Here is a 144,179-nt window from a genome sequence, read left to right as displayed (position 1 = left end):
TTTTTCACCGTTATCATGCCCGGCTTATCTTCATCATGTCTGCATGCCTAAATACATCGAGTTTCTGCCATATGATTGGCTGATTAACTGTTTGTGGTAATGAGCAGTTGAATGAGTATCCAAAATAAAGTGCTGAGTTCGTGTATTTACGTTTTAGACATTATACTGGACACATTTGTCATTCTAGCAGTAAACATAGTTCAACACTGGTTCACAAAAAAAAAGAAGAAAAAAGTAGGACTTATACGTAATTGAGTCCTTGAACTACAGATCAACAGTCCATCAGAGGCACACAATCACACAGGCAACCTGTTCACAGACTGACATAGATTTGGATTGTGGGGAAGAAACAGAAGTATCTACGCACAGGGAGGACATGCAGAGCCTGAAATCAAACTAGGGTCTTCTAGCTGTGAAGAAAGTGGGAGAGCCATGAACCTCCAACAAGAAAAACCTGATGCCAGTTAAACTTGAATAAAAACATTAATTACCTCTGCGCACAATATGAATTGGTTATTAGCTGTGGTGACAGTGTGTGTTTCAATTACGTGAAATTACTTTTGTTAATGGGCACAGTTATTTCAGGTCTTTAAGCTCTTTAATTTAATTGTAATTCTCCTGATTCTTTGTCGGTCTTTGGTGGATTCTCTCATTCCCTCTTTAGACTAATTGCGCCTTGCCAAAAGACACATGAAGAAATGCAGTAACCGGGATCAGACTGGTGACAATGGAAATAGAAGGCGTGTTACTCGCCTTTTCCGAGCTGCAGACATGTGAGTTAGAAAAGTTGCAAATAAACTCAACTCAAGTTCAAGGGAGGACGATAAATGTTGGAGGTACACACTCATTTGTGAGGCAGCCCGAGGGAGTCACTGATGCAACGATCCCTGTCGGCTGCCCGCTCTGATACGCGGCCATTTGTGAGCACAATCATGTCCACATTAAATGAAATGGATGCGGCGCTCCAAGTTTGTTGCTGATGAAAGTTGTTAACAGTGGCTGTTCTGTGTTTATGGGCTCATAAGGACGCATCTACAGTATTTAAACAGCAGCGATGTGTGTTGCTCGCTGTGTCTGTTGGTGAGGGAGGGAAAGCACAACAACGGTGGTTTTATCCATCAGAAGTAAATGGACCAACTCAGACAATGCATGACCCTTTTGACTCTGACTGAAGACTTGTGATGCTCGGGTGGTATTTACCAAGCTGAGGTTGTCTTTCTGATATGCAGGCTGCTTTTTTTTTTCCTGAGAAAAGGAGTGGGTGACCCTGTGTGATGAGGTGAGGCAGCACAGAGCCAGGGGAGCCGTAGATTCTCTCTCTGGGCCACGACTGTGTGACTTTAGATCGTAACTCCAGAAAACAGAACCACAGGATCATTACGGCCGTGTCCTTGATTGGTGGCCCATCTCCTCCTGGCGGGGCGTGCGCCGGCCGGCGTGCTGTGGCACTTTATGGTGGATCGAAACTGCTCAAGTTTAATGTGTTTGTGGCTGTCACGGCTCTGACGAAGGGTGCAATACATAACACGGGAGTAATAGAGGAGGACAAGCCAATCAATAGCCTGAGAGACCGTTTGACCCACGCTTTAAAATGACAAATTTCCAGCCCTGCATCACTTAGGGTGTCTTTTTTTTTTTTTGGCCTTAAGCTACAGCCAACCACGGCCTGCAGGGACGGCATGCAGAACCAAACAGCGCAGACCTGACGCCTGTCAGGTGGAGGAGTCTCGCTTTTTCACCGCTTTTGCAGTACGACTGACTTGTACGCATGTGCAGGTCTGTGTGAAATCTCGGTTTCAGGTTCAGTCTCAAAAAGGCCAAACTGGCAGGAAGAGTCTTGTAAGTAAAGACTGGGTCTTCACCTGTGAAAAAAAGAGGCTTTTGTGGAAGCAGCCTCCTGTTTCCTGGCAGATAAAGCACATCTGCTTCAGCAGCAGATAACACGCTCATGCATACGCTCTCACAGCCTCGCTCGCGCTCGCTCTCACCTTTTCTTTACCTTTCCCCCCCTCCTCCTCATTCATATCTATTTCTGTAATTCCCTCTCGCTAAAATGCTCTTTTTGCTTGCTCTCATTTCTTTTCGCCCCCCGACTTCTCTCCTCTCTTGTCAGACTCGTACTTTTTTTTTTTTTTCCCATCTTTCCCCAGCACCAGCTGCTTCTACAGACGCCGCCTGCTCCGTTATATGCCTGTGCTGTTTGTCCCGAAGTGGCCTGCTCTGAAGATTACCCTGCCCTCTGTCGAGGTGCAGCCTCCGGGATTAAATTGCTAACCCCTTGGTGTGTGTGTGTGTGTGTGTGTGTGTGTGTGTGTGTGTGTGTGTGTGTGTGTGTGTGTGTGTGTGTGTGTGTGTGTGTGTTGGCTTGAGAGCATCTGAATAAACCCCTGAAGTGAAGCTACCTGCTGCTGTTCAGCTAACTGAATGAAAGATGATTATTTCTAACCAGCTAATCACAAATCCACAGTCCTGGTTTCCTTTTGCAATCAATAACTAGGAACAATTGCTTGCAATTCTTTTTTTTTTTTTGACTGTCCCCTCATTTTCTTCGAAGCAACATCTCCAATCTTCCCAATGCTGACATGATAATGAGATTAGCATGTGCATCACGGTGACTAGATTTCTCTCTTTTTCTCTAAAACGGCTGAGATAATGACCAACATGCAGACAGCTCTGAGAAAGGAGCGGGGCTGCTGCTGATCAGATCTGCCAGATTTGACTGAAAGTTTTCCTGTTTAAGCACAAGACAGAATCAGCCCAGATCACAATCTCTGTAGAAAGAAACTCCTGTTAAATTTTGAAAATGATCCCTTGTAATAAAGAGCTCATGAAACACATGTAAAGTTTCTCAGTTGCAGTAAAGAAATAAAACAAAACAAAACAAAACAGAAAACTAAGAGAAAATGATCAATGCGTGCTTTCTTCACAGACTACAGTCTTGCAGCTAAAGAGCCAAAAACTAACAAAACAAATTTGTGGTGGCACGGCATACTCCATGGTCCTGCTTGAAGAAAATGTTCTGGAAAGACTTGAAGGAGTTTTTTTTAATTATTTTAAACACCTTTTATGTTAAGCTAACACAGTTAGAGATACTGAATTCTTTTGAAACGTCGTGACTTCAAGGGGCTGAGACCAAGTTCAGAACAATAACGGAGCATCTAAAACCAAGACAAGATGGAGTCTTTAGAGGGCAGAAACCGAGTCAAGAGCAGCTTTGTACATTACATTGGCTACCTGTGGCTGTTTTAAAGGGCTCGATGAATAAATATGGATTAACTGGATTTATTTTTATGATTTTACACAGCTTTTAAACATTGTTTTTGTCTGGTTATGTCTTTTTTTTTTTTTTGCATGTTGGGTTGCTTGCACTTGATAGTTTTTTTTTAGAAGGATAACGATCATGATGATGATTTCCAGTAGTGCAGATTCTTTCCCAGTAAAGAATAAATATATTGATGATATGACTGACAGGACACAATCATTTCATTTTAAATGAGTATTTTTTTGCATTATGACTTTTAATTATTTTGTTATTTTTCTGGAATATGTTCTGGAAGCTGCTCTGCAGCTCTACAACTGTTTTCACTTTGATGAAAACAGACCCTTAACTTGTCATACAACTTCTTTACATGACTAGTAATCAGTAATTGGTACATTCTTGTCAAAAGCATTCGTTAAGAATGGCAGCGAGTTGTCATAAGATCACAATCAAGAGAAAACAGCTCTCAAATGGTTTTCATGAAAGACAAAAGTAAAGACTAACAAGCTTCAGTAATTGTAACTGCATTGAAAATTCATTGTTACACTGCAACTTTATGCTGCAACACATTATTTCCAACACCATCAAAATGTCATGAGACTTTGTTTAATAAAATGTTTAGCTTGAAAGTTCAGCCTGACTACAGAGTCGTGGCAGCAGGTAAAAGCTGTTTGTATGAGTTTGTGCGGCTCGTCTTTGTTTTATCGTTGCGGCTTTCACTCTGTAATTTTCTCTGCAGACCTGCAGAACAACGGGGGAACAAATGAGGGAACAAACGCAGCGTGTGCAGAGTTTTATCATTTTAGTAATCCTGTAAACAACACAGGTCTCTGGTCTCTTTGGTAATTTAGGAGAGGTCTAGACAAGCAGAACATGGCGGTTTTAATAAATCCCCCTGAGCTGCAGCCACGGAGGACGACATTCACCATCGAGTGTGCTTTTCAAGATGCAGCATGAAGCGTCCTTCTGCTGGTATGAAGAAGTTGGTTTAATTTTCTAAAAAACACAAACCTTTGCTTTCCCCGCTCCTCCTCCTCTAATATAGAATAAAGAGAAGAAATCAATAAGCTTTTACCTTGACTCACCTCACGTTGCAATGTTTAGTTGTCTTTTTAAGATCGGACTCTCACAAATTAGCTTTAAATTATAAATCAATCAGGCTGTGGACTCTGGAAGTGTTGAGGACGGTGAGGAAAGACTTCAAAAGTCTTCATATGTTGGGATTGGTGGGGAGTGGTTGGCTTTACTGCTTAACAGTGAGTAAAATCGAGTCCAGGATCTGAAGCCTTTCACTGGAAACTTTGCACATTCTCACCATGCATGTGAGTTTTCTTCTTCCCACACAGTTAAAAAAAATGTGGGTGAGTTGGTCACTCTGTTTTTTCTGCAGATGTGTGTGATTGTTTGTCTCTCTGTATTTGCACTTTGATAACCTGGTGACCTCTCCAGGCAGGATGTACACTCCCATCACTCACTGTCAGCTGGATCCTCTCCAGAAACCTGTTTACATGACATTTTCAGCTGAAAACAGGAAGCTTTTGTTCCCTTTTGGTTGTCACAACGGTGGTGGGAGGTTTTTAAATGGCTTCTGAAGTGCAACAGTCTTCATGGAAACCGTGAAAACTTTTCTGACACAAGCACGACTGTCGTGACGTGTGGTCTTCCTGAACGTATTTGAGTAGATCAGCATCAGTGACAGCGAAGAATTACAGCGTAGTTGTGCGACTTAACTCTTCTGAATTTGAAATCACTTCTCCAACATTTACAACACAAGTCATTCTACAATGCAAGAATGTCAAGGCCCACTTGAAAATCACAAAAAGCATTTAAAATGGTATAAGCTCAATAATTCTCCCTGTGACTATCCAGTTCGATAACGAATATCATCAGCGGCCCTCATTCCAACCTGTGTTCCAGTGTTGTGTTGAAATCTGCCTCCCACTCATAGGTGAAAGGAGCCACATCTTCAAATGGAAAACCAACTTAAAGACCAAATTGGGTGATTTATGAAGAACGACAGAATTTAATAATCTCATATCATTTTTCACCTTTTTTGTACCTCTGTGGATTAATGGGAATTACTGTACGACGCCATCATCTGCATCACATGTGGAGATCTATATACCGACTGTCTATAAACAATGAAGAAAACATTTTACAGGAGTATGAATGATTTAATTCTACTGGTCTCTGCATGGATGTGTGTGTGTGTGGTTAAAGTGCAAAAATACAGCACCAACTAGTGGCCCGACAGGCACGGTGATCCTGATCAAAATGATGCTGTTTCCAATCCACTGTCGTTGTGTAAACATGGCCTCGTCTTTATAAAAGGCTATAAAAGATGGAAGTATTAATGAGGAGTCGGTGTGCGGTGCATGCTATCATACAGACCGACTGTTTGAAATGCTCGCCTTTTCCCACTAAATATGTGATCACAGCATTTTCCATGTGTTCCATATTTTCCTTTTCATCCCAGACGTTCATCAGCTTGATTCCTGGTGTCATGTTGTTGACCGTCTGCATATCAATGAGGCCGTGAGCGCCGGAGTCATTGCAGGGGACAGAATCATTTACCTTTTATTTATGCTGCAATCTCGCCACAATAATTTCATGAGAGAACTTTTTTTTTTTTCTTAAAATAGCCAAATATAGATTTTAATCTCAGCCTGTTTAATGGAAGTGAAATTGAGGAACATTTTCTCTTTGCTGAGGATGAGGAGAAAGGCAGGGCAGGGGGGACACAGAGGACACGTCGGATGAAATAAAAGCAGCATCACAGAGTGCAACATTGATTTGACAAACAAGACAGCGCCAGAGTCATTGATTAGAAAATCCAGTATTAATGACTTTGCTCTGCACGGTACACAGTGTTATTGCTGCGGAGTCACCACAGGAATCAAATCGGACAAAAGCGAATTCAGTTTGGTTCGACTGACTTTCAGTGCCAATTAATAAACATGGAGAATAAAACATCAGGTAAATGGTTTGTGCAGCGGCGTCGCTTGTATGTCTGGAAAATGAAAACGGGAGCTCGCTGGGAATTACAGGTGTGACACTTCAGCTGTATGCAAATATATTGGGCCGCAAATGCAGATTCCTGCTGGTTTCCTGGTGTGTGATGCTGCGATGGGGGATGCAGAGAGGCCGAGGTGCGAAGGGGGGTGTGAAGGTGGTATTGAGATGCGGGCGGAGGGGGTTCGGTTGGAGAAGCTCATTCATCAAGTCATTACGGGAGGTGGCTCTGGTGGTATTTCAGGCTGTCCATCACTGGAGGAGGAGGAGGAGGAGGATGGGAGAGATTCCCAGAGGAGGACCAGGAGCTCGGCTGTCCTTCCTCCATTTTTCTCCATCTCTCCGCCCACCTCTCCCCCCCCTTCCTCTCCACCCACATACATTGGACGTCCCTACCCTGCTTCTCCTTTGACAGCTCACCTTCTGACTGCTATTACTCCCCCTTCTTCCTCTCCTCCATCACACCAACTTCCACTTTATCTGCCCCTTCTATTACAGCCTCTATCCCTCTCCGATTCTCCATCTCGCTCTCTCTCTCTCTCTCTCTCTCTCTCTCTCTCTCACTCTCTCTCACACACACACACACACACACACACACACACACACACACACACACACACACACACACACACACACACACACACACACACACACACACACACACACACACACACACACACAGACACACACCATCCTACCTCCACATTCACAGTACTTCCCTCACTCTCCTCCTTTTTTACATTTCTCCCGGGAGGCAGCCCTTGACTCTCAGATGTCCCTTGCATGCCAAAAATTACTATTGACATTTCAATTCAGTGGGGTTTTTTTTCTCCCACTGCTCTCCGCTGATGCCTTATAGCAGGGGGACATTTACATGTCAATGGGCCAGACAAAGGAGAGGCAGAGTGCGCTCGCTCCGGTGTCCTGAAGACAGTGGCTGTAACACTGAATTTGTGGCTTTTGCGGTGACGAAGAGGCTTTGTGTGCTGAACCCCTGCCTGAGTAAATGGATTATTAATACATGCACATATATACGTGCATTGATGTATGTATGAATTTACACACACAGTTTGACAAGGAAAAAAAAATATATTATCAGTATTTTGGAGCATTATAACTATTTGTTTTATCACCAAAGTGATCATTACATGAAAGAAAAGAATGTTTACTCCAACAGATTTTTTGAAATTGCAAATGAATAAAGCAAAATGCTGCAGGGTTGAGTCTGAAAACCCTCCGAATTGTTGAGATATCGACACGTAAGCTTCTCCTGGTCCTGGATTCTGCCGGTATTTGTTCAGGAGAAAAAGCGGTGGTAAAAACTGTCAGGCTGTTTACACAACACCGCTTTTAAGTGAAAAGAGCAACTTCTGTTGCATTTTGGCACTTTGTTTACATGACAATGACAGTCACTGAAAACCACACTTTATGAAAAATGGCTTCCAGAATACAATATTTTCAGACTCTCTCTCCAATCTCTGATTTGTTAAACGATGACAGGGAAGCCTGGTGCTGTGTGAACACACCCACTGTCAGCCGTATGCAAATCCAGGAGCCTTCAAAATACTTCAAAGCAGGTAGAGACCCCGCCTGGCGTCACTTTTACAGCCAAGTTGTACTGAAGCACAAAATTATAAGCTATTCAAATGTCATAGCTTCACTACATGAGTCACTTTTTTTTTAAAATACATTTTAATGAACACAAGTGAGTTCATTAACATAGAAGTATCCATTAAAAAAAAGTCTGTTCAACTGTGAGAGAAGTTCCTTCATTTTGATGAAACTGCGCCATCCATCCATCCATCCATCCATCCATACAGGAAGGAGAAGCAAACCATATATAGGGTAAAATATGTAGAAATAAAGAGATAAATGTGTGGATTTTAACTCCCGACCTTCTTGCTGTCTAATGTTAAACTGGATAAAGATGATGGATCAGGGTATTATTGGTATTAAACATCATTAGTAACTGGTGAAAAGCATCTTTGGAATAAATTCTGTACCCTAAGATTATAATCATACACAGCAGAAAAAAGCGGCTCGCTCCTCACTTGGGGCGCCATATGGGCGATGTAAAACAAAGCCGGGATTGAAGATATTGATTAGTGGTGGAAAACGTGTGTTGAGAGGCCAAAAACTCTATCTGCATCCCTGAGCCTAAAGCGTGAGGCAAGTTTCTGCGTTTCAACTTCAATAGCTGATATGGCGTCTTTGCTATAGTGACGGCCCGAAATGGGCTGTGTTTATGCATGCGAGAGCATGTGTTTGCATGTTTTTGTGTATGCATGCCTGCCTGAGTGTATTCCTCACATAAGAGGGTTTCTCAGACATGCATCTTCATTTCTGAAGTCCTGTAAGGTATTACCACCTGACGGGTCCCGAGGCGCCGGGGATCCTGCCTGGCCATGATTATCTTAAAGGAGATGCATTGCATATGTAAATGCCCTGTTTGGGAGAGAGCTGGCTGCTGTTCAAATGAGGGGAGAGGAGAAAAAAAAAAAAAAAAAAAAAGCCCCTCAGCATTGATCTGCCCTTCTGCATTTAGTCTGGGTTAAGTGTTCAGCTTCCATTAGGACCAAATTCATGCAGGGGTTTGTATAATTATGCCAGAGTCAATCCCCATTACTCCTTAGCACTATCGAGCAGCTGCTTACTTTAATAAAAACACATGTCAGATTGTGGGAGAAATGCTGCTGTGTACGTCTGTGTGTCTGTGTTTGTGAGTGTGCCTGCATATCCTTGTGTTTGCACATAATTTGAATCAATACACACAGGAAGGAGGCATTAAAGTGGCTAACTAGTTACAGGCGGCAAAAAGCAGCGAGCAGGCCTTGTGCGCCAAATGTTCTGTCAACTCCACCATCCTTTCAATCAGCGCAACAAACAACTCTTTCAACATTTGTCTCTTTCTCCCCCAGGACATGATTCCTCTTTTCTGTCTGCTTACGGGAGACCATCAATCTGTAGCTTCTCCCTGTTGCCCCTCTTTCATCATTTCACTTTTTTTCTTCCAATGAGAGCTTTCAAGCCTGACCTCCGTGCCCTTGGAAAGGACTGCTGCGGGTAACAAAGGCTGCCAGCCAATCACAGCCCGCTCTGAGTGGCCTTGGGTATGTGAGCCTCATTCTTGATGATATAAGAAAGCCTGGAATGGATTTTTTGGGTAGCTGGTGAAGGCTCCTCTCCTGTACTCACATGCCTACACTAAAAGGGCATGTGCAGAGTGCAGACCTCCACCAAGACCGCGACCGACCACGACACGCTCCTGGAGGCTTTCTCTAAGCTGGAGCTGACCACGATGATGACTGCGGTGAGAAGTTGTAATATTTCTTAAAATGCTTATATTTGATCTGAACTTCACAGCCATCTTGTATTTGTTTTTAAGCAGTAATAGCTAGCAGGCCTAATTCTTTATCATTAATGGATGAACGAAGTACACTGAAGAAATCTACATGTAGAGATCAACAAGAATGAATTTCCTGAAAAGACACACTTTCAGCAGATCCAGATCACGTGACTTTTGAACACGTTTTTCATACAAACGTTTGCTTTTACTCTGGTTGCTCTTTACATTTCGGGTGGCAAAGTTTTATGCATTTGATCACTTTGTTGTTAGAATGGAAATCTTTATTTGGCCACACATACAGTGAACACAGGTTTCAGCATTCAGCTCATCCTGAAGCGGCAGCTGTGCTGCAGTGCAGCTCAAGGAGGGACTGAGGGTCGAGGGCTTTGCTCATGGTCACCTCTTGGCAGTGGGATTTGAACCTGCTAACTCTGACCTTGATTCTCTGACCTCTAAAGCACCAGTGTTCACAGCTGTCAAGTGTTTCTTTGACAGAATCCGTTCATGTTTTTTCAACATGTCTGTTCTGCTAAGATCATGAAGTCTTAGTCTGTCTCGGTCTTTGCTTTAATCTACATTAGCCGCTTTTTGAAATATTTGAATTGTGTTTCTTTTGCAATATTACTGAGCTACTTTATTTTTTAACAAAATGCAGTGTTTTGATTGGACTCGGAGAAATTTCTTCTAGAAAAAAACATTTTAAAAGACCTTCCAGCAATGTTTCCTTTTAGTTCCTGATTCATTGGACGACAAACTCCAGTCGGGGGGCGGGGTAGCAGGCTGAAGGATGTGATGAGGAACGAGAAGACACCATGATACTTTCAATTAAAAACAAACAAACAAACAAACAAATAAATAACTGGGAGATGTCACTGTGGAGAAGTGAGCAAAATACGCACCAAATAATTTACACACCACTAAATGCTGAACGTGGAGCCATGAGCATATTAGATTTATTTCTCCTGTTATATTTAATCAACACATAAATGTCAACATCAGAATTTTGTTTGACGTATGACTATATATAAATCTACTTAGTGGAATATTTGCCCATCAAAAATGTGTTTTAACTAAAAAAGAAGTTGCATCTTATATTAAATACTGAGATGCAAATAAAAAGCAGTTAATCATGACTGATTATCAAGCTTTTGATGGAATTAAGCCAAAAAAGATACATTTCCCAAAAATCACAGTCCTGATATTTTCCCATGTCTTACCAATTAGTTGTACATCTTTGGACAGTTCACAAGTTTGCTAAAATGCAAACATCCAACAATCCTCACCTCTACTGGCGTTGTCTGGGAACTGGAGGTGACTGCAGCCAACCCAAGGTGAAAGGTGAGTTTTGGTCAGATCCCCTTCACAGATACACACACTCCCATTCACCAGCAGGTCAGAGCCTTCAAACCAACTCACAAGCAAGTCTTGGGTTGTGGGAAACAGTTGGAGGACCATGAAGAAAACTGACACAGGAAGAACATGCAAACCTCGTGCAGAAAAGCCCACTTGCCTCCACTGTCTTGGCACTGCTGATCATCTCTTTCATGAAACTTCATGGGAAGCTGTGAAAGTCAGGAAAACTCCAACATCTCTTCTTCCTGCTCTTTTTTCAAAACTTGTCACTTCTCCTGCGTGAAGACGGCGAGGTATCATAAAAAGTTTGGTAAATAACAACACGGCGTGCCGGAGACGAGCTGCACGACGTGTTTTTTGAAGAAGCAGCATCAAAGCTGGTCTGCACTTCACTGCGTGTGTGTTCTCAAAAGTCTGAAATGAATGCCTTCAAGGACGGGAGATCTAAAAGTGTCTTGATTTTTCCTTTAATGACAGGCTTTCTGCCTTCAAGTGTGGCCATTTGGAATGCACACAAACACTTCTGCTGTGAGAGGTTGGGTGGATTACAGGCAAACCTGCCCTCAGTGAGCTCTACTTGTTGCTTAACCTTGTTATGTTTAGCTGTAAACAAGTGGAAGGATGACGTTCCCAGTTCACGTCAGCCCTGCACATGTTTCACAGCCATAGTATGTTTCTTTTTCTTTTTTTTTCTTCAAATATTCAGCTACACATTTTTAGAAAATGTTTAGAAATGTTAAAGCTGAGGTCTACAGAGTGTAGGATGAGCCCATTCCTCGAAGATTGCAGCCCCTCTCTGCTTCCCTTCAATCAATATGATTCTCCTTAATGAAATTATTCAAAGCCTCGAGGAGTTTTTAATCCCATGAACGTCGTCCAGATGGCAGGTCTGAGATGTGAGGATGGCTTTGGCATTGTGGGATTGACTGATAGCAGGATCATGAACAAACAGCAGGGATTTGTAAAGTTTCAGCAAAATCCCAAGGTTTACCTTCCTTTGCAATACGTGAGGTTATCTAATATGACACTTCAAAGCCAAAATGATTCCTTTTTCTGGTTTTGGTTTGATTTGATTGTATACAAGACTTTTTTTTTTTACAACACCAGAAATCTACAATCTGGAATAGAATTTAAAATCCCAATTTTAACCTGTAGAGCTTTCACCCAGCCCACTGGAGGTTCCTTGGTTTTCTAAAAAGTAGAACAGGAAGCAGAGCTTTCAGCTTTCAGGCTCCTCTCATGAGGAACCAGCTCCCAGGCCCACACAGTCTCAAGGCCCGGTCACACCGCCCGAATTTTGCTGGAGCGTTCCTTGAACAGTAGGGAGGGGGGCCGAATTTCGACAACGCTCGCCACCGCGCACAAAATGGGGAAAAAAATCGAAAACATGGGCGTTGGCTTAGCGGTGCACCGTTGAAGCCGGCGTTGCTTTAGCGTTGGTTTAGCGGTGACGCGAGCGTTGGTATAGCGGCGTGCCAACGCCAAACCAAAGTTCATCGCCGCCATGAATCGCTGCTTCAACGCCGGACACCGTTCCAGCAACCCCGTGTCCGCTCGTAAAACACTTACACCGAAGTTTGTGCAACGTCTAATCGCCGCCCGGGCAACGCTGGCGAAGCAGCGGTGGTCCAGCGTTCAAGATTTCTGCATTGGCCTGGCGGACCCGAGCGTCCATGAACTTGCGTCCAGCGGTGCCAAACTTTGACTGGGCGTTGGTGGAGCGGGGGTGAACGTTGCCGGGGCGGAAAACTGCCCCCTCCTCACCGCTCGCAATATTTTGTGCAGCTCAAAACTTTCCGAGCGGTAGGAGGGCCCCTCCGGTAACATCAGCGGTGGCCGAGCGTATACGGCGCTGCTTTAACGGAGGCCAACTTCTGTCAAACGGTGGTGAACGGTTACGAGCGGTGATGAATTTTTTTCACCGCTCCAGGAACGCTCCAGCAATTTCGAGCGGTGTGACCGGGCCTTCAGCTTTTAAAGTCAGGCTTAAGACCTTTCCAGTTAATAAAGCTCACGGTTAAGGCTGGCTCAGGCCAAAATGAGGCATTTCAGGTTAAGACTGCTGGAGGACCGACACTGAGCTTCTATTCTCTCTCTCTCTCTCTCTCTGTCTCTCTCTCTCTCTCTCTCAGCTTCCTGCCCAGATCTGTCTGCAGCGAGTGGATTAATGTCTGTTTGCTTGTTGCTCTCTGTCTCTGTCCCATCTCTTTCTCTCATTTCATCTCCTCAGTTCTGCAGGTTTGCTCCTGTTAAAAAGGATTTTTTTTTTTCTGCTCAGTCATGTAGAATTGTTGGGTTTCTCTCACTGAAAGCACCTTGAGATGACTGTTGTATTTGTCGCTATAGAAATAGAATTGAATTGAATCTGTATATAAAGTCCATGGTTCAAAACTCTTGTGCATATTATAATTTTTTTTTGTTCATCCTCTTGTTGGATCTTTCATTGCAGCTCTTGACTCCAGTCTTTCTCGAGCGCTGACTGTTGTGATTGGTGCTCTGCCAGGACATCAGAGGTTAGCTGGCATCTGCTCTGCTTTGTAGTGTTTATAGGCAGCTTTTACAAAGAAGACACAAAATGTTGTGATCCAGCTGTCTTTCTCTGCTCCAGATCTTGAAGGACACTTCCTCTGAAGGTAGCAAAAAAAAAAAAAAAAGTCTGTTTCCCAACTGCTCTTCCAGAAGGATTATGAACTCCGGAGCAGCCCCGTGGGTTTATGGCTTTCCGTGTAAAGCTGAAGAGTTCTGACAGGGGACAGAATTTTTATGCATGCAGATTTAGGAGATTCTCCAGTGCAATAGATGTGGCTGTCTGTGCGAGTGTCTCTGCGATTACACTGATGCAGTGGAACAGAGAGCGTGCACCGCTGCTGCTGATGAGAGGCAAAAACTTGGATGTTTTATTGATGGAAATAGGGCAGGGAGTGCACAGGGAGGCTGCTGGGTGCAGTAAATGCAGAGTAGGTGGAGTTCAGCCGAGTGTCTGTGTGTCAAAGCCGTAGCTCTTCCTCCCCGCCTGCCACTGGGCAACGAGCACCGAAAGAAATAAGAGGAACCTTCCGGCTCGTCTGTGTGTCTCTGACTTTAATCCTCGGGCTCGGAGCTGGAAGTCTTTTCAGTTTGCTGATGCTGACTTCCTTTTCACTTGAGGGAGAGGTCCCAATGACATCCACAGGATCGTCACAGCCAGCACCATGGATTCAGCGGGTCTTTACACTGGATGTCAAATCTGGACCAACGTGCACAAAACGCCACGAGAGGAAAGACTTGACCCGATGCTCCTGAAGTCATGTTATTATTGTCATTATAGCTTCTCTGATAGAACATTTATCAACACCACATATTTTGGTTAAGGCAATAAGGATCCCGATACAAAACAGAGACAACACAGTTGTCATAGTCAAATGCGCACACACACACACGCACACACACACACAAACGCAATTTCATTTCCTTCTTTGATGCCTGGTGTTTTTAGGTCGACCCAGATGAGTCTTGTTTCAGTGAGGAAGAGTGAGTATGAACACAAAACATCGCAGAAGAGTGCTGCTAACATATTAGTCCCTGAGCTGAGTGTGAAAGGAACGAGGGTAAAGAAAGAAAAGACTAAAAAAGCAATATTCTGATGAGCTTCCATAAGCATATTGCATGTGATCTCAACTACTACAAACCAAAGCTGGAGCCAAACACACTTTTAACACCCCATATATATTTCTAAACATAAATTGAAACATGGCATAAGACAAGACCTGCATCGTGAGAGCTGATGGGAGGCGTAATGCAATTTAAATCTCTTTGAGGGGGTGCTCACTCATCGTCTCACACTTTGAGGACACCTTACCCGACTGCAGACGCATGTCCAGATGATTTCTGCATTTATATTGATGCGTTAGCGTTCTGTTTATTCTAATGGTTTCCAAACTGAAATATTATGTTCTTTGTCCTGCAGATTCTGGCTGCTCTGTTTTATCAGTGAGCTTTCATGATTTGTGCAAAAAAAAAGAAAAAGAAAATGAAAGTACAGGCCTTAATCAAGATGGCTCACAAGCAGCCAATCGATGAGAGAGGGAAAAAAAAATCAAGCGTGTTTGCGGTAGAAAGCAAAATCGGGAGGCAGTCAAAGATCAAACCATTGTGAAGTCGCGGGGGAGAACAGGCTGCAGCGATCCGACATGACAAAGAAAGACAAACTAGCGCCCCACCAAGGTTACGGCTTTACACACCAGGGTGCAGGAAAACAGGGAGACACAGGTGGGGCGGAGGAAGAAAGGGCAGGGAGCAAATCATCAGAAGACAAGAAACAGTTCGACGGCAACGAGGATCAGGTGAAACAGATGAGGGCAGGGCAGCCAATTAATGAACAGCAAAGATACAGAGAACAACAGAGACAAATGGCACAAAGCACCAAAGGAGAGCTGGAACTCCGAGACCAAGAGAGAGAACGAGAATAATAGAAGTTTTATTGGACGTCAGGAGGATGGGAGAACATTTTGAAAGCCCAGACATCTAAGAGTCAAAACAAGAAAGTCAGTTTATTAATCAAAAGCCAGGCAGGGCTGAGAAAAAAAAGATAATCCACTTGGTTATCTGGGGCCGTGCTGCAGAAAAAGCCCGAAATAACAACTCAAAATTATTTTTTCTGTTGATAACAAAGGTCAGATTTGACATAGATGCTGCAAAAAAAAAAAAAAGAAGAAAAAAAAAAAAAGCCCAGCAATCACCTCAGACCAGGCGCAGCTCTTCAGCCTCCGTGTCAGGAGCGAGAAGAGCAATTACTTTGCTTCTTCTAGTCCATTTTTATTTATAACAACCCGATCCCCTTTTGTTTCTTCAGTTTAGCAAGCTAACGCTAATTAGTGAGTCGCATAGCAACAGGAGCAGTGATGAACGCCGCCGCGAGCCTTTGAGCTCCTGAACGCCACAGACGAGCCCCGTGAATGAGGACGGCAAGAAAAAAAAAAAAAGATTCCCGACCATCAAATCAGAGTCACACTGACGGTGGGAACACCAGCGTTAGCGTTACCTGCTTCCCCACAGATCTATATTCCCTCCTTCTTCTTTTCCTCCCCATGTCCTCTGTATTTCAGTAATTACACGGGGATTTAATTAGTCAGAGAACAAAGGCAGGTCGACCTTCTCTGTAGGTTCACAATGCGAGCGCCGCTTCATATGTTCCCCAACCTGTGTGTCTCCTCTGGCGAAGCAACAAAACAGCACACAAAATTCAACAACGAACATGTGTGGAAGGTTGTTTCTCTGTTGTTGTGATGCTTAATGGCAGTAAACATGCTGCTGTTGACAGATTTTGTCAAAAGAAATATATATTGAATACCTTCAAGATAACTTCAGTTTTCAATATCTGACGGCTGTTCGGTGTTGCTGTAAGTTTTAGACGGTGCAGAAGAAGTTCATGTTACCGAAGTTGAATTTTTCCAAACAATACTTTCGAGTTGGCACAACAAAATGAGGCGGATGTGACACACAGGAAAGGCCTGTTTACATGAAGATTTCAAATGAAAAAGGAAAACTTTTGTTGCATTTCGGGTCTCTGTTTGTATGACAGCGGTCTTCTAAACCACTGAAAAGTTTCTAAGAAACAGTTTAAAAATGCTCCTATCCGATGCGGCATGTTTCCTCAAACTTTACAAATTCTGTCCTCCAACCAGAGTCAACAGTAAAATAAGTTGTTGGGCATTTTACTTGGGGGGAAAACGTGCAGACAGACCTCTGCTGCTCATCCCACAAATGCATGATCCCCACAAATGCTGTGCCATTTAGACGAAAATTTTAAGGAATTTCAATGGATTGAGAATAAAGGCTAAGAAGGCTTAAAAAATAAATTAACTTAAAAAAAGAATCAAACATAAACCTAACTTTTTTAAACCAACAAGACCTGTGTGTGTGTGTGTGTGTGTGTGTGTGTGTGTGTGTGTGCCTGCTCACCTTTGCTGAGCTCCAGAGGAGCAGGAGGAATCTGCTTTTTGTCTCCCCCCGTGCTCACAAAGACAGTAATTACACTAAAGGCCATTCAATTAAAAGGAGGCTGTGCACCTACATGGAGTCTAATGAAAAAAAAAAAAAAAAAAAGAATCATCGCTAATTAAATGATTCAACCCTGAGCTCAAGGCCACCGCCAAGAGGCGCAGGCAGAGAGGGGAGAGTCAACCCTCAGCTGAATGCTCTGATCAGCGGCCCAGAGGCCTCACAAACAAACACATTGATGGGTTTATCTGAAACATCAGGATGCAAAATTAATTTGAACAAATCAGAAAATTTGACTGCCGGTTGATCATCACAATGGAACATTGAAACATTTCCAGAAAGGTTCGGATGGCGTTCAAAATGTCACGACAACTAGAAATCTCACAAATGTCTGTTCTAACATGTTTCAATAAAAGGGGACATTTCAGCGGAGTTTTGGGATTCTTAGAGACGTTGGCTTTTGAACTGTATTCAGATCACAATTTGGATGACTCCTCCAATTTGGGGTTTTCACTTTTCAATAGAAAACTGGATTTCTAATGCAACTTCATCTGAAGATCAGCAGCATAGTTTTATGTCTACAGGTATTGTTTCATATTTATTTGTTCAGGTAAACTTTTGTAAATGAACTTTTTTGTGAAATTTTATGATCATTTTCTGAAATAATATTACACATATTTGTAAACCATTTTGCATGGAAGAACCTATCTCAGTCTAAAATACTCTTTTTTTTTTTATGCCCAATCACGCTACTTCTAAGTCACTCTCATTCCATTCCAGCCCTCTGGTGTGCTCCCTCTTCACCCACGACTGCATCCCCATCCACTCCACCAACACCATCGTCAAGTTCGCTGGTGACACCACCGTCCTCGGACTCATCGCAGACGACCACGAGACGGCCTACAGGGAGGAGATCCCTCTCCTGGTACGATGGAGTCGCAATGACACCAGCAAAACCAAGGAACTGATTGTGGATTTTAGGAGAACTAGCATGGTCCAGCAGCTGTACAGCAGAGGACAGAAGGAACCTTCAGAGCGTCGTCCGGGCAGCAGAGAAGACAGTTGGAACCACACTACCCCCCCCTCAAGGACATTTTCACTAGCAGCAGCCAGAAGAGGGCCTCCGACATCGCAGGGGACCCCACACACCCAGGCCACCTCCTGTTCCCCCCCCTCTACTCAGGGAAAAGATAACGGACGATTAAATACCACACAAACAGACTCAGAAACAGCTTCTACCTCCAAGCTGTGAGAGCGATTGCCCCTCCACCACCCCCCTCCCAGCCCGTTTAGCCCCCGACACGCTGCCGTAGAGGAGGCCAAACAACGTTTCACTGTACAAGCCCCGTTGGCTAACAAGTGTTGATCGTGACAGTAAAGATCTATTCGATTCGATCAGCTGATTCTCTGGATGGTTTTTAACTTTTCTGAAATTATCTTGAACATTTAATTTGTGATCCAAAGAGAATTAAAAACACAAGGACACAACGTCCTGTGTTAATCTAAGTTTTACACATCATCCCAACTATTCTGGAGGTTCAGTTACTTCTCGGCTCCAGTTGTGTTAATCGATGACATTCATTATATCCAAAAGAATATAGAAATAAACTGCATCGTTAAACTCTGTGGTGATTGATTGAAGAAAAGTTCAAATAATATTTTTTGGAGAAAACGTGAAGATATGTGAAGGAACACTTTTCTTCAGTGTTTTGCTTCTTTGCTGCAGAAGTATGTGAAAAATGAGACGAGTTATTATTTTCTTTTCCTGGCAGAAAGTTAAGTGAGTGATGTTGAGTTTCTCTTTGAAGACATGATTAGGGTTTGTTCAACATTTACAGAAGCCTGCAGGAAAGAGAGGTCATTTAATTCCTCTAATAAAAGACATCAAATGCTTTCGCATTCTCTGGTCACATGGTTTGAAATTCAGCGAGGGAGCGGAGAGCGGCTGGGTAAACAACTGTGACACCGAGGTTATCAGACTCAATTAAGGCGCCGTGTTGCAGCAGATCCTTTGTCATGTGAAGGCAGAGGGGCGAGGGCCGCATGTCGAGAGGCTGCTGTTAACTCTCAGGGCAAAAACAATTGACACTGTGTGCCAACTATAACAGCTGGAGAGCGTCTGACCGTGCGTGTGTGTGTGTGTGTGTGTGTGTGTGTGTGTGTGTGTGTGTGTGTGTGTGTGTGTCAGGAGGAAGAGCTGGCGCCAACTGACAGTTCGATAAAAAGAGGAATTTAACACGATTAAGTCAAAAACACACAAGATAAAACTCTGTGTGTGTGTGTGTGTGTGTGTGAGTGTTAGTATGACTTACCATGATTCAAATGACACACCTCAACATTTTGACCACTCAAATACAACATTTTTGTTCAAGGTCCTGATCACACGGCCATGTTTTCAAAAACAGAAAACTTTTCTTGCATTCTAGGAGTCGGTTTACGCAAACGTTTCACGCCATGTTGTGGTGGAAAAGTGAAACTTTCCTGAAGAGAAAACACAAACGAGGCTTGACTTGAAAACCATTAATTATTTTCTGTCTACTTCGCGGTGTGTTGTTCAATCCCATAAAATCCCAGTAAAATGCATTTCAGACTGTAATGTGACAAAATACTGTTTGATTGATTGATTGATTTATTAATTGATTGATTGAAAAGCCACGATATTTGGGTTCAGCCCAGAGAAACACACCACCAGTGTGACTCCGGCCTTCAGCACTTCTCAGCTTTAATTCGGTTAAAACAAACCTTGACGATCTGTTGGTTTTAATTGAGTCCATTTGTCGAAAGGCTGCCACCTGAACTCTGGCGAGCATCGAACAGACGGATTGAGTCTCGGTTTGCTTCCAGACAAACTCCGGCGCAGTTGGATTGATGTTCGATTGAAGCTTGAATGCAGATCAAAGAGCTCTAAACAGAACAAACACAGACTTCACAAGCTCACTATCTGCAGTTTATCACAACGGATGAGCATATTCAAATATTTCAAATAGACGTTTTGATCCTTTAAATATTTCATGAGCTGGTGGTCAGATCTTGATCGGAATACTAACGTGGTATCCCAGCATGCATTGTGTTGGATTTGGTCCTGCACAGACGTTATTACTTTGGAAGTTATTTTGCAGAAAAGTCAACAAAAGAGCTGGTTTCTGTTTCACAAAACAGGCTCAGTCTAACCCCGAATTCTAGTCTGAGCCGGAAAAATCTAAGTTTTCGGCTCCAGAACAGCTGATTATAATTAGTTTGTTCAAATCGGAGCAATTTCTGTAGTCCTTAGAGACAAAAATAGAGAGTTCCGAGAAGCTTTATAGATGCATTTGTTTTTCCATGATACATTCTACGACTGTGCTCAACCCTTCATCATGTTTCGAGAAGTTATGCAAGAAAGATGAAGGAAAAACAAATCAAAACACCAAATAAAAGACGGAGTTTGTGCCCATAAGCTGTTAGTGTCGTTTAGTTTTCTCATCTCAACAGTGAATTTGAAGATTTCTCATTATTTCCTCCTCTTAACACTCTGGCAGTACTTAATGAACATATTTGGTTGTATAAAAAACGACTGCACTTGGTTTTTTTCATAGTTTCTTTCATTGTGAGCGTCTCTAGCGTCCAGCTGAGTCTCGGCTCCGGAGCCGGCTCACGGTGCATTCTGGGAAACACTTTTTTCTCCCTTTTCTTTCGTGGATTAAGTTTTTTTTGCTGTTTTTTTGCCAACCCTCCTGCCTCTCCCGGCGCGCCCTCCCGACCCTCCCGTTGCTGCGGTTGGCATCCTCCGCACCCTCTGAGCCAACGCCGCCATAATGCTCCCCATATGGCAGACAGCATCTCCTGCTGAGGGACTCCTTCATTTCTAATAATGCACACAGTGTAATAAAGGGCCCAATTGAATTAATCAGCTTGAAGACATTAATCAGACATTAATGAAGTATTAACCTCTGCACCGCACTGCTGTTCACGGTGTCTGCCTGCCTGTTTACATCTCCGCTCGCATCGACCTGCTGCTCCGTTTCTTGGAAGGATTTCGGCGGATGCTTGATCTCCTTTCTTTTCTTTTTTTTCGACCCCCGAGATGAAATGGCTGGAAAAAAAATTCAGCTTCTGGATATTTGTTCCCACAAAAGGAATAAAAAAAATTTTAAGAGATGGCATGTTTTAATGCAACTAAAATGAACTATTGGAATTACAGTGAGACACTGTGGAGCATGAAGTTCACTGTTGACCTTCAGTGTACTAGTTTGACAAAACCAAAAAAAAAAAAAAAAAAAAAGCGAAGAAGAAATTACTGAAGGTTGGTCTATTATTTGTCTCTGAGTCATTTTTCTAACATAATTGAAAACTCTAGAAAAAGCTTGAAAGCAGACCTTGGGCTTATTGAGTTTTGTGTATTGATGTGAGCAGGAATGGTTTTTGTGGGTGTTATCTCACACAGCTCGCAAGTTCAGTGGAAACACTGGCACGCACACACACACACACACACACACACACACACACACACACACACACACACACACAATCCAGCGCTTCTGGTGGTGCGCTGATGAGGTGGAAGACAGCGAGACCAAGGAGTCATGATCACAAAGAGTCAGTGAAGTCTGACATAAAGTGTCAGGATTCATTTACAGTTTTGACTTCTTCGTTGTAACAACATTAAAGAATCAATAATCAAGAGGAAATAACAGGTACAACTCTGTTTATTCAATTTATTTTAATTGAATTGATGTGTCGTCTTCAGGATGTGAAGAATTATCCGAGAGTGAATGATCAGAACGGAGGCGGACGGTCTCGAAAACTCAAGATGCAAAAATGCAAAAGTGTGTGTGTGTGTGTGGGTGTGTGTGTGTGTGTGTGTGTGGGGGGGGGGGGGGGGGGGCTTTCTGCTAAATAAACTGAAGAAATTACAATTAAAACAATCAGATGTGTATGCCTGGTGGTAAGAAGGAGGTGAACTGGCAAAAAGCGGCGAGCAGGACAGAAACACGAGGCGGTTCGGTGTGGCGATTTGGGACGGGCTACTGAAACAGCCTGTCGATCATCGCTGTGGTTTTTAGATCTTCTTGGGGCTTTTTTATTTGTGGATTCTTCATTTGTGTTGGAGCTTTTACATTTAGGCTGTGGATTTTGGATTTTTTTGTTGTGGCCTTTTGTGTCTTTTCTTACTGCATTCTTGACTTTGCATCCTGTGACTTTTGCTTTTCTTTCGCTTCAGGGAAGAAGACGCCCGCCGCTGTATGGAGTCCTGTGGGTTACGTCACTGAAAAACTCCCTTCTGATGAGAATGTGTCATATTAAAAGGCCGAAACGCCCCTGATTCAAGACAATACTACTGATGATGTGTCTCGGGATTTACGTCCTTCCCGTAACTGAGACAAAGCTCCAACGCCGCTGTCAACATCAAGGCTAACCTCGTGTGAAAACCATCTAATGGCACAAAGGACACGTTTCCATCACCTCTCCTGCTTGATTCTTTTGAATTTGTGTTTTTGCTCCTAATCAATACATTTAGGACTAATCTGGAGTTAAAACAAATTTGAAAATCTACATATTTATATCTCATTATCATGTCTATAATACAAACAAAGCTGCACCCATGTATTGATTGTGAGGAATTTTCATCGCCGGTCGTCTCGATTCATAAATAATGGGACAAAGGCGCCCATTAACTGTAATTATGGTAATTCTCTAAACTCCACACAATTAATCAATGAGGTGCTTACAAAACGGCTGCGAGACAAGAGGAAGTGATGAAGAACAAGGAGAGAGAAAATCAGGAAGGAGGTAAATTTTCTACTATATGACAAATGTAGCTTTTGTCTCCGCTCTGACGTAAGGAAACAGCGGTGGTACTAATCATCCCTGGCCATTCAGCAGATCCACTTGTGATAATCATGTATTGTTGGCCGGGGTTGGAGGGTCAGTTCGCTTCCAGTTCAATCAGCCCTTCAGAGATTCCTGCAGAACTCTGCGTGGAAACAGAGGAACGGCCCCATCGGTCCAGCCTGCAGGGAAAATAATTAACTTGAAAAACAATTAGCCAGTGAACTTTCAATTTAATCTAATCACGTTTTACATTTGGAGCCGGCTAAATTAAAACGGCACCAGTGCCCGAGTCATTTGGCAGCACATGACTTGTATGCAGAGTGTAGAAAAAAAACAAACAAACAATGCACAATGGGAAGGAAAATCTGTTTGAAGAAACATTTGTTTAATGTAAAGATGCATCTTTTCAATAAACCTTATTCTGTTAGACAGACATGTGTAAAGAAAATGCATTTGTGGGATGCTGGCAAAGCTGAATCAGTTTGTCGCATCCAATAGAAAAAAATAGTTAAATCAGTGCTACTAACGTCTTCTGCAGCCGACTCTCATTTCCTCTGGTTTCTGCTTCTGGTGTCTCTGTGTGATGAAAATCAGGCGTCCTGAAGCTTTTGAACAATATCGGCTCCGCCACGTCTACACAACCACGCCGCAGTGAGACAACAGGCTCATGACCACCATGAGGACCATGTGCCAGGATGCTCTGGCTGCGTGCGATTCCGCCATTCGCTACCCAGGCTTCGGTTTGTTCAGTGAATAAATTACCAATAAATCTTTCAAAAACACACGAGCTGCTTGTAACCAGCAGACATTTATGGAGGTTTTCTTTGGCGCAATTCACAGTCACAGCTCTGCAAGTTCATCCCTCAAATGCATTCCTCATGTCACTTTCCAACAGTATAATATTTATTACAAAGATGCATTTTTACCGTGAAGAGATTATCTAATCTGACCACAAATACCCATCTTTTGTGATTCTGCAGAACAATTTCAGATTTTGGGACATTTTTAATTCATCAGAAAACATAAAACCCCAAACAATGTTACACTCAAAAGAAAAGGAACAGCCTTTCAAAGCTGCAACAGTGACATTTAACTTCAGGGTAGTTTGGGATTTTAACTTCACTTGATTTTAACAAGGTTTATTCACATAATTCACATGTTAAAATAATCAAAATCAAATGTTCTGACTTTGTGAGTTGTAATGTGTTTCACAGTGTTTCTCAATGTTTAAATAGATCCTAAATAAACTAAACTGTTGGGATAAAACATGAGGTCTGAAATTCTGCTTGTTTTGACCTGAGATACATAGAAACACTGAAACAAAAAGTGATATCGATCAATGATTTTGCATCAAAAAACAAAACTTTTCTCATAAACTGAAGAAGGAGAGCCACAATGAAAAGTGATCAAGTGAAAAAACAAGAAATAAAACATAGAGGAGGATCAGCAGCCTGAGAAGATGGAAGAAGGCAGTTTTATACACACAGGTGAGAGAGCCAACAAGGCACAGCTGACGACAATCAGAGACAATCAGCGGAGGGGAAGGAGTGCAGAGGCGGGTGATTTTAATACACTGCAAAAAAGGGTATCCCAAATACAAGATATCAACACTAAATTAAAAGAAATTACTCTTGAAACTAGTGAAATCATGTGTTTATGTAGCAAGTAAATTTTACGTCAAAAGAAATCTTTCTATAAGATTTTAAATCAAGAAATAAATCTCTTTATCCTAAATGTATCTTAATTCAAGTGAGATGGGACATTTTGACTGAAAACAAGACTTATGAACTTGGTAAGATGTAGAATTTTTGCAGTTCTTGCAGCGCACACGACAGCATTTCAGGTGAAAACATGTTTGTGAATTTTTTTTTAACAAAAATTTCGTCTTTACAAGGCGACATTTTTAAGACGAAGTGTTTTTCCATTAAAACAACAGAAGTAACGAGCATGCGAGACCACAAGTTGCTGCTTTTGGTTGTTTTTTATAAAGAAGCCGCACACACACACACACACACACACACACACACACACACACACACACACACACACACACACACACAAATGCACTCAGAGGACAATGCAAATACATGGACATTCTGATCGACAAGAATTTAATTTATTTGACTCTCAACTATAAAACTACCAAACCGACATGCAAAACATCAACATTTAACGTCTAAAGCTCTTTACATTACCAGTAAAAATTGGCAGTTCTGATTCGGATACTACTATAATCAAACTATATTGTCAACAACCCACAAAGTGATCTACATGCTCTGAAGGAAATGTTAACAACACTGAAGTACAGCATTCTCCTAAAGTTAAAGGACCTGTGTTGTCACCTGAATTCATACCCAGTATCTACTAAAATTGTATGAGTATGAAAGACTACATTTTAATGCGAATAAACATTCTGGACCATGAATTGTGATTATTTTATTTGTGTAAAGTCCTCTTTAGAAGTGAATGTGCTGAAGGCAAAGTGGGTCCTCATCCAATATGGCTGCCACACCGATACATCAACCTCAATAGGCAGCAGAGGTCAAATGACATATTTGATCATAAACATTTTGAAGTGGCTCTGAAATTGGATGAAATGTTACATGATCATTCAGACTGATGCTTCATTGTAAAATATCGGATAAGAAGAATATGTGGGACAAAATTGGATTTGTTCGCTTTAGACTTTCACATAAAAAAGATGGAAATTATTTTGTATGAATGTCGTCATGAAACATTGGAGAAACACATGAACATGAAACTTGAAAAAGTATTTGTGAAACATGAAATGTGCATAAAACCTAAAAAGAAAACATGAAGATAACATGGACCTTGACATAAAGAGAATACAAAGACAAATAGTAAACCTAAAAACCGGGGCCTTAGAGACGTTAAGTATGACCACACAGGAGAGACGAGCGCACGGAAAGCTGGAGTCTTGCACGACTCCGACTTAGAGAATTATTTCATCGCGACTCCGCTCGAGCCAAATGAGCTCCAGATTACAATAATACCACTGGCAGGCAATTAAGTCCACATAAACACTGCATGCAGAGTGCTGGCACCAGGATAAGCCACACACACACAGACACACACACACACACACACACACACACACACACACACACACACACACACACACACACACACACACACACACACACACACACACACAGAGGTTGATATCCGCAGCTCGGAGTGTGTCAGCCTTCACCGCATCTTACCCCGTATCCATCAGCAGCAGACGAAGGCTAACCTGACAAACACGCAATATCACCAGCAGCTGCCCGGGCAAGGATAATTAATACAAGCCAGCGATTTGGCAGAGGTATAAACGTCCCGACACGGAGACACGAAGGGGCTGCTGGCAGAGAGACGATCACTAACAGAGAGGGCAGAGAGGACGGGTAATCCAGGAAACATCGCCCATCGCTCACTGACAGACACGTCCACACTAATAAGACCAATCAGAGTTGCACCGCGCAAAGGACGATTCCAGTTTGAAGAGTGATTTTCTGCACAGGCAGTGTTTGTGATGGATCGTTGGAGCACTTCCAAGGCTAATATAAGAACATAAAACTCATCCTGATTAAATCAGCAGTGCAGAAATGAACAACTCCGGTAGAAAACAGCAGAAAACATCAGCTTGATCAGAGTGTTTAGTGAGGCTCACCAAGTAAAATAACATCCACTCATAACACAGTGCTGTTGGCTAAAGCTAATGAGCATCATGAGATTTATTACCCAGAATCCAATGCAATAAAGATTTACGGGAACAAAACAGGTTGAGTAACATCTTTGGAAAGACAACCTGAAGTAACGATCCTATCATACTTATCTAGAGAGCACTAAACGACAAAGATATTTTACCGTCTAGGACAAATTTTTCTGTCTTAAATGTATATTTCAATCAGACTTTCGGTCAAAAATATCACAGTATCGCGGGCTAATTCATCCAAGCTAACAGCCTAACCTGCAGCCCTGATCAGTGTTGTAATACCAATTTGTACCACATGTTGGTGCAGCGAGTCACTTCCAGAATTGTTATTTTTGTTGCATTTCTACAATGTGGGTGGATTTCCTGAGTTTTAGAAGTTGGGGCAGTTTTACGTGTGTGTAGACAAGGTGAAAAAGGCGTTGTTGGTGGTCGGGACTTGTCAGGATTTAAACTAAGCAACACTGTGTAAATATAGAAAAGGACAGGAAAATTTTCACATTTTGTGACATTACAATCACAAATGTAAAATGTACGTTATCAGAGTGCTGGGTGACCAACTCAGCATAAAATGAAAGGAAGGAAGAAATGACATGACCGCTTAAGCTCGGCCAGATTGGATGGAGAGCGTTTATGAAAAGCACTTTTCACGTCACACCAGAGCTTTTCATTTGAGTTCAGGTCTGGATTTAGACTTGACCATTAACTTGGATTGATGAACAGCTGGTTTAGTAAATCTTGCCCTCTGTTCGCTGGGATCGGTTGGGTGAAGCTGTGATGAGACACGAACGGCGTCTTCCCCTCTGAAAATCAGAAAACACTGCAGATTCGACGCCGCCGTTTCACTTTTTAAGGAGTGTGGCTTCCTTCTGCGACGGAGCCGAGACAGCTCACCTACTGGTGTCCACATGTGTGGAATGTTCTCCCCGGTGAGCGGAAAGACATTAAAAACCTACTCTGTATGAAGACCTATATCAAAGCACTGAACACTGCAGACACCCAACATGCAGAGAGGGGGAAAAAAAAAAAAGAAAAAAAAAAGAAAAAGAAAAAAGGTGCCCATATGCATTCACACCCACACTAAGACAGTGAATGAACAGAGCCGAGCCGGAGCAGCCATGTCTCCTCCTGCTCATCTGTGGCCTATGTTAATATGATTAGACTGGATTATGGTAATGTGCAGGGGGATCTGGGGGGTGCGGGGCGATGCTTAGCTGCTCTCGTTTCGGGGAATAGTTAATTGGTTGGGCTGCTTTGATGTTGTGGTGATGAGAGAGTGGAGAGGAGGGGGGGGGTCGGTGGGAAAGACTGGCAGAGGAGCCCCACAACTCAAGCCCATTTTAGTTTTGGCCTACAAGCGATCCGATGCTGGCGAGTGGTAAAAAGGAATGAAACCTGATGAAACCGAGGAGAAACGGCGAGGATGTGGAGCCGCAACGCCGCGGATATACGGGAAGGAACACGGGCCCGTATCTTCACCCTCTCCTGCTGAGAGCGGCGTGTTGAGCTTTGTTTGTGATCTGTTCAAGCTTCTTTAAATCTGGTCCCTGTTGTGTGCTTGTGTGTGTGTGTGTGTGTGTGTGTGTGTGTGTGTGTGTGTGTGTGTGTGTTTAATTGATATTTGATCAGCACATTTTTTAGTGGTGGAAAATGAGAAATCAGTGTAGGACCACCTGTTGATAGGGCAACACCAAAAACAATGTCAGCAAAAAAGAAAAAAAAAGTCATAAAGAGTTTTAATGCAGGCTATTTGCACCACGGCTGAAAGCAAGAGTTGGGAGCTGGTGGATAAACTGTGTCTGCCTCCTCATCGAGATGCCGTGCGTCTTTCTAAACCCCGTCGAGTCGACCGGACTCCAGCGAAGCGGCGGAAGCGTCTCAAGGACGATCGGTGGAAACAGGAAGTGCCTGAGCTCAGGGCTGAGCTTCGCGGCACTTCATGCGATTTCCGAGTTTTGTTTTTTTGTTTTAAGATAAAAATTTGCAAACATTTCCCTAAACCTTTTTTGATGTTGTCATAATGGGGCATTGTGTGCGAAACCTTGAGGGGAAAAAAGGATTTGAATCCACTTTGAAATAATGCTGTAACGTCACAAAATGTGGAAACTGTGAAGCTCGGTGAGAGCTTTCCGGACGCACTGTTTACACACAGCCGTGCCGCAAACATGAGCTTTAATAAGAACTACATGCTGCCCGTTCTCCGTCTCGCCTCCTCGTGAACTGAAATCATTTCAGAACTCAGCGTTACGGAGACGGCGAGCCCTCGCCTCGCAGCTGGAGCGGCCATTGTGTGGAGAGATTTACATTTTTAGCCTCAACAGTGCGTCTCTTCGCTCGCAGCGGGACTAAAATCTGGTTTACTTTATTACTTTTATTTTCACCCGCCGTCAAGCGCGTTGCTCTCGTGGCCTCGCACAAATCAGGGCCAGCAGGTGTTTCGCCCGCTGCGACGCACACATCAGCGTACGGTCACACACAGTCACACACGCTTTGGAAATAAAATGGCCGTCATAAGTAGGCCAGCCAGGCCTGTATTCAAAACGCAGCCAGGACTCGTCACCCGCTGCTCACGTCCAGGGAAAAGCAAACAACAACAAGCAAAAGTTGATGTTTTGACGTGTAGTTTGACCCAGAGCAGCTGACATACATGTTGGGCTGTTAGCGTTCAGCGAGGCGCACAGTGATCTGCAGAAGTCGGCACATGCACAGAAATCACATCCGACTCATTAACACGAACACGGTGTCTTTTTCCTCTCTGTTCTCAGGAGCTTTGCTTCGGCCCTCAGTGATTCTAAACCATTTATTTCTTTTTCTTTTTCGCTCTCCGTGATAGCAGATATCTGTAACCTGCGGCTCCGGAGCCACATGTGGCTCTTCAGCGCCTCTGGAGCGGCTCCCTGAAGCTTTCTGTAAATAAACATTTGCTTTCATTTCTACTTTATTTGCATTCAACGCTGATTTTCAAGAATGGTTTAATGTCCGGGTTGAATCTCCAGTTCCAGAATAACTGGAAATGCTAAAAATGGGTAAAATTATCATCGTTTCTGTTTTCAGTTTCTGGGTTGTTAAATTATTTCAGTCTCTGTCCAAAGGTGTGTCTGAATATTCACATTTAATTCAGTTTAAAGTTAGAGGTTTACATTGTCTACAAATGTTTAATGCTGTTCAATAAATGTCAAATGTTTATTGGTGTAAGACATTTAGTAAGTCCTGTATGTGTTTTGTATTCAGAAGTCTCGTTTGTTTCTTTCTCCCTCACTTCATCCTGAGATTTTATACTCTGTGTTTTCAGTGTGTATTTTAGATTTTTTTTCGAGGGGGCACAGGCTCAATACAAGCATGTGTAAACAAAAATATTTACTAGTAAATTACTGTTCTAGTATAATACTAACAGAAAACTACAACCAGGCTAACTGGAGAGGAAATATTTTATACAGAGACGCTTTACCAACTTTCTGAAGACCAGCGAGAAACATTAAAACTAAATAAACAATATACCACAGTTAAATCAGAGCAGTTTTCTGTAGATAATTGAAGTTTGACCCCAACCTTTGAGTTTGCAACTTTGATCTCTGTCGTCATAAAGAGAAAAATAGAAGGACCAATATGTTCTCTAAACCACCAAATGAGAGATAATTTCACATTGATCAGAACTGGTTAGAAATTGCTGTTCGGCTCCTTCACATAAAGTTCTATTTGTGTATCGTCTCCGGCTGGAAAATGATGAACCTGCTCCTGTTTTGAACTGTGCGAGAGAAGCAGGGTCAACGTGGAGACTCAAGTGACACACAACTGTAACCCAGCGCATATTTCACACACAGAGAAAGCATGTAAACAGTGGCTGTGAAGTCCCTGAAGGCCGGGATCAGACCGGTGTTTCGACAAGAGCGTTTTCCTCTTCCTGCCCTGCACGGTTGTGATTTAAATCCTCTGGCGCTCGTCCAGCTCCGCAGAGGAAGTCTGACGACCTGCGTCTTCAGATCAGGTGAGTCGGAGGAGAGGTTCTCAAACTTTACACTTTCAGTGCTACGCTCCAGGACCGAAGGGTGAAAAACAGCTCAGAACTCTTCATGTGAGGCTGAGAAACATCCGACTTCATGCAAATGTGTGGCTTGTTTTGATTTCCTTTTGAAAGTAAAGTGGGCATGTTTTCCGCTCCGGCTCGGCGCCGTCAAAGAGCTTCTGACAGAACGGAGGAAAAGCAGATCTCGGAGGTCAACAAGCTCCTCCAGTCGATTTGATGATACAACTTCAGCTCCCGGGTCCCGAACGGAAGAAGGAGGAGGAAGAAAGAAAAGAAAAAGAACGCGCAGAAACACGTCGGTTTGAAAACGAAGCTGCAAAGTGAGAAAATCAGAGCTGAGTATGTAAAATTGTGTTTAGCGCCAAACCCACTGGCAGGCGAGAGGAAGTCGACTGTTGTGAGTCTGCGTGTGTTGTGTCATTGTCTCAAACCAAACACGGATGGGTAACCACGGAGACGCTGCATCCTCAAATACATTCAGAACAAAAGACTGATGTTAAAGAATCTGCCAGTGTCGTGATTAAAACTCCAAGACACAGTTTCATAAGTAAAAATCTTGCAATTTTATTTGCATATAAAGGCAGCTAAATATATCACAATGAACTGAAAGAGAGAACTAACATTTCCATGAAGAGGGATACAATCAGAGAAAGAGCGAGAGAGGAACAGAGCACGAAAAAGAGCATTTACAGCGGCAGAGTTGAGACAACTATTGGCAACATATTTTTTTTTTGTGCTAGCAAGATTGCATTTACACACAGTGCAAAATTAGAAAATAAAAAATAAAAAGCAATAAAACACAAATACTATCAGATTTACACTTCAAAGGACAACTTAACCATGTTTAGGCAGGCGCGTTGTTGGGAACAATCGGCACCTGTTGGATTGTGACTGACAAAAAAAAGTTTTTCCTCTCTCATCCGAAATTAACATTTACCCAACTGGGAGAGTTAATAGAAAAAACATGAAAGAAACATCTGATTCGATGGGCAGCGATGAAGAAACATGGCAATCTTACAGGTGCAAACAGGAAAAAAAAAAAAAAGCACCTCATTTCATTTATTTTCTTTTTTAGTCAAACACAACTTTTAGTACAGATGTTTTACAACATGAATATATAATATATATATATTTTTATACATACATTTTCCAAATCAGATGAGAAACCCATGATGCGATGATAGAAAGTGAAGAGTTCAGGCTGTTACTCGATAGCTTTTCCGTCCCTGCGTTGGTCAGGTGTTGCTTTGCGGGGATGATGGGTAATAAATAAGGACTTTTCTCTGCTCGCAGAGAGTCGGGGGCTCTAGCTGAGAACATTAAAGCTAGTTTAAGGCAGCGTCCCTGTCAGCCAATAAGAAAAGAGGAACTGACGCAAAAATAAAAAAAAGAAGAAAAAGAGACCCTAAACATCAGATGACGACATGAAACAATGGCATCCATTGTCTGGCCAAAACAAACGTAAAGAAATTGTACAAATTCACAAAGCATAATTTATCTTACAGATCTGACCAATGTTTATCAAGAGCCAAGATTGTTTAACCACAAAATCCCTCTGAAAAGGAGAAAAGGAGAATACTGGTGTCACACACACTCTGAGTCGAGACATTTTAACATTTTTTTCCCCAAACAAATCCCCAAAGTCTGGCTGACAGAAGCACAGTGCATGAAAACACGCAGAAAGGAGACTTAAAAAAAAAAACAAACAAACAAGAAAAAACAAAAACAAAAAAACAAATCAGTGAAGTATTAAATTCAAGAAATATTTGGGCAAGGTTTTATGAATTGATGTGATACATTTGAAGGAAAAAATAATCACACTTAAAGGTGCTGTAGGCAGGATTTTGCTAGTCAATGCTAATTTTTCTGTTTTCTTTGGATTAAATGTTAGAGTATCCATTGATAATCCTTTAGGAGTGTAGCATAATTGCACTACTGCGAGGGCGCAGCGTTTCCATCTGTCTCTGTTCTGAGCTGAAAAGGAATCTCGACAGCTCCAGGTATCTTTGACCAATCAGAAGAGCCCCTGAGGCTCTAACCGTGATTGGTCGAGGCGCGTTCGTCACACGTTCTTGTGGGAGGGGCTTAACTTGTGTAAGGGCGTGATTTCAGAGAAAACAGGACAGGATTGGCTGTGCTGGGTTTCAAATCGCCATCTTAGATGGGTCAAATCGCCATCTTGCTTAGGTAACCCTAAGCAAGATGGCGGAGATGCTGAATCCTGCCTACAGCACCTTTAAAGCGATACTTCAACATTTTGGCAAATTGGCCCATTTAGCGCAATTCCGTAGTCATTTCGAACAGCATACTTACTTGTTTTGTGAGGGCGAGCTGTTGTTTATCCAGAGGTGAGTCAGGAAAGGTTTTCGGGATGGACACAGTGGAAGTGGATGGTATTTTTGCTTCCCCTCATCAAACTCATCAAATACAAAATCCAACAACCCCAAAACACTTTGGTGGACACGTTATAATCCACACATTCACTACGCTGTGAAATATTAATGCAAAATTACGAGATTGAGTTGTTTTTGCGAAGATTGCTAAGACGGAACTACTTACTAAACATGGCGTCTGGGCGTAGTGATTTCAAAAGAAAAAGTAGTTCCCATTATTTGCTTCAGTGTCGTAACGCTACAATATTGTTTGTTGGCGTTCCACAGCGTAGTGAATGTGCGGATTATAACGTGTCCACCAAAGTGTTTTGGGGTTGTTGGATTGTGTATTTGATGAGTTTGACGAGGGGGAACAAAAATACCATCCACTTCCATTGTGTCTGTCCCGAAAACCTTCCCCGACTCACCTCTGAATAAACAATAGCTTGCCCTCACAAAAAAGTAAGCATGCTGTTTGAAATGACAAAGGAATTGTGCTAAATGGGCCAATTTTCCAAAATGTTGAAGTATCACTTTAAGGAGAATTTGCTTTTTTTAGCCATAAAAAAAAAAAAAAAAAAATCATGAATTGTTTTTTTTTTTTTTCACTGAGAAAACAAAATCTTTGTCCCTATTTTTTGTTTTACCTAGTGGTATATAAATAAAGCTGAACTGAATGTAGAATTTGTGAATTTAAACATTTAAATATAAGAATAGTCACCCACCAACCAACAAATTCAATTAAAAAATTTTTTAAAAATCCAGCGTGACAGATTCAGGGGTCACGCCCCCATCAGAGATCAGTCCACAGCTTTCTGTGAGGAGACCTGGAGGAGGACCTGGACCCTCTGGACAGGTTAGAGCTCTGGTTTGATCTGGGAAGGAAGTTTCTTTCCTCTCTTTTTCCACCGAGACCTCATGTGGACGAAGAGAGAAGATGGAGGAATAAATCCATTAACAAAAAAAAAAAAAAAAAAAAAAAAAAACTATTCAGGGTCTGATCTTCTGAATTCATGAACTGTTTCGGGGATTCCTAAAACCTCTACCACTAACAATCCGGTCCCGGCTCAGCGTTCAGAGTAACTTGGTGCTTCTGTAGCCAGCTGAAGAGAAAAAAACCCACCCGACATCGATGTGCAAATTGTATGAAAGGCCGAAACGTTTTGTTTTATCGTGAAACAATCAGATGCAAAAAGAAAAACAAAAAAAATGGATAAAGTTTGTGATTGTTCCTTAATTTTCCTGGTGGAGTGCAGCTTGGCGAGAGAAACCGAAGCCGAGAGCAGCACGGACGCGCAGCAGCACCGTGGCGTTTCCCGGGTGTAGTGGTGAACGTTTTGATTGCACGTTGCTTCACACTAAGTTTTCTTTTCTGCTCAAACCCCTCTGGATTCTTCATTATTTTGCTGTTAAAAATTATTCACATTTTTCTAGCTGCTGACAGAAAATGGAGTGTGAGATAAAGAGTATTGCTGAGTTTCTTCGTCGGTGGAGTCACTTCATCGACGCAGGAGGGAAACTCACTGCGACTGTTCGGGATAAAAACAAACGGGTGAAACCAGGATTGTTGGCACAATCTTTAGAAGCAACAAACAAAACAACACCGGTATCCTCCTTTAACATTCCAAAAAGCCCCCCCCTCCCCCCCACGTCTCCACATCTTCTCAAGCTTCATCAAAAGCGTGGAGAAGATTGAAAATTTTACAAAGAAACACTTAGATTTTTTTTTTTCCTTTTTAACTTGTCATATTTATAGAAAAGAAGTAGTTTCTCCGGCCCGTGATCCTGGAACCCCCGCCCCCCTCGCCCTCCCCGTCCCCGTCGCCTGGTCTCAGGAGCTGGAGGGGTTGGGCAGGTCGAACACGATGGGGGGGTTGGTGGGCTGGAAGCTGACCGTGCAGGTCGACGCGTTGATGAACGTCGTGTAGCCGTCCGTCATGATCCCGTACCCTGAGGACGAGGAGACGGAGAAGCTCTCTGTCAATGACGTTCTCCTCTACGGAAACAGGAAGTGACTCCGAGAGTCGATACCATGAGAAAATCAATGAGCCTTTTCTTTACGACAGGCTCGGAACTGGCTTAACTGTGTCGAGTTAAAACTGTCCCAGGACAATAGAACAATATTTAATTTATGACAGTCTGACAAAATAAGAACATGATTCTACTGAATGATGCCGACAAATTCAATATTCATTTAGAAATTACACAAAAACTGAAAAATGTGATCATGTTCCCACAAAAAACTTCCACAGTGAGAGTAATAAACCACTGTTTTCAAAGCTTCTGTGGATTTAATGAAAACCGGGAGGTGATAAAATGCTGGTTTGAGTTCTCGGTAGGTCAGTTTAATCCACACAGTTCTGTGATTTGCTTCTACTCAGTGTTTTCATTTAGCATTTCAGTTTTCTAATTTTGGTTATGAATGACTGTGAAAACCGAGCACGAATTAAAGCATTAATGTTTTGTTAATTTCCACAGAGAGCCCCTGACAGCGGGGAGCTTCTACACACACGGAGTCGATCTGTCTTCCTCCTCACCTTCGTGGATGCCTCCGAAGGCGTGGAGTTTGGGTCTCACCCTCTTCTGCACCGTGTTGAGCAGCTCCACGCAGCCGACTCGCTGCAGCTCCTTAGGGACCCAGTCCCTGAACCCTACAACACACATTCACCCACAACGGTAAGAAATCAGCCTCAACAAATCCTCCACAGTCGCTTGAATGTCCCATCAAGTTTCAGTCGTGCTTCTTAAAACAGTCTGCAAGCACGTTATTCGTCACATGTATGGATCTAGTGGCTGAGTGAGTAAGTCTACTTATTTAAAACACTCTGGCTCTGAACATCGACACAAGGATTGTCCTAAATATATGAGTGTATCGCTTTAAGAGTCTCTTGTCATAAATGAGCTAAAACTGCAGTTTTACCCTTTATCGTATGTTATCATGCAAAGGAGGGAACACAGACATGTGAGGAGTGATTCTTCCAGTCCCAGGAGAACATGGTGTACACAATGGAGGCGGCCATTGTTGTTGTCCATCTACTCAAGCATGTGCAGAAGAACTACTTATTCCATCTGTAGTGCACATGCACAGTGGTGTTTCAGAAAAGTTGCATTTTCCCCATGTACATGGAGACTTACTTGGAGAATTTCCAAAACATTCCATTTTAGAAGCTGTTTTTAAAAGTTTTTTTTTGGCTCCAAACACCGGACACCCAAAACACAACAAAGGTTTTCCATTTCCACCTGAAAATGTTGTTGTGTTAACGGCGCCTTCAGTATATCATAGAGAAATGTTAGCATGCTAGCTAAATGCTTTCCTGCTTTGTAATACCAGATCATACCACAAGGTGGTGCAGTGAGTCGAGAAGCAGCAGAGGAAACAGAAAACACCACTGCTGTTGAAGATCTTGGTCACTTCGGTTGAAAATGCTGCATTTTGTATCCCTTCATGATTATTTTCTAATGTCCGACCAAATTCAGCTCTCGTAAGGAACAAAATACGATCACAATTGATCGCCTTTTCATTTGACTCAGAGGAAATCCATTCTTGGTATTTCTTCCCTCGCGTGTGGAGCCCACTCTTTCATTCTCCTCCCACTCCTCCAGCTTTGGAGAGAGTACATCCTACATCTCGAGCCGCCCCCTCCCTCCGGCCCCGCTCGCTTCTCCCGCCGTCTCCCTCTCCAGTCGTTTGCAGCGTCTGTCACACTGCTGCGAAATCGAGTTTCCATGCAATCAAACGGCCACAGTGGCTGCCGCAGCAGCAGAAGCAGCGGCAACCCTCCGTAGGCGAGCGGGAAGGAAATCACTCAATAAAGCCAGATGGAGAGTGCGAGGAAAAAGAAAACACACACACACACACACACACACACACACACACACACACACAAGCTAGGGGAAAAAAATCATCTGGGACCCAAACAACTGGAAGGAAAACCGAATCAGTCGGCAGTGGAAAAAAGAAAAACAAAAAAACAACACAAACCAAACAATATGTAGTTTCTTTTTTATGAACACAAATATTGAATTATGGAGCATGTATCCCTGCAGTGGCTGCTGGGTTCTGATGAAAACAACGCTGGCTGTGATGCAGGCATCTAAACAAACTCGACCCCGACACGCCGTCCAGACGACAGAAACAGAGGCAGGCGGAGACCCAGAGGTGATTGGTTAATTGGACTCACCGAGCGGAGGTCCGTGGGTCATCAGGATGTCGATGCCCTCGGGGACCAGGTTCCATTTATCCAGCAGGGACTGACCCCGGGGCAGGTTGAACCCCCAGCCGTTAAACCACGGAGTCCTGCGGAGCCGGAGAGGCAGAGATCATGTTAACGTCACCCAGGAGACCGAATCTGCCGTTATTAGAGCGTGCAGTAGAAAATCTATCAAAGAGAGACGTGAACTATTGACTTTCTGTACTTTTCTCACACCATGACACCAATAAATGACACTCAGAGGTGGAAATTCTTCTTTCAGATGCTGATTTCTTGATTGTGGATCGTTACAAATTTCACAACCATAAATCAAGCCTTTATATACACGTGCCCACAAACACACAATAGAGGATAATCAAAATCATGAACCAGTTTGTGTTAACCCAAAATAACCCAGGTGCATTTCTTCTGTGAGAAAAATCAGAAACCAGGATTTTTTTTGGCATTTCTAATATTTTTTTTGCACGTTATTCCTCGCTAATTTCCAAGAAATCTAACTAAATCAAGAAAAACAAACCGTAAGAGATGTGTGGACCCCGCAGCACAGAAAAACACTTCAGACAGTCGCAGCGTATTATTGCACAATTGCAAATTACCTCCAGCAAAGTGAAAAAGCATGAGATGGATAATCACTGCACTCCTGCCTCCAACACCTCTGATTGGTGGGACTGTTTGTCCATGAAATGAGAGCACTTGGTCTGATGCACCGGAGCAGGTTTCTGTGACCACGAGTCGCAGTCAAGATTAATTAATTTTAGAAGCGCGCCTTAAACGACTGACTGCGTGGATCTCGTGGAAGGAGGGAGGAGGAGGAGGAGGAGGAGGAGGAGGAGGAGGAGGAGGAGGAGGAGGAGGAGGGAAGAGAAGAAGTGAATTTCTAAACAGTGGGGAGCCACGTCACGCGTCAACCCCCCGCTCCCTCTGCTACCCATCCACAGATTGATTGACAGCAGCCGGGGCCACCTCCAGCAGCCTGGATGGGCGCCGCCATCTCCAGGGTGACAGGCGGCTCCCTCAGCCTTTCCTGGCAGGCACAAAGCAAGCCTGGATGTGGCTGGGTGGGAATGAGGGAGGGATGGAGAGACGGACGGACGGACGGATGGATGGATGGATGTAGGAGGGCCGGGGTGAGAACAGATGAAGAAATAAAGTGAACTGTACAGGGGTTAGATATAAGAGCGGGGCTGTGGAAACCGAGGGGAGAAAAAGAAATCGAGTAAAGGCCGGTTGATAAATTGAGCCTTCATTTATCACAATAGTGGTAATGGCAGAAGAAGGCTGACAACAGAGGAAAGGAAGATAGATTATCATCCTGTAATGCCTCAGTATCTGAGCTGACCTACTGCAGCTACAGCCAGACAGAAAAATCTTTTGATTTTAATTTTTCAGGTCTGCAAGAGGAGCTTCCAAGAATAAAACCAGGATTTGGGCTTCTGGGTGTGGGACAGAGCGCCGAGTTCGGAGCAGCGCGCAGCCACTTAGTGATGGTGTTTGACCGAGGGGAAATCCGAGCCTCGCAAACATCAATAGGCATTGTTACAGTGAAGGATGGACGCTGCAGCGCTAATCAATATCTACTGTTGCAGAGGAAGGCCGAGTGGGGCTAACCGGAGTCGGAGCAGACTGGAGATGTGTAAAACATGAGCTCACGATCCTCCTCGGTTCATTTCCAAACACAACCGTGCACCTCAGCAACACGCTGGAAAACCCTGCTAATCCAGCAGAGAGAGAGAGAGAGAGAGAGCAGCACTACGATGCCGCTGCTGCTCAACCCATTCGGCGTATTGACTGTTTGCGGACACAAAGCCGACGGTTGCGGCGTCGGACCCGAAGTCTCGCTCTTTGATTTGCTCGCTCAATCGTCGCATCGCTCTCTCGCTCGGTGGAGAGCTGAGAAATGAGGTTAAAAATGAAATGTGAGGAGCGCGCCGGGGAGTGAAGGCCACAGACTGAACTGATTAATTAGAACTAATCACACAAATCAGAGCTAATGGAAGTCTAATGGATTACTGGGAAGACTTGTGCGATGCTGCTTCTGAGACTGGGGGGGGGTGAGGAAACTTAGAAAGCAGTGAATCAGAGCAGAGCCGGCCCGCTCGGTCGGTCGGCTGACTGCACATAGAAAGCACCAGCAGGGTATTTGTCTGGCTCTCTGCTTTTGACTAATAGCGACAAGGCCAAAGTCTGAAAAATGGCAGAACGTATTTCAGATCCACCCCTCCTCCTCCCGCTGCCACTTTCCATTCAGAAAAATAAATCGTGGTTTCGTGCAGCAAACATAAATAAACAGCTGGAACTGTGATTTTGCTCTGTGTTTCACATGTTTTATCCCGCATAAACACATTCATCTGGGGAGATGAAACATGACCCCTGACATGAGTCGCGGATTCGGAGCCGACCGAAAGGTCCTGCCTGAATGCAGAGCGGGGCGCTGCGGCTCGACGCCACAATGGCCCCATTGTCGACTGTCTGCCTATGAAATATACCTTCCATGCAAGTGCATTTGTTAACCTCGGCCAAGATTAATGACATCCCGGTCACATAAAGGAGAGATTGTTTCCTGTGTGGCTGTGACACAGGTTTTTATTATACTGTACTGCTCTGCGTGTGTGTGTGTGTGTGTGTGTGTGTGTGTGTGTGTGTAGGCAGAGTGCACATCCACCAGCATCTGAGTAGGATGCTGAACAGAATGTACCGCAGCCTGTAAGCAGATCAGCCACAACATAATGACAACAGGTTAATTGAATAACACTGGTTATTTATTTTATCACGGCACCTGTTTGCTCGTGGGTGAGTTTCATGAGGCAGACATGAACATTTGGCCCTCAGAGTTGATGTTTTAGAAGCAACCAAAATGCATAGAAAAAGGTTAACCTGTAAATATTTCAGTGAGTTAAACAGGGATCGAGTGTGTGTGTGTGTGTGTGTGCTCAAACAACTCCAGAGCTCCTGTTCTGCAGAGGTAAATCAGGAAAAGCGACAACAGCATGATGGGCATTCCACGCTCATCGATGCACATGGTGAGTAAATGTTTTGACCCAGCGGAGCTTCTGTCACTCAAACTGCTGCAAAACTTAATGCTGGTTCTGATGAAAAGGTATCACGATTCACAGTGCGGCACATGGCGAGCAGAGCAGCCGGGCTGCTCATGCTGAGCCCAGTCAACCGCTGAAACCGCAAGATCGGGACAAGCGAGCAAAGTGAGCATCGGAGCTGGACCATGGAGAGGTAGAAGAGGCTGGCGTGGTTTAAGAGGTTTAAAGACAGCAACAGGATGCACAGCAGGAAAAAACACCAGCCAGTGGAGACATGGTGACGCTCGGGGCAATAACCTGAAATCTAACCTTTCAAGCAGATGCTTCTTATACACACCCAGCCGAGCTCAACACTGATGCATGATCTCAATCTGCACTGAGACGCCTCCTATCTGGACAAATGAGACAATGCAGAGACATTTCTGCAGGACGCATCGCACTGGGATTCTTAAGGAGCTTTGTTAGGAGATACGATAACCTTGGTTGAAGCACTACGACTTCCAACACCAGCAGACCCTGAAGGGCTCATTCAGTAGGAGAACGTGTATCTGTACTGTACAGTCTGATTCATAAAGGTTTCTTACGGGACCTGAAAGACTGCGGCTCCAGTTGTGGTGAAACTTCAAAAGATTCAGAGAAACTCAAGCCTTTGTGGGTCAGGACTGCCTGAGCAACAAAGGAAGGGTCATAATGTTCTGGCTGATCTGTGTGTGCATGCAAACCAGTGTGTGTATGTGTGTGTGTGTGCCTTGACACTCGCCATCTGGAGAGTGTCGCCGTGGCAACAAAGGAGAAGCATTTGGAGGCAAGCACAGTGGGAAGTAAAACAGCGTCACAGAAATAGAAGCAGAAGTGGAAAATGGGAAGAAAAACAAAAGAGAGGGAGAAAAGAGAGAGGAAAAAAAAAACAGCGAGCAAACAGGCGCAGGAAAGTTACGAAACAAACTTCGGCTGTTGTTTCAAACAGGACCGACGCTAATCAAAACCGAGGGGAAAAAAAAAACACGAGACATGCTGCATCAAAGGAACAAAACCTGGACGGTAACAGGAGCATTTAACCATCAGCCCACCTTCCACCCCAGGGGTAATCACATGGTGCAAATGGGTTAAAAATCTCTCAGCACAGGCAGGCTGGCGGCGGAGGTGAAGCAGACAGAAGCCATTTAGCCCTCGTGTGCTGAACGTCAATATTCAATTAGGCCGGTGGACATCATTAGGACGGCGGCGCAGCGTCTCTCTGGGCGTGACACCGCTCTTAACCCCTCTGCTCCCTCGAGCTGCTCTCGCTCGCTCTCCGTCTCCCCAGACAGGTTACAGGATAGCCCCCGCTAATAACACACACACACACACACACACACACACACACACACACACACACACACACACACACACACACAATGTCAACGCCTTGCTTCTCTGATTACACCTTTTAATTAGACTCCTCCCTCATTTAATGACTCATCTTCACCATTTTTATTATTTCACAGCTGGATCGCACATTTTCAAGGGAAGGACTTCTGATGGTTTTCTGACAATAATGTGAAAAAAAAAATATATTGGTGTCAATGAATGTGAATGGAAATTCATATTTTGATGTTAGTTATGAGAATAATGTTTGTAAACGATGCATTTTTCAGATTTCATTTGTCTTATGGCGGCACCAAAAACATGAAATGACTTTGGAAAAAAAATGGCAAAATAAAGAAAACTTTCATCCTTACAGTGGATGTAACATATTCTCACACCAAAAAAAAGTAAAGTTGTGCATTAAGTTAAACAAAGCGTGTATGTGTGAATGAGTTTCATCACGGTCAGTTTTATTTCCTAACTGAATGTTTGCGGGTACATTAACCACAGTGGCAAAATGACGGCTTTTTTTGTTTGTCATCCAGGAGTGATTTGTTTTGTCAATTTGACAGCGAGTTAAAACACTCACAAAATCCTGAACCGCTGATTAGTTTGCAGAGGGAATCTGGTAGTTTTACACCGTCGATCTCCTGTTAAACAAGCTGCTTCTTTCAGTGAATGACCAAACAAAGGCTTTTTTCTTTATTCCAGATCAATCTCTTTTATCCTAAGTCTCAGTCTCTCTCTCACACACACACGCACACACGGTTGGTGTTCAGACTGTTTATCAAACACACAGTGCAGACCAGCAGCCACCGCTGCTCGTCTAACCCACACGCGGCTCAGACGGACCTCGTAACAGTCAATGTATCTGATAACGTCAGGAAAACGCCGCCTATTTCATCGTGACATCTGTGAAGATTCATTTCATTCATTTCTTAAGCCCAAAAGCTGAACTAAGAGTCTCCTAACAAGCACTAAAAGATGTCCTGAAACTCCAAACTGCACCTGATAATTTATTCCTGTAATGATCTTAGTAGGTATCAGTGCGCGCTTTACTGTAATGCAACATATGGTGACACTGCTTCTGACAAGGCGGAGGATGAATTAAGCTCGTAGTAATTAAAGGTCAGAACTTATGAGGAATACATTAAAAAATAAAACTTTAGATATACAAAAAAGCAACAAACTAAAGGGCCAAGGCAACAACAGCAGTTAGGTCACATGAAGGTTACCTGGTAAACTAACTAATATTTTGTATTACATTAGTTGAGATGGAGGAAGATGCTCTAAAATAGGGATGCATGACCTGAAACAAATGGATAAATGACAGCTGTAATGAAACACCATCATACTACATTAAACTCTCATAAAGAGAAGTAAACGTTCATTTAAGGCTGACAACGCATTGAAAAGCGCAGCATCCTGTGGATAAAGGATGAATGCTAATGTCACAGTCTGAACATCTTCACACTGACTCTCTGCTAAACGAGCATTACAGAAATAGACAGCAGCTCTAAAACTGTTTCTATGGTTTACAAAAAAAACCTCAGAAACTTGAGTCATACCCATTAAGCAACGACACATCTCTTCATACATTTCCAACACTGTAATTAGATTTTAAAACAATCACAAAAGGAGACAAATTTTTCCAAGACAAAGCTCTGTCTAAAAAAATAGGGGGTGGCATCTGACATTCTCCAAAGCTGGCTGTTACTGGCCGATCTTTCTTTAAGCACAAGTCATGGCCTGGATTACTGGCCACATTTCTAGATTACATTTTTCTATAAAAGGAATAAATGTGAAAAGCAGAGCAGCAGCAGCAGCAATAGGTCTGACTGCATCTGCAGAACATGTGGGGTTTTGAGGCTTTGCTTTGATTAGATACCAAACTCTTTCTGAACTTCAATGATTAACATCGTTGTGTCTTTGTCCGGCTGAATATGTTACCAACATTTAGGCAGCCACTTAAAAGAACTTTACATGCGATTATTCCCGATTCATTCAGTTCAACAGCGCAGGGAGTGCCTGTGTGAGCTGTGTGTGCTTGTTTCGGTTCATGTTCTGCAGCAGAGATATGATCGAAACAAGTCTGAGGTAAAGTGCGATCCGTCATCTGAACGCTGCAGAGCAGCTGCATCCTGGGAAACCGACACACCGCCAGGACGAACGAGGCGCAGGGAAACCAGCTCGCCAGATAACAAGAGCAAGAGAAGCAGGGTGAGTTAAGAGAGAGAGAGAGAGAGAGAGAGAGAAAGAGAGCGAGAGAGCATGCAGGTCCAGCGATCCATCGTGTCTGACCTCTGAGTCAGAGCGGGCCCGGGGTCAGCTGGGGGAGGGGTCTAATTGATCAACCTGTCAGAACCAATGAGGAGGGCCATGTTAATGGGACTTTTATAAGCCCCGCGGGACGCACCACCTGACACTCAGAGCAGTATGAGTATGTGCAAAGCAGAGTGCGTAACCTCTGTGTGTGTATGTGTGTGTGTGTGTGTGTAATCCCAGAGCCCAGGTAGCCTTATTAAAAGGAGCCAAGTGGAGACTCTGGCTGGGGTTTGACAAATGGCCTCTCAACACCAAGGCCACCTTTGCAAACTTTGGGGACGAGGTAGAAGGCGAAGTCACAAGGGTGAAGGGGCCTTGCTGGTGCATGTGTGGAAAGAGAGGGAGAGAGTGTGTGTGCTGTGCCCCGGCACTAATAACCTGTGCCTAGTGACTGATGGAGTGTGGAATGGATTAATCTCTCTGCAGTCATGCTGCCAAACACAGAGGCGCTAAGGGTTAGCCACCAGACTTAGCCCGCTTAGCAGAGGCTACGGCCATGGGGACAGGTTGATTCACACACACATACACACACACACACACGTACTCACTCTCCCTAGGGTTCATCTCCATGCTGAGATGCAGCCAGCTGCAGTTTGACCTGCAGGCCGCTAATGTAAAACAACCGCTGCAGACACTTCACAGCAAACACAGCTGCTCCCAGCGACCGGCCGGCCGGCCGGCTCCTCGCACACGCAAGTCCGAGAGCGTCAAAGGGAAGCGCGGACAAAGGAAAACCCCAAAAAACCGCCAAGGAGCCAACATGTAGGTCTGAGAGAGTCAAAGAGAAGCGTGGACAAAGGAAAACCCAAAAGGCCAAGAGCCCAACACTGTAGCAGCAAATCAAATGAGAGTGGAGAGGTTCAGAGTGTTTCCCACCATCGCTACTTGTGAGAGACTTCTCTAACCATGACCCACCCTCCCTGTAATGCACACACGCACACACACACACACACACGCACACATGCACGCACACACAGACGCTTGGCTTCACAGCAGACGGAGAGACACCGGATTAGCACAGACATCAAAGCCATCAAAGACCACCGTAACTGAAACTGCCTGTCTGGAGAGTGACTGAATGCGCTCACCATATCTGCGTGTGTCTGTGTGTGTGTGTGTGTGTGTGTGTGTGTGTGTGTGTGTGTGTGTGTGGCTGACCATGCGGTACAGACAGATGAAAGTGTGTGTGACTGCAACAGCGGGGAGCAAGGCGTGAACTATAAGTTGAAGCAGAAATGGCAAAGGTCTCGGTCTGCTTGGCTCAAAGGAGCCGCGGGACGCCTGCAGTGTGGCCGCAGTGGCGTTTCTGGACCGTCGAGACCGAACCTGTGCGCTTCCGTTAGTGTTCAAGCATATGGCGCCGCGTTCATTTATGCATCTATTTACATGGTGCAGGTATTACTGAGAGCTAATCTGCTTTTTATGCGGTCACAGACAGTGAAAGCTGTTTACTCAGCCCACACTCAACACCTGAAATCTCCTGAATTTGAATTGAATAAAACCGAAAACTACAAATCATGATTGAGAATCATGCTCCAGTGAAGCTTGCTCCACTCAGACTCCTTTCTCAGAGTCCCTTCTCGCCCTCTTGCCCCTCTAACAAATCAACGTCTTGGCCCATTTTAACCCTTCTTGTTTTTCCATTAATCAACCTAAAGCAGTGCATCAAAGTCCCAGTTTTACATTGTTTTATGCGGTGTCACATTTGACACTTGCAGCAACAAGAGAAAGATTGCCCACCATGCAACAAAATTGCAAAAACGCTTTTTCTTTTTGTGAAATTGTGTTAAGAGTTGTGTCTGATTTACAGTGAGCTCCAGAGCTGACATCTGCCCCGAAGCAACAGCTGCAGGTCCCTCCCCGTCTGCGACGCAGCAAAAGATCACAACCCTTTCAGTGCTCGGAGTGTCTGGCATTTCACACTTAGGGCCTGATGATAAGCACAACACACCGGCATTCAACACGGCTGCGCCTCAGGTGGGTTTCACAGTGAGCCACTGTGGAAGAGGGAGAGAGCACGACGCCAAGGTAGGCAGAGAAAGAAGGTGAAGAATACTATTATATGAAGTCTGGAGACTTGAGGTTCTGCTGGCAAAGTGTTATGTGCAAAGAAGCGTGAGTTAATGACAAGATGAGACCAGCAGGCTCTGTGATCACGTGGAGACCAAGTTGGTGAGTAAGCCTTAAACAGAGGGGAAAACGATTAAACTTAAAATTCAAAGGCATCCCATCGCACAGCCGATGCAAAAGTCAATAAACATTATGCAACATTATGCAACGCGACAGCTTACTGTTCAGAGCTGTCTGCTCATTTCATGCAAGCAAAATTTCACGAATGGTCCTGACATTGCATAATTTTGTTTATCTGAAAACATCCGAGCTGTTGCTGAGGCTGTTTTGTAGTCACTGGATGAAGGAGGAATGAATGTGTAGGAACTGTGAGTAAGAACAAATCGCAAGTGTTACAAACGTGCTGATGCGCGAGAACGCTGAGATGAATTTCAACAGCTTCCGCCGGCCTTCAGTTTACAGCCGTGACTCAAAAGTTTGTGCTTACAACACTTGAAATGATCACCCATTCTCCTTTTAAAAGGAAAAAAAAAAAGGACTTGTTTCAGGTTTTTAAGAGAGAATTCATCACCTCTGGCGAGATAACTCTCAAACCTGAAACAAGTGGATTTACTTAAAAAGGAGCAGAAATGGCGAAAAGAACAGCCTGGATGAATGAATATCACTACAAAATTATCACAGATCATTCAAATTTTTGAAAATGAAAGAAAATGTTCAGGGTGGAATTAATTTATTCCAAATTACTAATATTACTGCAATGGGGTCGATTTTTGTACCGTGCAACTCTACTGTAGTTTATTTTCCTCATATTGAAGGACAATACACACCTTACTTTACTATTCTGTAACTCATACAGAGCATCACCCATAATTACAACTAATGAATACCGGATCAGCTGTAGTTTTGTGTAAATAACTTATTCTTTCAATTTCTCTGATCATTTATTTTCATTCTTTTCCATTTTAGAAAATTATGTTAATGTGTCCACTACAATAGTACTTTGCACTTTTCCTCAAATATTATCGCTGCATACTTGAGCTCACATTTCCAGTGGTCTATGCAAATGTAATGAGGTAAAAAAACAAACAAAAAAACCCCCAAAAAAACAATTTTACTACCTCCTTTTAGAGTTTTACCGCTGTGTGGAATTACTGTACCTTTTAGTAGATTAATTGATTCATTTTTAAAAACCTCGCTCGGGCTCTTGTGTTTCGAGCGTTGATAGAAGTAAAATGTGTCGATATCGAAGTGCTCAGAACACAGAAATGTTTGGGGTTGCAGTATAAGGGCAGCAGCGTGAGCGTGGCGCTGCCGGGGGGTGAGGAAGGGGGTGGGGTGGCGGTGGGGGGGGCACCAGGTGGGTTTTGGTGGGAGCAGTGAGGTGTTGTGGGAACATAGATGCAACTACATGTGAACATGGAATTGAAACACTTTGAAATATGGATCTGTCAGGAAGCTCGAGCGGCCCGGAGAAACTGGAGACCGGCCTAATAAAGGGGGGTGGGGTGGGGGGCGGGGGGCAGTCTGGGTCCTATTCAGAGGCGGCGTGGGGGGCTGGGGGCAGGGGCCAAGACCCATTCAACCTGCCCCGAGACGCAGGGACAAGGGTCCCATTACCCTCCTCCAGCCCCGACCTCCATGAACTTGATCCAGGAGAACAATGTAAAGGGAGGGGGGAGGGGCGGGGGAGAAAGGAGCGAGGGGGGGGGGGGGGGGGGGGGGGCAGGGAGAGGATAATATCTCTGGGAAATTAGCAAGCTTTCCTCAGTGACAATAACGGACAGGCAAGGTTTCCCAGCTCTGCCCCAAAGACCAGGTCACTGGGTTCTTTTTTTTTTTTTTTTTTTTTTAAAAAACACATTTCAAACCAACAAGGTGATCCGTGGTGGAAAAAAAAAAAAAAAAAAAAAAAAAAAATGTAACGCAGGTGTATGCCTTTCAGCCCGTTTCAAAGCTGCAACCTATTTCTGCTTTTCTTCCTCAGCACAAAGACAACAACTCCAGGTCTGCAAGTTAATTGAAAAAAAAAAAGGAAAAAAGAATTGAAAAAGTGGTTTTGAACATTTGAACTTTCATTTAGCGACACACAATACTGAGAGCAGATAACGGATGAAAGGAAGTTATTGAAAAAAAAGGACCATTGTGCGATTTGGCCTCTGCGAGCCATTGTGCCGATTCAGGCCTGAAGCTGAAGGTCTGCCGCTCTTCATATGAACAGAATTTAAACAGAAAGGAAGATGAAATGCGCTGACATGAATTGACACAAAGGTATGACACTAACATAACTCAAACTCGAAAGTCCTTCTTCTCTTCAAAAAGAGCCAGACTGTGTCCAAAAATAATAAATGATAATAAATTATTGAAAAACATCAAGTCAAGTGCTTCTGCCCTGTTTCCTTCAAACACGAAATGCTTTACATTTCTCTTCAGCATTCGTGCTTGGAAAACTGCACTTTAAAGGGCTGTTCAGGCAGAACAAATAAAGCTGCCCTTCAGTTTACAATTCATCTGTTAGGTCGACACAAAGAGTTCAGAAATGAGTCAAACCATCAATCAGAGGAATTGGTTCGTGCTCGCGGGAACTTGAGGAGTTCGGGATATCTCACTTCCGAGTTGGGACCTAGTGAGTCAGCACAAATATAATCTGCAGGAAAATGACAGTATGGACAGTTAAATGGGAAGACTCCCATTTCAGAGTGGGAAAAACACATATAAACTACGTCAAACTGTGAATTTTTCACAGGCAAACCAGCGAGAGCACCGAGAAGCAGATTTGAAATAATTCAACTGTGAAGCAATAAAGCATCTATGTGATAAATTGTGTTTTTTTTTTAACTCTGCAGTCTGCAGTTAGGAAACCTCACTGCAGTGAAGGTGAACAAAAGTTGACTTCTCCAGCCAAACCCAGGTGGCTGGATGGCAGCACTCCAACATCTAATATCAATAATACTGACTTCACATTTATCACCTCATGGTTTGGCTCATATTGACAAATATGACTAATATGATAACTTTGTTTATCTGCAGATTCTCAGCTGCGCCAACTCGCCACAATGCCAACATGTGGACAAAATGATGTCTGTTAATTTAGCTCACTACGTAAACTTTGTGATTCGTGATTTGTTGACTTGATATCATTGATTCTCAAACTGTGGTGCATGTACCACCAGGGGTCCTCTAGTGGCACATAAAGGAAAGCTAGCGTTAGAAAAAAGAAATCGGTTTGAAAACATGTCTTATTTTCATAATAGCAATAAGTATAATTTCTATGTTTGATGTAATAAAAACAATTATTGCTCTTCCGTATATAGAGTTAGTCCTTGCACCAAGTTAGAATGAGTTTATTATAATGTGAATCCTTTATGCGGCGTTTACAAGACACCGTCTGGTAAGAAGATCAATATATAATTTACCTATTAGTAGTAAACAGGTCTCCTTTATGAACTGTGCATAGCTAATGAGGAAAGCCTTCCATACTGAGTCTTCATGCTGGTTATAATGGTCGTACTTTACAGGACTGTGTGTATGATATAGGTGCAGGTGTAACTGTGCACCTTTCCTCTTTGTAGCTCGTAGGTGAAAGCACAAAAAACACACAACTTTTCAGTGTGTGGACAGGAAGCTTTTTCTTCTTTCATTTCATTACATCCTTTGATTATTTTGTGTTTGTTTGCTGTGCAGTAGTCGAGCACCTCTCCTCCAGGAAACAGCCGTCTCTGGCAGAGCTTGTCAAAAAGCGCAGAGCGCGGCGGCCTTGTCCCGACACGACAGGCTGACCGCTCTCTGCTGCAGGAGTCAAAGGTCGCGGCCGGAGAACGAGGAGCGGGTGTTAAGGCAACAGGAAGGGTCGCGGCAGAGGTCGAGTCGGTGCAGATACGCGGCACCCCGTCCGTGGCCATTGTCTCGACCTTACAACGGGGGGATGTTAGCGAGGGCACGGAGACGCGGCGCCGACAATAGGCACAGGAAGGCACACAAACTGGCATTGTTGGACTCAGTGGTTTGTATACAAAGAGCCGGAACAGAGACAAAACAAAACACACGGCGCTGGACGTGGACGGCCTGTACGGCGGAGAGCCGGAGGGACACAGGCGCAGCTGATATAATTACACAAACAAACAGGAGGGCAGATTTAGCTGAATATTTTTTTACAGAAACTCCACCAGCAGAGAGTGAAAGCAAACTTTTCATGAGAAATGTTAAAGACATGCAATACTTCTGTGATTGACAGGAAAAAAACCCCTGCAGTCTGCACAGATAAATAGAAAGCAACATTTATTCATCTGAAATTGGAAAATTCTTCATGAGAAACGATTCAGTTTTTGCCATATTTATGAGTTCTAGAAGTTCTCCATGATTGTTTGATCAGGACAAAACAACTGAGTTTGCACATAAAGCTTTCACAAATACCAGTTAACATTTTTTAAAATCTTATCTGGACATTTTGAAATGTCAGTAATCTGCTTTTTAGCTTCAAACTCAATTTTTCGAGTAATGAATAGAATGACTGATAAAAAGTAATTCAAGTTGCAGGTTATTCTGTATTAAAAGTTGGATTGCAGCCTGATGCTTGAAAAAAACATCAATGGGACTCTTTGCAGTTAAATATTTTTTAGACAGCATGATTAATCTAAAAACAAAACAATAGTCTGGTCCGATCGCTGCTATCTCGGCTCCTCACTCCTCAATATTTCCCGTAATTTGTCAGATCCTTCAAATCCACGTCCCAAAAATAACTTTTTTCTTTCTATTTTCAGTCGTTTCCCGGACTCTGATCGCTGAAAGAAGGTCACAGCTTGTTCACCTTTTTATTTACGACTGGACATCCCCGCTGACACCTGTGTGTTCGTAACACCGCCGCCGCTGCGGCGAGGAGTCTAAATTGAGCGCGCGGCGATAAGCAGAGTCCCGTCCTTGCTACTGGAGCTGTGCAGAGGTCAGCAGGAAGGAAGGGAAGTGCGGCGGGACGGTGTGAATGCTATCACCGCGGCGCAGAGACCAGTGGGTAGGCTGGCCTTCTGTTTACGGAGCTGTCGTTACCGCCGTGATTGATGGCCCGCTGCACACAATCCACGGCTCCCCCCGCGGGGCCGCACTCTGCGGTGGGAGATGGACTGGGAGAGGTGGACGTGTCTCAGAGTGAGGAAGCCAAAGAAAAAATTTTATAAAATTATCCTCGAAACTTGAGTGAATGTTAGGTTCAGTTTTTAAATCTTGTGAATGTCAATTCAATCACTCTGTTTAGTTTTTATTTTGGAATTTTATTGATCACAATTTCACATTGGGAATACTTTCAGTTTCAATTCATTTTGGTTTCACTTTAAAAAAAAAAGTTTTGTTTGTATATTTAGTGTGGACAGTGGCTTGAAAAATGGAAAGTCAGAGAGGGAATAAATACTCAATGCTTGAGAAAGTGAAACAAGTCGAATGAAAACATATACAGTGCTTTCAGGTGAAGTCGGTGGAATTTTCAAAACGCCCAGCAATAAGCAATAACTTTAAAACCACACACACACACACACACACACACACACACACACACACACACACACACACACACACGCAAAGTCCTCAACAGGAATACAGTAAAAAGAATACACATAGTGACTTATTTAAAATAAGTTGTATTACAGTGCGGTAATATTTTGCAATATCATGTGATAATTATCGCATTCAAAGTTTCTGCTGTGACAGCATCAAGCTGACATGAAATATTTGATCAAAAATAATGAACTGATATTGTAATGGGGAAGAACAACAACGCAGTGGTCTGCATTTCCACCTCACAGCGAGGATATCTGTGGTTTGATCTCAGACTCGGAGTTGTGTAGTTCAGAGGAGTTTTGACTGTGCTCCTTGTATGCGGTGCTTTATTGTGTGTTTCCTCTGGGTCTGCTCCCACAGTCCACTGATGACTCTAGATTGCTGGTGGCTGATCTGAGTGTCTCTGTTTCTCTGTTTGCAGACACACTTTATCCTTTTGTTTTTTTAAACAACTGTGTGTGAAAATGATGAGGATTAAAAAGCATGTTGGACATCTCTACAGCATGATTCCCTGCAACATATTCTTAAACATGGGCCTGGATTCACGGCTGTCAGGGTGCACGATGTCCCGGCTGCAGGAACTCGCTCCCGCTCAGCACACGCTGTCACACCAGTGGCTGATCTGGCGGTGAATCGGTGTGTCGGTCCGTCCCCACAGCGTGGCAGACAGGTTTCAGATCACAGTCTACCTGTGCGCGCCAGTCTGGGAAAAATAATGTTCTATTTTTATGGTGTTCATTATTTACAGGATTGGTTTTGTGAGCTCGGCCATAATGTTCAAACAGGAGAGGAAGTGCTTTATTGTCTTGAATATCAATGTTTACTTTAGCTGGTGCAGTATTCTTTATTGTAACCAGGAGACTGTTAAAAGCATCCCCAGACATGAAAAGCATATGCGAGTATGACAAAAAAAAAAAAACAAAAAAAAAAAAAACACATTTGCTTTAATTACCTTCAGTAAGTCTACAAAGGTGTAATCCTCACTGAGTGCGCTGTACTCGATACAGATGGCCGGAGCTGCGACGTGGGCTGCTTTTAGAGTGTTCGAACTGCAAAAAAATAACACCTTGAATCCGCGGAGCGAGCCTTCCCTTTATCTTCTTTCCCATTTAAAGCCGTCTTAAATCATTAATGTTTTCTTTCCTCTGAAACTTGCAGGTGAAATGAGTGGAGCTTGCACGTCTTTTCTCTCTAACAAAAACCTTGCAGCACTTAGCATCTTCAGTGTCGTGTCCAGACTTGTTGTCATTGATGGTATTATTTATTTATCTGAGCTTTTTTTTTTTTTTTATGTCAGCTCAATTCCACTGTGCCAGCACTTAGGTGTGTGACCTTTCACACCAAGCTCCGTAGAGGAATAATGGCCAGGACAGGGAGCTATGAGGTACACTCCGTCTGAACTGGAGTCTATGTTTAGGCGGAGAGGGGTAAAAGATGCAGCTTAAGCAGGGCGGCCACACCTCGAGCCACTGCAGCTGGGGACACAGGGCTTCCTCTGCTTTTCAAATATTTATCCCTTCATAGCGTGAGACACAGCATGGGGCGGAAAACAAGATGGAGCCATGCTGTGCCCGGGATCTGCCAGTGTACACACACATATACACCAGGACAAACACAGCGAAGACAGAAAAATACAACAAACAGATGGGCAGATTCAGATGTCAGGGACATATATGCCCCCCCCCCCCCCCCTTTTTTTTTTTTTTTTTTTGTTAAACTACAGCACTGATAGTGATTGAAGCTGCTGCCAGTCGGGCGACAAAGCAGCATGGAGGTTTTAGCATGGGGCAGGTAGCCTGAGGTCGGGTTCATGCGGGGAGGCTGGTGGGGGTCGTGTGCTGACGGATAGCCTTCATTCTCCGGCTGGTTGCTAACCTGGGCTCCCTTCCAGGGGATTGTGATTGCATTTTATGGCCTTGAGCGGCCTCCTCGTGCCATGTATCCCTCCTCATGTTGCAGACATCTGGCTAGCTCTGGGCTCTTCTAGTCTCCCCTATGCTCCCTGCTGTGCGGGATCGTTTGATTAAGCCTGCATCGCTTGTAATCAGGCTCAAAGCCCCGTCCGTCCCTCTAACTGCAAAACCTGCCTGCAAACAGCTAATACAAACTCAGCAGCACACCACACAAAGGACACGAGGTTTTAAGGTGCAGCAAAGCTCCCCAAATAATTGAAACCCCCACTGAGGCCGGTCGCTTTCAAGGCGTAGAGATGAGAGGTTCAGTGCGACACGCAGAAACCGTCATGATGAGCTTATTTATTTTTAATTGCTGCCTTCATGAAACACGAACGTCTTCCGCTGTGAGTCTTGTGGATTATACTATGAAAATACCCACTGATTCTTCAAATCCTTCCTCCGTTTCAACTCATATTTATAGATGTCAGGAGTTCATCTTTCATGGTGATCACAGCAAATAAAACACCATTAATGCGTCAACTGAAAATTTTAACTATACAATAGCTGTAAATATTGCATTTTCGGCCCGGTTATTTTTTTTTAAGCTTCCATTCATCGTCCTTTCTCCAAGTTCAGCTCCTGGGGAGTTGGCGCCTATGTGATGATCTTTTAGCCTGTTGGACGACTTGCGTGTTTTGACGAATCCTCAGTTGTAAACTGAGTGTCTGAAGTGTGGCAGGTAGATGAGAGGCGCTACGTTCTCTATATGTTATAAGAAATCAGTCCTGATATCTCTCCACCTCACTGTCTGTCCTTCTGCAGTCTGAGTTTGATTACCTCCACTCCTCCTGTTGTATTAAACGCACACACTACATCCCCAATATTACTAGTAGGCGTGTTTTGATTTCCTTTAAGCTTGGTCTTATAAATAAAATAAATGTTTCTTTCTGTACATCATTAGGGCCACCCCTGATTTAATCAGCCTGAAGGTTTAGAAGATGGATGATTGATTTCGATCCAAACAACATAGGTTGGACTCAGATTATATTTTTTTTATTGCATTTGCTGTTAAATTGTGATCTGCAGTGCAGCCACTTATTACCCCTTCCTCACCTGCCCCATCGCTAAGCTATTTATTATGAAGGTGACTAACCCGCACAGCCATTAGCTGCAGTGCTATTCATATCCTGTTAGTTAGTGCAGGTATGCTGTTAATGGGCGACGTGCCATTAATTCTGCAGGTACAAAGAGACGTGACCCCGTTTCAGAGAGCGGCGGCGAGCCCGTGCGCTGCCATCACATGGCCGCCGTGTGTTTAACGGGCCTCACAGGGGAAACAAACTAACAGTGTGTTTACACAGTGGCATCTCTGAGCTGGTATTAATAATAGAGCCACTTAGCATTCAGAGGCACTGGTCTCAGCCACGCTGTTTGTTTCACAGGTCATTAAATTTATGCCGCAGCCCTAATGTTCATTACAGCAGCAAGCTGGCCAGGGGTCTGTAACACTCGCTCACTGTCTTTAATCCCCCGCTGTACTCCGAACACCGACTTTCTTTTCATCCCTCGCCCATTCTGCCTCTCTCACATCTTCCTCCATTTGCTTGACAACAATCTTTTCCAGGTTTAATTAAAAGGACTGTGCCGGTGTCTCCAGGTTCCCTGCCTTTACCCCTCATATCCTGATTGCATCTTACAACTGCAGCGCACACGCAGATCATTTCAAACAAAATGCCCGGAGAAATATTTCAGTGTGGGAGAAATATGTGCGCCGTAGAAAAGCTACGTTCTCCAGAGGTGTAACTCTTGCACCCGAGCTGCCGGGAGGCCGGCGTTTTCTGCATCACCTTCACAGTAAACACTGATCCTTGCTCAGGATTAAAGACCGCTAATTTCACTTCCACTGTAAACAAAGCAAAGTCACCGTGCTTACAAGCCGACCGAGTCTGGAGGTCAAAACGCGAGACAAAAGGCGCACACAATGTGAAAACTCATTAGGGACTTCTATCAGGATTTGACCAAAAAAAACAAAAAACAATTGGAGTTCAGCTGGGATCTAACTCATGCCAAGACATCATCATTTTGTTTGTGAAGTCTCAAGAATCGTTTACTTCCTTTCCTCGGCTCTCCTCACTCGACGCCACCGTTTGACTACCTATTTGCCTCTCATCAGGTGCATCTGCAGAGAAGCATCTAATGGATAAACCAGGCGGGGGGCACGTTTAACACGCGCACACTCACTGTAAATCAACACTGCATGGATTCACGCTGCAGCCACAAAGCAGCAGTGGGGTCCCATGGGCTCCAAACCGCCTACCAATTCCCTCATTATTCCTTAATGCCACTGATTCTCTCTATTCTCCTCAGAGAGGATAAAAAAAAATAACACACACACACACACACACACTTCCACACAGTCCTGCAGGAGAAAACACAAACACTTTAAGGAGCAAACAAACACTCCGTTTAATCTAATTAATCCTCTTGGAAATTTAGCACATTTAGGAGGCCACAGGAGGAAGACAGAAATGATTCCTTACAGGGAAAATTTGTGTGGGTCAGATAACAAGACAAAAGCTCCTGGCGAGAGTCCAGAGCAAAAATGGCACCAAACCCGAGGCTTGATGCTGGAAACTCGCTAAAATACTTGCATGCAGCATTGAAATAAAGACAGTTTATTTTCCTGCTGCAGGAAATGTCCCATCTAACATGATTAGGTAAAAAGTGGGGCAATAATAGGTGCCGTAATCTTCTCACTACACATGCAGCAAAGTCCTAAAAAAACATACACTTAACACCTGTAATCACAAACCTCAACACATCGAATCAAACCTGACTCACAGTGTTCCCCTCAGGTGAGAATAACACAATGTCATTAACACATGCAGGGAATTAAAGAGTAAAATTACTTTCCTCCTAATTTACTCGTTCGCTGGCAGGGCCGCCATAACAGGCTTGCTGAAGTCTCATTTCCTACTGATCTTTAATATTTTCATCACCAAAATTTAATAAAAGCTCAGTTCTTTTTTAAATTTGGGTGTAAAAAAACCCCACACAGGCAAAAGGAAGAAATGAACCTGAACATTCTGTCTGTATGACGACAAAGCAAACAGCTGCACCTCCGTGCTGCTCCACGACCACAACATTGATAGCAAACAGATGATTGGTTTTAAATTCTCTGCAGTAACAGTATTTTATTAGAAATTAGATCATTTTCATAAATTTGGAGTTCACACTGGGCTCAAGGATAGACGACACCTACAATCAATGAGAGTTATCAGTGAACCAAACATGCAAATCTTTGGATTGTGTGAGAAACCAGAGTACATGCAGAAGACCACAGGGAGAATGTGCAGACTCTAAATGAAACGGCCACAAGCCTGGAAATGAAAGAAGTTCTTTTCACTCTGAGACAAGTGTGCTTGATGAAATTGAGGGTTTTCTTTTGATTAAAAACTTGTGGCATGTCCAGAAAATTATATGAAAGAACTTTGTGGTTTACAAAAAAAAAAAAAAAAACAAAAAAAACAAAAAAAAAAAACAAAGCCTGAGCTATGAATAGAATGTGATAAAAGAATTTCACTTACATTTTGCTTAGGCAGTCCCCAAAGCCAGTCACCAATATTTTTAACACACAATTTCTGAAAACATTTTCTTTTCTGGTTTCACGTCAATCTGGACTCATCCCAGGGAAAACTGAAACTATCAAACAAAATTTAAAAGACCAGAAAAAAAACAAAAAACAAACCAAAGTTAATCAAGGTGTATAAAACCCAGTGTGTCTAGAGGAGCGAGAAGCTGGCTCTGATGTGTTGATAAACCTGAAAGTCCCTCTGTCCTCTCCTTTATGATGGAGACGATTTCACCTACATCTGTCGTCCCTTCTGCCCGCTCCGGCCCGAGTCTCACCGGCTCAGAGGATCTGCAGAGCGTCGAGTCGCGCGGCTTTCTAATTAAAGTCGACGCTGCCACCGCAGCCTGCCAGTCCTGGGGTCAAAGGTCACCGCACACCCACTGATATAAGCAGGTACCCAGCCACTGTGAAACCGGACTGAAAGGCAGCCTCTCCTCCCCCACATCTCCTGAACCTGCCATCCTCCCCCCACCGGAGTCCTCGTGTCTCCTCGCCTTCCTAGTTGTCCCCTCCACCTTCAAGCCCGTCTCCTCAAGACACACACACACACACACACACACAAAATCCACCCACCTCCAGAGATTTATTCGCTCCGTAACGTGTGGGAGCGAGAAGAGACAGAAGAGGGAGAGAGAAAAAAAAGGAGGGCAGGAAGAGGAAAGGCATTTGAAACAAAGACAGAACATGTATAGGAAGGAACTCACACTTTCCAGCACAAAGAAAGCTCTCTGAAGGCCATTAGCACAGGGCCAGCCATGTCACGAGAAAACAAGCAACACACTGTAGGTGGAGAGGTGAACCTCTCCGGGCTCCCCTGAAATGAATGATCCTTTCGGATTACTAGAACAAAGACGCCTGTTGACCTTAGCATGTCTGTTCTTTCAGAGAAGAGTGGAACCGGACCTTGGTAGGTTTTTCCTGTGTGTTCGCTCTAAAGCGAGTGCAAACAACCTGTGCTAAAGAAACCCATTTGTCATGCTCCCGAGGAGAACTAACAGGAGAGAGCGTTTCAGTCACAGTGCGAGAGTTCCTTGATGCATTTGATCAAGTGCGCGTGGTAAACAGGAGTCACGCGCTCACTCACGTCTCTTGTTTACCGGTCAGAGCTGCGGCAGCCCGCCGACCCCGGAGGTCAGACGCCGCAAGCAGCCGAGGAGACGAGTCAACAGCGTAATCACTGCTACTTCACCCGCGGTGGTGTCAAGCTGTATTCTGTTGTTGCTGGCGGTCCATTTTCTCACCCTCCTCACCAGAAACCCTTGCGCTTGTTGTTTTAAGCCGATTGGATTTACATGCTCACTCATAACAAACTGTGCTGCTCTTCTTACTGAGGATTTTTTTCCCCTGATACGGACACACATTAATATGTGCGGACAAACTACTGTAGCTCACCGACAGCGGCCCTTTCCAATGAGAAATACAAGAAAAATATCCAGTCCATTCATTTTATTCATGTATTATGCAAAAGGTTGCTGGAGCCAATCACAGCTGACATTAGATAAAAAGCAAAGAACACCTTGGACAGGTTTGTGTAACAGGTACAAAAACAGTTAAATACACCAAAAAGAATGAAGAAGACATAAAGCATTACTCATGAAGTGTGGACTATTCCGTGTTAGAGATGGAGTAGAAAAGTTCTGTTGCAAAAGGTGTAACAAGCTCTGCAGAACAAACACAACCCTGCAGTCCACCGCTGTTGTGTTGGTTGGCAGGTTCAGCACATGTGGGTTTAGGGAGAGGCGGGGCAACGACGTACGAAGAAGCTGAGCGAGCGTTTTCACGTTTATTTACTCTGGGATTCAGAAATTAGTGGCTTCTCCAAAACAACCATCAGGTTTGAGCAGCTGGAACCCCAAAAACAACTTCTGTGGCTACACCTAAACCTGTCTCCACGCAGAGGAGGCCTTCGAGTCATTAGCTAACCAAACCACACATACTTCATGTGCTTGGCTTGTGTGTGGACGTTTGGGGATTTTTCAAAAAGAACATTCCAGCTCTATGTAGAAGAGTCCTGAATCAAACCCGTGCCTTTCTCATCGTTGGGCAGCTCAGTTGGTAGAATGGATCGTCTTTCAATCCTGAAGTTGGGGGTACGATCCCTCATCTTGACTTGGTATAGTCAAAGTGTGCTCGAGCAAGACACTGAACCCAGAGTCGCTTCCAACTGGAGATGAAGTAGCTTAAAAGTCAGCCTTCACCATTGGTGTTGATAAATATCAGAAACAGCACAAAGAAGTGTTGGAAATACTGAATATGGATGAAGTCTACCATTAGCTATGAGTGCCAACCACTACACCACTACGCCGTCCATGTCTAAAAAAACAACAACCAAGACTCATTTAGAACTGGCTTTAATTTGCAGTCTAAAATTAAAACGCTATCATTTATATCACAAAAACATGAGGATCTTCTTAACTATGTTAAACACCATCAGTAAAATGAGTAGTTACTTCACTTTTAATGGTTTCTCTAAGTTAACTGTGCTCCTTTTACTGAAGCCTTCACTGTTCATATGCGAATATGTCTGTGGAACACACAATAGAGTGTAGAGTGTATGAGCTATCAAAAAGCACATTGCAACAACATTTTTTTTTTTTTAATTCATTGTGTTATTTCTAAAATTTGTCACGATAGATCTTTAATTGTTCTGTCAAAGGGATTAAGTTTTCCACATCTGAAATAGGGTCAACCACACTTCTGCACTAGTGGAAACAGGAGCGATCACCTGCCAGCTGGAGACTCAGCGTGTGTCTGTGTGTGTGTGTACTGTATCCACAGTGTGTCCAAATCGCCGGGGACAAGAACCGACCTGACCTCAGAGCACCGCTGACAAACACAGCCACGCTGAAGCTCTGCCACCGCTGCCGATTATCTCCCATTAAACACTTTGATTTGCAAAGCGCTCGATTTTTGGCCGAGCATCAGAAACGACTCAGGTGAGCATGAAGACTCACTTAAAATGATTCACGTTAGGTCAAGAGAACAGTGGAGCAGGAAGGTGAATTACTTACAGGTCAAAATCATGGATAACTATCACGTTTACCATTTTTTGATTTTCAACAATCAAGAAGAGAAAAATAAACGACAAGACAAATACAGGAAGAAGCTCTCCACCTTGAAAACGTACAATCAATACGATCCAAACCCTGATGACAGGACATGTTTTAAATCGATACCAAACTAAATGACTAATCTGTCTTTTATTGGATCGGCCACAAGTGTCAAGAAAATGTCACCACGATTACCACTGCAGGCTTGATACAGAGGGGACCGAGGCAAAAAGGGAAAATAAAGCTCATTTCTATCAGTTGGAGTTTTTATTTTGCCTTTCTTTGCAAGATAAACTCAAGAGGTTATAAGCATTTAATGCATGGCACAACAAATCTTGCAACCAACATTAGCCGTATTCAATGTATACGTTTATATTCTTCTGATTTTACTTTTACTTCAGTCTTAATTTTAGATCTTTTTTTTAAACTGCATCACTTCCTTGATTTTCATACATACAAAAATGTGTTTGAATTAAATCTCATTTAATAATAAACGATAAATAAAAAGCTTTATTCACTGTTTGATTGAACCAACAAGGAATTTATTTTAGAAATTTCTAGACTGCAGACATTTAAAGATAAACCTGTATATGTTTTAACTCATTTCAGTGAATGCGTCTTGATACTTCAGCTGATCTTTATCTGGATCGCATTCAAAGGAAAACAGGGATGTTTTCTCCTGCAACAGAAAACCAACAAGTTGTCGGGCAGGAAGCCGAGTAAATGACTTAAAGTCGAGTATTTCCTCCTATTTTTCCCCTTCCCGGCCGATCTTGTGCTGTGGCCTGGATCCAGAGAGGGATTTTTGGCTGCGTCAGCCTCTTTCCAGGCCCGGCGGTGTTTGATGGAGCTGCCGGTCGACGCGTGGCAGACCTCTGCCTGCACGGCCGGTGACTGATGCACACGAGGCCGCGGAGCAGGGCTTTATTAAACGACGGCCAAGACCCATCACTCTCCGACTGACATATTGGGGGCTAACCTTGGGCTCCGGGTGGGAGGAGGGTCAAACATTTATTCTGTCTGTATTAACACACTCGGTCTGTGGATGCACAGTCTGTGTGTGTGCGCTTCTTCAAAGGGAATTGTGATGGTTCTGTTGCGGAAAACCATCACAGGAGCACTGCTGTGCTTTTGCCCGCGCTCCAGTGTGTGTGTGTGTGTGTGTGTGTGTGTGTGTGTGTGTGTGTGTGTGTGTGTGTGTGTGTGTGTGTGTGTGTGTGTGGGAGCAGGGAGAGTAATTTAGCAAGAGGAAGGAAAAGCATATCATCTTGCAGAGAGGGAGAAAAATCGCACATCGACACTTGACCCTCTCATTCAAGATTTTGATACACACTGGGAAACACTGTATTTATGGAGTCCTTATATTCCCATAATGCTTTGGTCCTGCCATCGCATCCCTGAGTGCCGAACTAAAATCTGAATCGAAGAGTCACTTTCACTGTAGCACATCTCAGCCCCCCCAAAGCAATGCATACTGGTGCAAGGCCCTGAATGAGTTAGCTGGAATACACAGAAATCATAGCTGCCACGACAGCGTAAACTCACATGGCATAACCTAAACATTTTTAGCTCATTCTGAGTTTAACACCAGAACTCAGCTCGAGATTTTAATTATAGGAATCTATATCATATTCACATAAATGACAGAGGTTTTCATATTGTGACCCCCAGCATACACTAACCTTTCCGTCTTAACCAATAAATTAATTGATTTTCTTCACTGAAACCTCAGTTTTGCCCCGCAGGTGACGGTGGTAACCACTGGTCAGGGTGCCATCAGGCCCATTTCTCAGCCAGTATAGAATAATAAGGACACATGTGTGCATGCAGATGCACAACGGATCGAGTCGTAACCTGGATGACCGACAGTGGTAAGTTAAAAAAAACAAAACAAAACACCAGGCTCCTTCTTAATGAGTTTCCATCATCAGCTGCAGGAGGCTTCATGCAGTCTGAACCTGCAGCATCCACCTGTGCCACACGCACGCACGCACGCACGCACGCACGCACGCACGCACGCACGCACGCACACAGAGTTACCATTCGGCCCCTTTTAACAGCTGCTTGACGAGTTCTATTATCTGCTTCATTAAGCAAAGGTGTCACGTTTTAATGTCAATAAATCATTCCCTCATTAATTCTGAAATATTACAGTAATTAATGAGACGATTCTGCTGTCCACAGACATTTTATTTCCAAGATGTATGTCACGCTCACATTATTAAATTGTTTCAGGCTACAGTGTACAACTTGGTTAACCTCGATGTTTTGACAGAACAGTGTTATTGTATCTTTAAAAGATTAAAGCTATGCATAAAGACTCAGGTCTCAAGTTTCCTCCTTCAATTCAAACAGATGTTTGTTTGTTTGCTTAATTAATCTATCATGCTAAATTGGTCCCACGTGTGTAAATCCTGCATTTTACCTGCAGTCAAACCTTGGATATGGCAGGTATATGAGATGGAAGAATAAATGAATTACAATTAAATTTATCTTTAATGGAACAAAGAAAACTGAATATTGTAACTGAAAACAGGATCAGGTATTTTGGAATCACCCTTTTTGCTTTTCACCCTCAAAATGAGAACGAATTTAATTTAATCGAGATGCAAAACGTTTTGGAAAAAAGACGAAACTGACAACCTGTCGGTTCCTATTTGCGCAAGATCCATTATTTGACCTTGCGACTAACATTAAGTACAGATAATGCATGATTAGTTCATAAAATGTCTAAACATCACGACAATGCCCATTTGAATAGTCTTTAAGACAACTTGTTGAAAACCTTCAACTCTTCCGGCCTAGCAGAATCGCACTACTTTCTAACTAAATGTGTAGAAAAAGGGAAACAGTGTTTATATCTGAGCGCACACTAATCAGCATTTGGCATTAATATCAGAAGTCACTTCTCAATGCAGTCACACATTCATTTTCTGTGTATTAAAATTCATGATATCATTTGTTGCAATCACATCTAGCATTCTAGACAAAACAAAGTGACGTAATTTGAAGCACGGACAGAAAATCAAACAACATGAGCAGACGTAACTCCATTTCAACTAATACATAATGATGATCAAAATCATTACAATATCTAAGCTTCAATGTTTAAAAGAAAACGATGATCCACCCTAAGTTTTGCCTTATGTCTGTTACCATTTTTTGACGTTTCGGGGGTTCGTCAAGTTTGACCAAGTCTCTGTAGACTGAATGAAAGAGGGCAGCGTGACCACGGAGCCCTTGACTTATCGGTGACGGACATTTGTCAGGACCCATCGCCTCATCGGAGGTAAAGCTGCCATGTGCTCGCACTCCGACAGAGAATACAGTGTGTGTGTGTGTGTGTGTGTGTGTGTGTGTGTGTGTGTGCGCGTGAGTGCGTGGCAGACAGCCAACACAAACTGACAGAGGCTGGCGCCAACTAAGAGGTGACTTAGGGGTGATTAAGCTAAAAGCGGCCGGCACAAATGCCAGATCTCCACAAACGAAAACAACGTCAAGTTAAAAATGTCTTCAGTCGCTTTCACTCTTTATAAATACTCGGCCTCGAGGTATGTGAAAAGAGAATTTAACATTGTGCGAGTGATTCAAACTGGATATCACAACAGATGCATAACAATCAAATGTTAACACTGATTAGGTTTAGTTAATGGAAAAAAAAAAATCAAATAAGAAGAAACAGCACTTTAAATAATAATAAAAAAAAAAACGTATTTTCGAAGCTGTGCTGCTGTGTACTAAATATTACAATGTAAATCAATTGTAAAATTTGACTGCTTTAATATATTGAATGATATAAAATACTTTGGATGAGTGCGGTTTCTGTGCTGTAGAACCATCTGAATATGAAGACACCAAATTTTCAAGGAAACCAGTTAATGTACAGCGTAGTTGCACTCAAACACACACACAGACATACATACACATACACACACACACACACAAACACACACATCTCACATTCTGTCACCAAATCAATAAATCTAAAAAATAATTAATTTGCAGAAAGAAGCCACAGTAGCTGCAGAAAACATATGTCTCTGTCTATCTGTATTGTTTGTTCGTGTTTGCAATTAAAAAAAAAAAAAAAAAAAAGAAAACATATGAAGACAAACACAGAAAGACCCGAACCCGGGAGGGAACTGGGCTCTCCTTCCTGTGAGGTGGGAGTGCATAACACTGCAGCGCAGCGTCGCTTTCTGTTGAGTCTAATGGTGAACTGTTGGTACAATAGGCTGCCGCTGATGTGTTGTGCTGCACATATCTCCTCGTCAAACAGAGATTAAGTGCAAAAGTTTAACAAGAAAAGCCTGTTCGACTGGTACGTTTCCCTTCTGCAAAGCGTGAGCACAATGTGTGGAGAGAGCATCTCAGAAACAGCTGATGATAAAACAAAGTCACAAAAAGAGCATACTCCAAAAGGTATGGTCAAGGTCTATGAGGTTTTATTCTTTGATGAAAAACTTTGCTTTAAATTAAAACTAAATGGTTCTAATACAATTCTGTTTTTTTTTAAATAGTCCACTGAGGTTTCAACCTGGTCTTAACGCGTGTTCTTGCTGACGTAAAAAAAAAAAAAAGAAAGGAAAGAAAAGAAAAAAGAGCTTTCTGTCCCTGAACTGTGCTGTCATAAAATTCAAAAATAAAGATTCAATACACCATTAATGAGGTAGTTTTGATCATTTTCCAGGAAGCTGCGACCAGAACGCTGCAAAAAATCAAGATGAAGAAATTAGAAGAGCGAGAATATAACCTCAACCTGTGATGGCCTGTGAACAGTTTGCTTAACTTTAGACTCTGTACAGTCCATATAATTGTCATATTTATTGATTTTCCAGAATTTTTCAGTCACACCTCATGAAGACATTTTTCTGATTATAGTTTAATTTCAAATTGAGAATTTGCTGATTGCTAAAGCAGCAGTTTGTGTTTCTTTATCAGCAGTTCTCTGCTCGTTGGTCTTCATAAAAACTTAAACTGTGCTTCCACAGACAGATGGATGGATATCCGCCTGATGTCTAAACCGGGGAGGATCCGTCTGTGTTATAACGCAGTAATGTAATCATATCGATTAGAATAAATACTGCATTTCAGAAAAGTTAAACCTTGGACAAAAACACAGGAATAAACTACCATGCAGAGAGACAGATGGATGGAAGGAGAAGCTCCAGCAAAGGAAAACAAACTGCACACATCTCTAACCTTCACATAATGAAAACAACCGGGGATAAACATGTCGGTATTCAAACATCACCCCTGTGCGTGTGTGTGTGTGTGTGTGTGTGTGTCTCACATGCACACACATGCACGCGTGCAGCTGACCTTTACAGTGAAAAATGAATATATGAATAAAACTAAAAATCCGCAAATGACAAATCTGCATTTGGCCCTCTGGGTTTCCCCAGGGCCTGAGATTCAGAGTCAAAAGAGGGCAGTTGGATTTAATCTGCCACTACTGGGAAGTGCACACACACACACACACACACATACACACCATACACACCACACACACACACACACACACAGCCTGCCACTTTCATTAGGTAACAGGTACCTGCATCAAGAAAACTAGAGGAAGCCACATTTTGTGGAAAAAAAAAAAAAAAAAAAGAATGAAAGAACACGACGATGAGAAGAAGAGACGATAAGAGAGGAAGTGAGAGGCCAGGAGGAGAGAAGGGAGAATTCTCCCCGGCGGAGGACGAGCGAGGAGGGCAGGGAGGATCAGGGAGAAAAGAGCAGAGGGACCAGCAACAGTTTAACCTTTGCCCGCGGAGTTACGCCGCGTTCAAGTCCAGAATCACGAAACAGGTTAATCTTTTCGGAGAAACGGAGAGCGGAAGAGAGAAATGGTTCTCTCCCGTTCCTGCTCTTACTGTCTGTTCTGAATCAGTCAGCGCAGCTTATCAGAGTCGGCAAAAACCAGCAGGATTCCTCACTTATCTGCGAGCGGCCGGCCGTCATTCCTCCTATAATGCCTCGGAGCACAGTGTGTGCACCAGAGACACGTGCTGCCTGCTTATCTCCACCCTGTCTTGTAATTGATTCATAATTCAGTCTTTAAAATAAAAGCCGGTCGTAGGTTCAGAGAGCGGAGGTCCTCACCAGTGTGACCGGCAGTCACCGTCAAAAACACAAATCTGTTTCTGAGCAACCGAATTCTACAGTCGAGACGAAATAATGACAATATCTTCTTGTTTCACACAGAAACAGTTACAAAGCAGCGTTACAGATCTGCAGTTTTATTTTTTTTTTGGTTTCATTACAGTAAATTGCAAATTTTTTTTGTTTTACATTGTTTCAGCTGACTGTAGTGTTTTTGTTTTTTTTTTTTAATACTAATTTCAGAAAGATAAGAAGCCACAGAGGAACGGTTCATTTGTTCACCCAGCAGATGTCTGGCTGTCACTGTCACTGCAGCCGACGCTCTTCAACTCTTATCTGTGTTTTGTTTTTGTATAATGGCACCCCTTGTAAAGTTAACTGGTCCGAAATGTGACGGAGATTGCACTGTGACTGGTTTTGAATGAAAGGGTTTTGACATTTTATCTCAGTGATTGTATTTAAGTCTCATTTCTCTCAACTCCTTTCTTCTACTTTTTATGTTTCGTCTATGTGTTACGAAATCAAGCTCCAAGTGTGTTTTTTTTTCTTGTAACAGAGGATGTGGTAATTAAAATTGGATTCTAGCTGAGGAAGAATTAGAAAATAGATTAAGGATTTTGATCTCTAAGCTTTTTTGTTTTCAATTATTGAGTTACAGGACAATAAAAATAAAAATAATTGATAAAATGAGTATTTAACCTATGTGCAGGCTTTGCTCCATACTTTCTGCCGCTCTGATAGCAAAAGGTGCTTACAGGAACGCCCACATGGCAACGAAGCCTTAAGAATTAGACAGTGGGCTAAAGATGGTCAACGCAGCGACCTGACCAGCAATAACCGTATTTCTTGAGCTGATATGTGCTTGAAAACATGTTCATCAGTCTTCGGGGTGTAATTATCCGACACCTCTGCACGTATCTTAAAGGTTTTAAGTGTTCGGAGTAAAGCCGAAGCCTCCACACTACAACAGCACTTGACTTTTTACCATTTACAAAGGGCAAAAGGGAGACGGAAAATTACATCCTGCGTTAAAGCAGTGGACTCGGGCTAAGATGGAAAAGAGGATTAATATATACATGACGTGCAGTTCAGACGCTGACGGGTCCGAGTCTTCCCGCCGTGAGCACAGAGAGTTACGGGTGAGGATAAAATGCGAGGCTGTCCAGCTCCACGAGACCTTCAGCTCCTCTTAAAGAGCTTTTGATTGACAAGGAGCAGAAGTCCTGCTCGTCCTTCCACAGCGCCCGAGTGCGAGTACGAGCAGGGGAGGAGGCTTTGGTATTTGGTCTGTTAAGCATCTGTCATTAAACAGTACAGTTGTGTGTCTTTCACGGTCGGCTGCTTTCACTCCATCACCTCTCTCTCTTTTTCTCTCTTTTCTTTTTTTTTTTTTTTTTTTTTTTACAAACAGAAGTGAAGCAAGACCGCGGCTTTTTACTGAAAAATGTTTATACTGGCACAGCAGAAGCAATGAGGAAATAAAAGAGGCAAATAAAATTAGAAAGTGTTCAATACAGAGAGGTGGAGGAAAAATTAGTTCTGACACTTGATGAAAAGAACATCCTGGTCTTCTTTCCGTTTTATTTGACCCTTTAGATCGCACAGAAAGTGGTTATTATTTTGTTGAAAAAAAAAAAAATCAAATATTTGCTGCATTCAGGATCTCAAATGAGAGGATTTGCATCTGAGAATAACGGCCGGACAAAGCAAATTGCAAAAAAGATGTCACCTTGGAAAAAATGTGGGTGCTGTAATTTCAAAGCCCGGAAATCAGGAGCTGAATAGATGATAAGCTGCGTGGCAGAGGATCGAGAAATGTTTGCTGATAATTTATATCACAGACTTCACTCTTCCACTGAAAGCTCAAGGGTGTTTTCTCATAGGTGGAATTTTTTTTTTTTTTAAACGTTCAAGTTTGCAACATTTCGCTCTTCTGATGAATTATTTCACTTCTTAAAGCAGTTCTGAGTGCAGATGGATCAAATTAGAGAAAGATGAATAAGAAAGGACATTTCCTTCCAGCAAATTAAGAGCATTCTAGTAATGAAATGAGAAATGTATTTGCATTTCTGACTAATGGTGCTTCATGAAGGTTATTTCTTAAAAAGCTAAAACGGGAGTCAAGGATGTTAGAAAGTCTGCAATTCAGAAGTCAACACTGATGTAAAATTATTTGACTCAATGTGAATGTGTATTATACTTCTGAAATACTTAGATTTTTTCATGAAACGGTAGATACATTCAGTTTTTTAGTATTTTTAATGTTTTATTCTCTTCATGATTTCATTCAATGTTTTTCTTTTTTTTTTTTAATTCAAATCGACTTCTAAGATACAGTAAGTTTTATGAAGGAACATTTTCCCTTTAATCTTGAAGGATTTTGGTTTTCCATATACTCCAGTGAGAATAATTAGCTGCGCTAACCTGGGCAACATTTTCAAAGTGAACATATATTTAAGTGAGAAAACACGGCTTCTTTTAAATCCGCCTCCATCCCAAAAGAGACGACTTCAGAGCAGAGTCGAGCTCCCAGATTTAGGAGATAAAAACTTGTGTGGGAAAGTGTAGGTTATTACCGATATGTAGAACAAGCTGCATTAAGCTGTTCTTTAGTGGTCTATACAAATCTTTTCCTTGTAAATGGTCCCGCGCTGAACCGGCAACCTGCTGCTGATAATTATAAAATGACTTATGTTCGAGAAGTGCTGCAGCAAAATGTCACTTTTATCCATGAGACCTTTAAAATAGACATTCGAATGACGGATGGACTTGAAAAACATTGGCAGTGGTGGGAGCAATAATGGAGAGACAGCGGTATTTCTGCTCATCACTCAATCAGAACGACATGTTTCCTTCCATTGAATAGATCTGGAAAACTGCAGCGATGTGCAGATGGATCTGGATCTGTGGCTTTCCCACAATTCACTACAAAAACAAAAAACAAACATGAGAATAATGGCAACTAATTTCACAAAAAGAATAACTACTACGCAATAATTTAATTCAAAATGCATGCATTCCATACTTTGATCTTTTGGTTATGAAATGTTGATTCAATCTGATCAGTTTCTCACCCAAATTAAATACATTCCAATAAGTCACACTTAGAGCAATAACAAAGTCCGTTTTTCCAAATGAAAATTTTAGCTTATTAAAAACATGTTTTGAAGAACAAGGAAGAGGGAAACTGATTTTATGCAGGATTGAAAAGAAAAAAGTGAAATAAAGCGTTCTCAGACTGTTGTTTCATGAGCTGAGTTGGGCAGAGCAGCAGCAATTACGTGCTGAAAGATGTAAACTGCATTACTTCAGGTTTAAAACAAAAAGAAAATGATTGATATTTTCCTGTGTGCAGTCACAACAACAACTACCCAATTCCCCGCTAAAGGTTAATGGCATTTATCACCGGACTGAAGGTGTAAATACGCAAAGAGCCAAACAAACACAAAACTTGACTGATATATTGTCGCTCAATGTTGAAACACAGGAAGCCTGCAGACATTTCTACAGTGGAAACTACTAAACTTACTCTTGGTAACACACCGATTTAAAGTTGGAGCATGCACACATTTCAATTAATCATCCAGGAGAGTTCAGACAGATAGCATTTTGGAAGTTTTCATCCCTTTTTTTTTAACTTTATTTTTAAATTTTCAGATTATGACAGTCATTTTGTACATTACAACACAATGAAATCCCCCCCCCGGAAGTTTTCATCCTTTAATTTAACAATTTTAAAGACTGAGATGCTTCCACTCAGAGTGTGAAAGTGATCATTCAGTGAGTTTGGGTGGAAAACGTCTGCAATGACTTCTGAAAGAAATGTGAGCAGAAATAAAAGACATCAAACAGTAGCTGCTTACGGCTACTTCAGTAAAGAACAGTTTGTTTACTAGTTATTCAAAATAATATGTTGCTTCTAATTGTGTTTCTCATTGAGGATGTGTCAATAATGCAGCTGTGACACGTTAGCTGGACTGTATGGGTGGACTGAATCACTGATTCTTTCAAGATGCGCAGATTTATTGCACCTAATCAGAATCATTTTTATTGGCCAAGTGCAGTTACCCGTAGAAGGAATTTGATGCGGTGGAGAGACGCCCAGGCAGCCATTTGCTGGGGCTTTAGCAATAATGTCATTACTGCTTTACTGTTAGCAGAAGTGCAGATCTAATTACAAACTTTTGTGTTTTTGGTCATAATAATAGCACTCATTTACATCCTCATATACCACAACCCCATAGACACAAGTCCAATCCATCCAAGAACAGAAAATCAATGTAATTACCACAAAAGCTGTTATAAACCACCAACTCACAGAAAGCAGCAGACGACTGCTCTAAATGTTTAAGGCTGTTAATGTACTACGCACATCGCGGTTAATGTTTCAAGTCGCTGTCTGGAAAACTGAATCAGTTTGAGGTTAATGAGGCAGATTTCCTTCCTGTAAACGGGAGTTTGGTGAAACAGTAACCAGTGAGATGAAAGCTTCGGCTAAAGTGAGGACTCACGAGAGTGTTACTGCCAAACGTGGTATTTGCAGTGCAATTTTAGCTGCAGGAGGAGAAGAGTGTAGGAGAAGAGCTCTGCTTCTTATTCACAGAAATCGTTTGATTTTTACAATATAATTTTAAAGCTGGAAATAGATGAGTGATTAGACCATAAATTGAAAAAAGCAAAAACACAGGTAGAGAGTGAGAGAGCTGGATGTAAGCGTGGCTCCATCCTGCCACGATTGCATTACAGTGTTCTTATAAGACTGCTGATTGGGTGAAGGGGCCTGTCTGCATTTATCAGGTGCTTGTTACACGCTACACTTCCTGAGCGATGCCGTCACGACCCGGCCTGCAGCGGCAGCAGACCACTGGCGGCTCGGAGGAGCTCGGCCACCCAGGCGGCCAGCCGGTGAGCTGCTGATGAAGTGAGGGGTCACCGCGGGGCTAAGTAAGACCTCACACTGGACAAGCGGGCCAGACCTCGGGCCACGGTGGCATATGGGTGTGAAGGAGGTGAGGAAGACGAGGAGGAGGTGGCTGGAGTGTGTGTGTCTGTGCGTCTGTGGAGGCGGGGGGGGGGGGGGGGGGGGGGGGGGGGGGGGCGGCCAAGCTGTCGACTCTGCCTCTCACGAGACCCCCAGCTGTCACAACAGACACTTACCAGCCCTCACACTAAACACCCACCAGGGAGGGAGGAGGGGAGAGCATCCTTCCTCTCTCTCAAACAGAAGGATGGAAAAGAGGACGGATGGAAGGAAAACAGAGTGTAATCTCCTCTTCCTGCTGCTGTGATGTCTGAGGAATGCTGGGATCTGCCCCGGCCTCTCTCCCCGCCGCCGCCGCCGCCACCGCCTCTGAAGCCGGCCTACAAACCTGCTAATTATAGCTGCTGCTGGAGGATGAAGGTGTGACCTAAACAGTTATTTTGGGTCCGCCGAGCACACACAGCAGAGAGAGTCGCAGCGGGACGGAGGGGCGCTTCCACTTCCCCGCCACGATCCGCACAAACTGCAGAGGAGGCGAGTGGAGGTCAGACCGCAGGACTGTTCAAACACTGAGAGGCTGCAGGTCAGCTCCGACTGCGGAGGTTTCTTTAGAGTGGATATAATGGAGCAAAGAGCAGGCAACAAGCTGCAGACTAAAGAGCTATTCCAGGCTCAATACTCCTCCCAGACAGTCCGAGGTTACCTCAGGTGAAGAAATGGACCCACGGCTGATTTCATTAAATACTAAATGAAAAAGTATGAACTAATCATTATTTATGGAGAAATAATTAAGAAAAAAATGGCAAGTTTAGCTAAGATTTATGAGAAAAGTTAAAATTGTGGAAGGAATCAACCCAGTTAAAAACTGGCAATCAAACCGAGTTGGCAGCTGGAATTTCAATGTATTCACACACGATCACACGGGAGAGAATTTATTGAGGAAGAGATCATTTGTGAAACCTTGTCGGGAAAAGTGATCGCTGCTGAAGCAACCACTTCAGACTTTTCACCTGAATGAATATTTTTACTTTTCAATTGGGAAATGACAAAAAATGAAAAATAAATAATTTGAAAACCTAGAAATGCTGCCTTTTAACACCGTGAGGGAAATGGAATAATCACACTACACGACATGCAGCAGGTGTACAGGCGTAGAATTATTTCACTGCATTTCTAACATTGATTTCTGAAGATAATGAAGACGTCAATTCTGCTATTTCCTCTGTTATTCATTTATAAGTTGTTTGAAATTTTAAAAGAGGTGATTGATCATCGAACTACAGGTGTTTCACTTCACATAACTCAACCTTTTAAGTAAATTTCTTTAGAACCAACCTCTTAGTTTGCTTAACAAACACTAAACAGCTTCAGAAAATGGTTAAATATTCAACAATTTAACCAAAATTTAACATATCAGGACCTAAAATAAATACAGGAAGCTGGAATGACAAATTATTTAGTAATTTATTAGAGCAGCTATAATATTCTTAATTTCCGGTGTATGTCAGAGTATTTAGTCTTTAATTTAATCTTGAAACAGTAAGATTCAAGATATTTATGCGTTACAGTGGGCATGTCAGCAGATGATGAATTGCAGGTGGATGATAAAGATTTAAACATCGATGACCAACAAGCTGGAGATGACTCCATTTGCTCCCGGATGATGGGATCCGATTTATTTGAGCACATTGTTTCAATGCTCAATTCTATCTTTATTTGTGTTCGGCTCTCTCCCCATTCTGAGATAAATTCCCCTTCAGAGAAATGTGTAAAAGTGAAATAAGTAATTAAGGATGCATCATAGCATTGTTTTCAGAATATTATCAACTGGTGCATTTCAGCAAAGCTAATGGGAAAATAATGTACATCAATTGAATACTGGGAATATCCATCCCCCCGAATGAGAGCTGCTTGCTATTTGGCCACCGAGCTGTTCTGAACGCTGCTCTTTATGGAGCTCAGTTACGCCGAGTCTGTCATACCTCTTCTACAGAGAGTAAAGATGAGAACGCTCCAAAGGATTCACTACCATCTTTTACTACAATTTTCAACTGATTATTCGGAATCCAAAAGAAGGTAGTGGGTTTTCTGCAGCCCAATTAAAGAACGCTTCCATAGTTGAACAAAAATATGTTGTCAATTCGAGTAGTTTGGATTCATTGTTCCATCTTCAGCTACAGTTTTGGTATTAACAGCATCTCAAAAGCTCATCACGGTTTGAAGGCGAAATTTACACGTGTGGCTCCAGACACCTTTTTCTTCATGCTGTCTAGACAGTTCAACTCAAGCCATAACAACACTGTCATATAATTTTGGAGACTGGAAAGCAATGAAAGGCATGGAGACCTGGTATTCAATGCAGAATGCATTCACGCGTCGCAAATACTTACAAAGGGAGAAACAAATGCTGCATTGAAAAGAGTAATTACAAGAATATTTACATAATTTCACGTAAGTACCTATTATTAACTCTTATTTACATTTATTATGCAACTAGTTACTATTTGTAATCCCAGGAAACAGTGGAGTATAGATGTTTTCCATTAAAATGCTAAAAAAAAAAAAAAAAAAAACAACTGATGGCAGAGCAGCCATCTCTGGAGAGTTTCCCATCACGGCCTCTCTGCTCAACCACTTGTCAGGTTAAAAAAGCTGCCACCTGCCTCTGTGTTAAAGGCATGCAGCTTCCGCCTCCCTCCTCCTCCCCCCAGCGTTTCTTCCACACCTGAGAGCCCATTGACAGAGTGTCCCGGTACCACGCGTATCACTTAACCCTGTGTCAAACACAGGTGTAACATAAGCCGAGGGAGCAGGCGAGGGTCCTGAGCTCATAAAGGAATGTGCGAGCTGGGAATAGCACCCTGCACGTGAAGAGTGCGGAGCCACCGCAGGGCGGGGAGCTGGAGCACAGCCAGGCATCGGCAGAGGACTCACCCACACAAACAGCCCGGCCTGCGGCTCCACGCGGAAGACACACAAAACACGTACAGGACGGGGAAAGACTTACCAAGGCGTCCCGTATATCCGGAATCCCTTTATGGTGACGTCCGAGTCCTGCAGGTACACACAGTTTGTGAGGAGCGACTGGACATTGTCAAAGTCCTCTGGTTTGAGTTTGGAGACCGAAGGGAATCGGTAGTAATCCTGCTTGACCAGCTCGGCCATAAAGTCCTTATCGAAGGTCAGCTCGTGGTTCCCGGCGATCACCACCTTGAACTCGTACGGGAGGCCGCCTGAAAGAGACAAGGGGCGATGGAAATCAAGGAGTGAACCAAAGAACCAAAGTCAGAGAGAACGGGAAATCATTACTGTTACTAACCCTATGAGCTTAGTCAAATTATTATATTTATAATTTCCAAACTCAATTACAGCATTAATGGACTAATTAAACTTGATCTGTACATTGTAATGGTTAATAATGACATTCTCAGGCTCTCAGAATGGAGACAGGGCCACATGTAGTCTGCTGTCAGCTCCCCCCAACGAACCCAAATTAAGCTTTATATCACACTGCAGTCTAGATCATTGTGTCGTAAAGACAATGAGGTGCAACTTACACGTAAATCTTCACTTTAAGAGGAAAAAATAATTAGGTCTATATCCAACGAATGCAGCAGATCGTAACATTTCTGAGCTGAAGTTGGTTAGAGAGGGATTTCGCGTCATTCAAACCAACCCAATTTTTTGGAATTTGTGTCAATTTCTTATATTTTTCTAAGTGACCAGTTATTTCAAAATAGTGATTTGGAGTTGGAAACAAACAAGCAAAACTAAAAAACTCTGTACATTTTTTGAAGAGTTGATGAAAAATCACTAACTTTGGAGATTCAGTTCATTTATACTGTTCTGAAAAAAAAAACAGTGCCGTGATTTTCCCTTTTGGTCCAGTTTGTCAATGAGCAGGAGCCACAAACGAATTCTTTAAACACGCTGTTCTCTATTATTCTCAGCAAAGCCGAAAATCTATTTGTGAATTTAACTTTTTCAAAGATATTTGACTGACTACAAACTGTGGAACCATCTATGAGATTTAAAGTTTCTCAAACCAATGCGCTTAACAAGAAAATTAGATTTTTATTTTTTTGACCACACGAAGGTCGACACAAACCTTAAAGCCGTTATGTTTATACTTATTTGCATCCAACAAATCCTTCACACGGCATATTTTATTTATGTTGTGCAGAACTTCTCTCCTTCAAGGCAGAGCAGCCTTGCATTCTGACCAAGCAGGGCTCGCCTCAGCCAGGAGGAGCAGAAGGAGCATGCTCCCAAAATATTTCAACGTGAAGCATCAAGTCCCTCGGTGGCTGCCAGCAACCTCACCCCCGAGCGCAGATCAGGACCGGGGAGAAAGTCAGGTAATTGGAGGGGAAAATACCCTCAATTCAAACAGTCACAGAGGTTAGAACCACAGCTGACGGCTCAGCTTGACCCAACAGACCACCGTCCATCTCTGCAGACGCCAGGCAGCTGGGGGGGGGGGGGGCAGGAACCTGAACTAAATGGAGAAGAACACCTATTACAATTCTCTTCCCCTCATCTTTCAACTTCCTCGCTGCCCTTTTCGCTCTCCTCTGTCGAGGTGATTTGTCCCGGTTCCCCTCCGCCATCAAGAAACTGACTTACTACTTTATTCCAGCCGACTGAGCACTCAGCGAAAGGGTCTGGCCTTCATCACCCTCGCTTCACTCTCCACATTTCTCTTTCCTCTCCTGGACTCTGTTTTTAGGACTCTGGCTGACTTTATTCCATTGTCCTTCCTTTCTTCATTCTTCCTACCAGCTTGTTTTTTTAAGGACCTGCACCTGATCTGTTTTAATATTTTTCTTCTAAATTGTTTAACTTCGGCTTCAGAGCAACTTTATTAAGGACTACTACAGAAGGGAAAAAACACTTAAAACAAATCCAAACACATAAAATAGATGTAATGTAGCGTATTAGGTCAGAATGTCACAACATTCGTTTATTTGGACATATCCTACTGAGTGGTAACCAGCTTGAGAGCCGATTTAAGGAAATCAGGAAAAACACCTGTGGGAATCCAGAGCAAACTGAGACCAAGAAAATATGACTGTACTCTTCCAACATCGATCATTTTCTTCAGCTCCGGCCTCACATTAGATTCTCTCAGACATCTTCAATATGATTTGGTTCCCATTAATCACGCCAGCATCTTCACAGTGGGCACGGTTTTAACTCCCACTGCAGTGTGATTTAAATCCAGCAGGCGAGACTCCGCCCCCTCGCACTGATCAATCGCCATCCGGGACGGGTCTGCAGTCTTCTTTGAAGCAATACTGGAGAACTTGAAAGAAACCAATTACATAATATATTCAGATATATCAGACATATTCTGAGTCGTATCGCCCATCACTAACACACATTCCAGGAGTATTTTGTAGATTAACAAGTGAAATGTCTGTGTCCATCCATGATATTTGAGTTTGACCGACAGGAGAGTATTTGTTTTAACACTATTGGTTGAAGCCTTGGCTTTATACTGTGCCCCGCCGTGGCCGGTTAAAGCAGAAGGTTATGATGCAAGCCAAGAGGGAAATTGAATAAAACCCTGAGTATAGAGTCCAATAAGCGCATTTGTTGAATAAAAATGGTTTGATTCATAATGGTAAGTGAAAGAAAAAATATGTGAGTGCTCTCCTCTATTTTTCATTCCACAATTGGAACAAAACCTAATAGAAACTGAATACAAATTCAATCAAAACACGCTGACTCAATACAGATAGATTAAAAATACCATCCACCGCCGTCCAACTCAAATGTATGTGTGTGTGAGGTAGAAAGAGAGAGTGTGTGGTGTGCGTGTGTGTGCTCTCCAAAGCTGGAAATGAAAGAATCATGGCTCCCCGGTCTATAGGTTTCATTCCCGCTGCTCTAAATTAGCTCTTGTCGCATCTCAGGATCATAAATTCCAGTCTAACCTTAAATGAGAGCGCCGTCTCTCAAGTCCCCTAGCTCATATACTAGATCACGCATCCATGTACACCACACGCGCGCGCGCGACGCACACACTGCAACCCTGAGCGAATCATCTCCACCAGCAGCAGACAGAGAAAAGCTGGGGGGAAAACATAATTACCATCAAACAACTCCATCTCCATTAATCCACAGGAATTTCTACTGCTTTTTATTGCCACCGTGATAGATCTTCCAGAGTCTTGATGGAGTGATACACCTAGATTTATGCTTTATTCTTCGCAGACAAACAGGGAATGAAGGCGAAATAAAAAAAAAAAAAATCAAAGAGTAACTCTGAAAACATGAACTTCTGAAATGTTTTGTCATACTTCTCAAACAGCCACAGAAGCACGGAGACAAAAGCATCTGCACAATCAAAACATTTCATTTAGAACGTGTTTTCACAGAGTAAGACTAAAATACACTCCGTCCAACCAGGGTGAATGGGAGCTGCATTAAAAAAGCCAAACTCCACGTGAAATCACGTATATTAAAAGAGGGAACCATCTGAAACAATTATACTGTCATCTCCTTACACGCGTACTCAAATGAATCCTCTAGGAAATGCGAAAGGACTGAAAACACATTTTCTAATTAGTGCAGGAGCAGGGAAAATGCAGGGAGTTTTTATCAAAGAGCCCTTTACTCATCAGTCATCGTTTCGACATCTGGATATCGCTGAAAACACCTCGAGATGAAAGAAACAGGCACCTGAAGTCGACTTTCTGGTTCTCCCGACAAACTCTGGTAAAGGAAAGTTCAGAAAAGCAAATAATTAAACCAAAGTCTGAAACGTCTCACACGGCTCCGAATGCAAATAACAATGTGTCGAGGAAAAAGTGGCAGAGTTCCAGAGCAGATGAAGAGTGTGAAAAATGGACATGGCGGTGAAGTTTCTGAATCACAGAAGCGGCTCGGAGCTCAGCAGGCTTCTCTTTCTGTCAGAAGTCACCTCAGGTTTCATAGCAGATCTGGTCGCACTGGGTTTCACTTCACTGAAAGTCTAGTACTTGTTCTCAATGCATCATCAGGACAAAACTTTTCTTTCCCCATGTTGTCTGACAACCTGTGATGTGACTGGTCAGAAACTTGAAGTGGGAGGGCTATTGTATGGAGATGAACGCCACCGTGGTTTCACTATTTTGTTGTATTTCCTCTCAGGAGTTGGAGTTTTACACTTCAGCTTCTCGTACAGTATGAAATGTTTGGACAAAAAAAAACCACATGAAACCTCAAGATAACAGATTTTGTTTGCGTAGAGTACATACGGCCACTTCAGCAGCTTCAAGCGCTTCACACTTTCAACCCATTCACAATCTTGACCACGGACTCTGACATGCAGACATGCCTTGGGACAGGAAAACATCTTGTCCTACAAAAATGCATGTCAAAAGCATGCAAATCAAAGAAATGTGACCAGAATCGACACATCATATACAGTGCACTTCTGACATGCTGCAGGTGGAACTGGAGGCACACGTGACAAACCAACATATTATTTATCAGTAGTCGTACAGTTAGTAATCTGATTACATTGAGGTCACTGGGAATTTATGTACAGTTTCAAAATGCAGAATTGTTGCAAAACCTGGAAATAAATTGGATACGCTTAAGACATTGACCTTTTTTCGCCAAGTATGAAGCTCTATTTGTCCAGCTTTTTTAAAAAACCCTGAACGAGATGTGCAAAAGTTCACAAGCTTAAACACATAAATAACAGTGAGTGTGTGAGCGTACTGGTTTGTTTCCACTGACTGTTGATGACAACTGTTTAAATCGTGACGACTTTCATGACTGGTTAATATGTCAGGCCTCATTTGAGGTGATTAATGTCTGCCTCAGTAGAATTACTGACAACGTCTCGTTTGGTCAAACAAAACATAACAACTGAGGAAACTCAGTGTTTTAATCAGCTGATTGGATGGCCAGGTTGCACAAAGTTTATACCAAATGATTTTAGTCCTTATTCACACTGAAACAGACAGACATATGCTGCCGAGGCCTTTGGGAGCAGCTTTTAGTGGGAGATCAGAGTCGGCGCTCCACATCAGTTAGGCTGGGTCAGGGAAACACGCTGCTCAGCATCGATCGCCAACGATCTCCTCCAAGAGGCCAACAGCCATCGATGGCGCAGACAAAGCGCTGCCTCCTCTCTGGAGTGTGAAGCAGCCAGACGGAGGAGGCGGCGGCGGCTTGAGCAGCACAGTCACACAACTCCGCAAAATCAACCTGTTCAAGCACATTTGTGATTCTGTTTTTCCAAACTAGGTTACATTTGCACGTGCAATCGATTCTCTGGTCATAAATGCTTTAATTTTTTTCATCTTGAAATTCACTTTTAAAACCAGTTGACTAGCATAAAAAATGGAAAACCCCCAGAAAACAGAAAACAGTTAATATATCAAGTATTTTAACAAATGGCACCGCAACACAATGTGTGTGTATCAGGAGACAACTGAAGCCTTTGTAACAATCTTCAACAATTTGTTTTAAATACTAATTAGAGATGTTGCTGAAACATGAAGCAGTTTGCATCATGAAGTTAATCTCAAGGTTGACGTTTCACTTCCCAACTCAGTAACTTCAGGCTCAACGTAACGCTGACACAATTCTCATGATTTTATTTGCCCATCCTTAAAATTTTAAATTCACTTTGCACACAAACATTGCAGGAGAATAAATCATAAGAATATTAGTTTTTGAACTGTTGGAAGGAAAAACCCAGTGCATGCACAGGTATAAGAAACAAGCTAAACCTACAAAAAGATCCTCAAACTGGAAACATCTTCCTGTGAGGTGAGTGCTGCCCATTACACCGACTTCTGGCCTTCTTTCAGAGTCAACAAACCTGAATTTGCTTGGTCAAGAACCAGACATCAAGCGACTCAATAAATCAGGCCGTTTAAAGAACGTAAACCTTATCGGAGTGAGACCCTCCAGAACCTAAAGTGCTGGCTTCTGGTCTAATTGAAACACGTATTTACATCATGCATCCACATCCATGTACAGAGTGTGATGCAAAACAACCGCCCAAAAGCCCGACCTTTAACATTCACAACAACCTTAAGCAGAAATTACAGCCTGTTTCTTGATAATATCCGTTTCATAACTGTTTCTCATTAACAAACTCTGCGGACTCTCATAGAAATTACTGAGGAACAGCCCGTTCTTTGTAACACTTAATTCCCAACAGATTGTATCATGTTTTGACTTTAAAATCAAGGCTATCAACAGCAAAACAATGCATTCTTCAAAGTCGAACCAGACAAGAATCCATAAAAGTGATAACCAGAGGCGACAGAAAATATGTAGCTTCGCAACTTTGGAGAAAACAACATCAATCCAGCGGCCTTTTCCGACACGTGTTTAGGTCTGAGTGCGTCTCCGCAATCAGCACGCACACAGCAATCCCAGTCTTTCATCCAGAAAAACATCAAAAACAATTATTGAACAAATACGCCAGATAAATTGCAGTTTTTCCTTGTGATTTTCATCACGCTGCTATCTCTTAACCTCCTCCGTGTTTCTCACTCAGATTCTTTCAGCCTTCGTCGACAAGGACAAAAGCCAGCCTTGGGTGGAATTGCAAACCTTTCGCATGCACTTGCGTTCTCTTTAATAGACCCCGTTTTGTATGTAATGCTCACAGCAGCAATGTAAAGGCCACAACATAAATAAACTACATTTTCTCATCCAGCACGCCGCTGAGAGCAGTTTGTCCTCTAAAGAGCAGGAACAAATGTTTCTCACAGAAACAGCATGATCAGAATGTTTTCCGTTTCTGACCTGAGAGCTTTTAAACCAACAGATACAGACTTTTATCCACATAAAGGAAACTCTGCGAACAGGAAATGTTAAAGGCCGTGGAAAACTAAATCCAGTGAAGTGGCTTAGCGCGTTTTCTGTGTGGACTCTGCATGTTCTCCCTGTGTAGGCAGGAGTTTTCTCCAGGCATGGGTTTAGAAATGGGGTTTTCATCATAAGATCCAAAGATTGTTGCATTTGTGTTTTTTGTACAATAGTTTACCGCAGAGGCGTCAAAGACATTTTAGACCAGGGGTCACATACGGCACAATTTCATCTTGAGGGCGAAACTACATCACCACAATAGTGCCATAATAACCTTGTAACGTACAGAAACGTTTCCTTTGTTGTGGCACAGAGTAAAACACCATGAACATCTCAATATTTTTGCAAAATCAAACAATTGCTACTAAAAATTTCTAGAATCTCAACAAATAGTTAATTTTGCTGATGCCTTCTGGTGCAAATTACAATGCAGTATGGAAACCCCCTCTCCTCTAGCTGTTCCATTATGAATGTTTTACAAACTCGCCTGACAACATGGCTTTAAGGCTACAGTAAATTTTGCTTTGTAAAGAAGTAGCAATCCTTCATGGTAGCATCACTGACATCTCAGCTCAGGCCTCACTACTCTGCCACTATGCCGCATTGGAGCCTCTTGTGGGCTGATTCTGGTCCACGTGCCTTATGTTTGACACCCGTTTTTTCGAGAATAATGAGCGATATTTAGCGCATGAAATTTTTGTGTACCAGTAAAACTATACTGACCTCAGTAACGTGGATAAAAATATGTCCTTCTTAATACAACACCGCTTAGAGGGCTTGAACATTCATACCACGGCGCTATAATGACTTTTTTCCTCAGATTGTCACAAAATGAAAACAGATGCTTCAAAGTGACATTTCAAAATCTTCATTCTTTGCCTGCCTTCATCAGTGCAGGACGTTCACAGAGAGGCTCCTCACAGCCGCACACAGCCGTTTTCCACTTTGCTCCGCATCGATTCCCCATTATGGCCAATACTTGTGTTTTCACAGAGGCTAAACAAACACACACACCTGCACCGTGGGCTGTCTGTGTTGATGGATGACCTCCTGGTGGTGCCAGGTGCTGTTTTTGGGTGACACAGTAGAAAACTGAGGGGGGTAGAAATGAGATGTCTAGAAGACGGCATAAGTGTGCCAACCCCTCCGCACTGGAGTGTATTGTGCGTTTGTTGTGCCTTTGTGTTACGGGGGAAAATAAGGACACGGCACCTGGCAGTGCTTTAACGAGACAGCGACGTCAAACAGTACACATTAAGAGAATCTTTTAAAAGTTTGTATTATTTGCATGGCACATTCTAAAATATCTATATAATCTTTCGGGGTTTTTTTTGTTTTGTTTTTTTAAAGGACCTATATCATGCAAAATCTATTTTTTTGAAGGTTTTTAGCATGCCACAAAGTTGAGTTCCCTTTCAAACCACCCCAAAATGTTATTTCATCCACGCAGTCTGAGTAATCTCTTTCAGTCTGCTGCTCTTTACAGCAGCCCCTCCCTTCGGGTAGAAAACAGCTCGTTTGAAATTCTTAAACCTAAGTACGTCACAAAGTTGAACTCCTCCCCACCATTCGTCTCCCACCCCACCCCCGCAGACAACAGGCGCACTCTTCTCTGACCAGCACGCAGCTGATTCGCATTTTCACACTGAGGAGGAGGAGGAGGAGGAGGAGGGCCCCCCCCCCCCCCCACCCCCCCCCCCCCCCCCCCCCCCCCCCTCCCCCCCCCCCCCCCCCCCCGTAGGCCTCGGCAATCAGCGTTGCTGCTTTTTATATCTCCGATTACAGATATAAACTTAACCATTGTCTGAAAGCACAATCAAGTAAGAGCAAGAGTCTGAAGGGTCTGCGCTTGGTGAGTTTCTAACAGGAAAAGATGTTTTCGCGTGTGTTTGTGTGTACAGAAGCTAAAGCTAAAGAGCAAAAGCTAACCCTTAGAGAAGCTAATGCATGACATATTGAAGCGCTGATTGGTTGAATTATCTGTCAGTCAAAGTCCACAGGGGGAGAGGGATCTTCAGTGAAACGGAGCGTTTTCTCTTCCGGGTTTCAGGTTTAACTCCGAAAATCTTTTATTTAACACAAAATGACTTTTCCTTAGCGCCAAAAATAAACTATTAACATGTTAATGCCAATAATAGGGTTTGGGCGAGCTAAAAAAAAAGCATGATACAGGTCCTTTAAAGGTGCTGTAGGCAGGATTCGATCTCCGCCATCTTGCTTAGGGTTACTAAGCAAATGGTGATTTGACCCATCTAAGATGGCGATTTGAAACCCAGCACAGCCAATCCTGTCCTGTTTTCTCTGACATCACGCCCTTACGCAAGTTAAGCCCCTCCCACAAGAACGTGCGACAAACGCCCTCGACCAATCACGGTTAGAGCCTCATGGGCTCTTCTGATTGGTCAAAGATACCTGGAGCTGTCGAGATTCCTTTTCAGCTCAGGACAGAGACAGATTGAAACGCTGCGCCCTCGCGGTAGTGCAATTATGCTACACTCCTAAAGGATTATCAATGGATACTCTAATATTTAATCCAAAGAAACAGAAAAATTAGCATTGACTAGCAAAATCCTGCCTACAGCACCTTTAAGTGACAGAATCAGTGGAATGAACAGAAAAACATGTAAACACATTAACAGTCCTGTTAGTTAAGCTACAATCAAAGCTACTTAAGTTTGTCATGCTTACTCATGTATTTAAAGGATGCGATGGCGCTATCAGTTTTTCCTCTGTACTCATTGTTCAATCCCCAGGTAACCTCTCTGTACGGCAGGTACAGGATTAGACCTTCATCTGAAGGGTTGACCCCCTAAAGCAGCGATGAGCCAGTTTTCACCACAGAAATGTCATCCTCTCTACCCAGAGATTCAGAATATAACAGACTACTTGTCCAAATGAGAATTGGAGCTAATAATCTACCATAAGAACGAACTGAATGTATATTAATCTTATTGAATAGTAAATTCAAGCATTTGATGATTTCAGTGTTAAAATACACTCAATTTTACACCCTTTAGAGAAAAACTGCAATAGATATTGGCTTCAAATGGGGTTAATTGACCTTCTTCCATGTGTGACGATATTTGGAAACTACTTTGCCGGCCCCAGAGAAGACAGCGAGGGGATGCATGTTTTTATAATTACCAGCCTACCAGAGTTTTATGCACCAAGAATTTTAGAAACTGGGGAGAATTTCATTTACAGACACACTTCAAGAGTCAGGGCTTGAACAAACAGAGCCAAAGAATGGAGCAATGCTCCTAGTAGCATTTACTGTATATACAGGAAAAAGTGCAATAAGGAAGTAGAAGGAGTGTGTGAACGTGGTTTCTGTTGCAGTACTTCGTAATTTTCATGGTCATGTCAGTTTAATTTTACTGGTAGTTATTAGCTGTGCCTCATACTACCTGTCAAACTGTGCTATTTGAGTTTATATTCTCATCCTGTCAGTGGTTTCACCATCGAAACCAGAGTTGTCTGCGAACCTTTCTCACTGTACGACACCAGACCACATCACAACTCAAGCTTTGGTCAGGAACATTGTCACATTTGCTCAAGTTCATCTGAACTCCCAACAGACATCAATCAGCTGACGAGGAGACACTGAACCATATTTTCTATTGGTCATGTAAGGCCTTAATTCAGATGAATTGGACACTAACATTGCTGCTGCGTTACAAGGTGTTAAAAAATGTCTCTCTGACTTTTTACCAAAGTGGGACAAGGGGGCAATGAATGTAGCATTGGTATTCTCTATCTCGGTGTTAACTCTTTAATCAGTCTTCTCATAGTGGAGAATCTGAACAGGAGGTTATGAGCAGACGAGACGAGGAGTGCGAGACGTGTTTTCAGTGAAGTTTTGTTGAGTTGGAGAAGTGGATGATGCTGCAGGAGTCGTTTGAGAAGTTTTTCTAAACTGGATTTTTTTTTCTTCCCCCTTCTTGTGCTGTAGAATCTGGGTCAGCACTGGAATCTACTGTAACTGCTGTGAATCCCGACTGACTGCAGCTGCTGTCGTCTTTCGCAGAGGCAAAACTTTGACAACCACCTTTCAACTCTACAGGGGGCAAGTGTTTGATACTCAAATCATAAGAGTTTGAGAGCAGCACCGCTTTAAGCAGCTCACACTTTTCCTTCTAATGATTTTCACAGTGGAAAAAATAAAAAGTAAGTCAGGACAGTTTGAAAAAAATTAGCTGTTCTCTTCAGACACAACTGGTGAACTGCTTCACTGTTTACCACCAGAAACTGCACTGTTTCCATCGTGGTTAATGAGGAACATGAACATTTTCCCTCCAGCTGAAAGCGTACATTTCAGCTTTCAAGCAGCACTTTAATGATAAATGTCACGACCAATCTGAGTTCCTGAACCAGTGTCCACTTTCATCTGTGTAAACTTGTGAACCCTCATTTAGCGAGAACACAAACTGCATTTCCAGTTGTTTGATGAAGTGTTTTTGTATTGCATTTAACTCATTCGTCAATGAGACTCATGCAAAACCTGTTAACAGAGGGAGAAAGAGTGTTTCTGTACTCGACTCAATGAGAAGCTTCTGACTGTAGTTTTCTTCGGTGTTTCTGACTCTGTATTTGTTCAGGAAGCGGATTCACAAAGCCTTACGACGTGCATGAATTTTTCTCTCGAGTTTGTCGGATATTGGTTCATGCAGGCAGAAGGTTGGCCAAAGAAAAGTTTCAGGATTGTCTTAAGAGTTATCTCAAAACAGCTTGAAATGTGAGATTAACAGAAATGCTAAAGGTTTGCGTCAGCGTTAGAAGGGGCAAGTTCTTTGTTTTTCGCTCAGAGCTGATCAACAAGCTAATACGAACAACTGAAAACTCTTCAGACTTCAGACGTTACAGGTCAGAGTGGTGGGTGGCACATATTGATTTACTGAGAACATCAGACGGCGTGTGTGTGCTTTTTTTCTTACTCGAGTGTGAAACATGACTACATTTGACTGACTGAAATGCTTCGCATTCATCGGGGTCCGTAGACGAAACACTGAAACCACACACGCGCCACACACACACACACACACACTCATGCAGCCAAAGCTCCCACCCACAGCATGGAGCCCGAGCGAGGGGGGTCGTAGGTTAACTGAGCCAGGGTGTCAGGTCAGAAGGGTTAAACTGGACACTTTAGCACAGCAGTTGGGGGGGTCAACGGGGGGGGGGTTTCATTGTGTGTGTCTGGTTACCAGTGAAGCACGCACCTCGTCTCGTGCCTCTGGTGCGCTCCCTGCTCATTAAGGCATGTCAGTGGAGTGAGAGCGTGAATGTGTACGTCCCGTAGCGTGCAGCCAAGTGTGTGTGTGTGTGTGTGTGTGTGTGTGTGTGTGTGTGTGTGTGTGTGTGTGTGTGTGTGTGTGTATTAAGAGGTTTAGTACCTAGCCAGTCGTTGAACTTCTTAACCTCTGAGGGCAAACCCAGCTCGGTGAAGTCGCCCATGTGCAGCAGCACATCGCCGTAGGGCATCTGGATGCCATCTGTACGCGAGTGTGTGTCTGAAACACACACAAACCTGGTGTGCCCTGCTGGTTTGGGAGTGTCGTAAGGAATCGGGTCCACCCTGAAAACAGAGAGAGGATGAAGAAGGTGTTAAGAGTAGGACTTAAGGATGAGACGACGACACAACTACAATCAGAAAACACTGTACCACCTTCTCTGAAGTCACACTTCAAGTTCGGGGGGTGGAACTTTTCGACTAATATCTAATATGCCGACATTTCACTTTCCTTCAGGCAAGTTGCTGATGATCATGCGAACATTTTCTTCAATGCTGATTAAATTTAGTCTCTCCTCTACCTGAAAAATTCACATTTTCTACCCACATTCAATGCAGCCCGTTTGTTTTACTCAGTTCGGCATTTAGTATTCAAGTGGAAACGAAGCTTCGGTGATCAGATTTGCATTTCAACGACGATTTTGATGAGATAACTACACACAACTGGCGATCGCATTGCGAATATTTGTGAAAGAAAAACTTGAAAGTTAAATTAGAAGGTAATTCTGACAGGATTTTACTAGTACCATTAATATTCCTTAGAATACACTTGAATATTTTGTCAAAACTGTAACACCTGTGGCTTCAACTTGAAGCATTATCAAAAACAGTGTAGAAATTCTTAAAAATGTGTTTTCTGACCCATTACAAACAGAAAAGTGATCCACTTCTTTGGTTTGTTTTTGATGTCTGCCCTGGGCTCTACTTAGTATTTTTTTATAATTTTGTACATCATTCTCTCTTTAAATGGAGCTTTCACTCAATACATCAGCCCCTTTCACTTTTGTGATGTTTTAAAAAGTGTGCCCAATACAGAAGCGGCTCTTTATGAAATATATGCCAATTTCACACCCGATGGCAAAAGGGACACGGCAGAAAGACTGGAACCTTAAAGCGGCCATTTGTTGTGCAAAATAAATTATACGCTGCACAAAATAATGCCTGTAGCGGATGCTAAATGCATCTCAAAGAAAAGAGAAGGCATTATACCAACACAAAATTTGGGGTTCGGGATGGAAAACAACCAGTGCTTTGGCTGATTTGTGGACACGAGAAGGGCAATGGATGTTTGGGGCCTTCAGATTGGCTAAAGAGACGGTGAATTGAGGCATCCCATATCTCTTCCATCCATTATCTGAAGAAAAAACACTTAGACCCAAGTATGGCTGGGAAAGAAAAAAAAAAAAAAACTTCTTTATTCGGCCTGTTTTGTTTGTTGTCAGCTCGTCTGTTAAAAGGGAGAAAAACCTGTCGTTTTTTTCTAACTAAAAGGAGAGAAGAAAAAAAAATGTCTTGTCTGTAATTGAAGTCTACAATGTGCAATCCTGCAGCACTCTGCCACTAGACCATTATTTCATTAGAAGGGATGTCACTCCGTCGACAGCATCAGACACATAATCAACCCTGCAATCTCCAACCTGACAAGCATGCGCGCACATAAACACGGGGTTAACTCGCATGTGCTCAGACGTGGCGTCGGAAAACACAGGCGGATGAAATCAAAAGGCTGGCAGCCCGGAGGGGACGTCATTAACAGAAATACGGCGGACAGGCACTTCTGCACAAAGAAAACGTTATTTACAAGGGCAGAGTTTGGAGGGTTCTCGTTTTGGGAGCCATTTCCACATTTTACTGTCCCATATGGAGCCGATTAATAGAGGCTAATAAAGGCTTCCGTTCAAATGCTGAGAGGCTGTTCAATGTCGAGATGAGCCGACCTGGACATCCTGATGTATGTCTGCAGTGAATGCAATACAGTAGCTTACAAAGCAGTGGGTTATATTAGGGTCCAGGACCCCATCAGTCTGAATGCCGTGCCCTCTCTGCGGCTGCAACATTAAATTGTCAAAGGAATATGGGATATTTTGGCACAGTAAAGATCAGAGAGAGGGTCCGAAGCCTTTCTTCAAAGCAATCTGTAGGGATTCCAGAGGGGGACAAAAAAGGCTGGGAACCTCTGCTATGGGGAGTAACAAATGAGCATTTCTGAGAGCCAACCGTGCTGTTGGAGTCATCCCAGTCCCTCAATAAAAACACAACTGAATTATTCAATTAGTTTTACATCAATAGATTGGAAAAAGTATCTAAAGGCACATATTAACATGCCATCTAATCTTATCTTGGCAATCCAAGAAATTGAAGAAAAATAGGTAGTTCGTTACATTGGGAGTCTATGAAAACAACATTTCTGAGAACGGCTTCCAGAGTAAAACTTTCCGATGTAAACAGTGAAAACACAACTTCTCTGAAACCAAGATGACTGCACAGGCAGTATTCCAGAGTGCCCTGCTCACTTTTTACATGAAACAGCCCCTTTTCTCCATTTAAGTGTACATTACTGATCATCTGATCGGATGTCAGCGAAACCACAGGCTGGGAGATCAGATTAATGGACCAATCAGCCGGTAAGGCAGCATGCTCGTCTCTATCACATAATTTGAACGTGGATTAAAAATCACTGGAAAAAGTTGGAAGGTCTGAGTTGAAAATCTTGGGAGGAAAGTCTTTTTCAGAAACATCGAAATGTTTTCCAAATGGCTCGGTTCCCACAGAAGTTGTACAGTGTATTGATTGATTAGTGTTTGGCTGCTTCCTCGCAAAAGTTTAGCCGCAGTAAGTTATTCGAAACTTCACCGTCGTCTTGGTTAGTTTTATTGCGAGATGTCGTTTCTGTCCCGACGACGACCGCTTCCCAATTCTTAAATTGATGCCCCACCAGGGGGACACAGTATAAATTACATCAGAAAAAATACTGTGTAATTCAGTGTATACATTTAGTGAGCCAGAGTGCGCACAAACCTTCATAAAGAACAAACTGGAAAATCAGGTAAAACATTAACTTTCAGGGGAACTAGATCTACAAATTCAGACCCGTTTGAGGTTTTAGGACTCACCATATAGTTAAAATGAATGAGTGACAAAAGATGTCAGAGGATGGTATAGCTTGTAACAACGTGTAATGTTTCTCTGGTGTATTTTACACCCTGTAAACAGTAACTTGTAGCATTGTGTTTCCAGGCTGTAGCCAGTTAACCGAACTGGAGGCTTTTGCATTTTCCTGCTCGTAGCCTGCAGTGATAAGATATTTGAAAGCCATTAGACCTTTCCATATTTCATACATCCTCCACACGCTCGGCTCTGCCGCTCTGCAGCTTGTAAGTTATCCAAGCAGACCTGGAACCACATATTAACCACACTGAATGAAATGAAAAACTAGCCACAAAGATAATGATATTTACTATTGACTGTGTGCAGTAAATAAGTCTCAGTTGCTCCCATACACACACACACACACACACACACAAGCAAACCTAAGTCTGCAGAGGAGCACATACATTGTAATGTAGCAGCTGATTAGGTTTGGTGCTCTGTGGTGCCTGGACGTCATGCAGCTTTACAGGATTCGACAGTTCTGGTCATGGAGGAAAGGACGAATGCAGAACCACATGGGATAACAAAACAGACACACACAGAGTCATATATACATACCAACTCCCCCCATCGCACACTCGCACACAAGCATGCATATTAAAACAAAGCCAGGAGAAAAACAACCTCCATCTCCTCCCTTTTCCTTTGAGATTTAATCCACCCGGAGAATGTAAGTAAATACCAGCAGCCCCTATCAATTAGAGCAGGCCCAGGCCAAGAAACCTTCATGATAGTAATGCATTGGTCTCTCACGCACACACACACAAAGAGAGCGAGAGGGAGAGAGAGAGAGTTCCTGTCTTTCCTGTTAACATATGACTGTATAACAATCCAGAGGTTCATTAGTAATGTATACAGGAGTTCAGGAGTTCAGCAGAGCAGCAGAGGCCTCTGATCTATTGTAAACGGAGACAGTGAAAATGAAAAAGTCTTCCTGTGCTCCGGCAGCAGGTAAAAGAATATCCTCCAGTGACGGGCTGAACCGCGTTAGCATGAAGGTTCGTGTTAACATGTCTGAGCTCCGGCGTGACATCTGAGGGAAGACTGCGGAGGGGGTGCGGGCGGGGGGGAGAGGAGAAATGCTAATGCGCTCATGGAGGGCAGGAGCACACTCTGAAATCGCCATGACATTGGAGCTGACACAAAACCGAGGTTTGCGGCTGCAAAATATCTGCCCGATGAAGAAATGTCTGTGATCCTCCGGAGGAACAAAAAAACCTCCAGGCATTAACTTCTCCTCACCTACAGCTGCGACGTGACAGCAGGAATTAGCTTCAACAGTTTAACAGTTGCTCAAATAAGTGATTTGAAATCACATGCATGTGTCTTTCATGTGGGAAACTAAATTACATTACTGTGACACCAATTAATTCATGCTTTCATTATAAAGTGTAGTGTTGCTCGAGCCAGTATGAGCCACTTCAGCTTTCTATTTATTTTAATTACAACATTTAGAGACTGCAGTGCTCAGGAAGTCAATTTGTTTTTTTGTTTTTTTTCCCCCAAGAAATTTGGAATTGTTTTTGATTCTTTATTGGGCTACTGGGTAAACTTGGTCGTTACATGAACAGTTACCAACAGCTGTTTTGATTTACAACATCGGAAAATGGTGATAAATATGAGAAAATGTACTTATCAAGCCATTAAAACCATGTCTATTCTCCAGCTTTGTTTTCCATTCTTACTTCTGCAGGTCATTTATGCCCGATGTGCATGTGGGGGGGGAAAATATCAGATTTTCACATGAAACGTGCTCTTTTTATCTTAACATTGGCAAATATCTGATGAAGCACACTGCAAAGTGTTTCCCAATTATGATTTCCCCAGAAAATCAAGAGTTCATTTGTCCAGACCTGAAGAAAATCCTCCATTTACAACTTCACGATCGCCGTCAATTGGAGTGAGACATTTTTATAGTTTCCTGAGCTCAAAGATTTACTAATCATTTAACAAACTGGTGGTCAAGGTCAACTAACAGTAGAATCTGTATGAACACACTTGTAGCCTCTCAAAATCATGTAAAAGGTAATTAAAAAGAGACAAGCTTAAGATGTATCATCTTCAAAGCCCCTCAAAAAACTCAAAGTCAAAGTGTAAAAACGGCTAAATCACAAAGCACAAAAATGCATCAACTCCTGCAGTTATGTTTGTAAAGGAGGGAAGTAAGTCTAAATGAGAGGGAGAGAGACAGACGGAGGGGAGGAGGAGCGCTCTCTGATGTCTGTGGGAGGATATTTGATTTGACTGAGCACACTTGGCTCCGTGGCCTTTTGGAAAAACACACAAGCAAACGGAGTCAAAGTTCAGCCGGCGCTCGCTCCTTCAAACGCCACGCTTAACTCGCAGCAGATAAGAAGGTCGCCATCTCTGTCACTCTCAGCCTCGCCGAGCACTTTAAGGATGCCACATAATCACTATGATTGATTACATTGCCTCGGAGTATTTTTTTTTTTCTTTTTCTTTTTTGGAAAACCTCCCGAGACACTTGGTCTAACATACTGCAGCTGCGAGCTGGAGGGCCAAAAAAGCTGTCGGACTAATGCCGCTCTTATCAAACGTTTTAGAATTACTTACAACTAAATCCTGCAATCAATCACTGCAGGACAAAACTGAATGAATGTATATAAATTAATATATTAGAGGGGCAACATGAAGCTGTTTCAACAAGCTGGAAAAGAAAATAAGAGCTCGCTTGAGCCAATTATGGTCAAGGAACATTTGTTTTCAGCAATCTCAAAGCACTTTTACACACAGTTTCCTGCCCGAGGACACTTCCACACACGGACAGCCTCAGATAGGGATCGAACTACCAACATTACCATGGGAGCATAGCATAAACTTCTGCACCACCTGAGCCACGTGTGTTCTGTACTTAGTCATTTAAAAATGAACTCATCCACGGCTTCAGTTTCATATCGTATCACATCTTCTACATTTTTAGGAACTCTGAGGTGTCCCGTGTTGAGTTTCACTGTGTAATTGTAAAGTTTTTAAAGTGGTTTCTGGGTGCAGAGGCCAGCCTTTGTAATGTTTTGCTACTCAGTTCAGCCAAAGAAGAATGCTTTGAAGTCTCCAGTAAGTTTTCAGAGATTTTCAATCACAATTCTGGCTGCTATTTGGTTTAAAAAAGAGAAGCACCTTTATTTTTTCACATTTCACTGGTTGAATGCCGTCTGAGATGTTTGTGTGAGGATGTAACTGCTTTTCCCACTGCAACCAGCATGGGTACCAGCGGTTTTAAACAAATAATTTTGCCGTGGACTGGCAGAGATGGTGTTGATAAAACGCCATAACAATCCATTAAAAAAAACAAATAAATTAAAAAACTAAGGCGAAGTAGAAGTAAGCAAAGGACATAAGCGCTGGCAGAAGTGGAGTGTTTTTCAAAATAAAACTCAATGCTGACTCACAAGAAATTTAAAAGTATACTTTCAAAATAGAACTTTTTATTCTCTCGTTGCAGCCCGACGGTTGGGGATCCCTGGTTAAGGTCATCTACGAGCACCGTACTCTTTGAACGATAACGTCTTGTCATTCAACCCAGAAGGGGTTGAATGAATCATCCAGAGAGAAACTTTCAAAAGCCCCAGTTTTTGGGAGCCAGACAAGCCAGAGCCAGAGCCAGAGCCAGAGCCAGAGCCAGAGCCAGAGCCAGGGCCGCGGTTGGTGCGAACACAAGGAACCGGTTCAAAGTTGGGACTAGCCCCGATTTGGCCCTGGAACCAGTTTGGTCGAAAAGGGGTAACTGCAATAAAATTGGGATTTTGGAAACTGAACTGCCTGTATGGTTAAAGTGTGAGCATCTCGCCGTGTGTGTCCTGTGATGGACCAGCGAGCCACCAGGATATGTGTCATCACAGTAAGAGGGACGACACCTGACGTGATAAGTGAGTTAGTTTAAGTAATGGAGAACAGTTTAGATAATTTGATCCTTTACCTAAAATCTTGCTGTTGAAGTTTGTTAATTATTATATATTTAAATAATAATTTTTTTCTGTTGTGGCACACCACCCACCCGTAACTTTATAAAACTTAAATGCTCATTATTAACAACTAGAAAACTGTTCGTTATTTTTTGCAATGAGGCATACACACATGAAAAGAACATCTAATAATCAAATTAAATTCAATCCTATAAGTTCTGGTTCATATTGGCCAAGTTGATCAGGTCGTTGACCTCGGAGCCTTCCTCTTTTCTCGCCACAGAAGAACACGTCAATCACACGCCGCTCTTTTCTTATACCTGTCGCCACCTGCTGCTGGAGGATTAGCATCAAGCTCCTCCTCCTCCTCGTCCTCCTCTTCATCCTTCCTGCTCCGCCATTGTTAATGAAGTTGTTGCGCTAATCAATGAAAGCCACAAGCAGGGACGGAGGCCCCTAAAACCTCCAGGGGTCAAAGGGGACACGAGGAAATAGACCGCTAATCAACTTGAGCCCGGCAGTTCACACATGACAAACAGGGTCACGACTCGTCACTCCAGCAGGACGGCGAGCTGTAGTGTCCGCGCCAGAATGATGCAGCAGGATCGAGCATAAAACTTTCCCAACAAAATCCAATACCATATCATTTAAAGGTTTTTTCTTTTGTTTTGTACCTGCAGAATAAGTGAATTTACTGTGACACATTACATGAAGCAGGATTAAGTCTTCCTACGGACTACATTCTACCGTTTGAAGTCGATTAACTTTCCAGAACTAGTCACCTGATGAATTCAACACATTTCAGCATGAAACAGGACCAGATGATGGATTCGTGGTTTAAAACCACATTTAGAAAAACAACAAAAGAAGCGGTAGAATTACTGCCTGGGAATCTAAAGTTTGTTCCTCATACATGATGACGTTACCACAAAACACGTGTTTTTAAAACGCTTGAAGTCTTTTCTGAATGAATCGGTTCCTCCGCTCTGGTTGAGGGGAGTTTCTGTGCTTCGTGTCATCTTCATTCAAATAAATGTGTCCTTATCGAGCTCTGCAGAGGCCTGATAACGCACACGGCACGCAGAGGAGCGGCTCCACAGGAGATTAATTCAAAGCGTGCTAACAATTATAATCAGTCATAGGTTATTTTAGGTCATCTATTTATGAAGAACAAAGATTAAACTTTGTCTTGTTCCAGTTTCCAAATCATGAATTCTTATTTCAAAAATATTGTACTGTACGTTGGGCTAATTGTGATTTCTAGAAGCAGCTTTGTGAGCTGCCTCAACAATCGACCTGAGAATCCAGCAGTAAGAATTAAAACATTCAAATATGATCAATTTAAAGATTTCCTATTTTTGGTGAAAAGACGCTCCTCTACTTTGAAGTCTGTCAGCATAAATAAGTCAAAGAGTAAATAGTGCTTGTAATGAAAATTTGGCCCCTGAGAATGACTTCTTTTTATTTCTAATAATTCAAATTTTTATTTCGATTTCGTGATTAGTGAAGCAAAATGTCCAGTGTTCTCGCCACACGTCATTTCCATCTGTTTTTCTTTCTTTATAGCAAAAAGGAAAACAGACGTGATGATAAACACATTATTATATTGAATAGCGCATTAAAGATGCAGTTTGAAAAGTATTTTGACAAAAGTGACAGGTCAGACAAGCTACATATAACAGAAAAATCACACAATTCATAACAGTAACAGGTAAAATAAATGTGTTCAGAAAATGATTTTCTTAAAGATGTTCCTTTGTCGTCTTACATATTTCATTTGCTTTCAATCAACAGGAATCTACGTCTGTGCTTCATCACTTCATAGCTGAACTTAACAAAAGACAGAAAAATACCTGAGTGAGCACTGAGTTAAAGAAACGGCAAATTCGGAGCATCGCAGACAAAATAGTACGCGTTCGTCCGCTGGGCTCAGGCTGCCTTTATCGCTCCTTCAGGAGAAACATCAAAACACAATGCTTCCCATTTCCTCTGTCTATAACCTCTGCATCGACTCCCCTCCCCCTCCTACACGCACACACAGCTCGCTCATCCGCGGTGCAATACCATTTCTCTGAGAGGACGGAGAGCGCCTCTCTTATCTTCTGCGTTTCAGCTGTCTGCGCTAATTCAATAAACTTCAGAGGAACAAAATGAACACAGGAATAACCGGAGAACGGGGGTGGAGGTGGGGCTGCTGCTGCTGCTGCTGCTGGTGTTGGTGCTGGGGCCGCTACAGTCGAGCGGGGAGAGAGGCAAAAGGTGGGAGCCGAGAACAAGCGGAGGAGAAAACAGGAGAAGGGAAAAGGGGCAAAAGCACAAACAGACCAGACGGAGAAATGACGAAAAGATGAGGGGAAAATGACGAGAAGGACAAGCAGAAAATAGATTCAAATTTGAATTGATTTTAAAGAGTGGTAAAAGATGGCCTTGCACCTTGTTGCCCCCTCCTCCTCCTCCTCCTCTACTCCATTTGTTCAGCCAGTGTGTGTCCTCCTCCTCTCTCCCATAATGGCCGAGTACGGCACACAAAGCCGGCGCTGGAATATCAGCACTGAGGAGAAACCTTCCGGCGCTGCGCTGGGAAATAAATTGCTTCTGCTAATGCCCCTTTCATTATGGCGCAGCCTTTAATTGTGCTGCCGACGGTCTGCCGGGGCTGATGGGAGGGAGACTGAGGAGACGTGCGCGTGACGAGGCCCCCGGGGGCCAAACACCGGCCGGCAGACCGCAGAGAGGACAAACTGGTGGACAACCTGACATTTCAACTCCTCACGGCAACAATGCATTGATCACACTCAACACTTTTACATCTTTGTGGTAAGATGTAAAGTGTTCCGTGGCCTATATTGCAAATCTGAGTATCCCTAACTTAATTTAAGATCAAGATTCATGCACGCTCCCAATTTTTACCTTTTGCTATCAGTCTTTTCAATGATCAGATAGCTGGGTGAATATGCTCCCAGTAAGACAGGAAAATGTCTTTCAATGGTTCCCACAGGCTGAAATACACCATCACAACCCTAAAGTGGAAGCAATTGTCTAAATAATAATTATTTAAGGGTGTGTTAAGTTCTCTACTTTTCTTTTTCGGCAAGAAAGAGTAACAACCGCCTTGAGCTTCCTTCACAGATCCTAGAATGGGAACATTTCAAAAAGAGTATTCAAATGGTTGGATTATATACATTTCAAAGATTAAAGTGGGATGAAATCTAATTGTGTGAAAAAGTAAATATGACATTTAACTTTCAGAGTTTCAATGCCGAAAGAAAGATTTTCAAGAATCAACATGTTATTCATTCAGAAACTGATCATGGTTGAAATCCCTCAATTCAAAAGTCCATGACTCATGTTCTTTTGACGGAAGTATTTTTTAGAGAGAGAGAGAAAAAAAAACCCTTATAAAACTGTTTATGCTGACATGTCACACTGCGCCGAGTTATCAGCAGAATACAGACCGAGTGGAGGCAAATTTATTATCACTTTCATTCTGCAACCCTGAAACCGGCTCGAATCACCAATGTTAAACAGCAGAAAACTCCAAACACACGACTGGCTCCTCGTAATGTCAATCAACCATGAAACACGCCAATCCACCCTGAAGGGTTATTACCTGAAATACGCAGACACACGGAATCAAGCGTCATTCTGATGTTAAGCTGAGGAGTCGTTCAGAGCCGAATGGCAGCAAACCTTTGAGGACATGGCTTCACATGGGAGAATTTGTGATGAATGTAAATATTACTTTGATATGGAAAAAAAGACTAATACTACAGAAAGGTTTTCAGCGCAGTCAGATTTTCTGTCCTTAATTGGCATTTATTAGAATAGTCTTTATTAATTCAAAAGGAAAAATCTTTAATTTAATATATCACTAGCTATTATTTAATAAAGACTGAGACTGCCATAGCATTAAAAGATCATTGACAAAAGGAAACGTTTCTAATAATGTATCTAAAAATTACAGTCTCCACTGGTGAGAATAAAAAAATTAACTCACCAATACATGATAATCCTTTAATAAACAACACTGCACAGGTTGCATATTTAGTTCAAAAAAGTGAAGAAATGAGTCATCTAATGAAATGAAACAAGCGCGCCGTGAGCCTTACGGGCCGAGGAGTCGTCACGTTGAGAAGTTGCAGACGCCGACGGCTTTAACTCCACTCTGACTGACATCATTGGGAGATTATGCCCCCGATGCCAAGCCGGGGGGCTCGAGGGGCCGGAATCTCAAAGACATCAAAAGAACTCGAATTAAACAAAAAAAAAAGGCAGACCTGTCCTATGTCAACTGTCACTTAACCCCCACCACCACCTCCATCTCCATCTCCTCCACCAGCAGCACCGCCGTCCCGCCAGGCCCCAGCAGCAGGTCAGGGGTGGAGAGGGAACTTAATCAAGGGTTCTCCTGTTACAAAAGACCCGGCGCTGCTGCCTGCAAGCAGCAGCAGGCCAACAGAAACAAAAGGTAACAAGACGGCTCTGCTTCTTTGTTCTGAGGAGAGCTGAGGCATGACTGCTACTTCACCCAAAGTTTGAGAGGGGGGAGAAAAAGACGAGATGAACAAGGCACGGCGAGACGAGGGGCCGCAAACATGAGGCTACGCTATTGATGGGAAGCTTTGATCTCGAGCCGGTTTATACTCAGATTTCTGCTCCAAGCAGATGATGTCCCAGAGAAGTTGCAACTCATTCAGATGTAGGTCTTGTTCCTATTTTTGTTATTCACACAAGAAAAATGTCAAATCAAAACCATGTAATGGTGAATGATTGGGCAGATCGGGCCTTCATGGCCACTGATTGAATAGAGGAGGTAGGCGTACTCTGCAGCTGACACAACGATGCAGTTCTCAAACCACCTGACATTGGTAAATGCTTTAAACTAAATTAACACCAGGCGGTTATATTAGCGAAGTTCACAGATAAGTGAGAACGATGTGCTCACACTTGACCCGACAGAGTTCGGTAGTTTGAAATAAACTGCGGCGCAACTTCACATCACTTGTCAAAGCATTGATATCTGAGACAGGCTGAGAAAGAGGTCGATTCCAGAGCTGATGTGGGTTTGATTCAAGCATGAAAGCGGCACGGACCAAAGACGTCTGAGAGGTTGGCGTCGATTGGTGATCCGATTATATGACGGCAACTGGAGGGATGAACGATTGATGCCTGCTTAGCGATGCTACCAGAAGTTGTTGCAAATGTGCGGTATAATTGGCTGTCAGAGATGAATCATGCGGAGTGCTCGTCAGCCATTCTGGACATCGCTCGCGTTTCCACCACAGCCGCCGCAGAGGATATCAGATACATCCCAGAGGCGGATCGGTGCTCTGCTCCTCGGGAAATGCAAACATTTTGATGGAAGTGTCACAAAAGCCAGGGCCAATCCCGCAATTTCAAAATGACATTGTCATTAATTCAACACTGCATCAAACCTGGTGGAAACAAACCTCAGACGAACAGAAGCACGAAAAATCAAGGCAGGAAAAAGACCGAAAACCACCAAGTCAACCAGAGAGGCATTTGCCTAGCTAGTATAAGTTGCCACTAATGTTAAACACTACACAGAAGACGTTCAAGCGCAACAGTGCAAACCACTACACCACCGTCACTATAGACTGGATCAAAGTGCTGTTATTAAATATATTTTATAAATCCATCCAAGAGAGGTGAGAGGTGGGCTTTCGTAGCTCTGGAGGAGCACAGCTCTGTGTGGTTTTTGGCGAGATTCAACACTCCAGACTGTAAAGAGGGGTTCGATATCAGAATCTCTGCTGAGCTTCATGGCAGCACACGCAATAAACTGAGGAATAAAACGGAGGTACGGTGGAGCAGGAAGACACTGAAAACATGCAGGACTGTTGGCCTCCGAGGTCTGCACTGCCTGACTCTGCAAGGCGAAACTTCCTATGGGGACTGGGACGATACTTGGAATCAGGTATTTTCTGATTTAATTCAACAAGATTTAAAATTTCTGCAAATTGGTCAAGAAAAACTTTTTCAAAGATGCACTTCTCACTGAATCTTTCAGAAATGTTTTCACAGACATCACAGTGGGAACAAACCGCTTTCATTCAAGTTCATTTTCAAGCTCTTTGGTAGAAACTAGATGCTCCTGTTTCCAATAGAACTGACCCACCACAAACTTAACTCAAACAAACTCATGGAAGCTGCGAGAAAGCCTCGCAGAAAGTAAAACTCCACCAGATAAAGGTTACGGAAAGAAACCGAGAAGATACTTTAGTCCGTCGTTCGTCATCTGGAGACGTTTAGGTTCAAAACCAGACGACAAACTAATGAAATGACAGTACTGTAGTATTGTAACAATTACTGTACAACGTCTAACAGTGAAAACCAGACACTGTGGCCGTAACCACTCCAAGAAACACTCAAATAAAAAAACGAAAACATGTTTGGCAAACGCACAATTCAACCAGGATAAGTTTCACATCGAGCTGCAGTCACAATAAACGGAGGAGATTTGGGTTTGGTCCTTCATTTCTCCACTGCAAAAACATGTGGATACTGAGAGGGAAGATAGGGCAGCCCACATGCTGCTCATCCCACAAATGCAAGTGGTTCACAGTTGTGGTACAATTCAGAAAGGACATAAACAGGGTTGCCAAACACAAGGTTTATAAAACAATATACTCAAAATTTAAGATCACACAGAAAAAAACAGCATCTCAAATTATTGGAATATATCAGAAGATCTGGAGTTTTTCCCAATTTGTTAATGCAAGATCGTAATTGTCTTTATTTTTGATATGTGCAACATTGTAGTTTATATCTTAATAGTGTGAAAATCACTCACAAAAGAATATTTTCAATAACATTCAAATTCTCTGACACATCTGTAAATAGTCGCCTCGAATGGCTTTTTGATCCAAATTAACACTGTATATCGTTTTTGCCCCCGTTTCTTTAAAATTACCATAATAACTCAATGACAATTATAAGACACATCATCATTATCACTCAGATTTGCACTTTCCATCATATTTTCATCATGTATAATAAATGCTATTTCCTGTTTTTCATCAATATTGAGGTTAAGATTCCAGGAAGCTAAAAAACAAAGTGAGCTTTAATAACACCCAAGAGAGAAAACAGTTGAGTTAAAAGTTTATTATTGAGGGTCCTACAAAAGATTAAAACCACAGAGGAAGCATTAAAATATCCACATATTTATCTCAACTAATTGCTGTTCCCACTGCTAAAGAGCTTGTTTACCAAACAACATGATACAAGAACAGCAGAGTAAACAGACACAGTCCATTGAATGTTGGAAACCGAAGCGACTATCGCCACCGCAGTGATGGAAATGTCCTGTTCAATTATCATGGCTGCACCTCCAAAGGCTTCTCCTGTCACAGGACTCCACTCGCTAAGCATCTTCACTCTTTTTAATACACAAGCTCATTTACGGTGCGGCCAGAGGAGGAGGTTGAATTTCACCGGCTCGCTCAATCTCGCTGTGGAGAAACACGTTTCAAAAACAATTTCCTCCACCGCATGTACAGCTCTTTTCCAGGACGCCAGGAAAAGGAAATATGGTTCAAGAAGAGAGAGAGAGAGAGAGAGAGAGAGAGAGAGAGAGAGAGAGAGAGAGAGAGAGAGAGAGAGAGGAAAAAAATCCTTAAGGAGTTCATTAATAAAAACCAGGACGGAGTCGCAAATGAATGTGTGAAGGCCGCGTTCTTCTCACCAGCTTGTGTCATGGCGGCGTCATTAAATGATTCATACTTACGAGCTGCTCAATTATTCAGAGGGCGGGAATAATTAACAAGGCATCTGGAGGAGAAGGAGTTTGTTAAATGTGGATTTTTTTTTATTTATTTATTTGCATGTGGGCAAGTGTGTGGCGTGAGCTGAGAGAATTTCTATTTCTCGGCTTTAAAATAAACCCCGACGAGCTCAGTTGTCGAGCGGAATGATAGTTTTAGGATCGGTGAATCCCAACACGGGCCCCTGAAGCTACATGTCAAATTCAAAGCATCATTTTTCAAGGCTGGAAATGTTTGCAGCTGAGCCTTCATATCAAATTTGAAATTCCGAATGTAAAGTGTACATTTATTCTGCACAGTAAAATCTGGAACCATTGTTGTTGTACAACTGGTGAACTCTGGACTCATCAGCATCAGAGTCAACACACTGATTATCAGAATATCGACAAATAAGGTGTATTTGCACTGACAGCCGGATAACATTTGGACTTACTCAAGGAATAAACAAATTTCAGTGATGCTGCCATGAGCGCTCGTTACCTTATTGCCAATCAAACTCCAATTAATCTCCAAGCCTGGCTGTCAAGGTGAGTTAGTAACATGCAAAGTGTAACAACAAAGAAGTATTTGTTGACATTACACTATTGTGCACTAGAAGGAATCATTAAAATTGGTTTGATGCTTATAGTTATTTTCAACAGTAATTTTTTTTTGTGCCAAAACACACAATATGGCATTTTTGTGGGCCACATATACTAGAAAATATTTTCAATTTAAAGATTATTATGGCACTATTTTACTGGAGTGCCGATGAAATTGGGCTTAATGCAGCCCCTGAACTGAAATGTGTCTTACATCCATTTTATAGCTAGTTTTCCTTTTTCTTTTAACTCCAGAGCTGGAATCTCAACACAAGATTAATTAAATGCTGCAACAGAGGAGTTGCTCAGATTTGGATCATTTGAATATCCATTTATCTGGTTTTAGGTCTATCGCAACCGCAGTATTTCTACTTGAGCATTTTATCCATACACAGTTTAAAATATGGTATCTGCACATAGGTTGAAGATATTTGGATTATCGTTAAACTAGAAGTTGTTTCTGATTAATCTTTTACTCCTAATTGTCTGGGATTGCGAAAACATTTGTTATGGATAAACAGTGCACACACACACACACACACACACATACACAGACACAGACACACACACACACACACGTCTCTCGGTGTGTTACATCGCCACTGTGACCTCTGCTTATCAAAAACCTTGTTATCTTTGAAAGCAAACACCTGCCACAATACGAGAGGCGCTGTCGCTCTCAGACTTATAATCACATCTGAATGCTAATAAATGAAGACAACCTATATGTTCCTTGTGTGTGTGTGTGTGTGTGTGTGTGTGTGTGTGTGTGTGTGTAGGGGGGGGGATTCCTCGTGTGACTGCTTTCCCACATTATTCCTGCTGCAATCCAGCGTGCTGGCTGATGTCTGAGTCCACAGCTGCGCGCAGGATTATCGTCTGTTAGTTGTTTGGCGTTGGCACGCAAACTGAAGTATTGTGTTTGCGGCGATATTGAAACTTTCCCAGCTCGAAGGGAAACATCCAATTTAAATCTCACTGTCAGCTTATCGCCGCAGCGAAGCTGGAGGTTTTTACGGGGGAACAATTTACTGCTGTTCAATGCCCTGTTGACAAAACCTGGAACTGGAGACACCCATTTAAAACCTGAAATACAGGAAAACAAAGCTGATGGCTCAGGCAGGCGGCCTGTGAAACGAAAACGGACGGAGGAGGGAGACACCGGTGTCGATACTCACGACTGTGTGCCGTTTGCTCTGGCAGCTCCTGAGACAGCACAGACCCACTTTAGATAGCATTTAGATTGAAAAAAAAAAAAAAAAAAAAGCTGAGGGAGGAAAGGACAACAGCTTTGAAGACCCTGCTGCTGTTTCTCCTGCACCTCTATCGTGCCATAATTAAATCTCCCAGCATGCTTCTGTTAGCTAAAACCTTGCAGGTAAACGACACGATAAACACAACAACCGACAAGAAAACAGCGTGGCAGAGTTCATGGACATGATGCGAGATCAACAGTGATTAGTGTGATATGTGTCCTGTGCGGATAAATCGTGTTAAATCAGATTACGCCTCTGCAGACATGATCGTGGCTCTGATCGCCGACCCCGGGCGCGACGGGAAACTCTGCTTTCTGCACCGACCGGCACCAGCAGGAATTAAATAAATTAACACTCTAAAGGCGTTAATGGCGTAACGCAGTTAAACCACTGAGTGAGAAATGCCAACACATCTGCGATCGAGATCAACCACAAACAACATCCATCGCTGCACAATCCAATCGGGTGCGTTTGATTAATTCCGTCTTACTCAGAGTTCCTGATCACATTCGTCTTCCCTCTGCAGCCAGTTCCAAAAATGACCTCAACCAGGATGCAAACTCAACACTTACAAGAAATATTTTAGCGCTGTTTTAATAGTTCATGTTTTAGATCAATAGAATATCACTGATTTAAACCTGCTAGCAAGACAAAAAGAACAAGATGAAGACGTCTTAATGGGTTGTGATCAGCGCTGAATGGCACTTTTTATAAAAACATTCACATCTTCAAAGAATCAATTAAAACTAAAAGCAATCCATCGGTTGATTCAGTGTTTAGATGATTATTATTTCCAGTACTATTAGAATTTATTCACATTACCGGCCTTTGTTTGCTACGAGAAAGCACATCTCAAAGAAATTAAAGCAGCGTAACTTTGTTTATAATTCAGTTCAGTTTAAGCAAAAATCACCAAACATGGTGTATCCTGGTTCTTATTTTTTAACCCCAAATCCATATAAATAAATAAATATATATATAAATATATATACACACACACACACACACACACACACACACATATATATGTATACACACACACACACACACACAAAGAAATTCCCTTATCCATCCATCCATCCATCCATCCGACACTGTAGGAGAAATAATTAAAACTGACAAAAAACAAAATCTGCAGGTAATTCAATAATTAAAATAATTATTTTCAGCACGACTACATTTTAATTCCACCTCTATGAGACACAGGCTACAAAGAATGAAAGGTAAAAAGTAAAATAGTTTAACTGTGTTGAAAAGTAAAGAGCATTTTCACTGTTGTAACTATGTAGAATACTACTAAAATACTTAAAACTTCATACTAAATATACAAAGCAATTCCCCAACCTATGCATCTCTTTTCTACAAATTTTTTTAACCAGTTTTTGACAAAGTCAGCTAAGCACAATTCACTGAAGAATCATGATGTGTTCTGCTCTTTTTTTCTCCATACTCAGAAGCCTGTATATTTACATTAAACAGACAGATGAAATCACCCACCCATCTATCTCACTGGAGCAGAGGGACTTTGACCCATTACGCTCACTAACCCAACAACGTGAAGACGTTCATAGTTCATGAACTCATAATTCAATTTTGGAATTTTCAAAGAATCAGTCTGTAATCTCGATTTGTTTAGATGAATTTTAAGTTTTTCAAATAGAAAAGACAGTGCATAAAGTGTGAGCCATACTCTAATCTGAGGGAAACAAGTGAACCTGTTCTAAACAGGAAATCATTACCCAGCTCTCAATGCAAAAGTCACTTAAAGCATTTCACCTTTGCTTTGTACGATAGTTGTTTTTTGTTTGGGTTTTTTTCCCCTATATTTTGCATTTCTCTATATTAAAGTCATAAAAATACTCAAGCATCATGCTGTGTTTCCTTTTGTTCAATTCAAAATTCAGTTACCAAATCATTAAAGGTCTGATTTCCTCTGACTGTAAACCTGACAACAGCAAAAAAAACTAACAAAGAAAAAAAAAAAACATAAGTACATTGAGAATATTGACTGAAATGGACAAATTATACTCAGTTAACATATTGCTCAGCTGTGTTTTAATCATTCCAGATAATAATTTGCAGAGCTGGAAACGCTTCAATTCCACTGAGAGGCCCCATTTTTACCCCAAAGCCTGAAGAAATTAACTCGATGCTAAAACCAATTCTCTTCAACAGTACATATCAAAACACTGGACACAGGATCTGCTGGTGACCTTTCGCTGAGCTTCAGTAACATGATTCACACATTTAAACATCTCCTTTAATCCGAAAATTAAAGTTCCTTACTTATAAAATATCCTTTGAATTGCAACTTTTGTGTGTGTGTGTGTGTGTGTGTGTGTGTGTGTGTGTGTGTGTGTGTGTGTGTGTGTGTGTGTGTGTGTGTGTGTGTGTGTCTTATGGCAGTCTTGTACAGATCCAGCTGAAATTGGATTGGAGGCCATTAGCGTCCCAACTGGAAGCATATGTTTCAAGTTGCTGAGTGTTTCATTTCACAAGAAGAAGAAGATGACGATGACGAAGCGGCAGCGAGGAGGCTCAGAGGCAGAAAAAAAATACACACACACATACACACACACAGATACAGACAGACACGGCACAGAAAAAATAAACCAGACACAAACATGGCTGGACCGAGTCTGCGGCTCACTCTTACAGACGGAGATGGAGACGTCCCATGCTCCGAGAAAAGACCACTTTGACTTTAGGGTCACGTTCCAAGGCATTAGCAACTGCCCCTGTGTGTGTGTGTGTGTGTGTGTGTGTGTGTGTGTGTGTGTTCTCTACATGCACACTCTCATATGTGACTGAGAGCAATACCTTCCACGCCACACAAAAGCTGCCGCTATACTCCATCTGAGAAATCTAAATATTCTGTCTAGAGGGGGGAAAAAACATCAGAACTGGGATTATATTTCAAAAGGCAGGCAACACCACCCCCCCCCCCCCCCCCCCCTTCACTGCAGCTCTCCCTCTCCTTCCTCCTCCCGGTCGCTTTTAAAGAAGTAACAACTTTATTCACGTCCGAATACCACAGATGCAGTGCGAGAGGAACTCCGAGCACGACGGATCATTATCTCTCAAATCTAAACAGGCCTTTACTTTGCTAGAACAGAGCTCGTATTCTATAAGCACGTCAACGTAGCGGCGGGGGGGGATGGGCTCGTACGAGTGTGTGTACGAGTGTGTGTGCACGCGTGATCCCAGGGTTCCCAGTCTGAGTTTAAGAATGACAGGGTAAAACACTGCAGGCTCTGTGGAAGCCAGGAAACAGCCTAATGTATTTATCCAAACACATATCTGCTGAGAGGCCCCACGGCGTCGACACATCCCCTCTCCCTCCACGGCGGCTTCACCGACCACGAACTAACTGCTGCTGCTGCTCTGCGACTCCTGAACACGACTCTTTAGCTGATGAACTTTCTGCAAAGTCCATTTAGAAGACATTCAATTTCTTTTTTTTAAAAAAAGTAAGTGCAATGTGACATCCTGTCGACAACACTGTTTCTGCTCGGACAGAGGTCTCTGCAGACTTAACATGCATGTCTTCACAAACGCACGCTCACGGTATGGCTTTGATGCCAATGCTGCTATACTAGCAGGGAGGTCGCTTGCTGAATAGTGCCGATGTCTGTGATTGTCTTTGGTGCTTCTGCTGGGGTTCGGTTCAGCATTTTCACCTCTGTTTATTGAAATATTAACATCTGCTTTAGCATTTGGCAAGGTCATCAATTGTTGGATTTTGCGATATCTTATTTGCAAAAACTGGCATTGTATTGAGGAAGATGAACTTTCTTTCAGCTACAAACTGAAGGCAGACACCGTCCACAACAAATCTAAACCATCTGATGATCTACTAATAGAGACAAATGATTTCAGGATTGACCGCTGAAAATAATCAAACAGATGTGTTGTTTTTTTTTCCCCCACTTCGCTTGTTCCTCTGCTGGGGTTTTTATTTGAGGTTCCGCAGAGCGAACTCTGCTCGTGGTCAGCCGCTTCTAGGCTGCAAATAAAAAGGCTGCGATGAACCGCACCGAGGACTTCCAGGGGAAACAAAAACAAAACCTGCCAATACCAATCAAACAGGCATAAAATAATAATGAATCCCAAAATAAAACAGTGGTATTTCAACAGCATGTGTAGCCTTGAATGAGCGGCTCTTCAAAGACAGAAGATATTGTTTGTGCTTGTTGTATTATTTGATTTGCAACGCGCCGGAGCCTCTTCAGACCTCAAACTGAGGTCCGTTCTGGTGAATGCTGAGCTGCCTGGCATGTGTTAACCTTGATTCATATTGATGCCTTCGGCCTGATTTATCACCGTCTCTGTCAACCATTAAAACCGGCTGACGTAACGCAAACCGATGTGTGACGTCGTTCATTTCTCTCCTCTTTATTCCGGCTCGCTGTGCCGGCAGCTCCGTGCGCACACGGCCCAGGAATCCCAAAACAACACGATGCCACAATCACAACAACACCCTCAGCTCCGGGAGGAAGGTACGACTCACATCTCGCCGTTTATGTGATTTCCATCTCCCCCATAATAATCCTGCTTATGCGAACATGATTACCAGACAAGCAGAGAGGGAAGCTGAAGGGATTCAAGTAAACAAAATAAAAAAACAACTTGTTTGCCAGATGCCGTCGCTCCTCGAACTGAAGCGATGCAGCTGGTCGCCTTCTCGGCTCTGCAGTCCTGCAGAGACCGCCGTGCTCCGCTGTCCGGATATCTGCCTGCCCCTGATTCAGACATGGGCGAGCGCCAGCCTGTGGGCCACTTACAGCGCCCCGTCTCCAACCTTCAGTCATTTTTTTTTGACCGTCTGAGATTATACTTTACATGCACTGAAGCGCAGGAAAACCAAACTTTTATGTACAACGTGAGTTACAACGTTTTGATGATACAGACAAAAGAAAGAAATTGATTTTCACAGAATTTCAATGAAAAAAAAAAAAATCACAAATCAGCAATAAAGTTTTTTGCTTTTTTCATATCTTTGCCATTTTTTTTATATTGACTGGACTTTGCATCTGGAGCAGGGCACTTAAAAAAATCACTCTCCGTGCACCAGTGTTGACTGAAAGTTTGTTTTCCTGCATTAAAGCCATGAAAAATTATCATTCTAATCTTTTTGAAATTTGAAATAAAAGTTCATCCAATCATTTCTGATTATACGCCGTAAAAAGCATCCAAACATTGCAAAATGGTCACTAATCACATGCTATAGCTCAGAGGTGTTAATCTCCCCCAAGAGCCACATACAGAAAATACAGCGAGTGCAGAGGCACACATGAGAATGAGTGAATTCTGGTCACTGCATTTTATTTTTTTTTTTTTTTTGACACCAGCAAAAACTGTTTACCGTTTTATTGAAAATGTTAAAACTCAGAAATGGAAATTTCATATTTGATCTGAATCTCATTGCAATTTCAGAATGTAATGAACCAATGAAGCATTGGCCCCAGCAGACCCCCAGGCCATCGTCTGGACACCTCTGCTACATCGGCTTGTACACGTTTTTAGGTGTATGTTGTGAGAAAAGGCTTATCTTTGTGTCTGTCTCGGAGGATTATCGCTCCTCTTCACATGCAGGTAAATAATCCTTAAGCTGACCTTTGGCTGCGTCTGATTGGACGCTTCGGTCGTAAAAAAAAAGAAAAAAAAAAAAAGAGAACGTGGACACTTTATTGGTCTGAGGACAAACAAGAGGTCACCACCGTTTGTTTTTTTGAAGATGAAAGTACAGATCCAGTATCGACATGAACACTTAAGACATGAAATAATTTTACTCTACTTCAGTTAATGGCTGGTTTGCAAACATTCTGTAAAGAAGCGAACTGCGCTGCTTCCCATCACAGGTCACCAAAACACTAACTTCTTCTCACAACTTTCTGCATCAGGTTTTGCTGTTTTGTCTCGAGGAAATCAAACTAAATAATAACAGTCCCGTACAAGTGCCTCAGTACAGTTTTTGGGGTTAACAACAACTTAAATTTTAATTTTACACACGTGTGGTATTCTGCTAAAATTTAGCTCAAGCTTCAGTTTTTGTGGCCCTCACAATGATCAAAGCATTACTCTCCTGTTATTTCATCTTTTTTATGATGTGTACTTCAGGATTATCTGAACCTCTTAAAGTTGAGTCAACTTCCATTAAAGATCTGGGCGAAAACGCTGGTCATCTGCCACCTTTCCACACAAGCAGACACTCCTCTTTATCGGTTTTTCCTTTCCTTAACTCCAGCAAACAGGCAGTTTGAAAGATTACTCAAACCTCACATTTTGTATGAAAATGAGAAGCTTCATTGACATTGTTGCATCTTGGTCTCTGGTTGATTTGATATTTGTTTTTCATGCATTCTCTTCTACTTTTGTACATGCACCACTATTTCCAGTCAAATGTATCCTGTGCCTCCAGTTCTAATCACCAGTTCTCAAGACATAATACATATAGACAATTATAAAAAATACATCAAGCCAACAGCAGACGGAGCACGACAATCAAGAAATTGATGAGAAACCGTAGGGCACTTCATATTAACATCAATCACATGATATGCTTTTTTTTTTTACTGTTCCATCTGTTCTGTTATTTGTGTGTTTTCTGTCCCTTTGTAACCTTTCTGCATATCAGTTTTCTCTAAATGTGCTTGAAAAGCATCTGACAGTCAAAATGTCCTAATTGAGAGATAATCTATTTATTCTAATTGATTTAAAGTTCTGCTGTTGGACAGACTTCCAGAGCTATAGAGACGACTGATATTACATTTCAAACTATTAATTTAAAAGACAGTTAGAATTCCTTACACTGACCTGTATTAATTTTAAGCTGGAGAAGTAAGTTTTGAGTTTCACTGGGGATGTTACAAAACAAACATTTTTCCCCAGGAAATTGCTGACTTGAAATTATCTTGTTCCCACAGCTTCTGAAAGTAACAATTACAACGGCACCTGTTTAATGTACAATTACCCCAGCACAAGCATGGGAGCTTCTTCTCAAGGGATCGCGTCTGTTTATTGTTTGACTTTACAAAACCTGAAAATTAGCACCAACATGCTTCATATCTCAATAATCTAGCCTCTTATTTTTTTCCCTTTAAACTTCTATGTTGTACCTTTCATATAAAAACCTGGGACTTCCTGGCTGACTGTATGTATACAATACTTCAAAACTATCAATGTTACTGAACATATAAAGTTAATCACACACACAAAATCAAATATATGCTGTGCAAACTGCAGCTCTGTAAGAATAGTCGTCCACAGATGAAACACACTGAGCTCTGATGAGCGAGTGTGTGTGTGTGTGCGTGCGCGCGCACACTTTCACGAGGGCTGACGGGTCACAGCGCCCTGACCCACTAATGAGAGCCAGAGCATAACCACATCAGACAAGAGCAACACTAAGTAACTGGTCTGATAAATAAATAAAGAGAGCGCCCTAATGCCGACAAAGCGTTCCTGCACCGCAATGACAACATGGCACAAACGATAACAGTCTCACAGCGCAGCCGCGGCAAACAGCGGCCAGTCGGCCGCGATGCTCCACAGGGGAGTAAAAACACCCAAAGTCAGAGAAGCTTTCGCTCAAATCTGCTTGACCTGTGAAAAGCTTTGCATTTTTAGCCTGATTATGTTTGTGCTGGTGTTGCATTTCTGCATAATCTGACTCTTTCCAGCAACACAATCCACCTGCCACACTCTGATTAAAAACAACTTTTTAAAGCGGAGAAAACTTCAATTCTTGAAATGTGACACAGTTCACTTTATATTCTTTTTGTTCTCAGAGTTTGTCCTTCCTGGCCACCGTACAGTGTCTTGAGCATGAGCCAATTAAATCAAAGAATAAACAGAGACGTCTCATCAAACCGGGAGCTGATTGGCTTCCTGTTGCACCTCAGCATGACTTCCTATCCGTTGCTTTTTTCCCCACAATCTGGATGATTTGTTTAAAAATTCATGCAAAGCCTGCCGGAAAACGCTAAAATACAAATAGTGACATAGAACTGATATTCAAGTATTAAATCTGTGATTTTTTTTCAAGGTTACAACTTGAAAGAGCAGCTTTAAAAACATTATGCAGACTTTAAAATAAGCAGAATATTTCAAAAGGATCATTTCTAAATTTCCAGTGTGTGACGAGTGAATGCATGAAAGAGTGTGTGTACTTACATGTGGACATGTGGAGGTTGGAAGCGGCTCTGGTTGATGTTGTAGTGTGTGAAGGCCTGTGTAGGGTTGGAACTGTACTCGTCCACCGTGATGGTCACTTTGCCATGAGCCATCCTTCCGCCGTTTGGACATGAGACGCCGTTCGTTCACCGGGATTCAGCAGCGAGCCGTGCGGCGGTCATCCTTCGGAGCCGCTCGGAAAGCCCAGGAAAAGTCTCCCACAGCAGCAGGGGCAGCGGGAGAAGGAGCAGGAGCAGCGACCCGGCCGACCGATTCCACAACACACTGCAGTTTGCACCAACAGGACACACACACACACACACACACATCAGCGACTGCAACAAGCCAATTGTCAAATTAAAAAGCTTCCTGAGTAGCTGTAAACTATCTTAAAAGAGTTCAGAACATCATCGTGAGTCTGGTAAAGTAAACAGATGCAGGCAAAGCACACAGTGAGTGAATGCAGTCTGTAATTAGAGATGTATTAAACGTTTTGAAAGAGTGCAATCCTTTCACAGAGAAAATAATCAACAACAAAAAATCTATTTTCTTTTCAGAAATTCATAATCAAACTAATGATGCTGGGAAAAAGACATAATTAGCAGCTTTATTCTCCCTTCAAGAACAAGATGGCATTAAGGTAAAACTTTTCTAAAAAAAAAAAAAAAAAAAAACTTATTAGAAGTTTGAACACAACAGTCTGTTCAGATGTCAATCTAAAATCCAGAGGAAACTTTTCATATTTCTGCTCATATCCAGCTCTGATGCAAATCAGGAATAAACAAATACATTCAAATGTAGAAATGACTGCAGGCAGGACCTCGAAGGCATCAGCCATGTGGAAATTCTAAAAAATCCACGAAAGAAAGGCTGCAGGCAGAATAACCTCTGCCGGAGATGAGCTGCAGCAAAGCTTGAAGAAAAATTCCTCACAATGCATGCATGAAGAAGAAACCTTCTGACAATTATCCCTCCCAAAAACATTACAATTAAAACAAAAATCTGCTGGTAAAAAATCTTCAGGCCTGCTGGTAAAAATTCTCAAATTAATCAGTAGCAATTAATCTGCTCTCCTGTTTTAATGGCTGTACAACCAGGAACAGTGAAAAAAGTACAATATATAAATTATGTTTAAAAATTTATGTTTTTTAATCCTGGTAGCTCACTCACCGGGCTTGGCGGTGCCTCTCCTTGCGCCCTGAGCCTCCCTCCGTCTGACCTCCCTAACTGAGAGTGAAGTGGCCACTGTGGGCTTGTCAGTCGTTTTATACCAGCAGATCTCCTGATGCAGCCACTGAGCACAGAGAAAGGGAAAAAGAAGCTGAAAAAATTGCCCTCAATTTAACAAGTCTGTCATCCTTTTATTTTATTTATTTATTTATTTTTGAAAAAACTCAACAGATTTGGAGTTCATTTGGTGCTTACATCCTGAGACGTGGTGGTGGTGAATTAAAAAACAGGCTACTGTGAATATCCTAAAAGCAAACAGTCCTCCAATTTAAAGGAAAAACTGTCCCATTTTCACAAAAGCAATGATTTATGTTTTCTGGGTCAGCTGCACTCTATGTCCTATGATGTGAGCAATGAATTAAGTCAAAAAGATTTATGCCATCCCGAAAAAAAGGCGTGCAAACTAAATCTAAAAATAAAAATACACAGCTTTAGATAAAGACAGCAATAGTGCACAGCCAAATCTTTGCAGCTCCAAAGTTAAAAAAAAAAAAGACAACTACAGTTGATCTTCGCTCATGCACGAGAGCTTGCAGATCAGTCCCCGTTTCTCTTCAGATGGGTCAGACGTCCTGCACACACTTCACCTCAGCAATCTCAAACCTGCACAGTCAATGCTGCCAAGTAACTACAAGAAAACTGAGATTTTTCTGTTTAAATGTGGGCCAAAAACAGAGCCGAAGACGGCTTTGTGTGCAAGCATGCTTTCCAGTCTCCTCGCCGTGTGCAGCCAGTCTGTGTGAGTGTGTGTGTGTGTGTGTGTGTGTGCGTGTGTGTGTGTCTGCTGAAACTGTCTGTCTACCTTATGGCTACAGTAGCAGCAGCACAAGCAGCAACTAGCTCTCTAGCTTAGCCTGCTAAAACCTGCCATGGCAATAGATTTTATTTTATTATTACTGTGCAGACTGTAGATCTGCAAGGAGCCGCTTTCCCTGCAAACGTCGGTGCTCACACACACATTGTCAGTTGCAGTCGTGGGACGTACAGAGCGTCCTGCACGCAGCATATAGCTAACTTCACGAGTGAAATCACTCCCGGTAAGCACACGGTAGGAGGAGGAGGAGGAGGAGGTGAAGAGGCGAATAAATTGACCCTTTCTGATGCCGTGCATAAACACGGCATGTGCTCCGCGCCGCTCGCTCTTAACAGTGCCCGCTCGCAGCGGCGCACAAAAAGAAAAAGGTCCGTGCAAAGCTGAACTCTGCTCCGTCAGTAATGGGGGTAAAAAAAGAAGGGGGTGGGGGGGCACCCAGAGGTGGTCAGTGTCACGGCACCGCCGCGCTAACCTCTTGCTCTTCCTCGTAAATGACAAGCCACCTTTTACCCGTCGGCTTTGTGTCAGGAATTTTCCTCCCCGGCTCCCCTCTCTCTCGCTCCCCTCCCTCCCTCCTCAAAGCAAAGCGGAAAGGTTGCTCTACCTTCGTCGTGTGGGGCTTTTTGTGCGTTTAAAAAAAGGGAGAAAAAAAAAAGCTGGCCGGAGAAAAGAGTGTCGGGTCGGGGTCGCCCTCTACGCGGCGGCGGTAGCAGCAGCAGCGGAGGAGGGACGCGGGTCCATGCGGCAGCAAGCAGCCTGAGAGCGGGGAAGGTTCCTACGTTCGTCCGGGAGGTTGCGGCAGTCTGGGCGGGCAGGGCAAGAACCTTCGACCCGGCGGGACCTCGGCTGGCTCCTGTGGAAAGAAACCAGACAAGGCGAGAGAGCGAGGGGGTAGAGAGCCGGAGAGGAGGGCGAGAGGCACTGACAGACAACGGGGAGAGGGAGTGAGCGAGAGAACGGGGGGAGAGAGAGAAAGAGAGAGAGAGGGAGCGGGCTCGGTGTGACGGAGGGGGAGCCGGAGTGCAGTGAGTCGGAGCTGCCACTGGGGTCAGAGAGCAGAGAGAGCAGGAGCGAGCACAACCCCCCGCCACCTCCCGTGCGCGCCCCCTCAGCGGCGGGCACACGCGCGGTGAGGCGCGGGCGGGCGGGCAGCAGGGAGGGAGGGAGGGAGGAGGAGTCCCGCGCTCCTGGCGTGCTGCATTCACTGGCTTTCGGAAATGACACCTCCCATTGTGATGCACACAGCTGCGACTTGCGAGGAAAATTTATGAGCGCATGTGGGAATTTCTGGAGATTGTCTTGAAATACAAATGACACTGCCAACTTCCGTATGGAGGCTATTTATTTAAATATATATATTTTTGACATTGTTTTTGAAATATCAGATATTTTTAAAGACATTCAGATATTTTAAAAGAGGGCATTACCCCTTTCTTCAGAGCATAACATTAAGTTAAAAAGTTAAAAAATATATTTTTTTCATGCAGCACCTGAACGATGATATGATTCCAAAAGATGAAGTGTTAAGAATTACTTTTCAACTTTATCATCACAAATCATAGGAATGTATATTTTGAATTTATATTCTCAAACATTGTATTCACTGTTAACTTCATTTCCCTTTTTGTTTGCTGAAGCTCCAAATAACCTCTGAAATGGTTGTTCTTATTGCAACTTCCTCATAAATGACAGGTTTTAACATCTTGTTTATCACAGCATTGCAAGGCAGCAAACAGTATGGATTTGTCCAGCTGTTATTCCGCTTGAGTATATTGAATGTATTTCTATTCACAAGGATATGACAACTTTGTATACACATTTAACACTATTGCAGAGGTATATGTACAAGTGACTGAAGCAGATGAGAAGCTTCTATAACCAATATTAAGACAGTGTTTATGTAAATGTGTCATAAGGCTATAAAAAGGACTTCAAAGGAGCTCGCCCAAGTTTATGGTTAGAATATGGTCAGAAATCATTGAGTAATTTCCTAAGATTGTCTCTATTCTTGGAAGTGTGTTATTCTGGTTTTCATTAACATGTAAAGAAAAGAAGATAACCTCGAAAGTGGTAAAGCCTCATTCTCCTCTATGACTACTAGCAACCCCTCAGAAAGGTGGCTTCCTGGAGCCCAGCTTGGAAAGGTACTTTTTTATTTCCACAACATTCCCCTATCTTGACAATATTATAAATATTTGATTTTTTTGTTTACATCTTGACTTTAAACTCTTTTTTTTCACAATTTTAAAAGAAAGTGTTCACTGTAATGCAAATATTTCTGGGCAATGTATCAGTTTTAACTTTTCAACCTTTTCCAAACATTCTGCCTGCAATATCAACTCTTAACCCCAGCATTTTAACATTGTTCTCAACATTGTCACCCACCTCCTCTATGGGGTGCAGTAGACAGTTCAGGACACAGCTCGTCCTCTTGATTAGTTTGTTGAGTCTCTTCCTGTCCCTGTTGGTGCTGGCCACAGCATATACGCTACTTTGACTTCTTATACAGGGTGTGGGTGTTATCGGGCCAATCCACTTTGTTATTGGGGTGGACTCCAAGGAATCTATAGTTTTCTCTGTCTCGATCCTGTATGTTCACTGAAGTGAAGTGTGATGTTTTCCTCATCATCATTCTCTTCATCTTGCTGGCATTCAGCTGAAGCTGTTTGATCTCACAACAGCTGACAAAATTTTTTGATGACCTCCCTGCATTCCAGTTCGTTCCCCTCAGATACACATCCAACGATGGCTGTGTCTTTGGAGTACTTCTGTATGTGGCAGTTTGTGGCGTTATGTGTGAAGTCCGAGGTGTGGAGTGAAAAGGAAGGTAGAGAGCACCGTACCCTGAGGAGCTCCTGTGCTGCACAGCACCACATCAGACACACAGTGCACAGCCTCACATAGTGAGGTCTTATACTGAGGTCGTCTGTTATCTGAGCTGTGTCGGTCCATCCCCACTCTAATGACAATTTCAAGAAATTTAGACTTATCACATTATTATTTTTTGGCAATAAATAGATTTGTGATGATTGGGAGATACCCAACAAGCATGTTGGTTTGTAAGCCAAACATATTACACAAAATTTAAATATTGCATTGTTAATTTTTAAAACACTATGAAACATTTCTAAGCTGTAATTAAGATATTTATTATTAATACGCATTTCCATCTCTAATGTAGACCAGTTTTAAGCTCTCTGTGTTAAAATATTAAGTAATTCTGAAGTAAGGAAAGGTTACTCTGGTGTTTATCCTTCATCATTATGTGGCTCTGTCTTTTTAGTATGAGCCACTCATCATGAAGATTTCTCCAAAGGGCTGTTTGACCACTTACTATATCTTTGGGGAAAGTGAATAACACTGACAACAGCTGACTTGGCACATAACTGCAAATAGCCACCATGACTTATTCAGATTTATTATTGCGGATGACTTCCAAACAGGAGGATGAATGTCAGCCTTGGGGATATTTCACAACCTGGCAGCCTGGACCTGGAGATGTTGAGAACAGAAACATCTATAGACTCCTGAACCCCCGAATCGACCGTGCATGTGTGTGTGTGTGTGTGTCCTCTGTTGGCTCTGGAAGCTGCTCGGCTCTGGTGGGTTTATTTCATGCTGTCAGGCCTCATGGCATGGCATAATAACAAGGTTATTGATTCCATCCCATGAAATCGCATGCAGCACTCAATATTTTGGTTGCTGTACCTTGAACTTGTTTGTAAGGTGTGCATGCTGAAAGTAATTGATCATCACGGCGATGATAGACAGAAACAGGAAATTCCTAATTTATACACTCCTCTTATCTTTCACAGGTAAATTAGACATGGGATAATTGGGGGACCTGGATGTCACACTCTTGGATTTTATTAGGGCTTCTACAAACCGGCGTGTTTCTCATACAGAAACTGTGTTTGCTGCAAATGTTGACCTGAAATTTTTCTTCACAGGATCACAGATGTGTGGGAAAATGGGACCAGAGTGTAGAAGGTGTTGTAAAATCCATGATTAGAAGACAGCATGGCCCCTTTGGGTTCACAAGTAAACAATACTAATGAGTACCTGTGGGAGTCCATCACACAACCTGAAACCGAGCAACACAGTTTCCAAACTGGGAAGAAAAATCTCACAACTTGGCTGACTGGGCTTAAAAACAGCACAGATAGTCTGTAGGTTTAACTAACGATTATCAGCTTACTAAATTATGAATGAAAGTAAGGCGAGACTTGGTATTTTTTTCCAAGTCAGAGAACTTACCCAAACTCAGTTTTATTATAGAATTCAAAAGTCTTGTTTTTTTTGTTATGTTTTGCTTAAAAAAACATTTTAAGATCAGACAACCTGTATTTAAAGTATAACTCAACCTGTCTCACTTGAAACACTGAGGAAAGTTCAATGCTGTAAACTCAATGGTTCACTTTCATTGTTATCATTCGTGTTTAATTGTGCCGGTAAACGTGGATTGCTTTATGGCACGGGTCACTGAAGAGATCCAGTTCTCCGAGTCACCTGAGGACAGATTGCTGGTTTTGTAATATCTTAGCTATGTGTGTGTGTGTGTGTGTGTGTGTGTGTGTGTGTGTTCTCGTATTTCTATCCTTGTTGGGGCCAAATGTCCCCACAAGGATAGCAAAACGTGAAACGACGTGCCTTGTGGGGACCTTTTTCCGGTCCTAAGTAGGAGAAACAGTGTTTTCTTGACCATGTTGTTGTTACTGAAAAAAGTAAAAGTGCAAAAACATTTCTTTAGGGTTAGGCTTTGTTGTGGTGTGGGTTAGGGTTAGGGTAAGGGTCAGGGTTAGGGGCTAGACATGAATGGGAGTCAATGGACGGTCCCCACAAGGATAGAAATACAAGACTGAGTGTGTGTGTGTGTGTGTGTGTGTGTGTGTGTGTGTGTGTGTGTGTGTGTGTGTGTGTGTGTGTGTGTGTGTGTGTGTGTGTGTGTGTGTGTGTGTGTGTGTGAATGGGTGAATGTGACAAATTTGTGAACTTCTGAATCTGTGAAATAGCATTATATAGGTGAAATTGGCGATATGTATTCTTGGTGTGCTTTTCAATCTATTTCAGAGTTTAAACTGTTGACACACTCCTGCTTTTATCTTCATCTTTACTTTCTCAACAATCTAATTACCATCAGACATTTGAACAGTCATATATTAACACCAGTGATAATAATAACTGTTATTGCATGCGCATAAAATAAATCAGCCATGTAATGAAAACCACTGTTTAACTCTTTGTTTATTACAATATTTAAACTTAGTGACTGACTGTCGTGAACTGAGCCTGCACTGTTTCTGGCAAGTCCTCAACCTCTTCTATTAGACTCAACGGCAGTCAACAAGAGGATCCAGGATCATTAACCAGAATGATTCAGTAGCAGCCAGCTAGGATTTAACAGTATAAAACAGGAGAGGACCTCAGTGTGAAGTTTGCTACTTTTACTAATTGAGTGAGTGAGTACAGAAACATTATTTGCTCAGATGCCATCGGACCAGCATATTTACGTAATGCACAGTAGAAAGAACAATGTGGTGTTGACTTATGTAACCAATATATAGAATACTGCTCAAATTATTCCTAAAATCCATTTCAGTGCCCTCAGACTTGCATTCTGAGCTGTTTTCTGATGGTTTGGAGCCAAAGTGAATCAGAGTTCATTTTTGTGATCCTTTCTATTTATCAGAGAGCTGTTGAAGCTGTGGCCTGCTGGCCACCTGCAGCTCAGCATTAACGTTTTTATGGCCCACTGCTAACTTTACAACTGTTACTGCTGTATTCAGAAACATGTTTGGACACCCCTGTATTATATGAAGACAGAAACACACACAAAAAGACTGTTGGATATGAAACATCTTCATGCTGCTACTCTACTCTATTTTTAAAGAGGAAAGTCTAACAGAAAAAACAACAACCCAAAACTATTTAGAGAAATCTTAAAACTAATACTTAAAAACAATAGAATGCAGGTTCCTTTTCTTTTAAGTAACCATAATGGGTCCGTCCACACTTTTTCTAATGCGTGGATGCAGATCTATTGAGTCTCAAATCAGACTTGCACACTGTATGTCACCCTAAAGATTGTCTTGGTTGCTTGTGACTAAGATCAGGTCGTCTGCTTTGCTCTCAACTTGTTCAGACTGCATGGATCCTAATGCTAACGAATGTTTTTCATCGAAATTCTCCAAGGCAGTATCACTGTGACACTTTTCTTTCTGAATAAAAACATTTTTCTTCAACAATCCAAAACCCTGTTGGAGCTTTGATGACGTATCCAACAAAGAGCTAACCTCCACACTAACCAGAACTTCATGACTGGTTTCACGGGGTCTGTCCACACTGGATGCATCACTGAGACTCTTCATGTAGACTTTCATGGACCCTAAGGGACTGAGTCTTGTGGCTTTAGTGGTCCCTTGACCTCAGAGGAAGGTTGGGCTTTTTGTTTTCAAGGAAATTCCTCAACAGGTCTTGGATTAATTGGCGCAGACGTTTTGGCTCATAAATTCATGCTGCCATCCTTTGAAAACCAATCATGTCCTTTTGTGGGTCAGACTGAAATGTTTGGACAACTGTCTGATAGATTATGGCACAGTTTGATCCAGATATTAATGGCCTTTGTGAACTTTAGTGATCCCCTGACATTTCATTGAGCACCATCATCGGGTCAAACGTTATCCTCGACTTCGGTTTATTTATGTAACAGCTTTCGTTACAGTCAGCAATGCAGCAGACATGCAGCTTCAGGAGAGCAGCAGCTGCCTTCGCTCCGCTGACCGCTGCTGCAGATATGACAACAATCGAGGCAGCTGATCACTGTCTAAAAGTATCTTCAGTCTGGTGCCATCTATGGATTTGAATCAAAGCTCCTTCCAAATAGTATAAACGCTGATTCGATGTCAGATTTACAACAATCATCGTATCTTGTAGCACAGAGAATTTGCAGTTTTACTCATATACGGCAGATGTGATGTCCACCCAGTCAATGAGCACATGTGTTATTGTCTGTCTTGTCCAGTGTTCGTGCTGCAGCTTTCACATTTCCTCCAACACTCCAGCTTCCTTCTTCAGGCGTGGTCCTTTCAGTTTTTCTCAGGCAAAGAGCCTAATGGCCCACGCTGTTGAGTTTGAGTGTAGCTTTGGCTGACAGTTCAATGTGAATGGAGACTCCACTGAAACACTTTATAGCTTTCAATCACATTTCAAATGCTGTGAGCTTGCCAGCTGTAAGTTATTGTCCACCCCTGAAAAAAAAAAAAAGGTTTTGTCCCATTAGTTCCATCAAAGTTAATGACGCGTCACATTTACAACGCAATCACAACACTGCACCACATGCGCATCACGTAAGAGCCAAATGAATGAGTGCAACTTTGAAATGTACACATATTCACATGAGTGATGCATTTGCTTTGCTTGTTGGGTCGTTCTTGTTGCCGCTGTTGTTAAAGCGATGCAGGTTTCCTACAGTGTTCACATCACAATTTCTTACAAGTTGAGTCAGGAAGAGCGTTATTTCCGGACCATATTTAAGAGGCGACGTGTTTTCCTGACGCTTGATCTTCTGAGTCACTCTCACTTTTCCTACAAGACCAGTGAAAAATCGTGTCCTTCAAAAGTAAATGTAGCATTTCATTAAATCCTTTAGAACAGGGCCATCAAAGTTTTTTTTAGTTTAGTGGGCATGTCATCAACGGCCTCAGGTGAACTGAACCAGTGAAACAAAAGCAAAAATAACACAACATGTTTTCCTTTTTTCTACAGTAAGATGGGATGAAAAGCCTGTGTTTGTAAAAAAGTAATTCTGAGTTTACAGTAACTACATAATTTTTCACAAAACCTGAACAACTGCAAATTTTGGCAAAAAAATGTGTATTTTCAACATCATGCCATCCTCTTCCCTGTGTTTTGCCTCCACTAATCTTAATAAAACTTCAATTCAATAATTGTATGTAACTGTAAGTATATGTAGGAATGGATGCAACCATTAAGCTGATGGAAGAAAAGTAAAAAAGCAAGTAGGAAGAAGACCTGACAATCCATCCGAACAAAGAATAATTCTGCTCTAAAATTACCATGTAAATGACTGAAAATGTTATTCAGAATCAATTTTACATCGGAATAGACTCACAGGTTTATTCTCCTTTGGAAGCAGAAATATATGCTAAATCGCAACTTCATTCTGGTCGTTGTGCGCATGCTCGTGATAACGCACGAGACGATTTATTTAACGGCAGCTTTAAAAGAATTTGATATGATGAAACGAGCGGATCGACAGGCGCTTAACAACATGGACGATTTCAAAGCTGTAGCGTCAAAGCTAATCTAGAGAGAAAGATGAGAAAAATGCTGTTTACTTCCGGGAGACGTCAGTACGTCACGGCCGCCCCGTCCAATCAAAACGCTTTGCAGACCCCGGCGTCAGAGAGGATCCAATCCTTCATTTTTCCTATGTAAACACAAAGTTCATAAATATAATTCTGAATGACAATATTCAGAATAAACCAATTCCGAATGAAAAACATCATGTAACCACACTCAGTGGCAGTGGACAATGTGCATAAGCACACACGCATGCACGCACGCAGACACGCATGCACCTACACAATGAGAATATGCAAACTCGGACTTGATCTGGGAATATTTTCCTGATTTGAATAAAGTGTTGAGGCCAGTAACATAAATGGGCATGACAAGCTGACTGTGGATGAAGCGAGGTTGACGCTGGACAGATCACCAGTCCATCAAAGCACAAAACTGAGAGACAGACACACACACTCACATCCACATCTATGGACAATTCAGAGTCATCATTTGTCCCTAAATGCAAGTTTTTGTCATGTGTGAGGACGCTGGTGTTCCCATGGAGAACATATGAATTCCAGAAAGGCTGGTGCTGCTGCTGGGAGGCCAGACAGCCGTTCACTACCACAGCTGCATCCAGGTCAGTGTCAGGGTCTAAGGGACATCAGAGGAAAATCAAAAATAAAAATTCTCAATTAATTTCTGAAAAATACTCCTTCCTCAGCAGGAAGTGATAAAGGTTATTCCTCCTTCTACTACAGTATGTAATGTTCTCAGATCACTCGGTATTTTTAGGAAGGATCCAATATACATCAGAAACTGATGTTGATCAGAAGGAGTGATGAAATAAAAGTATTAAAGGAAGAGAATCTGACTGGATAGTTTTGAATATTACTTTGGATCAAAGTGTCTTTGTAACCATTACTAGTGACATTAAATAAAACCATCTCCGTTGTAAATCAAAAGCATTATTTCACAGGAACAGTCACTGAAATTAACCCGTCTGTATTCATTTCCAGTCAATTCAATGCAGAAATTAACTTCTCCAGGAGTCAAACTGCAAACACACAAACTTCAAACAAGAGATAAAGATTTAAACGCTGCCACTTTTTTCTTTGCCTCGTTATCATGGTATTAGTGTGATATTGGACTCTTCATCTCATCAGGTGTTCTTCTTTCCATTTCCCTCCACTCTGCTGTAATCTTTTAATCCTGTAAAACCTTTATTTAAATACGACTGCTGTTTCGTATGTGTGTTGCAACCTTTGCCAAGTTTCTGCCCTACTTTTTTCTCTCAATACTGTACCCCCCCCCCCCCCCCCCCCACACACACACACACACACACAATGGTCAAAGAGAATTTTCAGTTAAATTCAACTTGACTTAATAAAGTGAAAGAATATTTTTCTGCTGAAGGAAGGTAAATTATAATATTGAATTGCTGCCCATCACGGGGTTCAACAGCAATTCAAATCACTCAGAAAAAAATTAAAGAATTAATTTGTCAGTGCCAAGGCTATACCTTTTAATATACTGATGGGATTTTTGATGAGAAAAGGCTGCGTGGGACGATCCATAATGGACTCGTCTGAGGGGCTCTACCACATTTACATGTCTGCCGGTTGAGGGAAGGCTGGCTTTTTCTAATTTTACTGACATGCTTCAATTTCCCAGGCCCATCAGCACGTTCCCCACTGCCACAACAGCCCTGCAAGTCATTTCCATTTGACTTTTCTCTTATCTGCACAAAAAAAAAAAAAAAAAAGCATTTCCATCTACTAGCCGGCGGGTGTTAATGTGAAAGCAGGGTTTAAATTTTATGTGGAGAGGCCACATTTAAACATTTGACCAGCGTTTGTTCTCCTGGCTGCATATAGAAAACTGATGATAGATACGGGACCAAATGTCACAGAGGAAATGGCTTTTGCCATGAATGTTTTATTCAGCCCCATGTCGGGCTGATCACATTTATACAATAGAAAATGTAAATGTTATGCAGAGTGTTCAAAAAAACACTATATATTTTATGACCTTCTATAAAAGAGGGTAAAATGGCTTTCCCTCCAAATAAGGCAAAAATGAAACACATATTTAATGGGAGTAGGAAATAGAAGTGCGAGCTCTTTCAGGAGGCGGAGGGTGATATTCACTTAACCTGCCGGCCACGCCGGTTCACCGGCTCTAACCTGCGCAGATTTATGCCTGTCTGCGGCGACGCCGGTCTCTGCTGCCTGCCGCGTGGATAAATAAAATGGAAGCCTGTCTCTCTTGAAAGGCCCATCGACACACACAGGCAGGAGTTGGCTTTTTTAAATGTTAATGTCATTCAGATTTATGGGAGGCAGATAGATGGTTGCTGAGGGTATGGCGGGCTAGATACTGTTTATGTCATTGAAATGCACACAGACAAAAATGTTTGCCCCCGAGCCTCGGCAGCACTCTGCAGCCCCGGCTGCAGCCGTCGCCGCTGCCGCTGCTGCCACAAAGGCATGTGCTTAAAAAGAGACAACTCAACACTGTCCCAAGATTCAAGGAGTTTTATTTTTCTTTATCTCCCCATTTTTTTTTTATTTATTTTGTGCCCAACCAGGCTGTTGTAAAACAGATTAGTCGGGGAAAAACAGATCTATAAACCAGTTAATTTTATTAGCACATAAAGTGCTTTTGTCCAGTGGAGCTTGAAGAGAACCAAAGAGCAAGGAGTAAAGGGGAGAAGAAAGGCGAGCGCAGAGCTGCACTGGCATGAAAGCCGAGTGTATTAATTCTCCTCCCATTCTCCTGCTGTGTTGTGATAGACTGAGTAATATGCAGGCTCACTTTCTATGCCAAAGGCTAGACGAAGGCTCACAAGAGAGGACCCTGTGAGTCAGTCTCTCCCCGCCTCGCCTGCTCTCTGCCTCTTTCTTTCCAGCCCTTTAAACTTTTGCAATGTTAAACTGTAAAAATAAAACAATCTCTTCACTTCCCCCAGAGATCCAGGTTTCACTCGCAACCATTCAGCACAGTCTGTGCACCTCGGCTTTCCCCCCGCCTCTCGCTCTGTTTCTCTCCCCGCGTGTGTGTGAAGCAGTCGATACAGTATAAATTAGGAGAACACGGAGCCGCGCTCCCCTCCATGTGGAGTGACTGTGTATTAAATCACGCTAATTGATTAGATGAAGTTCAGAGGAGGACAACACTGGATTGCACTCAGCTCCCGGCCGCTGTGTTAAAGTGGCTCCTGGTCTGCTCAGGTGACGACCCCGACACCTACACTCCCAATTAATCCACTAACTGTTTCATCACTGAGGTAATGTTTTCCATCAGCTTCTATAGGTTTGCCAAGCAGCGAAGCACGTGCAACATTACAGGTCAAAGCTTGCATGTGTTTTTTTTTTTTTTTCCTTTGCCAATTATTACATTTGCATGAAATATAACTTCTATTATGGAAAATACTTCATGGCTTCGCAGTGGTTAGTATTTGTCTCATCTTGAGAATTCGAGCGTTTGAACAAGAAAACCATGCAAATAAAATTCTTTTTTGTACCATAAAATTGCTTGTCGGTGTAACTATAAGTGTTAGTTTCAGGTCATGCTATTCTGGTTGCTAATCTTACAGATCAACTGGACTCGGTTGAAGTTGCGAAGAAGCTTGTGAGGCTTCATCACCTCTGACCAGCCAGTTTGCTACAGCATGTAATGATCAAACTACCCAATGCAATCTGAATGGTTCCTGAAATGAGCTGTCAGTTTTTCACCGAATATGTATAGGTAAGGTAAAAATGCAGAGCCTGTGGATGGGCTCTTGGTTGGCAGTGCTCGCTTGGCTCACTGCTACACTTGTTTCTGAGAATCAGGCAGGGAGTCGGGAGAAAATGGAGGGAATAACAATGGGTTGAAAGCATGTCAGCAGGTCAGCTGGTCAGACAGCGAGGGCCGAACCTCCAAACACTGATACTCATCCAGGAAAGAGAGCGACAGAAAGAGGGCAGAGACACTGGATAAAAGACAATGAACTCAATGAGAGCAGAGAGGGGGAAAAAACAGAGATAAAAGGGAGAAGTGAAGGAAGAGGAGGAGGAGGAGGAGGAGGAGGAGGAGAGAGAGAAACAGCCGAAAAAATGTGGGAGAGTGGCTGCACAGAGGATGAAGTGAAGAACCCTCCCTGAAGCATTGACTCAGAGAGTTCACAGACATCTTGTGTCTACTAGATGGTTAAAGTTTTTGATCTCAGGGTGAAATTGGAAGTAGTAACTATTAGATCTTTATCTCACTATCTGTCTTTAGTGATCTTTTGCTCAATGAGATAGAGGGTGAAAGATCCAATAGCTACTACTCTAACTGCAGCTATAGCTACTATTGGTTTAATGAGCTGTGGTTTCCTAATTGATCAATAACAGAAATGGTCAGATTTTAAATTTTCATTGAAACTGATTTAAAGGTACCACATTTCTGTCTTTATCAGAGAGAAAGAAGCGATAAATTGGTGAATGATGGAGAAACTAGCTGTTGTGTGTTTCTTATTGGTCATGGTGGCGTGGTGCTGGATGAAAGGGGAGGACAGAAACCTCCCAGAGAGCAGAGGGACAAAAGCTCGCTTGATCCTCCATGTGGATAAAACGGTATAGAAATCGGATGGATTGATGAAACGCAATATACCTAGAGTATTAACATTGCATAACCTGTCAAATATATCAAACATATTTTCTGCAAATATTCATCTAATGTAAAATTACACTTGATTGTTTTGCTGTTATTGAGAGAATAACAAAACAAGTTGCACAAGCACAAGGTTGCACAGGATGATATATTAACATATGATATTCCACCAATGAAGAGGAAATCTTACAAAGAAAAGCCTTGAGATCGCCAGGAAGCTTTGCTTGGAGGATTCTCGCATTATATACAACAATAATGAGAAAAATGTTTCCTTTAAATCTTGAATAGCAGGTGGAGTGTCACATAAGTGTTATTTTCACCATGGAACATTGTATGGTTCAACTTTGAGTTTTAAAAGACATACATTTATCCCTACATGTGTCAGAAGACAAATGAAATTCAGCAGATTACCAGAGAATGGCATCTCAACTTTTATGCATGAAGGACTTTTTCTTTTTAAATCCGGAACTGGATGTTCTTTTTCAGGAACATTGTGTTCAGTCACACATTCAAACCTGAAAGATGAAACTTCAGTTTGATTTTGTCCCCGTTGAGCTCGGCTGTGGCAGCGGGGCTATGGCACCTCGCTCACTGGCACCCCCCCTCAGTTTTAATGGGAATTGCTTATTCATGAATAAGCAATTATCATCACACAGATACGTTTGGGTGACATTTCATGCTGCATGGATTATGGTTTGTAAGATCATTGCTGCACATAAAGCCAGATGTTTTCTCATTGGAAATTTGCAACTTTTATTATTATTTGTTCACTTTCTCTGAACATCTCGAGGCAAAAACTATATTAAAATATATACATATATGACTTATAATTTCTCTAATTATGTGACCTCAAAACACAACACACACTGTGAGTCTTTCGTGTAACCAGACATTAAAAGGGCCTTTTTGCACACAGATCAAAGCTTTTTAACTGCTGATGTGTAAAAGTTCTGCACCACCCCACGGCTTTGAAACAAAGTGCTTCATACTGGAACAACATGCACACCGCGCAGAAGAAGTCTCATTTGCACGGGCACATTTCGAGCAGTGATATTTATTCTGCAGCTCGCTGAAGCCAAGTGTACATTCAGTATCGGAGGCAATCTCAATGAGTATTACCTGAGGGAGCCATTTGGCATTCCTTGTTTCAGAGCTCATAAGAGCGCGGTGCTTAGCCTCCCACAGCATGCCGCACTACAGTGTAACCTCCACCGTGGATCCTGATGCTCTGCTTCCTCTCAGAGTAAATGCATCAGTGGTGCGTGCGTGCGTGTGTGTGTGTGTGTTCTCTTTCGTCTCCCTGTGTGGGGTCTGAAATCTGAGTGCTGGAGGATTTTACCCGCCTTGTGAGGATCACTTTGTTAGATTTCAAGCAGTTTAGGGGTTAAAATGTAGTTTCGGTGCAGGTTAACAATGCTTATGATGAAGACAAGGGTTAAAATGAATGCTTAACACTTGTTAAGTGAGCGTTGCAGCACAAAAGTATGCAAACATGCACTGTAAAACCTCAGTTAGTTCAACTTGTACCATTTGAGGTCACTGATTGTTTTAATTAAATTAAGTTTATGAACTCAAACAATGCATTCATTAGTTATGGCTTGATTTGATGGCTGGTATTTCAAATGTTGCTTTAACTGTTGTCATGTCATCTAATGAATTACACTATTAAAATTCATACTTAAAATAGATAAAACATCAAATCTGACCCCTTGCTGGATAGAATAAAAATGGGACAAGATGATAAATAATTTAAGAAAAAAAAAATAAAAGATGTGAAGTCTTCATCTGGAACAACTGCAACGAAATGAAAAAAATATTTAAAAATAAAGATAAATAAATAAAGATCTTGAATAACAATATAAAAGGTATGTTGCATTACTCAACCTAAAGTTGATGAAACTCACACAACTCGGTGATGTAAAGTGTTACCAATAACAGCTTAATTTAACTTATATTATTTATGTTTTGTGAGTTTTTTCTGTGTGTGTGTGTGTGTGTGTGTGTGTGTGTGTGTGTGTGTGTGTGTGTGTGTGTGTGTAGGGAGCCACATCAATTTGCAACAATTTGTGGAAGAATTAAGGTTAATTTTCTGTGTGACAGAATAGTCTTAGTGTTTGAGTTAAGGAAAGAAAGGAATAAGGAAATAAGTGCAAGTCAATGCAATGTCCCTGAAAATCATGAAAAGTCAGTGTGCATGTGTGTGTGTGTGTGTGTGCGTGTGTGCGTGTGTGTGTGTACTGTAGTCTGGGATGTGTTTCATTGCCCTGTTCCCTGCTGTGAAAGTTGATGGGGTTTCCCACGGAGGACGTGTGAAATGAGCTTGGCAAGTGATTTGTGTCTGTACCTGTGTGTGTTTTGATGTGTGCGTATTATGTATGTGTGTGTGTGTGTGTGTGTGTGTGTGTGTGTGTACCAGAGGCAGTCTTCACAGTATGGTCTGACATCCTGTGTGTGTGTTGCATGGAGGTGTGTTACAATTATGCTCGAGCAGGTGAGATAGGAAGCGAGTTTGATTGAAAACTGGGGCGATGAGGTGTCACGCTGCGGCTCTCATTTTACCCCACAACTGCTTCCAGAACCCATTTGATTGTTGCTGTGTGACTCCTTTCAGTGTCTGTCAATTTCACCTGAGGTCTCCTTCCTCCGGTCAAACATCCTTCATTTCCCTGTGGGAAGATGGCTCGAATAGCTCAATATGCTCCAGTCTAGGCAAATGTCTGAGAATTTCACAAGCAAATAAAAAGAGAAGTGTCGCCACTTTGACAGCATCGCCACTTTATTGCATTTTATTTCATTTTATGATGATTTCACATTTTGTCCTTAACCCTTTACAGGGCACTGATTGAAATGATTTCAAATTGAGTGTTTTCTCGTTTTTGTGTTTGCAAAGGCACTTTTAAGAATGCAGGATATTTAAAATAAAAATCTTTTTCAAATGTTAATATTAGCCAGTTTTTCTGATTGGTCCAGACACCACTCAAACTCTTTTGTGGTTATTTGGTGTGCAACACATTTGAAATGACACTTCCAAAAGTGAGTGTGTTTTATCAGTAATCATTATTTCTTCTGTTCAGGCAAGTAGGTTTTTTCAACATAATTTTTTTTTACATGTTTTCACGGTGTTCTCCAGTCCACTGGTGCCATGTCTTTTTTTCCGTAACACCAACTGATACAGAAGAATACTTACAAATGAACAAAAAGCACGATAAACCTAATTGAACTATTGTGAAATTGTTTCAAAGTCAATATGATAAATAAAAAAACATCCTACAAAGCATAAAGCATGTAGGATTTACAGAAAAAACAAACAAACAAACAAACAAGAGCAACAGACTGAACCAATGTAAGATGATCCAAACAGAGGCGCACCATCATGTCGTGGTTTTCCAGTTTGATTCCAGCCATGGCAGAACGACTCACCCGGCCGCATGGAGGCATTACTGAGCTCAGCAGCTTCAATGTTTGTGGTCATTGGGGCCCAAATAACACTGGACTTCATCAGATGGTTCAAATACAACGATCACAACGTGCCTGACAACTCAAGCCTTTCTGCATGGTGTTTGCATGTTCTCCCTGTGTGTGCGGCTTGTTTTGTTTCCAGATAATCCAACTTCTCCCCAGAGTCCAAAAGCAGTCCAATAGTTTGTTACTCTGAACTGCCTGTGTGCGTTTCCATGTCATGGAACTGCGATGTGCCTGAGGTGGACCAGTATTTGGCCATGTTGTTGTTGTGCTGTTTCATCACAATGTGCTCATCCAAGCCATCTCAGCGGGGGAGCAAGCAGGGGGAATAAATCAGCTGAGAAAGGTGCAGAGGTTTTTAGGTAGGGGCAGAGGATGGGAAGGCCCGGGACGCTGCAGCAGACATGGCAGATGGTTTAAACTCAGATGTACTGAGGTGAACGGCGCTCCCTCAAGAGAAGCCTCCCCCTCAGTCACCTTCAGATCTATGGTTACCAGAGGAGAACTGAACACATGAGGACCCATGTGGTCGGACTGTCAGCGGGAATCATCCCCCAAATCCAAGTTGGCTAAAGCAAGCATTAAAAAAAATAATAAAATTGTTGAATTGATAGATGATATTGATAAAGGTAATGATAATAAAACATTTGATCTGTACAAGCGCAAACAAAAGTAGCGAGCTTAAAGAAATAAAAATGAAATACAGTTCAGTTTAAAAAAAATATTCATAAATAATAAAATAAAAATTGAAGGGAACCAGGAAAAAAAAGCACAATTCAAAATTGGATTGAAATGTCAGATTCACATTTATGATCCAGACGCTGAAAAGGCCTTTATAAAAGTAAGTCTTCAAATGTGACTTAAAAGCAGACAGAGAGCTTCACCAGTCTGACCTCCTCACCGAGGTTATTCCCAAGAATTGATGCGTGAAAAAGAACAGAAAAAAAAAAAAGGTCGTCAACCCTCAGTCCTCAACAAAGACTTCTGGGTAAGGAGCATCGTTTTAAGATTTAATTTCACAAGGAGACAGTAAACCTGTGAAGAACTTTGATGCATATTGTGAGAAGGCTTTAAAGAGAATCAGTAGAATTTTCCAATCACTATTAAGGTTTAGTTGTAGCCAATGAAGAGAGGAGAGGCTGAAATGATGGTGACACAATGGATGGATGGATGGATGGATGGATGGATGGATGGATGGATGAGAGCTTATTGAAAGCCTCGACTGCACTAAAACTGAATGTTTCAATATGGACACAAAATATTTTCAGCATGAGAAGATGAATGCGTGAATGAAAGAGTCGGCTGCCACATTTGTCGAAGAAGTTGACGGTGGTTTCATTCGACTGAATCTTGTCAGTGCGGTGTTCAGAGCTCGACACGGAGAACCGGCGAGCGCGTGTTTTATCTTCTGTCACCGAGCTTTCAGCACCGCTCTCCGCCTTCGAGTGATTTACTGTCGCGCGGCAGCTTCATCGCTGCACCAAAAGCAATATCGCACATGCGTCACCAGCAGAAACCGGCGATATGGGAGACAGATTAGTACGGACATTCGTACCGACAGACGACTAAGTTGGATTGCTGTTCCGGGTGACTCTCAACTATAAAACTACCAAGTCCCAGGAGGATATGGACTGGGACGACAGTCTGGAGGCCAACAGACTTCTTATTGTCCATCCACTTGCACATGTGCACTAGAACTGCACAGTTCTTGACAAAGGTGTTTGTTTACAATGAAAATGCAATATGTGATGCACATGTGCAGTATAATTGCATCTTCATTTACTGTACTTTAACTGTTTTCATACCCGCCTCCTCTAATTTTTAAGCTGTTCAGGGCATCTCTCTACATTGACAAGAATTTTTGGTAATTAACAATGTCAGTAAATAAAATATCACAGATTCTCAGAGTCTTTCAAATGGGGATCTGTAGAATTGAGCAAAGAAAATCACTTTTTAAAAAGTCCTTTAAATAGATTACACATTATTAAAGGCGAAATTCCCCCCGATAGAGAATTCTCACCTCATTTATATAACATATTACAACTCTGCCATTGTGTAATTACTGCGTTTGAACAAATGTTTCATTGCACTGAAGGACAGAGGGTACCACACTGTGGCAATGACGATGTTGGTGAGAGGCAAAAAAAAGTCCTGGAGCTCCTGCACGGATGCTGAATAATGGAAGAGCCACAAGGACATGGTGACAGCAGCCACGGTGGTTTTACTGGGATAAGCACTCCACTCATATAAACCTTACATGGGTGGAAAAGATTGGAGACGATTGTCGGCAGAGTTATAAAATCCTTTGGACATCGCAGTCCATTATTAAAAAATTTCCAGAGATATTTTTAGTTTTTCAACCTTCAACCATTTAATGATATAAATGGATTCGCTCATTTATTATTAACATCTTTTTAATAATTCAGTTTACATTTCCAGCACTGGATTTTGCACAATGTGGAAGCTACAGTGTAAAGTAGCATAATGCACAATACATAATTAAAAAGATGCAGGGGAAAAGATATACATTACCCTCCTCTTTAACAAAACAAATCACATTAATGGTTAACATGCTTTATCTACCTCTACGACTCTGCAAGTTCCTATGTCTACAGGCACATCTTACACCAGCCATAAATAAAAAAGTCTTGTTTAATAAGTAAAATCTAACTTTGGACTGTTGTAAAATCTACTTGGTGAATTTCCCCCCTCCAGTCGAAAAACACGTATTTCAGGTTAATGAAGACAATAAATTGGCCCTAAATGAGGACGTGATTGTCTATTCCTCCATGTTTGCACTGGTAACCCTTCCAGGGTGAACACTCTCTTCATCCATATTCAGCTACAATCATCTAAAATTAAAGCCGTGTAGTTAGATATAGAGGAGTAACAGGCTTCATCATTTTTACCAAAATAAAAAAAAAAAATCATAAATTTATCCACTTCTGTTAACTTTAATAAATTAAGTACTGAATTCCAGTACATTAGTAAGAACACTGTGATCAAGTTGTTTTTATATTTCATTTTCTTAGTTGAATATATGCAAAAAATGATCAAAAATTAAATTCCATAAGCTCTCACTGAACTCAAATTAAAGGGTCTCAGCTGAAAGTTCCAACACATGAATGTTTTTCACACAAAAATTTCTTGTCTGAAAGGTAAAAGCTTCCACAAAACAGACCTAAAAATAAACCCCTCTTTTAAATACACTCTTCAATTCAATAGGTTATTTCTCACTGGATCCATTAATGCTGGTAAGCCCTGTATAGCAGTTTGCACACAAGTTAGACGAAAGTAATTTTCTCGATCTAGGACTTTCTTCTTGTGCATTCTACTCTTACAACATCATTCTTCCACAGGAACAAAACATGCACGCTAACTGGTGATGTTAAAATGTTTGAAGCTGAGGATGTGAGACCTGTCCAAGGTACTGAAGCATGCTGAAATTCACAAATGAGTCACATTTACAGATATTTGAACCACATGAAAAAAGGTTACATTCCCCTTTCAAATGCCAGATTACACACTGAATACATCTTGTATCATATTTGTCGACACACGACATGAAAAAGATTCATATTTGATCACAGAATGCTAAATCTGTGTCGGCTCAAACAGCTGTGTGCCTTTGTGACTATTGGCTATTTTCAATCTCAGCTCCACCAAGACCATTGGAAATGTCCAACTTATATCAAGTTAAACATAAAAAAAACTAGAAAAATTTGCAGTTCCTGAAGAAACTGCAAGTGTGAATGCTGAGCTGAAAATGCTAAACTGTAATGCAGAAGAAGTTCAAGAAGAAAGGTTGAAAAGGAAGTTGACAAATTTTGACAAAGCTTGAAAACACTGCAAAGAGTTGAAAAAGGTTGAAAAGACTGCAAAAAGTTGAAAAAGGTTGAAAAGACTGCAAAAAGTTGAAAAAGGTTGAAAAAGTTTTAAAATACTGCAAAAAGTTGAAAAAGTTTGAAAAAGGTTGAAAACACTTCAAAAAGTTGAATAAGTTTGAAAAAGTTGGAAAACACTAAAAAGTTGAGAAAAGTTGAGAAAGGTTGAAAACGCTGCAAAAAGTTGAAAATCGTTGAAAAAGTTCAAAAACGCTGCAAAAACTTGAAAAAAGTTGAAAAAGTTTGAAAACGCTGCAAAAAGTTGAAAATCGTTGAAAAAGTTGAAAAACGCTGCAAAAACTTGAAAAAAGTTGAAAAAGTTTGAAAACGCTGCAAAAAGTTGAAAAAAGTTGAAAAAGTTTGAAAACGCTGCAGAAAGTTGAAAATCGTTGAAATAGTTGAGAAATGCTGCAAAAAGTTGAAAAAGGTTGAAAAAGTTTGAAAACGTTGTAAAAAGTTGGAAAAACTTTAAGAAAGTTGAAGAAACAGCAGAGTCAGTGTCAGAGTAACAGAGGATCAATAGAGCTCCAGTCTGAATGGAAAAGTCCAGACTCATCAAGCAGCAGCAGCACAACAGGTGTGTCTGTTGCTATGGAGACCAGCTGCACAGCAGCCATGACAGTGAACCAGCAGTTCTTATGGAGTGCGCATGGTTGAGAAAATGTCATTCCTCGAGGACCCAGAGGTGACATTGAAAAAGATTTGTTCACAATCAGACTCAGAAATCTTTCATGAATGTAATGGTGCAGGAATAATGTCTGTAGGATCATCCATTCAGCCACCGCGATGGTACGAACATGAGTGAAGTTTTGGATTTGAGTGAGAAAATCTCTCTCCAAAATGCATTGGAGCGGATGGGAGAAAATCCTGCGCTCTCCTCACAGAAATGCAGCTGAAGAGAGAACCGTTTGAGATAGAGACAAAATGACTCAATTGTACGGGTCACAACAAAAATGGCTACGTTTAGAGAGGTAATTGTGTAGATTGAGCCAGAAATGTGGCCAGGGGGACGAGAAAAGAATTATTTTTTCGGTTTAAATTCAGAGCCTCCCGCACTCTAAATTCCTTTCTCCCACTCTAGCTTTTCCAATACACACCCATTGTAAACTCCAAAAACGGCTGAAATGCTCTCCGTACTTGAAGGCTCACAGTTTAAATTTGGTAAAAGATCTGGACATGATATAACATACCTGAATAGAGGACAAAAATGCCTACATTTTGCAAGTAAAATGACGTGTCTACGTCAAAGTATGACAAAGTTGTAAGGGGTCAAAGTTGAAGGAGTTGAAAGGTCAGTTGAAGGGTTTTCCCATTGACTTCAATGTTAAAAATAATTTTAAAAAGTTGAAATATTTCAAAAAGTTGAACAAAGTTGAAAAAGTTTAAAAAGGTTGAAGAAAGGGTTTAAAAAGTTGAATATTTTAAAAGTTGAATAGTTAAAATCGGTTAAGATTTGAAGAAGTTACAAGGTTCCAAAGTTTGAAAAAATCTCCATCCGTTAACATGGGGCATAAAGTTGCACAAAAGTTGAAATATTTCAAAAAGTTTAAGAGATATTAAAAAGTTAGAACATTGCCAGAATGTCCTTAAAAAGCTGCACAATTTGATATATGAATGGTTCAAATCGGACAAGATTTGAAGGAGTAGAAGCGTGTCAAAAAACGGCGGAAGAAGTCAGAATAATAATAATAATAATAAAGAAACAGGAAAATAAACGTGTGAATGCCTCAGGCATTCACACAACTAGAAAAATTTGCAGTTCCTGAAGAAACTGCAAGTGTGAATGCTGAGCTGAAAATGCTAAACTGTAATGCAGAAGAAGTTCAAGAAGAAAGGTTGAAAAGGAAGTTGAAAAATTTTGACAAAGCTTGAAAACACTGCAAAGAGTTGAAAAAGGTTGATAAAGGTTGAAAACCGTTGAAAACACTGCAAAAAGTTAAAAAAAAAACCTTGAAAAAGGTGAAAACGCTGCAAAAAGTTGAAAAAGGTTGAAAAGACTGCAAGAAGTTGAAAAAGGTTGAAAAAGTTTTAAAATACTGCAAAAAGTTGAAAAAGTTTTCAAAAAGGTTGGAAACACTCTAAAAAGTTGAAAAAGGTTGAAAACACTTCAAAAAGTTGAAAAACACTGTAAAAAGTTGAGAAAAGTTTAGAAAGGTTGAAAACGCTGCAAAAAGTTGAAAATCGTTGAAAAAGTTCAAAAACGCTGCAAAAACTTGAAAAAAGTGGAAAAAGTTTGAAAACGCTGCAAAAAGTTGAAAATCGTTGAAAAAGTTGAAAAACGCTGCAAAAACTTGAAAAAAGTTTGAAAACGCTGCAAAAAGTTGAAAATTGTTGAAAAAGTTTGAAAACACTACAAAAAGTTGAAAATCGTTGAAAAAGTTCAAAAACGCTGTAAAAACTTGAAAAAAGTTGAAAAAGTTTGAAAACGCTGCAAAAAGTTGAAAATCGTTGAAAAAGTTGAAAAACGCTGCAAAAACTTGTAAAAAGTTGAAAATGTTTGAAAACGCTGCAAAAAGTTGAAAATTGTTGAAAAAGTTTGAAAACACTACAAAAAGTTGAAAATCGTTGAAAAAGTTCAAAAACGCTGCAAAAACTTGAAAAAAGTTGAAAAAGTTTGAAAACGCTGCAAAAACTTGAAAAAAGTTGGAAAAGTTTGAAAACGCTGCAAAAAGTTGAAAATCGTTGAAAAAGTTGAAAAACGCTGCAAAAACTTGAAAAAAGTTGAAAAAGTTGAAAAACGCTGCAAAAACTTGAAAAAAGTTGGAAAAGTTTGAAAACGCTGCAAAAAGTTGAAAATCGTTGAAAAAGTTGAAAAATGCAGCAAAAAGTTGAAAAAGGTTGAAAAAGTTTGAAAATGTTGCAAAAAGTTGGAAAAACTTTAAGAAAGTTGAAGAAACAGCAGAGTCAGTGTCAGAGTAACAGAGGATCAATAGAGCTCCAGTCTGAATGGAAAAGTCCAGACTCATCAAGCAGCAGCAGCACAACAGGTGTGTCTGTTGCTGTGGAGACCAGCTGCACAGCAGCCATGACAGTGAACCAGCAGTTCTTATGGAGTGCGCATGGTTGAGAAAATGTCATTCCTCGAGGACCCAGAGGTGACATTGAAAAAGATTTGTTCACAATCAGATTCAGAAGTCTTTCATGAATTTAATGGTGCAGGAATCATGTCTGTAGGATCATCCATTCAGCCACTGTGATGGTACGAACATGAGCGAAGTTTTGGATTTGAGTGAGAAAATCTCTCTCCAAAATGCATTGGAGCGGATGGGTGAAAATCCTGCGCTCTCCTCACAGAAATGCAGCTGGAGAGAGAACCGTTTGAGATAGAGACCAAGTGACTCAATTGTACGGGTCACAAGAAAAGTGGCTACGTTTAGAGAGGTAATTGTGTAGATTGAGCCAGAAATGTGGCCAGGGGGACGAGAAAAGAATTATTTTTTTGGTTTAAATCCAGAGCCTCCCGCACTCTAAATTCCTTTCTCCCACTCTAGCTTTTCCAATACACACCCATTGTAAACTCCAAAAACGGCTGAAATGCTCTCCGTACTTGAAGGCTCACAGTTTGAATTTGGTAAAAGATGTGGACATGATATAACATACCTAAATAGAGGACAAAACTGCCTACATTTTGCAAGTAAAATGAAGTGTCTACGTCAAAGTATGACAAAGTTGTAAGGGGTCAAAGTTGAAGGAGTTCAAAGGTCCGTTGAAGGGTTTTCCCATTGACTTCAATGTTAAAAATAATTTTAAAAAGTTGAAATATTTCAAAAAGTTGAACAAAGTTGAAAAAGTTTAAAAAGGTTGAAGAAAGAGTTTAAAAAGTTGAATATTTTAAAAGTTGAATGGTTAAAATCGGTTAAAATTTGAAGAAGTTATAAGGTTCCAAAGTTTAAAAAAATCTCCATCCGTTAACATGGGGCAAAAAGTTGCACAAAAGTTGAAATATTTCAAAAAGTTTAAAAGATATTAAAAAGTTAGAACATTGCCAGAATGTCCTTAAAAAGCTGCACAATTTGATATCTGAATGGTTCAAATCGGACAAGATTTGAAGGAGTAGAAGCGTGTCAAAAAACGGCGGAAGAAGTCAGAATAATAAAAATTTGCAGTTCCTGAAGAAACTGCAAGTGTGAATGCTGAGCTGAAAATGCTAAACTGTAATGCAGAAGAAGTTCAAGAAGAAAGGTTGAAAAGGAAGTTGAAAAATTTTGACAAAGCTTGAAAACACTGCAAAGAGTTGAAAAAGGTTGATAAAGGTTGAAAACTGTTGAAAACACTGCAAAAAGTTAAAAAAAAACTTGAAAAAGGTGAAAACGCTGCAAAAAGTTGAAAAGACTGCACAAAGTTGAAAAAGGTTGAAAAAGTTTTAAAATACTGCAAAAAGTTGAAAAAGTTTTAAAAAAGGTTGAAAACACTCTAACAAGTTGAAAAAGGTTGAAAAAGGTTGAAAAAGTTTGAAAACACTGTAAAAAGTTGAGAAAAGCTGAGAAAGGTTGAAAACGCTGCAAAAAGTTGAAAATCGTTGAAAAAGTTCAAAAACGCTGCAAAAACTTGAAAAAAGTTGAAAATGTTTGAAAACACTGCAAAAAGTTGAAAATCGTTGAAAAAGTTGAAAAACGTTGCAAAAACTTGAAAAAAGTTGAAAAAGTTTGAAAACGCTGCAAAAAGTTGAAAATCGTTGAAAAAGTTGAAAAACGCTGCAAAAACTTGAAAAAAGTTGAAAAAGCTTGAAAACGCTGCAAAAAGTTGAAAATCGTTGAAAAAGTTGGAAAACACTGTAAAAAGTTGAGAAAAGTTGAGAAAGGTTGAAAACGCTGCATAAACTTGAAAAAAGTTGAAAAAGTTTGAAAACGCTGCAAAAAGTTGAAAATCGTTGAAAAAGTTGAAAAACGCTGCAAAAAGTTGAAAATCGTTGAAAAAGTTGAAAAACGCTGCAAAAACTTGAAAAAAGTTGAAAAAGTTTGAAAACGCTGCAAAAAGTTGAAAATCGTTGAAAAAGTTGAAAAATGCTGCAAAAAGTTGAAAAGGTTGAAAAAGTTTGAAAACGTTGCAAAAAGTTGGAAATCGTTGAAAAAGTTGAAAAACGTTGCAAAAACTTGAAAAAAGTTGAAAAAGTTTGAAAACGCTGCAAAAAGTTGAAAATCGTTGAAAAAGTTGAAAAACGCTGCAAAAACTTGAAAAAAGTTGAAAAAGCTTGAAAACGCTGCAAAAAGTTGAAAATCGTTGAAAAAGTTGGAAAACACTGTAAAAAGTTGAGAAAAGTTGAGAAAGGTTGAAAACGCTGCATAAACTTGAAAAAAGTTGAAAAAGTTTGAAAACGCTGCAAAAAGTTGAAAATCGTTGAAAAAGTTGAAAAACGCTGCAAAAAGTTGAAAATCGTTGAAAAAGTTGAAAAACGCTGCAAAAACTTGAAAAAAGTTGAAAAAGTTTGAAAACGCTGCAAAAAGTTGAAAATCGTTGAAAAAGTTGAAAAATGCTGCAAAAAGTTGAAAAGGTTGAAAAAGTTTGAAAACGTTGCAAAAAGTTGGAAAAGGTTGAAAAAGTTTGAAAACGTTGCAAAAAGTTGGAAAAACTTTAAGAAAGTTGAAGAAACAGCAGAGTCAGTGTCAGAGTAACAGAGGATCAATAGAGCTCCAGTCTTAATGGAAAAGTCCAGACTCATCAAGCAGCAGCCAGCACAACAGGTGTGTCTGTTGCTATGGAGACCAGCTGCACAGCAGCCATGACAGTGAACCAGCAGTTCTTATGGAGTGCGCATGGTTGAGAAAATGTCATTCCTCGAGGACCCAGAGGTGACATTGAAAAAGATTTGTTCACAATCAGATTCAGAAGTCTTTCATGAATTTAATGGTGCAGGAATCATGTCTGTAGGATCATCCATTCAGCCACCGCGATGTTGCGAACATGAGAGAAGTTTTGGATTTGAGCGAGAAAATCTCTCTCCAAAATGCATTGGAGCGGATGGGAGAAAATCCTGCGCTCTCCTCACAGAAATGCAGCTGGAGAGAGAACCGTTTGAGATAGAGACAAAATGACTCAATTGTACGGGTCACAAGAAAAGTGGCTACGTTTAGAGAGGTAATTGTGTAGATTGAGCCAGAAATGTGGCCAGGGGGACGAGAAAAGAATTATTTTTTTGGTTTAAATCCAGAGCCTCCCGCACTCTAAATTCCTTTCTCCCACTCTAGCTTTTCCAATACACACCCATTGTAAACTCCAAAAACGGCTGAAATGCTCTCCGTACTTGAAGGCTCACAGTTTGAATTTGGTAAAAGATGTGGACATGATATAACATACCTAAATAGAGGATAAAAATGCCTACATTTTGCAAGTAAAATGACGTGTCTACGTCAAAGTATGACAAAGTTGTAAGGGGTCAAAGTTGAAGGAGTTCAAAGATCCGTTGAAGGGTTTTCCCATTGACTTCAATGTTAAAAATAATTTTAAAAAGTTGAAATATTTCAAAAAGTTGAACAAAGTTGAAAAAGTTGAAAAAGGTTGAAGAAAGGGTTTAAAAAGTTGAATAGTTTAAAAGTTGAATGGTTAAAATCGGTTAAGATTTGAAGAAGTTATAAGGTTCCAAAGTTTGAAAAAATCTCCATCCGTTAACATGGGGCAAAAAGTTGCACAAATGTTGAAATATTTCAAAAAGTTGAAAAGATATTAAAAAGTTAGAACATTGCCAGAATGTCCTTAAAAAGCTGCACAATTTGATATATGAATGGTTCAAATCGGACAAGATTTGAAGGAGGAGAAGCGTGTCGAAAAACGGCGGAAGAAGTCAGAATAATAACTAGAAAAATTTGCAGTTCCTGAAGAAACTGCAAGTGTGAATGCTGAGCTGAAAATGCTAAACTGTAATGCAGAAGAAGTTCAAGAAGAAAGGTTGAAAAGGAAGTTGAAAAATTTTGACAAAGCTTGAAAACACTGCAAAGAGTTGAAAAAGGTTGATAAAGGTTGAAAACTGTTGAAAACACTGCAAAAAGTTAAAAAAAAACCTTGAAAAAGGTGAAAACGCTGCAAAAAGTTGAAAAAGGTTGAAAAGACTGCAAAAAGTTGAAAAAGGTTGAAAAAGTTTTAAAATACTGCAAAAAGTTGAAAAAGTTTTAAAAAAGGTTGAAAACACTCTAAAAAGTTGAAAAAGGTTGAAAAAGTTGGAAAACACTGTAAAAAGTTTAGAAAAGTTGAGAAAGGTTGAAAACGCTGCAAAAAGTTGAAAATCGTTGAAAAAGTTCAAAAACGCTGCAAAAACTTTAAAAAAGTTGAAAAAGTTTGAAAACGCTGCAAAAAGTTGAAAATCGTTGAAAAAGTTGAAAAACGCTGCAAAAACTTGAAAAAAGTTGAAAAAGTTTGAAAACGCTGCAAAAAGTTGAAAATCGTTGAAAAAGTTGGAAAACACTGTAAAAAGTTGAGAAAAGTTGAGAAAGGTTGAAAACGCTGCAAAAACTTGAAAAAAGTTGAAAAAGTTTGAAAACGCTGCAAAAAGTTAAAAATCGTTGAAAAAGTTGAAAAACGCTGCAAAAAGTTGAAAATCGTTGAAAAAGTTGAAAAACGCTGCAAAAACTTGAAAAAAGTTGAAAAAGTTTGAAAACGCTGCAAAAAGTTGAAAATCGTTGAAAAAGTTGAAAAATGCTGCAAAAAGTTGAAAAAGGTTGAAAAAGTTTGAAAACGTTGCAAAAAGTTGCAAAAACTTTAAGAAAGTTGAAGAAACAGCAGAGTCAGTGTCAGAGTAACAGAGGATCAACAGAGCTCCAGTCTGAATGGAAAAGTCCAGACTCATCAAGCAGCAGCCAGCAGAACAGGTGTGTCTGTTGCTATGGAGACCAGCTGCACAGCAGCCATGACAGTGAACCAGCAGTTCTTATGGAGTGCGCATGGTTGAGAAAATGTCATTCCTCGAGGACCCAGAGGTGACATTGAAAAAGATTTGTTCACAATCAGATTCAGAAGTCTTTCATGAATTTAATGGTGCAGGAATCATGTCTGTAGGATCATCCATTCAGCCACGGTGATGGTGCGAACATGAGTGAAGTTTTGGATTTGAGTGAGAAAATCTCTCTCCAAAATGCATTGGAGCGGATGGGAGAAAATCCTGCGCTCTCCTCACAGAAATGCAGCTGGAGAGAGAACCGTTTGAGATAGAGACAAAATGACTCAATTGTACGGGTCACAAGAAAAATGGCTACGTTTAGAGAGGTAATTGTGTAGATTGAGCCAGAAATGTGGCCAGGGGGACGAGAAAAGAATTATTTTTTTGGTTTAAATTCAGAGCCTCCCGCACTCTAAATTCCTTTCTCCCACTCTAGCTTTTCCAATACACACCCATTGTAAACTCCAAAAACGACTGAAATGCTCTCCGTACTTGAAGGCTCACAGTTTAAATTTGGTAAAAGATCGGGACATGATATAACATACCTGAATAGAGGACAAAATTGCCTACATTTTGCAAGTAAAATGACGTGTCTACGTCAAAGTATGACAAAGTTGTAAGGGGTCAAAGTTGAAGGAGTTGAAAGGTCAGTTGCAGGGTTTTCCCATTGACTTCAATGTTAAAAATAATTTTAAAAAGTTGAAATATTTCAAAAAGTTGAACAAAGTTGAAAAAGTTAAAAAAGGTTGAAGAAAGGGTTTAAAAAGTTGAATATTTTAAAAGTTGAATGGTTAAAATCGGTTAAGATTTGAAGAAGTTATAAGGTTCCAAAGTTTGAAAAAATCTCCATCCGTTAACATGGGGCAGAAAGTTGCACAAAAGTTGAAATATTTCAAAAAGTTTAAAAGATATTAAAAAGTTAGAACATTGCCAGATTGTCCTTAAAAAGCTGCACAATTTGATATATGAATGGTTCAAATCGGACAAGATTTGAAGGAGTAGAAGCGTGTCAAAAAACGGCGGAAGAAGTCAGAATAATAATAATAATAATAAAGAAACAGGAAAATAAACGTGTGAATGCCTCAGGCATTCACACAATAATAAAGAAACAGGAAAATAAACGTGTGAATGCCTCAGGCATTCACACAATAAATAAATCAAAGTCAGAAACCATGTTGAGTGTGGAAATGTGTGCTCAGCACTGCCCCCTACAGTGAGGCAGAGGGACTGACGCCCATATTTCCTGCTTTTTTTTGCTACCTAGCGCCAGATCATCATATTTTATAGAACACGAAATTTGTCTGTGGAATGTGGGTACTTGTGATAAAAGCGTCTACAAATTATAAATTGATGATAAACACTGATAAAGTAAAGATGAACTCAGAGGCCCAACCCAGATTTTCTGAAATTGGAGCAAGTGAGGCTCCTCTCTGATTTAAGCACAATTTTGACCATTTTTATTATAAAATATTATTTAAATTATTTGAATTGTCTATAAATGCAAAAATTGATATTTTTTATGTGATCATTGTTGTTGGTGATATGATCACAGGCGAGACTGCTGCAGGTCGAGGGCCCACGCTGCTTTTTTGCTGGCTCCTTCCTCACAAACTGGGATAAAGCTGACAGAAATTATGGAAGAAACGATCAATGTATCTTCATCTTCACAATGTGCTTGACAACTACACAGCCACCAGATTGAAATGGAGAAAGACGACAGACTTGTTGTCTTTCTCCATTTCTCCAGTCGTTGACCGTAACTTCAGTATGGAGAACAGCTATGAGCAACATATGAGCAACAACAAAGCTAGAATTATCTCTACTAATTAACTTGAAATAGCGCAGCGTGAACTGAATTTTTGCGTCATGTATGATTTGTGTAATCTCGGAAGGAAGCACGCATAAAACTTGATTTTGTGTCGGTTTCTGGAACAATATTGAAGAACAATGTGTTCTTCACACATGTTGCGCGTAATGCGTGCAGAGCTGTAACTAACAGCGTTCAGGTTTTCTGCTTCCACCCAACATGCGTGTTTGGCACACACGGTCAACATGAACTGTTCTTCTGCGGTAGCGAGTGAATCAGATGGGCTGCCCAGCCCCCATGAAGGAGATTACACAAATTTATGCAAAGCCTGTAAATGATTTATACTGCGGAGCACAACAAAGGGCTTCTTTACAACACCGCGGACAAGACAAGGAGAAAGAGTGAGCAGGAGACACCGAAACCTGCAGTAATCCTCACAGTCATGCCACATGCATCTCCTGCAACTTGCCAAGCTGAGAGTTGCAATAAAATGTGATGGAATTTGTACTGAAGGAAAAAAAAAAATCTAAAGGCAAGACACTGCTTTCAAGGCATATTCAGCCATTAGAGTTATCTGAAATGTATGTCCCTCATTTTCCGTTTTTTTTTTTTTTTTTTTTTTTTGTCCTGCTGTTTTGGCTGATTCTGCTGTCGTTCAGGCGACGGAGCACAGCAACAGAGGAGCTCCATTCATGACCGCAGCACTCACTGTTGGCCTTGGGTCTATGTTTAGACGAAGCTTTTAAGCACTCTGATGTCTTGTGTTCTCTGTTAAAAAAAAAAAAAAAGAAAAGAAAAGAAAAAGAAAGAGGAAGAAATCAAACAGTGCGTGTGTGTGTGTGTGTGTGTGTGTGTGTGTGTGTGTGTATTTGTAGAGCGTATGCGTCTTTTAGTATGTTTGTGGAAGTGGTCGTTCTTCATCTGGGCGTAGTATAAAAGGCAGATCTGTGTTTGAGCTCTTTCCACCTCCAATGGCAGTGTCACCCACATGCCCCCCCCCACCCCCCCCACCCCCCACCTCCACCCCCACGCCCAAGGATCCAACGCGTGGCCGGGTTTATGCACTATTCATAAAGACCACTGTGTGGGAGAAAAATGGGCCTATTATTCCCATGCAA

The 144,179-nt window shown here is 41.9% G+C and overlaps 1 protein-coding gene across 2 annotated transcripts; it reads right to left on the bottom strand.

Moving 5' to 3' along the window:
* Positions 1–34,515: 34,515 nt before the first annotated feature.
* On the bottom strand, positions 34,516–114,169 carry mpped2a (metallophosphoesterase domain containing 2a). Of its 2 annotated transcripts, none has more exons than XM_030095753.1 (8): positions 113,704–114,169; positions 112,226–112,349; positions 111,056–111,340; positions 86,287–86,468; positions 74,076–74,301; positions 37,053–37,168; positions 35,409–35,522; positions 34,516–34,821 (listed from the first exon to the last, which is right to left on the bottom strand). In XM_030095753.1, the coding sequence occupies exons 3-8, from the start codon at positions 111,166–111,168 to the stop codon at positions 34,703–34,705; spliced, it is 870 nt and encodes a 289-aa protein (XP_029951613.1). In that variant the 5' UTR covers positions 111,169–111,340; positions 112,226–112,349; positions 113,704–114,169; the 3' UTR covers positions 34,516–34,702. The 2 variants fall into 2 exon arrangements, with proteins under 2 accessions (XP_029951613.1, XP_029951620.1); XM_030095760.1 differs by having other exon boundaries at positions 113,879–114,169.
* Between the last annotated feature and the right edge of the window lie 30,010 nt (positions 114,170–144,179).

This window comes from Salarias fasciatus, chromosome 1 (genome assembly GCF_902148845.1).
Source record: "Salarias fasciatus chromosome 1, fSalaFa1.1, whole genome shotgun sequence".
Lineage (NCBI taxonomy): Eukaryota > Metazoa > Chordata > Actinopteri > Blenniiformes > Blenniidae > Salarias > Salarias fasciatus.
The sequence above is the reverse complement of the archived record's forward strand: the minus strand, read 5'-3'. Positions and strand labels throughout refer to the sequence as shown.

Coding starts and splice junctions, on each gene's coding strand:
- mpped2a (XM_030095753.1), bottom strand. CDS start 111,168: ATGGCTCATGGCAAAGTGACCATCACGGTGGACGAGTACAGTTCCAAC. Junction 86,469..111,055: donor CAACCTCCACATGTCCACAT/GTAAGTACACAC, acceptor CTCTGTTTTCAG/GGTGGACCCGATTCCTTACG. Junction 35,523..37,052: donor GACCCACGGACCTCCGCTCG/GTGAGTCCAATT, acceptor TGTGTGTTGTAG/GGTTCAGGGACTGGGTCCCT.